Consider the following 144179-nt stretch of genomic DNA (forward strand, 5'->3'; position numbering starts at 1 on the left):
GTTGCTTTGTGTAACCTCCATCTGCTCCCTGGAAATACTGCATAATAACAGGCACAGCCAAGGTGGCAAGGTATTTGAAGTTTTAAATAAATCACACAGATTTTAGCTACAGACTACAGAAGTCAACTAAAATGCATTTGAATTGGTACTTCTCATAGCTTTGTGTTGGTTTCAGCATTTTCTCAAAACCAGTCAAATATCAGTGACCCCTCTAGTGCAAAAATTACGTGATAGTTCATTAAGCATATAAATGTCTGATTATCTTGCCATTTTTGCATTATACACACACATGCAATCCCTTTGTTGTCTTACAAATAACCGAAGCAATTAATGAATGAAATTTATGGCTTCTGTGCCAGTGCTGTGTTATTTTGGCATTCCTATTTGCGGTTTGTGAGATGAAAAGGCAGAGAACTGGCCAATTCCCCTCTGGACTCCCATAAAAATATTCTGGTTTTTCCATATTTCCATTAACATAACTCGGCTATAAACAGGCCTGTGTCCTGAGGAATAAACAGTTTTTAGTTTCCCTGCTTATTTCTTGATGGGGGTGGGGGTTAAAAACTTGCACTGTCTCACTGGAGCTCGGGGGTACTGATCAAAGACTTTTTAATGATGCAGCATTGACCCCTGTAGGTCAGCTGTGGTATTGCATGTAGAATGGCAGATATTCCCTGCAATATTTATTGTCTTTAAGTGGTCTTGCTTTATTTGGCTGAGAGGTATCGGCTGTGTAGATTTGTGGCAGATTTTAATTGTCACCTGAACGTCTGTATGTTGCTGTTTTTACTAAGAATCAAAAACAGAATGCAAAAAGACTCTTATAGTGCTATCCTGGACATTTGTCTATAATTGTGTAAAAGCATCATTGTACATATACTAGCAATCTTGCATTATGGTAATTATAGTTTAAAGCAGTGCGGATCTCTAAATGAGAAAGGAATGAAGTGACATTGTCCTGTTTGTTTGTGGTGTGGTCAAATACAAACCAATACAAAAACATTAGGCCCAAAAAATGACAGTTGACATTTTCATTTTACAGTTAGGGACATGAGGTTGTGGACACTGGTTACATTTTTTGCCTCTGTATGCTACCATGGTGCATTTTAAATCAGGCAGTTAGGATTGGCGTGTAGACTTTCAGCTTTATTTCACGGTGTCAGACAAACGTACTCTATCAACTGTCTAGGTATTGCAGCTATTTTTTACACAGTCTCCCATTTTCAGTGCCCCATATGTAATTGGGCTATTGACCAATAAGCAGTTTCTTGGCCAGTTGAGGTCATACTCAATAAAAATTTAACAAATGAAAGATGTGGAGTGGATTCCAACTGCTGTTGAGTGAAAAATTCATTACGAGGTCCAAAGTTACACTAATATGCAAAAACTTTAAGAGTGATGGTGTACAGATGCTAAATTTAAAATCTACATATACAGTGGCTTGCAAAAGTATTCGGCCCCCTTGAACTTTTCCACATTTTGTCACATTACAGCCAGATCTGGAATTTGACTGGGCCATTCTAACACATGGATATGTTTTGTTTTAAACCGTTCCATTGTTGCCCTGGCTTTATGTTTAGGGTCGTTGTCCTGCTGGAAGGTGAACCTCTGCCCCAGTCTCAAGTCTTTTGCAGACTCCAAGAGGTTTTCTTCCAAGATTGCCCTGTATTTGGCTCCATCCATCTTCCCATCAACTCTGACCAGCTTCCCTGCTGAAGAGAAGCACCCCCAGAGCCTGATGCTGCCACCACCATATTTGACAGTGGGGATGGTGTGTTCAGAGTGATGTGCAGTGTTAGTTTTCTGCCACACATAGTGTTTTGCATTTTGGCCAAAAAGTTCCATTTTGGTCTCATCTGACCAGAGCACCTTCTTCCACATGTTTGCTGTGTCCCCCACATGGCTTGTGGCAAAGTACAAACAGGACTTCTTATGGTTTTCTGTTAACAATGGCTTTCTTCTTGCCACTCTTCCATAAAGGCCAACTTTGTGCAGTGCATGATTAATAGTTGTCCTATGGACAGATTCCCCCACCTGAGCTGTAGATCTCTGCAGCTCGTCGAGAGTCACCGTGGGCCTCTTGGCTACATTTCTGATCAGCGCTCTCCTTGTTCGGCCTGTGAGTTTAGGTGGGCAGTCTTGTCTTGGTAGGTTTACAGTTGTGCCAAATGTCTGGAATCATGTATGATTTTCATTCCACTTCTCACGTGTACACCACTTTGTGTTGGTCTTTCATGTGGAATTCAAATAAAATTGATTCGTGTTTGTGGCTGTAATGTGACAAAATGTGGAAAAGTTCAAGGGGGCCAAATACTTTTGCAAGCCACTGTAAAAAGCTAAAATCCACTAGAGGTAACACTATATAAAAAGCTTATGTAAACCCCAATAATGTTTCATCTGTCTAACACTAATGATATGAAGAGGAAGTCCAAGTAGTAACCCAAAGTTACTATTCCTATAGCAGAATTCAAATACAGATGTAGAATTTAGAATAGGTTCATTATTTTTATTCATTTTTACATAACTCATATCGCTGTAAACATATACTTATCCGTGCCTAATGGCTGGGTCCCACTAGAGTAAAAATAGGATGGCAACCTCCTTGCAACTAGGAAAAAATCATGGTTGTTTGGTGATTGTATGACATTTTTTTCATTCTGCAACCAATTGCAAGTATTTGCGATGGCAATTTTCAAGTTATATATAAGTAAAGGGTAAATGGACTGGCTCTTATATAACCCTTTTCTACTCTACCGGACCACTCAAAGTACTCTATACAACTTGCCTCACTCATCTGTTCACACCCCTTCATACATATATATTAGGTGCTTTCCATCTAGCATTCGCATTCACTCGTACTGTGATGGATACAAAAGAAAGCAAAAGCAAGGTTGCCAAGCACCTAAATCTAGTTAAATCATTTTCCCACAGCAACAACATTTAGAGTTGCCGTTTCACATAATTTAGGTTCTGGTTGGAGTCTGAACGTAAGCAATTAATATGAATTTTGATTGTGTCACAGGCACCAGCTACTGTTTTTCTAGTATTACCCGAGCTTCAACCACCCCCATGCATTTCCACCAGAAAGATTGGTGCCTTTCCCAAAAACCTGGCACCAGCTTGAAATTAGGTTGCAGCCTTTGACGTCAATGGCTACTGCATGACATTCACAGATTTCATCCTGAGATGCAGTCATTAGATTCTGTCTGCTATGGTTTTCTTCCCACAGAACTTATCCAAACTTCTGTTATTAGATTGGTCCTCAAGAAGCACTAAAGCAGATCTGCATCAGTCAAGTACCGACAAAGTGGTTCTATCTTAGCAGCTAAAGATCTAGTTGATAGAGGGCAAAAACAGAGCTAAAAGAGTGTGGATGTTAGACTTGCATTCACCAGTTTGCCAGAAACGTAACTAAAACTGAGCCAATATATTGCTCCATAACAACTAGATGCATGAATAAGCTACTGTTTGCCAAGTTTTGTTCACAGTTTTGATTTTTATGACCCCCAAGTGGCAATTTTTTTCTCTTATAGGTTAAAAAGACAAAATAAGGATATGTAGTTGGTTTCCAGCATAAGGCGCAACCTAAGAGTATGAGTGAAGAGCAAGAGGTAAGTGGAGTGGTGGTAGCTTCTTTTGTTTCATGAAAAGACTAACAAAAAGGTGCATTACTGAGGTCTGCCACTGATGTTATGTGATAAAGTTTAGCTCTTAGGTAGGCTGACCATATTTTCATTTCAAAAAAAGAGAACACTTGGCCCAGTCATGAAGAACTTTAATAATACTGTTTGCTTAAAGAAAATTTTAACATATTTGAATTATGCCTTCTATGTGCGGATAATGAATGGTAAAATAAAAAATGTCATATAGGCTTTTACAAGTCAACAATTGCAAAAAAGAGGACAGCTGGTCACTCTATCTTAGGTAAATTTCCTATAGTTATTTAGCACGATGAAAACCACACATGCAATATAAATATAAATTTTCTTAAACTCCAGCATATATCATTAACCCACGCTTTCCCCATCTGACTAAATCTGGTATGAAAATATTGAAAAAACCTCCTGCACACTTCATCGGTGAGGTACACTGCAGTTTACAGTCCTTCACCCCACAACGAGACATTTTGGTTTATTTGGCAAATGCTGGTGAAAATGACATCTCATTTCTCACTACCCGTTTATTTCCTCTTCCTGATATTTCTTCTTGACGAGCAAATAAGGGAGATGGAAAATGGGATGAAGTGAGCATGCGAGGAAACAGCAGGCCCTCACATTAGACTCAGCAACAAGGAGTTACTGGGAAAACTAGCAGAAAACCAGGACGACAATTTAAAACCCAGAAGCAAGTTAAACAACTACAGACATGCAATAGATCAGCTGTCAGCATTAATGCTTGGCCGTTTCACACACTTGTTATTAGAAAAGAAGGCAGTGTTGTTTTGCTGGCTCTGGCTTCCCCGAGGCATACAATAACCTTTTTGTAGCTCGCTTTTTAAAAGCCTATTCAACTCCAGCCCCTGTTGCCTGCAACCGAAAGCAATGATTTGCTTGTTTAAAAAAAAAAGTACTATTCTACTTCCCTCTTCAACCTGGTTTCTCTACATTTTAGCAAGGATGAGACACGACTGACCCTAAGGACTGCAATCAAGTGTCGGTGAATGAAAAGATGATGATTAACATTCCATTATCTGTCCTAATTTTTAATTTAACTCATGTTCAAACTCGATTGCGCTTTTTGCGTCAGTTCATCCAGGTCACATCCCGTTTCTGTACCCTTCAAGGGAGACACGACGCAGTGCGTGAATGGCTGCTTTGGATTACAGCAGCCCTTCATCTTCTCACTGATGCCTGCGTTTGATCTTTATGACCGGGCTTTGACTTTACAATATGTTGATAGATTTTATGAGAGTAGGCACTGTAGTTGCACTGAGCTTTTTTAAGAGTGAAGGAAACAGCCTTTGAACGTCTGAAGTAATCTTATTGAGGGGATTTCACTTTTCTGACATCTGCCTGCCTGAGCTAAATGTTTGGCTAACAACAGCGCCAAGTATAATTTCATTTCACTTTTATTTTATCTTTCTCCCAGACTTATTTTGCATGCAGCTATCTACAAGGCATCAGAAAAAAAAATTAAACACTCCATAAGCGCTCACCATTTTATGTCTAATTATGATCACAAAAGTGCAGATGCCAGATTTTTGCATTAATGAACTAGTAGAACTGGTGGTTAGATCCCTGCATGGCTGAACTTGCCCCGCGCATGTGGTGATTTCCCCAAGCAGAGCATTGGCCCTCAAATAGTTTATAAGGCTCTACTTTATGTTGGAAAACATTCAGGAGAGAACTGCTTACTAAACAGTATAGCTGGATTTCATTAAGATATGACGAAGAGCGACCTGTATTCATGTGTTGTGTCTTGTCTATTTCTTTCCTTTAATGTCACCATAGTACAAATGTTGAGCACAAAGACACAATTTGCTGTTTGACTGAGGGAGCTAAAGGAGATCCTGAAGATTTTTATTTTTTGGAATGTCAATATTTTTCCAAGTCTGATCAATTGTTTGATTCAGCTTTGTCTTGATTGTTTCTCTTTGGATTCAGTACATTCAGAAAAAATCTACTTACCATGTAGACCTTACCACAGAGTTCATTAAATTGGAAAAAAAAATCTGGATAAGCCATATGGAATAATCATCACCTTTCAAATCAATTATGCCTAACCAGTTCTGTTATTTATGGTTTACTTTACTCAAGCATAATTAACATTTCACATATCATTGACTAAAAATTCCAATATTGGAAGAGGGATAGATTTATCTCATATAAGGTAATATATACTCATTGCCTTTAATATTCCAGTTGGCCCATTGTAAGCATTGGAAAAACCCTAGGTGGCGTACCCCAGATGTTGGATTCAAACCCAGGACTTTCTTGCTTTAAACTGGACGGAAATGGTCAGATTTATTAAAACTAGGCACATGTATGTGTTGGTTTTGGATAAAAAAAGTATGTAATTATTTTCTGCTGCCCTTTTTTCCCCCCTTACGGCGCCACCACATCAGATTAATCTGCATATTAGAGCCCAATGCTCTTCCTGACACAACTGTCCCCATTTATGATGACTTGAGACTGACACTTGAGAAGACTAGCTCACTTGTTTTGGTTAAAATATTAATACATACTGCAGTTTAACCATGTCTGACAAATTCATGCAAATGGATCTTTCATTTGACCAAAGCAGCTGACAGCCACAAGGCAAAAACCTTAAGATAAATAACATAAGCAGATGAGTGTGCTGGCATAAAGAAAATTCGGAGAATATCTTCAAAAGAACCCAGTCATATCTTCTTTTTAATCTTAATATGATATGATGGCAGGATACAAAGTTAAGTTTTGCTACTGTATTTGCATGTGGTTCACTTTAACGTCAAAATTAGGCCTCGGATCAGTGACGGCGCATAAGAAACCCATCAGTCAGTATAAGGGAATTAGCTCAAACATAACAACAACTTGATATTTCTATCAAAAGCATCCTGCAAGCTCCTGGCTTAGCTGGTGTAATCAGGTTAGCTAAACATCTCCCGTGAGGAAGTAATCTACTTTGATGCTGCCCGTCTGCTACCGAAACATTAAATTTCTGTCAGGCTATACAGTCTGAGCAGCAACCGCCAGTCCAGCCCACTCTGTAATTCAATTACATATGTTGACTCATGTCCTACTTAGCGTCCAGGCAGTCAACGGCCTGATTACGGAAGCCACAAATTGTCAAATACCAAAGGTGAATAAACATTTATGTCTCTCAAAACCAGGAGGGTTGTAATTATGCTCTGTAACGTTATTTCAGAGGACATATGAAGTGTGGTGCAAGAGTTCAGCAACAAACTTCATTTCTCAGATCATCTGCATGGAAATTTGAACAGCTGCTGCAGTTCCAATTCTCAGTGAACTCATGGACCCTGAACTCTTCCCAGAAGCTATAAACATTTAGGAAATAGAACAACATCAATCCCTGCAAACACAGTGTTTGTTTGTAGGATTGGTTACAAAAATTATTTTGTATTTTTTTTAAAGTATCTGGAATAAGCTGGATTTTTTTTTCAATTTCAACTGAGATTTTCTACCATCTATGTCATGCAGTTACTGAATGTACAGTGTGAACACCGATAGATATCCGAAGTGACCATAAAACTTTTATATATTAGAACCGCTAACTGAAGTATAGGAAATCATTTAATTACAGTTTATCAGCGCAATCCCACCAAAGCTGGAGCGACCAAATCCCAACAAACTAAATATAGAGCAGAGTATCTTTTTGTGGAAGAATATGGGAAATTCCTTATGATGACAGGTAAACACACACAAACTATTTAGACAGATCAATCATGCTTTATTCCATCAGAATATTTTTTTTTCTTAATTGTTCCCTAAATAACTGCAATTAGTATTAGTGGAGGTTAGACTTTTTTTGATTGTCTTAAGCAATAGTCTTTGTACACGTGTGTGCTCCCTTTTTCTATAACAGTAATTGTTAAACTGCTAACTGTTACTACTAATGTTAAAGGATTCACTCGGCTTCAACATCACTCTGGGTTCTTGGCTAGCTGTCGGTGCAGATGCTTACAAAGAATTGAAGTTGCGTTAGCAGCATAATGCAATTGTTTCTATCCAGGATGCAGTTTGCACTTCACAATCGGGCTCTCATCTTTTTGTGCAATAAAAATAAAGTAACACTAGCGTCTATGTCCCCGCTGTAGACTGTTACACTATTTCCTCCTCTGGCACAGGGACTGGACAAGCTGATTGCAGAGCAAAGGCAAGCAGACTAACTATTCCAAGAGAACTTAATCAGTTCCCGATTCCCATCCGTAGGCCCCACCCCACAACCCACGGCAAAGTCCCCACTTACACAGGTGCTGTTTCCATGCTTGTGAGCCATTTTGGTAGCAACTAGTGTACCTGTTCACAGTAATGGTTGCTTTTAATGTTGAGATTGCTCAGTGTATATACATTGGTGGCAATCTTCTTCTCTTAAACTATGCATACGGGCCACATAAATTGACTGATTTTTATATAGTGCTTTTCTACTTTAACTGAGCACTCAAAAGGCTTTAAATTACATGTCTCATTCATCCAGTCATACAAACACTAAGTGCTTTCTAACATCGGAGAACAACTAGGGGTTCAGGATCTTCCCCAGGGATGCTTTACAATGCAGACTGGAGCAGCCAGGAATCAAACCACCAGCCTTCCAATTAATAGATGATCTGCTCTGGACTCCTGAGCTACAGCCAGTCCCAGTACAGGGAGACATACATGCGAGTTTGGTCTGAAGGGAAATAGACCATAAAAATAAGAAATAAAAATAAGAAATGCAATTTCAATATTTTGCCTCACTGTTTCTCCATTCAGTCTGTCAACTCTGCTCCCTCTAACCAGGAAAACACAAGGGTTTGTCTCCTTGGTGTAACCATGTTACTTTTGTGTGCTGACATTAATGGTTTGGAAAACCACTCTCATGACACAATTCATTCTTAAAAACTTCAAAAATTGTGCTCTCCTTCTCTGCAGTTTTCACACTTTGAAAAGCAAACCACTGAGCCAGACAGGATGGCTCACTGGCGCCTTTGGCGAGCTGGTTCTGACCCGTGGGCCGTATGTTTGACACCCACCAGACTGATGGAGCAATTATGGCGTGACTGAATGTAATGTAACATAAACTTACACAGCAAAAACTCTATTTGTGCAGTTTTTATACAAACAGCAACAGCCTGCCTCCTGAATGACCACATTTCCAGTCATGTATCTGCCAGTAATTACAAAATAAGTATTAATGTTCTGGTTCATGAATGTAAAATAATATGCTGTTCATGTTGTCATTAATTTACTTATTTGTAACCCTTAATTTATCCAAATGCTGTTTAACCATTCTATAATTATTACCAGTCTATAATATCTGAATTATATTTCTCTAAACAGAGTCATTGAAGATGGAAAATTTTGCTTTAATATTCTTATTTTTGGAGCATTTTTGATGTATTGGTTTCCACAGTGAATTAATTCAAGTGTTGCAACCCTCTTTCTGAAATATTAAAATCAATTTGTGTACTTATTTTATATATTTTTCAGGAGTGGCTTTGTCCCGTATTCACTATAGTGTTACAGTTTGTTCGGAAGTACCATAATCTGGCCACTAGATGGAGCGACTCACCTATGACTTGGACGCTCGCTGTACCTTACATTATATGCAAATATCTTACTTGATCGTATGATTCAGTGAAGAAAAAAACTTACTAATAAAGCTCTAATAAACTCTTAATTATAACATCTTTCGAAAGAACGTGGCCTTAATATATATAATATAAATAAGAATTATTTTTTGTATGTTAATAGTTCTTCTGCAGTTCAAACGCAATATGTTATTTAATAATGATTCATCTGAATTGTCATTTTAATTCAAGCAGCTACTTCCAAAGCAGCTTGTGAAATTTCGACATTTCTTTAAGTTCGTGCAGACTTTATTGTGTTTTGTTCACCATCTTTATATTTGAAATCGTTTATACATTCTGATAATGTGGTCTGGCATGTCAAAGAGGACTTTACAGCGCCCTGAATGGTTTTAAAATGATTATTTTGAAGAATTTCACCTCGTTTTATGCAAAGAATTTGTTAAACTATGCCTTTACTGTATACATTTATATTCTATATAAATAGTTTCTGTGGTGATCACTGTCTCCTTTTTTCTGCAGAAAAGATAATATGTCTCATATTATTTGACAATTAAGATCTCTTGGGGCATCCTTACCTGTCGTGTTTGACTGACGTCCTCTTCCACAAGCGGGGATAGCGAGCTGTACTCCACAATAGAGGAGGAAAGGCTGTGGGCGGGCAGGCAGGAGCACCGCTATCCAATGGGACTGGGGATGGGAGGGAGTTTGGCGAACTCCGGCTTTGTTCTAACTTACTGGGACTCCAGCACAATATGACTGAAGCGTCTGCACCGTTATTCTACGGGACGGTGCGTAGGCTCGCTCGCCTGCATACAGTTAACACCGCTGACTTGCGCTCCAACTTTGGATAAACTTTTTTTTACGCATCTCCAAGGAGTCGGGAACTTTTATTTTCTTTTGTCTTTCATCGGATTGTCTGATTTCTTCTTGAAAATGCTATTTAAAGAGTTGAAATGAGACTTTCCTGAGCTGCAGGAATCATTCTCTCCGTTTAGAGGATCTTTTTGCAATTAAACGGCGCGGTGCGCAGGATAAAATAACACTTCTGGAGCACTTTGGTACACTGACTAAGCGTGGAAAGAGTTTCTCGTTGAGTTTTGTCTGCACATTTTCTGGAATACAATGATTTAGTGACTCGTCCAAACTCAGTAAAGTTGATGCATCATAGGCATGAACTCTGTCTGAGAAAGGTGGACTGGCTAACTGACCATGGCGCTCACAGGTATGGGCTCAGGCCGGCTTCATTTGATTCTACTGATGTTATGGACTCTGTCGCGGTACTCAGCATCCAGCCAAGTCCGTCAAGAGTTTCAAGTCCTAGAGGAACAGCCCATTGGCACCTATGTGGGCACGATAGGGACCAAGCCCAGCTTCACGTACCGCTTCAGCGAAAATCACAAACTTTTTGCAATTAACGCCACCACGGGAGTCATTTCCACTTCATCTGTGATTGACAGAGAGGTTTTGCAAAGTGATGTCATCAACGTTGTGGTGCTGTCCAGCCATCCCACCTACCCTACTGAGGTCAGGATAGTAGTTTTGGATATTAACGATAACTCCCCGGTGTTTCCAGACGCGTCAATTGTCGTGTCTTTTAAGGAGGACGCCAGCAGCGGCAGGCAAGTGATCCTGGACACTGCTACAGATTCCGACATAGGAAGTAACGGAGTCGATCACACCACGTACAGAATAGTGAAAGGCAACGAGCAGAGGAAATTCCGCTTGGATATTACAGTCAATCCTAGTGGAGAGGGGGCATTCTTGCACCTTGTTTCAACCGGAGGCTTGGACAGGGAAGTTACTCCCTTCTACCAGCTCCTGATTGAAGTCGAGGACAAAGGAGAGCCGAAAAAGTTTGGCTACATGCAAGTAAACGTCACTATTCAAGACATAAATGACAACCCCCCGATTTTTGAGCAGGACCAGTATCAAACCAGTGTTTTTGAGGATGCAGCTGTAGGTTCAAGCATCCTGCAGATTACAGCATCAGATCAGGATGAGGGAGCAAATGCCGAGATCAGGTACTTTTTAGATGATGGGACACCTTTCCAAATTGACCCCAAAGCAGGTACTATTATAATAAAAGAAGGTTTGGATTATGAGAGTAAAAAAGAATATTCTCTGACTATTCATGCTGTAGATAATGGGGTGCCCTCTCTGTCAGGCAGAACAGAAGCCACTATCAAACTTTTAGATGTGAATGATAATGACCCTGTCGTGAAATTCCGTTATTTTCCCACTACTTCTAAATTTGCCTCTGTAGATGAAAACGCACAGATTGGCACAGTTGTGGCTTTGCTTACCGTTTCAGATGCAGACTCCTCTACAGCTAATGGTAACATATCTGTTTCAATCTTAGGAGGCAACGAGCAGAGGCACTTTGAAGTGCACAAATCTCCTGTGCCCAATTTAAGTCTGATCAAAGTGGCCAGTGTGTTAGACAGAGAGAGAATTTCCTCATACAACTTGACTGTGTCTGTGTCAGACAACGGTAAACCGATGGCTAGGTCTTCTTTTGCTAGTCTGGTTATTTTTGTGAATGATATCAATGATCACCCACCCATATTTCAGGAGACGGTGTACAGAGTAGATATCAGTGAAGATATACCAAAAGGCAGCTACATTAAAGGGGTTTCTGCAACAGATGGTGACTCTGGGCAGAATGCCAACCTGCGCTACTCCCTTGTGTCTGGAAATGCTTTGGGCTGGTTCTCCATCAGTGAAAACAGTGGTCTGGTAACCAGTGCTGCTTTGCTGGATAGAGAAATAGCATCTGAAATTGTGCTCAATATTAGTGCCAAAGACCAGGGGCTGCAGCCCAAAATGTCTTACACTAAACTGATAGTCAACATCACAGATGTGAATGACCAAGTGCCTACATTTACACAGAGCACCTATCATGTTTCACTGGTGGAGCACGCTCCGGCCGGCACAGAACTGGTGGTGCTGTCTGCCTCAGATGACGACCTTGGGGCCAATGGAACTATCCGGTTTTCATTTGATGCAGAGACGCCAGCCAGCGTCCAGGAGCTGTTTCGCCTGGATGTCGTGTCAGGGCGATTAAGCACAGGCGTGGAGCTTGACAGGGAGGATCAGGCCTCCTACTTACTCCACATCCAGGCAGCAGATGCAGGCAGCCCCCCTTTGCACTCTGTAGGAAAAGTCAATATCACCCTTTGGGATATCAATGACAATAGGCCAGTTTTCTATCCTGTACAGTATTTTGCAAATGTGAAAGAGAACGAGCCCTCTGGTTCTTATGTAACCACGGTTTCAGCCACAGACCCCGATTTGGGTAGGAACGGCACAGTCAAATATATAATTACAGCTGGAGACTCTTCCAAATTCCGCATTAATAGCAATACAGGCAAAATTACCACACTGGTGCCCCTGGATAGAGAGGAGAAAACTGCTTACCAGTTGCAGGTGACAGCAGCAGATGGTAGTGGCCTGCGCTCACACACACCGGCCATTGTGACTGTAACTGTAATAGACACACAGGATAATCCACCAGTGTTCAGCCAGAAAGTGTACAGCTTTGTCATGTTTGAAAATGTAGGTGTTGGGACAGTTATAGGGACAGTGTCAGCAACCACAGTTGATTTAAATACAAACATTTCATATCTGATCACCTCAGGAGACCAGAGAGGGCTTTTTGCTGTCAACAGTGCAGGTCAGATCACAGCATCAAGCCAGATAGACAGAGAGGAGCAGGGCTTTTATCAACTCAAAGTTGTAGCCAGAGCTGGGGAGATCACAGGAGAGGCTTTTGTTAACATAACTGTAAAGGACTTAAATGATAATGCTCCTCATTTTATTCACGCTGTGGAGCATGTGAGCGCAGTGGAAAACTGGAGCACAGGTCATGTAATATTCCAGGCCAAAGCTTCAGATCCTGATGAAGGTGCAAATGGCATGGTGGTCTACAGCCTCAAACAAAACCCCAAAGGACTGTTTCATATTCATGAGAAGCATGGCCTCATCACTCTGACCGGGCCGCTGGAGATCACGACAAGTTCCTATGAGATTGAAGTCATTGCATCAGACACGGGAGTCCCTCAGCACACCTCCAGCCTCATCCTCATCGTCAGCGTATACGACGTCAACGACAACTCACCTGTATTTGACCAGCTCTCATACGAGGTCATCATCCTGGAATCTGAGCCTGTCAACAGCCGTTTTTTTAAAGTGGAGGCCACTGACAAAGACTCCGGTCTCAATGGCGAGATTATGTATGACATCGCTGGTGGGAACACAGGTGATGTGTTTGGCATTTTTCCAGACGGGCAGTTGTACATCAAAGCGGAGCTGGACAGAGAAATCCAGGACAGATATAACTTGGTGGTTACAGCCAAAGACAGGGCTGTGGAGCCGCTGAGTGCCACTGTAAATGTAACAGTGATTCTAGATGACGTAAATGATAATCGTCCTCTCTTTAACAGCACCAATTATGTGTTTCATTTTGAGGAAGAACAGAAGAGAGGGTCGCTTGTTGGGCAGGTTTTTGCTGAGGATAAGGACTTTGGCCCAAACAGTGAGGTCAGATACACATTTGAGACTCCACAGCCCAACTTTGAGCTGAATGCCATCACAGGGGAGTTGACGAGCACTTTGCAGTTGGACCGGGAGTCACTCATGAGACAAAGAGGCGCCGCTGTGTTCAGTTTTGTGGTTGTCTCGTCAGACCAGGGTCTCCCCAAACCCCTTAGAGACCAGGCCAAAGTGCAAGTTTACATACAAGACATCAACGACAACCCGCCCAAGTTCACCAAAGACATATTCCAGGCCTCCATCTCTGAATCAGCTCAAAACATGACACAGCTGCTACGGGTCTCTGCCTCAGATGTGGATGAGAACAAAAATGGACTGGTCCGCTATCACATCGCTGAAGGCAACGAGGAAGAACAGTTCACAATCGATAGTAGCTCTGGACAGGTGACTTTGGTTGGAAAACTTGACTATGAATCCACATCTTCATATTCACTAAAAATCATAGCTGTCGATGCTGGGGCTGTGCCCTTATCCTCCTCTTGTATGCTTAGCATTAGCATCTTGGATGAAAATGATAACTCTCCCATCTTCCCTAAATCCTCACTGTCGGTTGACGTCCTGGAGAACATGAGGCTAGGGGAACTGGTGGCCTCTGTGACCGGCACCGATGCAGATTCGGGTCAGAATGCAGACATAACGTACAGCATCACAGCCACAAACAACCATGGCACTTTCAGCATCAGCCCTAACACTGGCAGCATTTTTTTGGTTAAAAAGCTGGATTTTGAAACGCAGTCATTTTACAAACTCAACATCACTGCAAAGGACAATGGCAGAACTCCCCGCTCCTCATCCATTCCTGTGGTTATTCGTGTCAGGGACTTTAATGACAACCCTCCCATATTTACCGCTGGAGACATTTTCAAATCCATCCCTGAAAATCTTCCTATCACTGCCTCAGTTATGACCATTACAGCTCAGGACACAGATGCAGACATAAACGGCCAGCTGCAGTACTCGATTATTCAGCAGATTCCACGGGGAAACCACTTCAGCATTGACCCAAGCACTGGGCTTATATACACCAGCAAGGAAATTGACAGAGAGTTCTCAAATCTCTTTGAGTTGACAATCAAAGCCACTGACCAAGCAGTTCCAGTTGAATTTCGTCGCTATGCCCTGAAAAATGTAACAATATGGGTCACGGACATTAATGATAATGTTCCCACTTTTGTGTCCCAGAATGCACTTGTGGCTGAGCCTAACATAGTCATCGGCTCCATCTTGACCACAGTGGTGGCCTTTGACCCGGACGATGGTGCGAATGGGGAGGTGGAGTATGAGCTTGTGGAAGGTGACTCGGACACTTTCATCATGGACAGGTACAGTGGGGATATTCGCCTGGCGTCCCAGCTGGTTCCATCCCGACTCATGTACACCCTCACAGTGTCAGCCACGGACCACGGCACTGACCGCAAGACCTCCAGAACTGAGCTGACCATCATCCTTCAAGGAGTGGATGGACCTGTTTTCTCCCAGCCCAAATACATCACCATCCTCAAAGAGGGCCAGCCACCGGGCACCAACGTCATCTCCCTGGATGCCTCGAGTCCTAGAGGCTCTGCAACCAAAGTGGAGTATTTCATTGTGGCGGTGCGCAGCGGCGGAAAAGCTGTGGGTCGCCTTTTCACCATCGGCCGACACACAGGAGTGATACAGACAGCTGCAGAGCTGGATCGAGAACAGGGGTCTGACCTCTACCTGGTGGATGTGTACGCCATTGAGGCAGACGCCAGCCAGCCGAGAACACAGCGTGCTGAGGTAAGGACACTGCTGACTTTTCTATTCTCTGCAGGTACTGGAAAGCCACCTTATATTTTGCACTATTGGTCTACTTGATCTGTTTGGCAGGAAAAGGGCATGAACTCACCCACTGGCACTTGTTAGAGACATTTGGATTAAATAAATGTAATGAGCAAAGTTGGAGGGTGGGTGACTGTCCAAGTCACACATAAAACAGAGCCACCAATTGCATTTGGGTGTGCATTCATTTTTTTTTTTTTTTACACACACACTTTGCATTATATTAAATCATAATTTTGTTGGACACGACTAAGAAAACCTTGTTCTTTGGCACGATAACTTTATTGTTCTCGTTTCCAAAGCATTCTAGCCATAACAATTCATCTTGAGTGTGGCTCCTCTAATATTTGAGTCTCGGAAAGGAAATGAGCATTGCATGTCTTCTGCGGAAGCTCCTCTAGCGCTTTCCTGAACTGAAATATTCTTATCAGCAGGTTATGAACTGCACAAATCAAAGAAAGACCACTTTTTAATTTCCCTACAGTTGACATAATTCATTCAAGGCTGCTCAATTTCAAGACCCACAATGGTTTCTTTTGTGTGTGAAGCAGAAATGAAAAGGAGAGCCATTCATACGGTGTTCCAGTACAGGTATGCATCATCAGCGCTGGTATTACTTTGAGCCTTAGGGCCTAAGGCTGTTTTGGCACTGGGGTGGTCTTTGGGTGCCTTTATACCACCAGGAACTGCTCCATAGGCAATAAGTGACCATTAAAATTGGTTGACCTCTTAAGACTTTGTAAAAGGATCAGGACAGAGAGAATGAAATTTAAGCTGTCCATTGAGTTTCTTCGCATTATGCGATGCACTGTTTTTAGGTTTTCTCTGAAGGAGATGGAGTTAATTCTCTCAAATGTCATGTGGAAACCCTAAGGCCAGTTTGGGTGACTAATACCTAGCTGCTAGTCAAATTAAAAGCAAATGTGATTCTATATATGTTTTTGAAATTTTAGCCAGGGCTTAAAATACCATGTTGTTACAGACTCGATGACACACATACCTCATATATTTAAAGAAAAAATGTGTTTCGTGTTAGTGCATTTCTGAGGATGCCTGATGCAAAATGATTTAGGAGTTTAGGATTAGCAGTTCAAGATTGATGCCTTTTCAACCAAGACGCATATTGAAACTGAAATCCAATACAGCAATCTGTTATTTGGAGACAAACTCACATATTATTGAAATCAAGGATTACTTGGCAAAATCGTGTTAGCAGAGTTAACTTAAAAGTTTGCCCAGGCCAAATGGGAATATCAAATGTTCTCTCACTTTGCCTGCAGCAAAGATGGCAAACTACTTTCCTGCAGACTCTGCTGTCGGGCTAATGAGAGAATATAGTGCTTCACTGCTTCATTCCCAAACGTTAAACTCTAGATTGGTTTCATGCTAAGTTTGAACTTTCTCACCCCTTGGAGAGATGACTTTACCATACCACCTGGCCGAGTAGTCAATCTCTCCCGTTTGAGAAGCGCGAGATCTAATAACGTAGTGGAATTCAAATGACCGTCCACATTTGGATACACGGGCTGGTTTTTGTGCTGCAAGGCAATAAGCAGTCGGTTTTATGACCACATTTTTTTAACAGCACAGATGAACAGGTTCTGTTCAGACTGTTTGGGTCTCCTCTGTCAATGGGACCTCAATGCACAGTGTGGTACAACAATGTAAACCTTCTGACTTAGACTAATGTTTTTCCAGTGCAGTGTTTATACACCAGATACCCGGTAGCAACTTGGGGAGTATTTCCATCCAAGAGGTTATGACCCTTTCACATTCTCCATTTCCCATTTTCCCCATTGATTGGATGCATGAGAGAAAGCTGGCATTTTCTCCTGCACTGTGCACCACGTATGATGTTTTGGAAACACTTAAACACAGAGAATCTAGTTGGACATGCTTTATCAGTGGCTGCAATCTCAAACAGCTCGGGATGTTTGTCAGTAATTGTTGGTTGGTGCCTTCTGGCAAACATCTGGGTCATATGTAATATCCAGTGAGGTCTTCATTTAACCAAACAGCGATTCTACTTAAAGTTTGTTAATCGTATTTTTGCTGTTGTCATTTTGCATTTGGAAATGTTTTTCCTATGACTTCATTACCCAGAGATCTGAGTTTCTTTCTCCTGTTTCCTACTTTGGGTAAATATGCTGGGGAAAACATGTCTTGGCGGCAGCTTTATCTATTGTTGATGAATTCATTGAGTGTTTAGAAGGATGTTTTTCATTTGAGTCAAAGTTTTGATTCATCACATCCTGGAATGTACGTGTTTACAGGCGAAGAAATATGTTGGTTCCACTTTGGGCCATCGGCAACATGACAGGAGGTGTTTATAAGCTAGACGAAACACCTGCAATTAGGGTTTATATGTTAACCGCCAAAAGTAAAATGGCCATTACATGCAAATGTCACCTGCCATGTGACAGTGGGGATGCAGCAGACTATTGTTTATTATTGTTCTTTAGAATGGCAAAAGCATCCATCAAAATGACCCAGAAACTGTGTCTTGTATATTAAAATCATATTTCGGCATTACTCAGAGTCATAGCCTTTGATCAGTAAACGCTAAGTGACTGAACAGTTTGCTGGTTCTTAGAGGAGAAATGAAACTGTAGTTGCAAAAGCAACTCTGTCTATCTCCACTGTCTGTATTGTACTTTCTGGGTAAAATATGTCTTTGTACCCTTTAAATGAACTTAAGCATCCTAGACATGTCACACAGCTTCCATTTGTGTTGGCAGTTTTTGCAGACTTTTCATTGCCACCTTTCAAAATCTATTTTTTCTTCTTTTTCAAGTTGCATATTTGGTTGGAGCATTCCTTTGCATAAAGGAGTGAATGCTGTTGTAGAAACCAGAGGTCTTACTGGTCTCTGTTTCTTATCCTCTCTGCACACTCTCCCTTCATCAGCCTCCTCCTCACATTCAGATGCATCAGCCCCTATACAATGTAGTGCTACAACTGTTTTCTTAACTCACTGTGAATCAAAATGAAGTGCTGTTTTTTGGACAGACCCTCAAGTGCCACGTCAGGCCTTGCCCCCTCCTCCTAAAGGCATTGTTCCCCCCTTAAAAGTAAACACAGTCGCAGTGTTGAACAGGCCTTCCTTTGTTTTACTTTCGCGGATAAAGTGTTGCGCTGCCCCGGCCGCGATTCGAGAGGCTTTTATTATTTTTTTGTCTGTGCCAGCGTCTTTCTTTGGCAGATTTAGGCATGTGTATGGATGCCCCTGTCAGCCAGCTTTCCTCCCCTGTCTGCACCACTGAGCGACGCACAGTCAATCTGTTTGGGCTCATGAAACTGAGGAAAGAAAAGAGTGTTTTGGGAGGGTTGTGGACATGTCAGACGGTATTATTGGGAGTTGTGGGAATAAAGGAAGAGGTGGGGTGACGGGAAGCGTTATTAGGAGGGTGTTCGAAGTGCCAGACACAGGGACCCTTGCAAGGACATGGGAAGTGAGAGGCACAGTTGTGGTCCAGGATCATGTTCCAAGCAGGTTCAAGAAAGAGGGATCAGTCTGCTAGCAGGTTTTGGACATCATAGTCGGGGAATGCAGTCAGATACTAGGCTCAAATTAGTGTTGGTCTATTGTTATGGATAGTTTGAACTCCATTACTGTAGATTCATCATCCCCTCCTCGTTAAAGCTGTATATCTTCATGTCTTTACATCTCATTTGTATCTGCGTGCCTGTTTTGTGTCTCTGAGAAACTGCTTGTAGTCTCACTGTCAGATTCATAAATCTCAATGGTAGCAAAATGTCAAAGTCCTTTCGCTTTCTCCATATTTCATGATGCTGAAGCTCCTCTAATGTGAATTCTGAGGGAAATGTGATCAGAGGCATCGTTGGGGTTGTAGAGAAGACAAAAAAAGCCTCCCTGAAATACAAAACCTGTAAAGCCATCCAGGTCAGCGAGGCAGGAGAACAAGGTCACGTACATGATGATGTGATATGCATGCTGGTTCTTCTTTGTGCATTCGTGTCGTTTTGTGAGTGTAATAAAGGCTGAAATATTGATGACTACAGTTTCCACAGAAAAGAGGGAATATTATTACCGATAACTCCAGCTGTGCATTTAAATTTCCTGCATCAAAAAAATAGGAAAAAATGCTTTCATTAGATTTGAGTCATATGCAAGTTTAGTATGAAAATTTCATGTTTCTCAGAAGGCACATTTTACAAGAACTGGATGAAAAATGATGCAGAACAAACTGCATCCTTGTGTATTGTAATTCATGCTTTAATTGCGATATTTTGCTTGTGCACATGTGCTTGAGAGAGGGTGGTAATACACTATTCTAGCCATTACCCGGGTTGTAATTCACCCCGTAATCTGGCTGGACAAGCGATTTAAAATGGTGACCGAAGAGGTGACGCATCTGCTCAGCTCTCCTGGTAGGTGGTCTCTTCGGGTTTTGGGTGAACCTGTGAGTGAACTGGTGTTGGGGAGTGCCGGTTGTCTCAGAGCGTCTATTCGTTTTAACGAGACGCAATCGCTATAAAAGCTGAATAAACATTCACTCATGCGTAGACGCCTGCAAGCAAATGCTGCCAGAAACACAAACACACACACACACACACACACACAATCTCACACAGACTCATGAGCAGAAATATGAAATGGTAGCAACAGTCAAAATAATTGTTTAATTTTAATTAGTATGATTATGTTACTGTCAAATAAGATCATTGAGAACTCTTTTCTGCGGATTCAAAGTCAAACTTATGTCGGCCTTTTATTGTATTGAACTGTCTGTTTGCGTTTGCCTTTTATTTTGTGCTTTGCTGAAATTTTGCTTGTTTTACGTTCTTACAGATGCTTGTATTAGTGATGAAGATCAAAAATACTGTGCTATACATTTTTTTCTGAAGAGCTCTTGTACGCTAGAGTAGTTGCTACAGCAGGCCTCCTCAACATATGACTTTTTTCTCATAACACACACTTATGAAACTCGGGCCTGAAAGGTCAAGACCTGGATCATATTGTTCTGCTGTGCCATGTTCTATAAAGTTAAGCCAACCATCGCATTAGTAATGAAACGGCTAAAGTAACCCTTTTTTTGGCACAGAAACTGGTAAATCCCACAACTCACTTTCAGTTTTTCACCTGTTAAAATGAATAAGGAGTCAGATTCTTTAATCATGGTATAATCATAAATGAATCTCCATGTGTTGTGTAGCAGTTAGGCTTGAAACTTTCCTTTATGTTATAGTTGAATAGTTAGAGTTAGAGCTGGATCAGGTAACTCTGAACCATCCATTAGAAAGGCGGCTGTGGGTTCAGGCTCCTGGGGGACGTCCCATGATGCACTGAGCATTTATTCTCCACTTTGTCTTTTCACTCACGTTGTGTATGTATGCCACTACTGCAGCGGTCCCCAACCCCCGGGCCTCGGACCGGTACCGGTCTGTGAGTTGTTTGGTACCGGCCGCGAGAGTTGAGGCTCAGGTGTGAAATGTGTGGTTTTCAGGGTTTTTATCGGTTTTCAGCGTTATTTTGTTATCGTTTTTATCGCTAACTCGGTTTTCCTGGGTCTCTTCACGTGTGTTATGAATAACTCTTCTTTTTTTCAGTTTCACTAGTTTTATTTTGTTGTATTTTTCCGTGACACCTTAAAGGCCGGTCCGTAAAAATATTGTCAGGCATAAACCAGTCCGTGGCGCAAAAAAGGTTGGGGACCGCTGCACTACTGCATGTCATTACCTTTTTTTAAAAAATTAATAGTTGTGTTTTTGCGTAGTTGTGTCTACGCTTGTATTTTTTTCACTTTGTCCTTCCCCTCACCTTCCAACCATTAAGAGGAGATGGCTGCCACTCCCTGAACAGGGTTGTGATCTCTTCCTGTTAAAAGGGAGTTTTTCGTCCCTACCATGCCAAGTGCTTTCACATAGGGGAATGTTTGATTGTCTCTAATATTTTAAGGTTTTCCTTGGAATATAAAGTGCTTTTCCTAGCTCATAAAAGTTCTTAAATGTTAAATATTGTGCAAAAACAGATAATTAAAATAAAGTTCAATCAAGAAGTCAGGAACAGAGTCATATTATGTATCTGACCTGCAGTTCAACTCAGTCTTTTGGTATTTGGGAATTGGCAATGGTGCTTTGGACACATGTCGAATCCAGTAAAATAAACTGACATCCAAGTAAACGACATCACTGTTAAGATTTCACTGGCATTGTCTGAACTTTCTAACACTCATTGTATTGTCTTCTGCGGGAAACTGAATTGTGCTGGTGTGGTAACCCTACCCTGTTCTACTCTAAACAGGTTAAAACAAAAATTATTTACATATTCTATTTAAAAGAAAAAATGGCTAACCGCTAAATTATGTTCGTGAAAGGAATGTACGTGTGTATTAAAAGAAAAATCTTTAACTCTGCAGTTGACTGTCCGCAACTTAAAAAAACAAAACAAAATAAGTTTTTCCCCCTGCTCTGCCTCATGAAAAGTCAATGCAGGACCTTCGGTTAGAATAATAAATGAATGCGGCCAGAGCTGTGCATGCTCTGCAGAGTTTTGCATCATTGCGTTTATTTTCACTTCAGAGATTCATTTCTCTTGTTGTGTGACTTTGATTGTCATGCCTCATTTGGGAGGGGGTCATTCCTCTGTCTTAAGCACACATGCTCGGACCAAATGTGCGACTGAAATAGTATTAATCTCCGCTGGGAATGCCTTTCTCCTTTGGTCTGCAGGATCTGGCGTGATCAAAAGGGAGACCTTTATTGTTTGGTACTGTAGCAGGTGGGATTTCTTCAAGTGCAATCAGAAAGGTCGATGTGAAGCTGTGATCTAAAGTTTCCAACCTTTCCAGTCACTCAACCGCAAAAAAGTTAGATTGGGAGTAGCTGAAGTGGGAATGATCAGGTAGAGCTATGATTTGGTTTGTACATTTTGCCTGAGCAAGTGCTACATAAGGATATAAATCTTTGAGAGTATGACTACATCCCTGTGATTTCTTCATCACTCCTCTCTGCTCTGCTCTGACTGTGAAGGGACCATAAAATATACCCAAGTCTCTCCAGCTGAAAAAAAAATGTTCCACTACTTTCACTTGTAAAACGAATGGAGTTTGAGAGAGAGAGAGAGAGAGAGAGAGAGAGAGGCAGAGTGGTGGGTTGATTTTGGCACATATTCTCAGTGGTAATAATGGATCCCAGCTACAGAATGATTTGTTCTTCCACGTGACTTACCGAGCTCTCTAGCATCAACAAACACTCCACATGCAGAAATACACACAGCAAATTTCCATTGTTTTCAGAGCTCAGACTTGACTGTGGTGCCTGGTTGACCTGTTCGTCTGCTTTGTGTCCCAGAAAAAACAAAAAAGAGCTACTTGCTGCTCTTTTTGCTCATCTCACTTCCCTCTCCCTCACGTCCATCAGTGGCACCCCTTGAGTGACATTTGGTGCTTTTGGCTCACTCACAGATCCTCACATCTTCAGGGACATCAAACAAAAAGGACACAGAGAAGACTTCTGCTGTGCATGCAGAGTTCTCACGTGCACAGCAGAAATGCATAGCCCTCATCTCCCCTGCTTGCGGTAAGATGAGTGACCCGCAGGCAGGAAGGGGTATCTCCCACAGCCTGGGCAGATAATTTAGGATCTAGAGATGGAGGGAGGTGAAAGGAGGAGGGGTAAGGGGAGTTAAGGTTGGAGCTGGGAGAAAGGGAGGGAGGAGTGGAGTAGGACTTTAGTGTCAGGAGAAGGAGACAAGCAAAAGATAGACTGGCACCAGAGAGCAAGAGCTTGTGTTATTGTTATCTCCCATCTTATTTTACGAGTTTTCCATCAAGAGAGTCACTGTAGCTCATGCTCTGCGTGCGCCACACTTTTAACTTTATTAAGAGGTTAACCATACCGTGATTTAGAGTCTAAGCAGAACTTATTTTTTTATGTTTTGTAGCTGTGTTGTTGTGATAATATTACTTTTCAAGCTTGCAAAATCTTTGCAAGCTTTGTCTTGCTCAGTCTGCTGTGCAGGTCTTAACTCAAAAAATAAGCCAAGCTGCGGTTGATTTGCAGCTGTTTTCAATTTTAGAATTGAAATATTTCAGCTCTCAAAATGTCCCTGCATGACTTTTCCGGCACTCAATTTCTGTGCAAGTTGTTAGATTTTTAGAATCATGCAATGGAGTGTTAGTCGTAATTCTGTTCATGCTCTTCATTTGACAGCTTTTTGGACGTTTCTTGGACTTTGAAAATCCGCTGACCAATCTAATGTGATCTAATGGGTTTTCCCCCCATATTATAGCTGATTTTAATGTTTTGTTTCTTTTTGTTTTCTAATCCTTTCTTTTTCTCCTCTTAGAATTGTGTACTGTGAATATTATGGAGTGCTACTGAGGTCATTACAGACTCACGCTGTGCAGCCAGACATTGTTTAAAACCACATCATAAATCAATATATCAGCCTTAATTTGATAGAAATGTGTACAATGTATTTTTTTTTAATAGCTTCAGCTGAGGAACCGAAAGAACAGCCTATGGCTGAGTGTTTAAAGGGTTGGTTCACCTAAAAAACAGAAATGTTATCGTTATTTGATGAACAAGTTAAAATAAGCCTAGAGAGAGATTAAAAAGATATTTATGTTTAAGGTTCTACTTGACTGACAGGTGCCTCTTATCGGGTGTTTCTGGGCAGATTGATTGCTTCTGAACCACCTTACAAACAATCAGAAAACTCAAGCTGCTTAAATTCCCCATATACATCCTCCTCCACTGGGTTGTTTTGCTCAAACGCTGTGGTTGTTTGAGCACGTAGTCGAGTGCAACGTCCCGGGAAAATTGCTCGTGGTCACCAGGACAATAACTGGAGAGTATGAGCTTCACTTTGTAGGATTATTATCTCATTGAAGGAGATTCTTGGATCCGAGTTGTCTCCGTGCTGGCGCTGGTGCGCTGTATTTCCAAAGCAATAATCTTAAAGCATCTTTGATGGTGAAATCTCACAGAGTATGCTGGGTGCACGCTTCGCCTTCAAACGTTTCCGTCTTGCACGGCATACTGTGTGGCTCTGCATGGCAGCTAGCAAATGCTGGCCCTCGATAGCAAACAAAACACAGTGTTTACACAAATTTCGAACAACTGATCTGCTGTCAGAAACAGAGCAGCAAGAACTCCTGGCTTGAAATAGCTAACCATTTTGGTGAGCGCGGCCCTGCTCTCCCCTCCTTGGTTGGTCAGTTTAATTGAAACCAGCTGGTGAGGGTTCTGGGTAGCGATGCGCAGGGGTCGACTCAGCGTGACTCAGGCTTTTACCTGAGCTGCCCCCCTTTTGCTTTGTTGTCAGACAAAAGTTATGTTTTAAGTTTGTGATATCTCATGCAGCAGACTAAAGGAAAGTCTGACTGTTTTCAGCTCCTAAACGAGAGGGAAAAAGCTGTGGTTCTGGTTTCGATTACATTCGTTGACATTGTGCTATTTTCGCTTTTTTTTTTTTTTGCCCACTCTGTGATTTTCCTATGCAAATGGATGAAGTGGCCTAATTTCAGCAGGTTCTTTTGTGTCGAGGTGTAATTTAACAAACTGCTGCTCTCAAAGTTGACTTTATGGTCTTTCCTTTCAAACACTGTTGTTGACTTTGTATACATTTCTTAGTTATATGTGTGTTAAAGTGCAGATACGTGCCTGATTGCTCACATGCACGCGTCCGTATGCATGCCTTTAACCTACTGTTCTTGCATACTTTTTACCAAATTTTTCTGAAGTTATCCTGCTCGCTGTCTCTGGCACTGACATGTAGTTCACTGAGATGGGAAAAAAAAACTAAACAGCCCACTGAACAATGAATCATCCGAAACATCGTCTAAACTTGGCTGGCCGGCTGTTGACAGACAGATCATAATGAAGTTTCCCTCCCACGACACTAAGATTTAACGGTATTACATAGAGGGTGATCAGATATTACATTATGTTTCTATCTGCTCCGGGGGTCTTCTGCTATTGAGGGCTTCACTTACAGTGAGGCGTGCAGACTGAGCGCAGATGCCTGTGGGTGTATGAGAGCAAAATAGCAACAACTCAACACTTACAATTCAAGCAAATCGAAATCTGCTCACGTTCTTCTTAAATAGCCAAAAAGATCTATTATTCTTCTCATTGAGTCTTTTTTTTTTTTTTTTAAATATTTGAGTCTCTTTGTAATCATTGTAAATGCCATACTGAGGTAATCAAAACAAATATTTATTCTAGGAAAATGTGAAGCAACTGAAGTGAGCTGAAAACAGTGCCAGCTTGCTCTCTGCGTTGTCAGTTTCGTTTCACTAGATGAAGGACTTTAAAAAGAACTGCACCTTTTTTGCACGTTAGCATTTTGGCGCACGTTTTCATGCATCTAACTGATGAATTATCAAATTATCAAGGCTATGAATAAGCTTGGACTTGACTCCTGGAGTGTTTGTTTAATGATCAGTCATACTAGAGTACCAGCGTCTCACCTGGAAATACCATCAACGACCTGCCCAGCACCCTGCTTCACACCCAGTGTCAGCTGGCATTGGCTCCGGGGCCCTGGTTGGATAAGCTGTTAAGAAAACAGATTGATGGAATTAATGTAAAAGTATAATTGAATCAAGGAAACTGACATTTCTGAGAGCATCAATATATCCAGTGTGTGCCTGACGGCTTACCTAATGAACTCTGAAATCACATAACTGAGCTGTTCAAAGGTGCAGTGCTTTTTTAGAGATATCTACTATTAAAGACACTTACATTAGTTTGCATTTTATTGAAATATGTCTCTTGTCAGATATTAAAGTTTATTGAAATGCAATATACAAGTGATGTCTGCATTCTTCAGGCGCGCCAGCTAGCTCAGTGCTAATCCGTCCTCCTGCAGATTTACACATGATCCTGCACAGGTTTCGTGCCATTCGATGCAGCTATTTGATAAAGACTCAGTGATCCGATGAAATGCGACACTCTCAGGATCCTTCCCAGTCACTCTTGTGACCTTTGACCCCACTTGGCAGAACTGGAACGGAAGCACAGCAACATCTCTTGGCAGCTAAACAGCCAGCTATGTGTCTGTCACAGTGTCTGTGTGAGTGGATATACTCTTATAGAAAGTGCGATTGTGTTTCATCAGGCCGAAAAAACACTTGTGCGTATGTGTGTGAGAGCATGTTAACATGTGACAGAGTCCTGCAGCGTGGTAGACTGGCAGCCTGAGCGTGAACTCTGCATGCTTTCTTTATGTCTCTGACGTCTGACAAGGCTGAGGCGCTGTTGGTAATGATGTGGTTATTACTTCCCATCATGCCTCACTGCAGGCCGGGCCGTAAAACAGTGCAGTATATTCACTGTGTCCCTCACCGACTGCCTACTGTGGCCAGCACTTTGTGGCTGTTTTATGAAGCGTTTTCCACTTAGGGATACACTCATGGGACCTCGTTCACCAAACTGCTCTTCAATGTGATATCATCATGTTGTGTAAAAGATACAATTATAATTTTATTTGCTTTTGTCATGTCTTTGAGACAGTATTTTAAAATTTGATAGCTGGGAGATATTCTACATTAATAATAAAAAAGATACATTTCACATATGAAAAGTTTGAATATTTTGTTGATGTGTTGTCTAAAGTCAAATGGCAATGCAGTCTTCAAAGGCTATTTGCTAACAAATATATAATATAAATGGTTGCTTATAATAGGGAACAGACACCCGACAAAGAACTGTCAACTGATTTTGCATTTTTCCTCACTTATGTCCCTCAGTTTTATGAATCCATAATCAATAATGAGAAAGAGAAGTATCACAGGAAAAGTCTAATTTTCAGGGCTTCCGTTACCTTTTTTCCACCTGCGTAGTGCCCAATCTTGAAACTTTTCCACAGGTTTTGACAAAAAACAAAAGACTGGTGCCAGTGCCAGAAAACTAGCACTCGGCATGCCACCACGGCAATTACTGAGCCCAAAGTTGTAACCACTTACATTAGTGGCTCTGGGAGGGGCTACTGCAAGAATTTAAACAGTAATTCATAGATGTAGACTCCAGATATCCATCTTCTGTGACTTTATTCCCACAAAAACTACTCCAATTTCTCCCATATAACACTACATAACATTAGGTGCTTAAATCGGACAAAATGTGGGCTTGTCTAAGGTAGAGCTGGCACCACCACTGGTGGAAATTAGGCGTATTGTTAAATTGACTTACATGTGGTCATATCAAGGGATACACTATGGAGGACAGCTTCAAGAGCTGAGTGCAACTAGAGCAACTTATTCACTGAAGCTAGGATTATCTTGTTATTCTTATGACAACATATTCATGCCTTAAGAAATGTTCAAAGAAGATTGTAATGACACATTTTTTTATATTTAATGGCTTTATAGTTTTTACAGTGTTTTCTTTGTCTCGCTTGAATTCAGGGTATTCTCTTTTGGGAATTATACTCTCGCCGTGGAATGCAATCAGTAAAAGGGGCTGGGCATCGGATTTCAAATTGTCTTTGAAACTCAAGATTTATTCACAGGCTGCATACATAACCCCCGCTGCTGAGTTGCACGAGCTCTCTACTTAGGCTGTGAGGAAACCGTGGTTGCCCCGGGCCTGGAGAAATGCCAGCTGTGGTCATATGGAACCAGTTTGAATCTCTAACTGTCAAATTCTCTGCGTTTCCCCCAGCATATGACTTCATATAGAGGATGCATGGACATGGTGCTGTTTGGCATTAACAAAACAACGACGTCAGTTTCTCATGAGAGTTAAGATTGTATCCAGCTTACCTTAATGATGTATGGGGTGCATTTGAGAGTGATAACATGATCATTTTAATTTTTTTAAACCTTAAACTCACTGCACATTGCTCGGGATAATCTTCGGAATGAAATAAATTTTAGAGTTCACAGTGGTGAAATCCGTTAAATTTGCACAATCTTGAGTTCAGTATCCTAAATTTATGCTAAAAAAAAAGGCAAAAGAAGGACCAGCATCCCTTCTGCGCCATTTAAAATCTTCTTCAAAAAAGTATTTGTGTCTCCCTCATTAATCTTCCTCGTCTCGCAAAATTAAATTCATATCATTATGACACAAATTAGCCCCCTACAATGATTACCCTATTGTTGTGTTGTTTACATTGTTATTTTTCCGCTGCTCTGCATACATCAGTTCGCTCCGGTTTTAATTAATTCTTGCACAGAAATGAACATGGGAGCAGTCCCGGGGTGATTCATTTAGGGTGTATATGATTAGGACCGACCTCGAAGATCAGAGGTTCTTTTTATTCTGTGGCATTGATGCTAATTCATTTACCAAAACCCCCACAAGTCTCCTCCTTCTCGCAATCCTTTCCTGTCGTGTTGAGGTTTTATTCTTTCCGATCATAAGAGTCCCAATTCCACTGCGCTGTTTGTGTTGGATGGAAATGAGGTCTGTCCATTTCTTTAGGGATGGGTAGATCAATGGATGGGGGTGGAGGGTAGAGAAGCTAGTGTGCAAGCTGTCTCTCCAGGTCTCCATTGAGATGAGATTACATCGTTGGTTGGTGGCTGCAAAATGCAGCACTCTGCTGGCAGACACCAAGCAGGACTCACAGGAGTCTTTTCAAATCTCACCATTGTTAGCGAGGGATTATTCTTTGGGTTGTTATCCCATTATGCTGTAATGGTAGCAATTTTCTGCTTAGGAATTTGGCTTTTTCTAGGGGGAAATACATGCCAGAATGTTTTTAAATCAAGCATTTATCATGTGCAATTTGTAAAACCTGTTAAATTGTATTTCCACAAAGAGTGACATTTTAGACAACTCTGAGTTCTCTGCTGGATTTATTGGGGAAATATTTGTTTACAATGATATCCTGATATCTTGCATTTCAGCATTTTCTTTTAGTTTAGCTGAAACCTTATATTGTCTTACAGAAATACTGTAAAACGGGACAACGGTCAGGTTGTTTTTAAAGTTCCTCTCTGCACAATGCTGAAGTCAAATTCTTGAAATATTTTGGGTATTAATTTTTTTCCTGACGTTAGGGAATTGTCCTTTCTTTAATATGGGATGGGACATCAACAAGGCTTTTCAAAGTAATGCTCTTAACAGGTCATTAAGCTTTTTTTGAGTTTTTCTGTAAGTTTGCCCAAACACTAAAACCTTGTGTCTTTCACGTCTGATTAGTGACACTTTAATAAAGTCGTTTAAAGTTCAGCGGACTGAATTTTCCACCTTTTCTAGTGTTTCTATGGTCACAGGGAAACGACCTGCATTCAGGCCTGTACGCAATCTTTTAAATGCAAATCCTTTAAAAGTAACTGTGTAATTCTGTCTATGGGGACTCTCCCAACTTGGCTGTGAGAGAAAGTGTTCTTTTTATATAAGGCAACCACGGCTGTTTTTCTTTCTGTCTTCTTGATCTGACAGCAATTGACTAAGCCAGTCCTTAAGGCATGACAAAAGCTTGGCAAAATCTTTACATTTCTTTTCCTCCTCTCTCCCCCCTCTCTCCCTCGCTCTCTCTTTTCTAACTTTTCGTGGATGGGCCAAGGTAGACAAAGCCTGTCTTCTCTTCCACTTGATTGGGTCAGAAGGCTGAGGTTAAATGTTTGGTTCAAAATTGTCTTAGCATTCCCAGCGTCATGTTTTTTCTTTCCTCTTTTTTAATGGCGCTCGGGGAAGCTCGGAATACTATGTCGAATCGGCCACAATCAAATCATTTACGGTGAGCTCACAACGAAGGAATTAATGCATTTTATATGAGGATGCCGAGTCTGAGGTGAAGTCCCCTCAGCAACATGTGAGAAAACGCTCTCTCTCTCTCTCTGTTTTACTTATTGAAATTATAGCTGTCACCCATTTCACAAGGAGGAGAGCTAAGGGGAAGCAGGTCATTGACTTGATTTTCATGGGAAGGCTGATTCGGCCATTCAGGGTCTGATAGGTCCAGTATTGACAGCCCTTTGCGCGAGGGGAGGGGAGCATGCCGCCTTCATTGTACCCACGGTTTGCTGAGGAAAAACAAGAGAACGCCTGGGAGACAAAGACCTCAATGGGAACAGTAGCCCCTGTGTCCCCTTGCTTCTGACTGCTGCTGCTGGGAGGCTTGTGTCTTCCATTCTGGCCTCAAGTGCTACTCCCACCCTCTCTCAAACACCCCGCCACCCACTTCTCCCGCTCTTTTTTCATCCTGTCAAGTGGCTGCAGAGGTGTTGCCGTTTTATCCTCTGACCCTTGACACCCTCCCTCTGAGTCGTATCGTCTCTGGGTGCAGAGGTTGTTTGTCATCTTCATTGGACGAAGAGTACTCTTCAGATCTATTTGTTGCCGACCGTGCTAGGAGCATTACTAGGGTTCTCAAGTGGGGCTTTTGCTGTAACTGGTCACAGGTGTAGGCCCAAAAAAACGAGACCATATCTCACCCTTATTACTTCAAATGTTGTACTGCACTTTCTCAGATCCTCAGTACTGCACCAAGTTTGTGGTGCACCAGAGGAATGATTGTCGATATAGCAAAGAACACAAATACATGCAGAGGTTTTGTGTCACTCCTTCTTGCTTCTTACCTTTCATTAACCTATTTCTTTTCTCAATAATGTATGCAGTCAGTGGGTGTTGGCAGCAGTTGTCCAGCTGCTGTCATTTGTATTCACTTCAAATCCTGCTCTCAAGCCCTTGCTCTTGTATTAACAAGTTTGTGTCAACCAGAGAGCCTTGGCCAGCCATCAGAGTGTAGTACATTGGTCTAGGTTTAAGGTTATCGGGTCAGTCTTATCGAGCCCTCTCTTTGAAGTAATCCCTGGCTCTGCTTCCCTTCTGATAAATACTGTATGTGGGCTTTGTCTGGGCAGGCGTCCAGCATGTGTGAAGGATGGAATATTTGCTGGTAGTGCTTACTTAGAAGTGTTCCAAAGCCCCAGCTAATATATTACCAAGGTTTGCCAGATATAATTTTAAACCTGACTTGGAGCTTAAGAACGCAGTTGTTGGGTGAAAACACATTTGAGCTCCTCTGAGTTGTTTCTACAGATGCAGAACTCAAGCTAATCAAAACAGTTTTTATTTTCCTTCAGTCTGATATGATCCTAGGTTTCGTCATTGTCACTCATGCTTACTTATCTCATGCTTTTTCACAGCTAAATCTGTAATCTCTCACACCAATTAAAAGAACACACTCAACAGAAGGTGTTATGCGATTACAGAAAAAGATGTGGGTCAGAAGCTAGCTTTTACCAGGGTTTCATGAGCAGGGAAATGAAATACGATTGCACTTTAACCCTTCCCGACTTGGCATCCAACCTTTAGAGCACTTTCTGACCTCTAACCTTTGGGCTAACCCAGGAAATTGTCCCGACTCCCTTTGACAGCGAGTAAGTACCATCTTTCCGACGTTTGTTGAAAAGAGTATAATGGGAACACAATGGAGAGTAAAATCATGCTGTGGTGACAGTTGGAGATCACAGCCCATGAATTTTTGGTTTAAGACATCAAAATGATGATAAGCCAACTGGTAACCATTAGGCCTGTATCCTTCAATGAATTTCGAGAACACACACATCTTGGCTCCCTTCAGATTTTTCCTTTCTTTTGGTTACCGCAGTGGATCGGCATGGTAGACTTTGTAGGGGGACTCTATCTTCCACACATCCCACACACCCTCCTGCTCCCTTTCCCCCTCAATCTAATACTGGCTTCTTTTGAAGTGAGGATTTTCTGGAGAAGTGCTTCAAAGCCCCTCCCCGCCACCCCACACCCAAATCTGTCTATTGAAGTATGAGGGCCCCAGCTTTCATATGGGGATATGGTCCTTCGATTTTGGGTCGTGAGCTCTTTATCGTAATTTACTGTATCAGGGAGTGCTTCTCTCCTGGTATGTGGAGATTGAAAGGAATGGTCATGTGCTGAACTGATTAAGAAGTTAGCAGTGACCCGAGGTTAAACCCTTTGAGTGGAAGGGGGGCTGGGGGTGAGAATACAAAAGACGAGTTGGAGTGGGCATAGTGGGTGGAAAGAGGTGGTAAAAGATGGAAAAATTATCCCAGTTCCAACTATACCACTCAAGAAGTGAAACTTTGCAGGAACTAAGGTCAAGGATTCTTTTCACTCGCTACTCCCAGTGCCTACACCCTTAAAGAATTTGAGATAATGCCATTAAAACTAACCTTTCTATTGTCACAGTGACTTGTTTTGGTAAGGACACATTTTCCTTATCATGTTCCATTAACTTGACATTACCTCACTCTTGTCTCTCCCCTCTCTGTAGCCTCACTCCTTTTCACGATTCAAGGCACCACCAGACTGTTTTTGTAGCTGGCTTGTCTCTTTGGAGGACCGGAGTAAACTGAATGGTGACAGCTTTGCCTGCCAGGCGAGTTGTGTGGCGCAGTGTCTGTATTGAGTCTAGGCTTGAGTTTTTTTTCTTCTCCCTCTGCCTCTCCCCTTTCTGTGTTTGATGAGAATCAGACAGATTTAGCCGAGGTTTGAGCAAGCACAGAGGCCGGCCGGCTCTCCGCGCACCACTGCTGCCATGCTAATAGTGGCACAGCCTGGGACCGCAGAGATTATCTGTTACCAGGCAGAGATGTCACAAACCCAGGGGGTATTTGTTGCCTTCAAAGAGACGCCTGGTCAATCTTTCCCCTCGTTAGTTATCACACTGATTCAAATGAAAACAAAAAAGGGCAAAAACAGGGGAAAGAAGTTGTGAACTGTGACACATCTCATCAGCCAGCATTTCTAGTCTTTCTTTTTCCATCCCATTATACAGTCTATTGACTATCCTAGAAGTTTTTATTGCAGGATTTCCGCTTTTCACTTTGACAAATAATTGAGGGCTGATGTCCTTCCTGGCAACGGATTTAAATTAAAATGCTCTGACCCGTTTTGATGGTTAACTTAACCCAGCTGAGCAAAGCTCGCTCCAGCAATCAGATGTAACGGCATATTGCGTTTAATTTGGAAAAAGTGTGTTAAGGAATCTTTTCTTTGAGCCTAAGTTGCCTTAAAGGGAGGGCGGATCGGAAACTTTCTATGCCAAATCGGTGGTCAAAGTCACAGTTTCTCTGCTTCAGCAGCGTGACAGTAGCCTTATCGAACTTTAACAGCTCTCCCACAGAAGTGAAGATGTCTCAATGCTGTCTTTGTAGCAAACTCTGTCAGTCAGTGCTCAGTGAAGACCGTGCAAAATTGAGCTAAGTGGAATTAATGAGCGAATTTTACCCTGGAGACCTGAGCTGCCATTGTCTTTGTTTGTTAAAATGAACGTTTTCACTGCAGTCCTCTCACCCTTGCATTGGACTTGCCAGGATTGCTTGGGTCCAACAGGTAATTCCCAGACATTTCCCCTTGTTTGGCTAAGGGAAAAAAAGGAGCATCCACCCGTACTACCCATCCATGTATGTAAAAGTCATTAGCCATCGGGAGAGGAAAAAAATAGAGAAGAATTGAGGTTGATGTGTGCAAGAGTGTCCTTAATGCTCATTACTTCATTCAGAAAAGATTTGTCACATCTTGGGAAATGTTTTAAAAATGGAGACATTAAGAAAAAAGGAGAGAAGTGGCTTGTCAAGTTAGGGTACATTTTCTACATTTGTCTCAATGCATTTAGCTTTCAGTAATGGAACAAAGTTTACTCAAATATTAGATGTCAGTTGCCAGGATTTCCATTTAACTCTGCATATGTCTGAAAAAGAAGCAGTACTTTTAATTCTGCTAAAACGTGAACTTCCTTAAATGAAGCCGTCTTGAAGTTTGGTTTACATAAAGCTTTGACAGTTTGGCATAATGGAAAGTTCAGTATGTCTCATTGGGTTCATGTCCATGATACTCATATCTCATATCTCTATTCTTTTTTTTTCAGCATGCACTATACATACTCATTTTTGATGATGCAACATGTGTGTGTGGCAGTTTCAAAGCAAACTAATTGAGCTATCGGGACAACAAAAGTGACAAAGAAGGACAAAAAAGCCTGATTTCCAAAGATTTGTTCTGGCCAGATCTTCCTGTAGTAGTAAATCACATCCTCGTTTTCTTCTGGGTTGCATTATGGTGTGTAATTTAATGAATTCTTACAGTATCTGATAATTTCTGTGTCTATAAGGAGATAGCCATGTCATGCATCACTACTACAAAGCATTTTCTCTACAAGAAGAAATTAAAAATCCAAAGATATCTGCTTTATTTTCACCTAACATAAAGAAAAGCAATAAACTGTAACAATTTCAAAGCTGTAAGTAAAAGACATTCTGAATTTTTGCAGTAAAATTGGTGATTAATTGGTAATAATTGAATTTCTATGAATGTGTAAGTATTTGTGAATGTGTATTGGCGAGGGGCTTTGTGGGTCTTAGTGGGGATCCTCTCGGGCCCCATGGGAAAATGATAAAAGCCTTGTGGGCACTGAATCACCGGCCTTTGAGGATTTCCACAGGCCTGAAAGGCAACTGTGATAATTCAGGGACAATCCTATCCCGGTGGTCTTCCCACTGGCATCCCTTAATAACTATATTAGCAATTAAGAGAGGACGCTGAGCCGCACTCGGAGCCTATAGATTGTCCCGTTTTCCCTCATCTCGGTCAGCTGTGGCAAGGCTTAATGGGCTGTGAGAAGACATCATCCATGTACTCTTTAACCCTCATCCATTATGGTCTCACCATAATAGATAACAGACTTAAGATAATGTCACTTGACGATATAACACTATATGCGGTGTTTATTTTCAGTTGCCGTCCCTCGACGGTTGCTCAACATTATAAATGAGCAGATTGTAGAGCAGCTGAGGGTGACTTAAATTTAGAGTTTGAGGTTACAGATATGGGAATTTCTCCCCTGATTTCAACACCTTCAAGGAGGGTGAGTGATGTGGGGCCCAGGCAGGATCTCATGACGGATTCTGGGTAGCATTCTTCTAGACAGGCATTAATGTAATGTAATGTAATTTTACCTAATTCACCAAGAGGATAACCCAGCTTTCATTCCATAATCATAGTAAACCTCACATGTGCACATTTCTCGGGGATGATTTGCAAACCTCCCCTCACAGCCCAGTGATCTGTCAGCTTACCTCTTTATGAATCTCCCCTGAGGGTTCATAGCATGTTTGCATAGAGCTGTTGTTGGATGAAGCCCACATGTAAGATACATAACTGGGCGCTATCATATTCAGTGCATACTTAAAATTTGAGCAAGCCTTAAAATGTTACAAATGTTTCCTAATAAATCTGTATTATATGTCTTATGTGAGAGACCAGTGATTTATGCCCCACTATTACCTTACTGGTTTGTGTCATTTAGCTAATTTTTTAGTCTTTGGTTTAGTTTCCAAAATTGTGCTTGTCACTACCGTTTATTTTTGGGTCGATGTACATCTGTAGGTAATATTTTGGTACTTCATTATGTTACCCACCCACCACAGAAATGAGGCTTTAAATATTGTTACATACTTTGTTTTTTTTTTAATTTAGGTTCATTTTGATGGTAGTGTCTTTTCTTGCAGGTTTTGTTAATCTAAGGGAAACTACAAGACAAGCTCAAGCATTTTTCTGTCCAAACTACTGACTCAACTTCATAATTGTGGCAAACTATAAATAATCCATAAACTGCAGTATTTACCAGTATATACATTGCCTCATACAGAATTGTTGTACTGTATTTGAAAAAGAGTTATCTTGTAAAACAACAAAGGAAAAACTCAAAAAATACAAACATAATTTTATCTAACGAGAAGTTATTCTACATTTTGCATGCTCTGAGATTTACTGATCGGGTCCAGACCCTAAGGCTTGGAAACAGTTTTGAGTTGATTATTTACGGCATTTTATCGTATTAAATTTCTTTCCTTCCTTTATCTTTCAGTCCATCTAGATAAAATATGTGTGTTTTATATTCCTAAATCAATACTATGACTTTAATTTTAATTGCAAAATGGCCAACAATAATAAGTAAGCACATTTCTCAGCTGATGGATCCGTGTGAGTCACAACCATTTCTGTGTGAAGAACTAAAGAGCTTGTGTGTAGAGCTCAGGTTGTATCATAGCGCCTGGAAGAGAATAGATGCTGTGAATTATTTGCTGACAAAAAAAGCTAAATTTGCCATCAAAGTTTAAATAAGTTTCTGTGTAAGCAATTCTTTTTTGGTTTTTATTAATTCTTTTTTCTGGCATTTGCTACCTCGATTTGCCTCCTCTTACCGCACAGCGTTTCTGAAACCCTGTGGTCAGCGAACGTTAAGAAGTTATGGATAAGCATACTGATTCTGCTGATGAGCAACACTACCCCCCCAGCCCCCCCATCCTTCCTCTATTCTGTCCTAATAGGAAACAGGGGAGATTCATCCTCCAATCTGCTGTCCACCCTCGGAGGCCCATGATTGGGGATGTGTATGGTGGGGAGAAACCAGGGATGACAAATAAAGGGCTGAACTCTTGAATGGCAAGGTTCTGCTTCCCGTGGCTCTGTTTGCAGCGTGGACCCTGGAGGCCATAGCCCCTCCACCCGGGGGGTTGTCAGTTACTGATGGCACTGTTGTTGGTTCCAGTGTGAAGGGGGCCGGAGAAGCCCCACCACAATCCCACTTGTTAAATAGCATGAATTAATGAAGTGGCAGAGCTGGGAACTTCCTACCCCTGAGCGACTTGGGGAAAAAAAGAGGGCCACTTCCTTAGCATTTCTATGGGCCCCCAACTTCTTTTCATCCTGTCGGCTTTTTTCCTCCCCAAAACCCTCACCCCCACCCCACCCTTCTACACCCTCAAAAAGTTTTTTTTTTTTTGAAGTCCTTTAATCCTCGGGATTTATTCCGGGTTGGTAACAGCAACTGATAAGCAGCTTCAATAAGCAAAAAATAAAATGGCTTTTGCAGAGTCGTATATGTAAATGCAAATGTGAACAGTGGTCATGGCTAACGGCACGGAAAGTCGAGATGAAAGAAAGTTTCTGCTTCTTCTTTTTTTTTAACTCCCTGACTGAAACGCATCCTGCAACTATTTTTTCTTGTAGCTCATTTTACAGTTCATGTTCCAACTTTGTCTCAAACTTTGTCTCTTCTCACACCAACTGCGCTTCTTTAAATATCCTTTCATAAGACTGCAAAGAATAGAAATTGCCTCAGCAGCAGGACACCATTCCCATGGAGCACCGGTCTCTATTTTTATTGCCAGCCTGCCTTCTTAATATATGTAATTTATGAAAGTTTCTCAGACTTAGTTTCTGGTTTATTAGCCTTGTGTTACTTGTGATGTCAGTTTCTACACACCTGATTTACAGACAGGCAAAGACAGAGTAACACTTTTATAGAACTGTAAACTGCTCTGGTGATGCTGATGAATAGCAGTACTACAGTGCCTTTAGTGTTGTGCATGACCACAGGGGCAAAATCCCCTACAATTACAGATTCAGAACAATATTTATCAACTCTTAAGTAGAAAACTCCAAAGAAAAATCCCACCTTTTTAGATATGCGTCAGGCTGTTCTAGATGAGACTGCTATTCTTAATGGTCCGTGAGGCTCATACTTGTTGATTTAATGCACACTTGAACTGTAAAGGTTCACACAGAGCAAGTGTAGGATTGCTTTGAGAGGCGACACACATGGATCCAAACACGCGGACATCTCTTGTTCTTTCATTTTGAGAGTCAATTTTATGGAGATAGATTGGCCTTTAGGCCACGGCTGCACTGAGACCTGGCTCGTCTCAAAGTTCTCTCCGGCAGTCCCCAGTGAATCACTCGGACTCAGGCCGAGGCTGCTTTGCAGATAACACAGATCACTTTGAGGTAAAGGTTGGTTGGCCGCCAGTTCCCTAATGGGAGCATGTTTATACTTTGAGTTTTTATCTGCTGTTAAGAGTGCTCTGCCATACAAAGGCTGGAATTCCTCTCATAAATGCTTGGTACCGCAGCGCAAATCATGTGAATAAAAAAATGAAAGGGCTCATTCGTCAAGGTGGGTGGAAAGGTAGATGGATGCCTATTGTTCACATAATGAAGGGGCTTCGATGTGCGATGATATCTCCTCCTCTGCCCAGACATTTACGGAGGGTCCACAGCCTCAGAGCCTTGGTTTGTTTCCTTTTTTAGGGGCAAAATACTTTAAAAACTGTGATCCTGAGCTTTGATAGGGAGTTTTCCACAATACCTTTCTTCCAAGTGAGCACCACTTTGGGACGGCAGCTGCTACAGGCAGAGTAACTGATGTAGACATGTCTGGCTGCACCAATTTCGAAGGCGGCCATTTAGTGTTGTTATTATTGAGTGATTATAGTTGGCTGTTTTGGTAATACACAATTATTGTTAATTCATTGAATGTTATTTCAAGCGTATTCAGTCTATTTTCAGCTTCATGTAGAAGAAACAACTTCCATGGTTGGCAAATAAACATTAACACTCTTGTGCACAAAGCCAAATGACTCTTGTGTGAACAAAATGCAGTTCGGCCAAAATTTGAATCTGAGTCAGCTGGCAGTGTATTCAGTGGATTGTTTTATACACAGAAGAAATAGTTTTTAGTTGTACTTGGTAGATATGTAGTGCTAAAATATCAGATTTAAGTGAGCCTAGTAGTAGTTAGCCTATATTTATTAGCATAAATATATTAGCATCTCTTTTTGAAAGTTTCTCTTGCTGTAGCAGTCATGTGTCAAGCTAACATTAGCGTGTTAGTTAAGCTTCTTTAACTATGTAAGGTGACAAGTACTGGGTGTGACTAATTTATCTCAAAAACTTTCTCTACAACCAATTTAAATGTAACATTTGAGTTAATTAAGTAGTTTTGAAGCACTAATGCACCAGGCTTCCTAAATTCTATTCCTATAAAACAAAACGCAGGCAGTGTTCTGTTCAAATAAACCTTGCCAGGCACGACACCAAATGTGCTCAATTCCCTGACCGGCTTGTTAGCTATGATATCACGACAGCACCCCAGGTTGAAATAATGAGCAGGTCATAGACTTTTTACCATAGACAAAACACTGAGAAGTGACCAGCTTCGCTCTGGGCTCAAAGGTCTCCCCGTCTGGTCCGCGCAACGTGCCCATTATCTCCGTGCTGTAGTTCCCTGTGAAGGAACCCCCTGCAGTCGCTGTCTGACTCTCATCCCCCACCGCCACAAAGACGCGAGGATCTGCAGGTAGCGATGCTGAACTGGCTCCTGTTTTTTCAATTAGGGCCTCTGTGTGCACCCCTTTGAGAAGTTTATGAAATTAACCAATTAGGACCTGCAGGGTAGTGAGATAGAGACAAGAAAAGAGAAAGAAAGAACCTTCTCTTTTGCTCCCTCTCTCTTTTCTCACACACACTGCCCACTCTCCCAAAGCCCAGCATGGATTAATCACTCTGTCTGGGCGAATGAATGGCCGTTCACATCGCCGAGGCCTGTTATTTACAATTAAGTAGTTAGACAATAAAAATTACGCCACAGAGTCTGCTCAGTCCTCAATGGCTTGCTGTGAAGTACTTTGTCATTTTATTTTTTTACCCTTTCTCATAGTTTTCTCAACTGTTCACACCCCCTTTATCATCTCTGATTGGTTCTGTTTTTCTGCTACTTTCTTTTTTACTCTTTCCTCTCTCCATCTACATTTTGCTATTTTTAATTCTTTTTCTTTGTTCTCTCCTATTTTTCTGAGAAGAAGCAGAACCAGATAATGAGGCGAGGAAGGGTCCCGGCCCATTAGTTTCCGATGGAGGATAGCATCAGATTTGTATGCCTCTCATGTTTTTATGGAGTCGAATCACTTGAGTCAAATCGCTCAGAAGTAAACATATTGATATGCTGACTCATGTAACCGTAGACACGTCAGAACATATCTGCACCACAAATACTCGGCATGTGTTTACTTCTCTGTACCCCTGTGTATATATTACCAGCAATTGTGCAGTGCTGGCTGCATATTTTTAAACAAAGTTTCAAGTAATTTCTTTCACTGAGAAATAAATACAGATAAATTGCTACTTCTGAGTGTAAAGGAAACAAGAAAGAAAAGCAAGGATGTTGGGAGCTTCAGATGAGTGGAAACAAATTCAAAGCGCTGCACTTATCCACAAATTCTTCAGAATGGGTTCAATACCGCAGAAAATGTGAATTTTTTTGGATATTTTAATGTCTATTATACGACGGATTTTGTTAGTGTTTGAATTTCTGAAAGGCAAAAAAGAGAGATTAATGAGAGATTTTATTGTTCATCCTGGCTGCTGTGCCATCATTACTTCTATTGTATGCATGTGTTTTTGGTAGATCTGCATCCGTTTGCAGCACTGCTCTTCACTAAAATTTTCTGAATTCCATACAAGCAAATGACCATATAAAAGTCATTAATAATGCATATGCAAGTTGACATTCATTGAAAAATGTGAAGCAAAAACAATAAGCTGACTCAGAAACAGCGAGTCACGGCACATTCAATTCTACCCGTGCATTCACATACATACGACCATATGTCTACTCACACGGAGTTATGCAGACAACAGTGGCGGTCAGAAGACAAACGGCGACTTGTGTCCAGCATTACGGTCACTCATATCCCCCCAGAGAGTCAGCGTTTACTACAAAACAAATAACAGGAAGCGGCGCTGGCAGTGCTCCGAGAATTCCAACAATCCCCACCCTTGTGTTTCGTTCCTTCCCTTCTGCTGCTGACTTAACTTTATGACCTCCTTCAGCCTCGTGTCACCTCGGTCAAATCTGGCCCAGAGTGGTTTGACACTAGGCAGTGGCACTGGGTATTGTTTCAGTCACATTGTGACTCAGAGGCTGTTTGTTTGTCCAGTCACAGTATAATTTAGAAGCAATGACCAAAAATGGAAAAGAAGTGGACGGAGTGTGTTTACGTGTACATACATTGTTCTTCATAGAAATGGCGCTTAAAAAAAAACAAAGCAAAACAAAAAAGAGAAACTATCTGAACTCTGGCTTGTTGCAAGCTTTGTGTGTTTCGGGCTCAGCTGCTCTTCGTCAGGGTATCATTTTCCTCTACTATGCTGTATTTATTCTAACTGCAGAAGTAGAGTTTAACTTGGATATGCTCACTTCCATCTTAGATCTCGCTCACTTGAGGCAACTTTTTTCCCCCATGTAGTGTTCCTCCAAGTAATTTGTAAAAGTAGTCCACTAAAAGCTTTTCTGCCTTTGAAGCTCATGTTCTGAAATGGATAAAGACGCCATTTGAAAACTGTCACATTTCCTCTGATTAAATTACTCCTGAGATCACAGTAAATGGATGAGTTAGTGGTTACTCTGTCTACTATAAACAGCCCTGTGATTGATAACTGAGCCAGCTGTTGTCCCAAAACTTTCAAATAATATTTTCTTAGAAAGTAAGTGCAGCATTTAAGCTGTTATTCCTCGCTGTTAATCTTCACACGTATAGTATGTCGTATATGAGCATATAGCTTCCAGTGGCGAATACAGTGGGCTAGGTTGTAAATCCCACATACTTGTAGTCAAGCTGATTAAGAGACATAGGAGCCACAGTTGGTTACATTTTGAATTAAATCTGGCTCAGCCCTGTTTATCTCCTAAATCTGGATGCTGGAGAACCTTTAATTACTGTCAGTAGTGGTTTAATTATTCCATTTGTTCTCATGTCTTATGTCATGGGCAGCATATATACATTTGTGTCACTCTTGTGGAACACATGAAAAATGATCTTGATGTAGTACCCATAAATTTGACATCCCCCCTTACTCACCAAATAGAGCCTGATCATCCTCAGAAAAGCTAATCATTATTTACTCCGTATTTATCCTGCTTTGTATTTCATTTAAACAAAAAACAGGCCTTTCCTGCCAGAGTTTTTAATCATAATGTAAGAGTATGGGTTTGAGAGTCTTGATGTTTCATCCTTAAGCATGAACCAACTTTGGACAATGTCATCAAGATAGAAATAAACAGCCTGGCCGAGTGAAGGCGGGGAGGTTTGGAAAACTGATTACAGGCCTTCGATTTCTAACCCACATTTGCCCAAAGAATCAACATATTTACTGTATAGCATTTCAGGAATAGATGAGAAGAGAGAGCAAACACACACACACACACACACACAATAAAAATAAAACGAAAGAGTGTTTAACAGAAAATAGCATCACTCGATAGGATTGCCAGCTACAGAGCATTTGCCAATAACAACATTGAGGGGAGTCTGTTGCAAAAAGGAGTGCACTCCTTTTGGGATAGATTACATTTACAACCTCTGTTGTAAGAAAGAAGAAAGGAAAAATATAACCACTGTCAGTCTTTTGGAAGCTATGGCAGCATGTTGCAAACACTCTGCTTTTATCTGCTCCTGAAAGCAGCGATACCACATTTAGAGTGTTTGGGGGTACGTTTTACCCTCTGTGCATTCGCTTTACTTTTGCCTTGGTTTGACTTATTGGGGATATATGACGTCTGTAATCGCTGTTTGTTTTCATGCGTGTGTGTGCGTGCCTGCTGGTGTGTGAGTGTAGGTGAGATAATGCGGCATACATCAGCTGGGGCTTAGATTAAGTTTAGAGCATGTTGAATGATTCACTTCTGGGTTATCTTAATTCTTTAAGATAATGTGGACAGTTCTCAGACTCCCACACTCTCGCTGCTCCACTGTCCCCGCTGCCTTGGATCCTACCTGTAATGCAAATTAATGGGAGCAATGGGAATTTGCCATTTATGCAGATAATTGGGCTCAGAAAGCAGCAACATTTGGACAGCAACTTGATCCGTTCAATCAATTAAATTTTCCAGATTGAGCCAGAAAGCTCACATATTACGCAGCACTCACCAGGCAAGAATTACGTTCACATTTGGGTTTGATTCCCATGCATATGCTACATTGGCCTCAAATGGCTCCTAGTCAGGGCTCCAGCCAATGATCTATTCTCCAAAGACAAATGGCAAAACTGTATACCACTTATTTTCTTAACCCTAGCCAAAGTATAATGAACATCTGCAAAAATTACACATCTTAATAAGATTTTCCAAACAGTTCTCCATGGTTTGTTTGACGTCACTTCACCTCGTTTTCATCCCGTTTTTACCTCGAAATTCACAGTTCCTTTAAGAAGCAGGCGTTCCCACTCTCAGTGACAGACACCATTCATTAGTCGCCCATATTTGTCCATGCTGTTCAGCCTTCTCTAAACAAAGGAATTGAAGCAAACACCCAGGAGTGTCTAATGGTCTCTCCAGCTGTTGATACACTAATTGCGGAGGCCTCAGCTCTCAGCGTATCTATCTTAGAGGCTGTGATGGATCTTTGAGAACAGTTGCAGATCAAATTGGTCGGCAATGAGACGACGCATGCGGGGTTAGCATATATCGCTCCCCATTTTTGATAAATCATTTCCTTTCAAAAACACAGCTGCCTAGTCAAATTTGGGCCCGTTTTTTCCCCTTTTGCGCTAATGAAGAGGTTTTTATAAATGTTACTGTCCAGCACACCTGAAATTGCTCACAAGCGCTGTATGGGATGGATTATCCATGTGTGACTCTGCAAGACCGTTTGACCATTCTCAACCATAACTCATCAAGAAGTTGACATGCCCTGAAACCCTAAAATTATTTTGTAATAGAGATGTGAAAATGTGCAGAAATGTGTCAGAAAATGACTTGTTTTGTTGTTGTTTTTTTAATTATTGAACACTACACTTACAAAAGATGAGAAAATACAGGATAGCAAGTATAAGTATGTTGAAAAATCATACATTTGGGGATCTTTGACTCTTTGTTTCTTTGTCCTCGTACTTGAATTCCCACATACTTGGTCCCCTCTGGTATGCAGTAATAGCCACAGAGTGTAAAGCACAGCACTTGATGCCATTCGTCATTGTTTGAGAGGTTAATCCCAAGCACCTCACAGTGCCACGAGACCTTTATAAACTTGGCAGTGTGCATGATATACTCTAATCTCACAGTTATGTCTGACCACAGTTACAGAGTGATACAGTGAGGCTGGAACCCATGCTTATTCATCAACACTGGCAGGCATCAGGCATTCCACACTGAAATATTGTGTAGTGGGCAAAATAGGAACCAAAGCAGAAAATAATCCAGAAGGGTGGAGCAAGAAGATGTAATGATATTCCATGACTGTGGTCCCAGCCTCGACAACCAGCCTCTGCAATACTGGATGGCAAGAAGCAACCTTTTAAAAGCAACCATGCTACATCACTGGTGGTAGAGTAAGTCGCAAGTTTGTCAACCAGCAGAAAGTGGTTTGTGGCTTCTTTGTAAGCTTTCTCACCACGTTGTTTTCATTCGCTGTTTTGTTTCTTTTTCATTGTACTTTTTCGCTGCTTGGCTTGGTTTAGGCACCCAAAAGTTCTTCATTAGATTAAGGCAATACAATCCATTGGTTGTGTTTGGAAAAAGATTCTGATCTGGGTTAAATCATGACACCTTACACCATAAACATGTTGAAAAATGATGCTCGCAAGTGCTTTTGAGTCTAATGCAAAGGGGTCCTTTATATTCGGAGCGAGACCCATCTCACTATCTCCAAAAACTTAGTGCTTCGTGTCACTGACACCAAAGGACATCTTGTGTGCATCTGTTTAGTCCCAAATGCCCTGGGGTTAGGAACAGGCTGGCTTTACACATGAGTGGGTATCCTACTGAGTGTATAGAATAGTCCAGCTATATTATAGCTTTCACTCTTCTATACTTTCACACATTCAGAATTCAGTGAGGGGTGGATGAATCTCCCGCTGTTTCATTGATGTGAAAAAAAGACAAAAACATTCAATATATTCTGTAGGTGGTGCTGTTGCTGGAGTAACAGAAAACTATTTAGGATTTTGCCTGTCAACAGTACACTCACGAAGAGATGTTGTGGCTCTTACATTTATCTGTTGAGTGAAGATGGGATGGATGTGAAATGCAGATAAAACTGAGAGAAGTGTGTCTGTAAAAGAAACGTACTGAGTGAGAAAGTCTGTTTGTCTACGGTCAGCAGATAAGTAGAGGGTGAATTAGACACAGTTTTGCTATGAAACCGATAGGCGTGCACTTCGCATCTGCTAATGCTATCAAATAACCCTTCGTCTGCTCGCTGCTCACACCTAACAATTCTCTCGTTAAATTTCCATTCCTGGATCAGTCCAAACAGACATTTCTCACAGTGATCTTTGTCCGGTTTGGAGCCTTAGTTTAGCAGAAAACAAACAAACCAGTAAGTTGTTGGTGTGAGATTATGTCAAAATCTTCTCACGGTGCGACAAAACCCTGAGTCCATTTGGTGTTTGTTTCACGTGAGCATGTTTGGCTTTCAAGTAATGAGCCCGATCTTTAAAGGTACTCAGCAGGCTGGGGAGTGCCTTTGACAATTCCATTCCCCGCCTGGCTGACCTTAATCTGGATTAGTTGATTTTCTTTCCTTGGATTAACAGCTTGTGGTTCAATTAAACATCACGCAGCCCAATGAGTTTGAATCATGGCTTTACACAGTGCTGCAGGGAGCTTTAAGCGTAACTGAAAAAGCTCCAAGCTCAGTGTTTCCTCCGTGGGAATCCAGACCTCCACTGTCCGGCCAAACCATCTGGCTTGGAGAGGTTTTTTTGGTCTACCAAGTCTAAGGGATGCAGTGCTATGTAAAGGCATTCCTAGACAACGTGGAGACATACAGAGCAGCAGTAGCTAAAGAGTTAGAAGGACTAGTTAGAAAGGGAGTTAATGAGAACATACCTTAGAAGTATTATTGCTTGAGTTGAACCATTATGGACAAAGACTTCTTTTTTTTTAGCAAGCTTTAGGTTCAACCAAACCATGTTAGCCTACAGAACACTGTGTAGAGTTTGCATGTTCTTCCTGTGGTTGTGTAGGTTTTCTAACTTCCTCCCACAGCTAGGACATTTATGGTAAGGCTTGAATAAGAAACACTTGCTCAATGTCAAGCCTTTAAGTGTCCTTGAGAAATCAACTCATTCAAGCTACATCAACTTCAATAAAACTTCCTAGGTACCAACAGTAGATGGCTGTGTTAGCACTGAGCAGCTGAATGTGTGTAGATTTATGAGCGTGAAGCAGACTGTACTTCAACGTCTGCACAGCAAAGCCTCCCTGGGTAGAAAGATGAGAATTCAATGGTCCACTGATGAACCAAGCTTGGTGTCAGATGGAAATTATATCACGCTAATAGAAAATAAACCTCTTGCTGTGTGACAGTCTGGTGTGCTGAATTTCACACAGTGAAGCCATACAGTAGTGTTTATTGTCTTAGAAGTATTCTTAGAAGTATTGTTCTCAACTTTTGAGCTATTGTTCTGTCAGGTAGGAATAAACAGTTGGGGTTCAGAGCTGGATTTACTTGAAACCTTAGCTGCGTGTCAGAGGAACCTCAAATGCAAGAGGAGCTCTTGTGTGCTGTGAAAAAATAGAAAGTGGAATCAAGAATAGAGTGATGTGCATGTGAGCATAGTGGATGGTTTGGAGATACACAGTAAGACTTAGTTTGACTGATAGTGGACGTGGTTAATATATCTTCTGGCATTTTCACAATAGCTTACAACAGCTGAGATTTTCTGCCTTACTTTGGATGTCAGATCCTATTTATGGTTTAGTTTACAATTAAATTATTTTTCAAATGCCAAAATAATCAGCTTAAGAATTATTTGCACATCTGTAACAGGACATGTACTAAAAAATTAACTTTTATTAGGGAAACTTGGCTTAAAGTCTACGCTGTTTAGGAAAAGACTCCTCCAATAAATTAAGCATATATAGTTTAGAGGTGCTGATTTACCCTTAATGTCTTTATAAATGCTGTTGTTTGCATACACCCACTCTTGTATACAAATGGATGTTTCTGTTATTGAGCCTACCCTAATTAGATGGACAAAATAATCAAGATTAGCCAATTTAAAGGTCGCATGAGAAGGTATTACTTCCTCAATTTGGTCTTTTTCCTGTTCAAACAGGATGCGCAGGCAGTATATAGCACAATGAAGGATCAATCTTGAGTCCAAAACAGTCTAAAATGGGAGGTTATGATGTTTTAGCGTATGTCTAGAAGTGGAGGATGAGATCACCGCTATAGAGTAAGTGGTTACTTTTATTCGAGGCGCCGAAAGGTCATAGCAGTGTTATTGCAGAACGGTTTGTACTCTAATAATGTCTGCAACTTTTTTTGAGGAAGAACATCCCCCATATCCGGATATTTAGTGCATCGCCTCAGCTTATTGGTATAACACTACGCTGTAGAACAAACCCTGCAGGACAGCTGAGAGACAGACTGAAATAAAGTGTGTATATGTGTGTGTGTGTGTGTGAAGAAGAGGCTAAGAGGAGGGGAGCGTAAAGGGAAAAAAGGCGCAGAGAGGGGAAACAAGAGGCCCGATTGACTTTAGGGCCTCACTTGTCTTTTTCTGCCTTCTCAATTGCTGCCCTCATTCTCTTTTTCCACTTTCTAAGCCCCCCCTTTTCTCTCAGTCCCGTCAAGCCAAGTGGCTGATTTCATCCATGCATGCCATGCCACGGCTATGGAGGGGGTTGGATGGGTGGAGGTGGAGGTGGTGACTGCAACTGTCGGTGACTAGATCATATGTGACACGGTAAGCCTTTTTACCCCGCCTCGGCCCTTCTTAAATCCTCTTCTCTGCACTGAGTGACAACAACCAGACGTTCTCCGGCTTAGACGTTAGGAGCTCTTTTCCCTTCTGCGTTTCATGACGTGCAACTGTCAGTCCGGCATTTCGACTTTTTGACATGCACCGCCTGTTGCATGGTAGTGATACTGGCGCAGTTTCCAATCACACGCTTTGCCCAAATCCGCAATGAAGTCATGAAAGGGGTACTGACAGTTTGTGGGTAAACTCTGGCTTCGTTATGGGCTCATCTGTGACATCCCGTTCGAGTTTCCCAAACAAAAAAAAACCCATATCTGATGTATAACATTGTACATGCCCAGGATCAAATCTTGCCCACTGTGTATTTGTGTTTTCCAAAGCCACTCAGTCTAAACATATCTCATAAAGATTATGGTTCCGAGGGCAATCCGCCTTTCCCTTTGTTTAAAATGTTGTATAAATGTTGAATTAATATGCCACTTCTCAGGCTCTGTTTGTGTGCTTGCCTGGGTGAGGAGTGAGTTCTGGACACGCTGTATATGTTATGTTTCATCTCCACATTGCTTGCCACAGATATTGATAATGACATTTGAATTTTGTTGTTGCTGTCTTTGCTAGACTAAACAATTTCCCCACTAGTAAACATCAACGTTTTTTTTCTTGTTCACCGTTGTATGAAGTCCTTTGTTTGAATGCTTGCTGATTGCTGGTTTCACTTCCCAAGTAAAAAGAAGAGAAGAACAGCATTGCTCTTTTGTTGTCTGAGTATTTATTTCTGTCAAATTCCCAAATACCCACAAGTCCTGTTGTCTGGGCAGTCTGTCTCTTTTTTGAGGTAAAAGTCTGGAGGATTTATTTAAAGCAGCAAGTGATAGAAATGAACAACAGAAGTCATGCGCTCTCCCTATCCTTTTTGTCTTTCCCCCGATCGACAAAATGCTTGTCAGAGCCGCAAGAAAGGTCAACTAACAAATGACACCCTTGTACTAAACTGAGCTTTTGACCCCAGAGTAACCAAGAGCTCCCACAATGCAACTTCTCAGAGGAATTAATAATAACCTCCTGACCTCGTGCTCTGACCCTCTAAACCCTAGAGAAAACCTAAAGGTGTTATGGATAATAGTAGAGACAGCTAAAACTGACGAGGAGATTGAGAAAAAGAGTCCCAGAGTATGAGGTGCTTCCTCTCACATGGGGCGTGTATGGGGCCTTTATGAGTTGACAATTAATAGCCTCTGTAGGCGTCCTGAAAGCAGAATTGAGACGAATTGTCTCTTGGCTATTCAGCTGCGTTCAAGCGTGCCGCCAGACAAAGAAAAAGAAAGAAAAAGAAAAAAAGAAAGCAATGGCTGTGAAGGCAGATTACCCATAAGGCTGTTTTTGAGACATTTCCTTTTTGTTTTCTAGACATAGGCCCTATGGGAAGACCCCATGCACTCAGACGCACACACCACCCAGAAAAGTGACCATTTCGAAAGCCAGGCATCTGCTAAAAAGGCGCCACTTTAACATAGTGATCTTTCAGCGGCTCTTCTTATTGCGAGCCGTAGCTTCAGAACTGGTGAGAGAAAACAGATCATATCGAGGCTGACGTTTGTTTGTTCGTGCCTGACGTCTAAAGGCAGAAATTATATTCACTCGTTTCGGTAGCCGCAGAGCGACATGCTATACGTCAGTTGCTTTAACTTTACAGACGGCGAAGGCAGTGATGTTAAGGCCGGGCTGTAAATCAAGAGGAGAGTGCCTCAAATTATGTTGAACTTTAAAGGAATGAGAAGCAAGGCTCTCGCTGCATGGAGAAAGTTTTGGAGCTCATTGGTTAAAAAAGCCCCAAAAACCCAGAGGATGAAACTGGGAATTGCCACAAACAGTGGGAGATAATGAAATATGCAGGCAACATGGGAAGGCCGTTAAAGGCTTTCTTTTTTTTTGTTTTTTAATCCACTAATGATGTCTTAGAGCTCTAGAATTCGTCTTTGGCCACAGGATTTCTTCCCATGCTGCTTTGTCGTGGGGGCTGAAGCGCATACAAATGGCTTGTTAATTAAGATGGATGGTATTTCTAAAAGGCCCATCTTCATCATAATAATAGGGAGTTAAACATGTGAGGCCTTGTAAGACCTCTATAATGTGGAAGCGGAGGTATGTGTCCGGAATAAAGGGGGGAAGGGTGGCCATCACGCATGTATGAATGAGCATGTCACGGCCTCCTGTGTGATCGGTGCAGAGTCTGCATTTTCATCCGTGATTGTATCTGTGAGTGAGAAGAAGAAAAGAGAGGCAGAGCTGTCTCCAGGCCCTCCAGCCCGTTTCCATGAATGACTTCAGCAGGGGAAACTGTCCCTCATTGTCAAGTTATTTGGCAGAAGACTTTTTTTACACCACCTCATGTTAAATTCATCAACATTTCTCCGTCAATTTTTTTCCTTTTACCCCTCAGAATGTCTTCAGATCAGGTTTTCTTGCCAAGCTGTTTCCTGCTGAGGCCTAAATGACCGAGGCAGATGTATAATACACCAAAATTACATTTCATGGCAGTGAAGCAGGAATAGGAATAAGGTATTTATAGGATCAGGAATAACACGGTCAAATATGTGACGTGGAGCTGTGATTTTAAGAGCTTTATTAGTGTGGTCACTGGGCAACTGGTGGTCACTATTTTTTTAATGTTATTACATGATCTGGTCAGTAGAATCAGAATAGAGGGCAAAGGGGCCACTGTTATGGCTTTTAGCAGTCGATTTTACAGTGAGGCTGAGGCTTAAGTGGGATGAGTTACTGTGTGATATTTTTGTGTTGAAATTGTGCCTTTTTTTACAATAATCGACAGGACATGATACATTTAGCTTAATTTGGTATACAGATGACTTTTCCAGGAATTTGCGTACTTTAGCTTTAAGACCGAGAGCAGGTGGAAACACTGATATAATCAACGTATATACATTAAGAAAGGTGTTTGTTTTTTTTAGGTCGTTTCCCGTTTTTTGATAGAATGCAGATGTTATGCAGCTAACAGAAGTCCTAGGTGGATGGATAAACTTGCTTGTAGTTACAATACGTAACTCCCCATAAAACCACAAATTGCCGTTTTTACATTTCAGTTTGTGTTTCCATTTTATGGTCAGCTCAGCTAACCGCTGCCCGGTTCAGGCTCCATGCATAACACACAGACGTGAGAGCGGTGTGTATCTTATCCAATGCTCGGTAAGAAGGAAAATCAGATTTCCCGGAGCGTTATACACTGAAAATTCCCCATATTTATCTTCAACGTACTAAATGGCGTTACATTTAAGCATCACACAAGAATAGAAACATCTAAGACCATCAAAATGTGAAACCTAAACGTCCGCCCATTGTTCCAAATTATCACTTAAGCTACCATGTTATTTTTCATTTAATCAGCAGGACCTTGGGTGGCAGTCAGGCTTCCTCCTGGAGCACAGGTCAGCCACAAGTTGACTACTAGAGCTCCCCCACATTCACACACACACACAAATATATCCACTCTACCTACCCCCACTCTGCTGCTCCTCTGCACTAATGTTTTCAGGGCTTTTTCACATAAACAGGGGCTGCAGGGGGTGCCTGCAGCTTTTCACACAACAATCCAAGTCCTGTTTTGGATTAAAGCCGGTTTCTACACCACCGCTCACATAGACACGCACAAAACCATATGTGTACTTATATTCCTGACCCTTCCACTCATGCACTTTTTTGTGTTTCGTTCAGTTGATTTCTTTTTATCTTTTGTAACTTTACTTGCAAAGCAGTTATTAAATATAGACCCTCTAAGTCAGTGGAGGGATACATGCTCTGTTACTAACAAACAGGTAGATGAAACGTCTGGGAGGGAAATTTCCTTTCATCTTCTTCCAACACGTCACCATGATGGAAGTCAGATCTAATGGACAGATAATCTGATCAGTCCTAAACATCATTAGCATAGGCTAATTGTTTAATTATCCTCAGAAGTAGCAGACTGCATTGGGGATGAAGGGGGAGAGTGTCATCGCAGATTTGATTTATTAATAATTAGGTCAAATCCAAACAGAGATCCTTCGTTAATGTGTTTTTTCATTCCCTCAGCTCCTGTAAATCTTATGCATTTATCAGTGGGTGACAGTAACAATGAAACTGATGCCATAATGGTCTTTAAAGCCTCGCACAGACCTTCCAGAAGTCTTGGAAACCAACGCTGGCTTTAGAGAAAGATGCCTGATATCTACTGTATGTCACTCAGATTGAGCATTTATCTGTAAAAATCCCACTACTGCGAGGTCTGTGATTACGTGCATTACTTGGAACAATTTTCCAACGGCTCCAGACATATTGAAGCAAATTTGCATTATTAGAGAAAAATATTACTTGGTCCTTTTTTTGAGCACCGCATTGAAATAATAGTTTGTTCATCTAAAGTAAAAAATGTACAAGAGCCTTTACTGAAGAACCTTCCCATTAGGTGTGTTAAGTAGTTTATGTAGTAGTTTGTAGGCCCTGTTTTTGATGTTCTAAGTGATCCATTTGGCACACACTCTGTCTTCATTACTGTTAAAGAATTTAATCTGTGGCAAAGCATCTGACTTTACTGCAGCTACAGTACGGGATGAAACATGAAGCTTTGTTTTTCCATTATTTTAAATCAGTTTATGGATTACAAGCTCATCCACAGGCTGGGAAATATTCTCAAATCTCTTACCCTTTGCAAAAATGTGCTGTCATTAGGAGCATTTTTAAACAAAGCAGTATGTTAACCCTTAAGAAGTAAACAGTAGGACTAGATGCATTATTTTGCTCTGAAACATAGTGCAAAGTATCCAGAAATGATACTGAGGCTGATGAAAAAGTCACTGGTCACAAGTCGTTTTCTATTAAGCTTTAGGCACGTTGAGCCATTTCTACAATAATTAATGGCTTTTTTTTTTACAGAAATCAGTCCCAGAAATGGTTAAAAATCTGAACATAGTTGTGTTTTTGATCTATTTTAGGGGTAACAAAGTGCTGTGTTTCTCATTTGCTCTGCTTTCCATGGTCTGCACAGCTTGAATGCCGTGATTGGAAGTAATTGTAGCGAGAGCGAGTGAGAGTGATAAGGCCATAGACTCACGCAGAGTCAGTGGCACCAACACCGAGACAGGCGGCCATTATGGTCTCCTTCCATTTTTAAGAACTCCTTCAAAAAGACAGACAACTGATAAAAACAAAATACATTTCTTCTCTTATATCTTCAAAGCATACTTCTCACAAATAGGCTAATTATTTTGTTTTTTAACTTTCATCTCACCAGAAGGAGAAAATGCTTGTTTTGATGTTCTTCTAACCTTTTAATCCATGGATACAGAACGCGCTGCAGTTAATAGGCTATGGTAATTTCAGCGATGGCTTTGAATTGTACTCCAGCTTCAAGGAGAGCGAAATCTTGTCTCTACTCTGATCTTGCGCAAGGTCTAATTAAACTTTCCATCTAACTCTCCCAGGTAGGAATAATGGAGAAAGAGTTATGGCTGTTTATAGTGAAGAAGAACCCCTGTATGCGCTGCTCGCAGCCGGATACAAGACCATTAAAAATAGCAATCCATCACAATTTTTTTTCACTCTGCTGTGTGCAAAGATGGCCCAGAGCCTGGGTGAAACAATACGCTGGCCCACATGACCTGGAAGGTTATTTGTTCTGTTGGATTATACAGTATATTCCGCTCGAAACACTTGGAGGGAACCTCATTTGGCAAGAGTTCGCAGGGGGCTTGAAGAGGCCTGCTGTAGACAAACAATCTTTTAACAGTTGGTGAAGTGGTCCACCGAGAGCAGAGTGATCCCTTTTATTAAAACCACTTGTCCAACATCGTCTCTCCCCTTGTTGGTTGCTTATGGCCGAGGTGCTCTCTGATCATTTGCAGACTCTCCTGGGTTTTTTTGTGTTGTTTTGTCTCTCATTTTATTCCTTAGTGTTGTTCTTTTTTCTTTTTTTCATGGGACTGCAGAAAATTTTAGGGGGGACTTGAGGGGGATATGATCGTATCCTGACTTTTCCCTTACACTGTGCGTTGAGGTTTGGCTGACATCCAGCTTTGTCTGCTTTTTCCCGGGCACGTTCCCATCTCCAGCAAATTCCTGTCTCCAGGGCGCGCATGCACTTTGCCGAGCCTGATGACTGCGGTTGGAAGATGAATTACTCTGCAGGCCTTTGTTTGACAGATGGAGCCAGTTGCGATTGTACACGTGTTAAAGAAGCCGTACAGAAGAGCTCCATTTGACCTTGTCTTAATTATTTAGTTGTGTTTCCTTTTGTTGTTAGAAGACTGAACCACTTTTACCAATATCCTTGACCCACAGAACTCATGACTTCTTTAGCTCCATAAATCTGGAGCCAAGAGTCTACGATGTTCGGTCTAAACAGTTGAAATAACCACAAGAAGAGCTAGAGGAGGAAGTGAAGATGAAGTGAAATAATGCTGGTCTTTGTCTGTGTGTCTCTAGAGCTGCGGGAAATGTATCATGTTGAATGTGGCCTTCTATCATTCAGGTCCTCTTTACAGTTTCTCTTTATACATAGCAGGGAATTCATCAGATGCACATGGATCATGCCATACGGTTTTCAGATTAAGTAAGGCAAACACAGACACGGGCCTGGGCTTTTTCTAGACGGTCGGTAATCCATTTCAGTTCAGAGATGACAGATTCCTTCATACAATACAGTGCCCCTTATATAGTGCAGGAAGTGTGGAGACTCCATGATTTTCCAGTATGTTGCGAGTTAGTTCGAAGTTCCTGGAAGTTTGATGCTTTGTCGAATCAGTTGTGGGAATTGTTTCAGATGTCCTTACTGACCTGCCTGGGTGTGGTTCCTCAAAGGTTTCCCAGTTAGTGGTTGGAAGGGATGTAACCTCTCAGAATATGAGAAGGCTCACTGATGACTCTTCTGCTCCTTTTTGGAAACGCAGCACTTGAAGTATTTTTCAGCTTCTGTTGAAATACTCAGCTAACCGCCACGAGCTGTACCAACCTTCAACTCTTTATAGTCCTTGCATTATACCAGCTGAAGTGTTAGATAAACAGAACCTTAGACGTCCATCACGTCGCTCTAAAGAGACAAACATCGATGGAATTCATTTTGGTTATTTATTTCTTACACGTCATCATAATCAAAGGCTTTTAGTGTCAACTCTTTTATGGCTTTGCAAAAATCTCTTTGTCCAATTTAACAGTTTCGACTCGGCCAAAAAAGCCTGAATAACTTTAACAGCGTATGATTCTGGCTCAGACTCTGTGATGAAGTGGAGTATTTTGGATTGCTTTGTGATCCCAGTTTTTAACACATTAGGCCCAAGTTGATCTTCGTGCACATCAGTGAAAAGCGGATGATGCAAAGTGGAATCGTTCAATCTCAGAGGCCGAGTATAATGAGCACGGGAAGTCGGTGCTTCCCCCAACCCTTGACCCCAAGTCGTCAACAGCATCTAATGAGACATTTAATCAAATGATTATTTCCAGCAGGAGGCGCACCCAGCTCCAGCAATTTTTTCTACTTTTTTTAACGATCAGATGATCTCAACATTTACAGGCCAACTGTTGCATCAGTTGCACTCAGAGGTCACATTTTTTTCAGCGAGGTTGGAAGAAACGTTTGTGCTAATGATGTGAAGTTCACCCTTTTCACTCAGAGGTTCGTGGCGTTCAGTGGAGCAAGCATGCACTGCATTACTCATTTTTAATGCACACCATTGCTCACTTAATTATCAGACTCTCTACTAGTTATTAAAAACAACTGAGTCGCTAACTGACAAAATGTGTGTGCAGTGTACATGGGACCGGACTCAAATAATACATCTTTTGCTTCTACATTAAATCTCCCCCCTGCCTGTGTCTGACTGTCTGCAGTGGACCTGGCAAGAGAGCAAGTATGAGATTTTTTAAGTGGGAAACATATGAAAACCTGTGCAACTTCCACTTTTTAGATGTGGTGAAAATGGCATTCAAGGACGCAGGTGATAGATATATTTTTTTTTCCAGCTGTAACCACAACTGGTTCCTTCTCATTGTGGAAAATAAAATGTGGTGGAATCGAAGACGTGTTCTGGTATATGCTGTTACGCTTGAACTGAATTCCTTTACTTTGATATTGCTTTTAATCTACGAGCAAGTATTTCTAAAGATGGATAAATGTGGAGTGTTGGTACCTGGAGGCAGCCTCTCGTGTTGAGAAACTGAAGCAATATGGAACTGCAGCCAGAAGCTGCAGTTCCTTGTATTTCCACTTTATGTCACGCTCCAAAAGTCAATCGACCCCCACTATGTTAAAATTCCCAAATGTACAGCAGAAATAAGCATGTCTACAACCTTATGCCAAAAGCAGTTTGGGTTTCTATGGCTGTTTTATCTCTTTATAGTAACTGTATAGGGGTTGAAGTTTTTTCTTATAAATGACTGATTAGAATTTATTAAGACCCAAAGTTAGGGCCTTTTTAGCTGCTGGGTGTTTGTTAGGCTTCACCTATTAGGCAGCTATATGGTAAGATTCACTTACAAGCCATCCAAGTTGTTGATTTTATGCATTTTTGATATATTGCTTTGCAATAGTTTTTAGTTTTAGTGTAAAGTGGTCATGAGCAATAGTTTTCTAGACTTTCTGAAAGAAAACACTTGCAGTGGAAAACTACCAGTCATGGATTTGCCTCGCCACAGTGCGGACCTCAACATTATTGAAGCAGTGTGCTATCATGTTGACAGAGAACAGGACAAAAAACACCCAAAAAAGGCTTTGAATATCCTACTTAAGGACTACTTAAAGAAATTACAAGAAAGTTTAGGCTGTGTTGAAGAATAAAGGTGGTCACTCCAAATATTGACTTTAAAGCTCATCAGAATTGTACAAACTCTGTTTCCATGTATGTACCCACATGCTTCAATAAATCTCTGCACCTTTTTCCCATTTTCGTAGCAAAATGTAAAGAAATGAGGTGTGGCTCAAGATTTTTGCACAATACTGTGCAGATTTTATTTGTGATGATTTTTAAAGTTTCAGTTCATCATCTTTAATCGTCCCCAGTGTTCTGTATTGGTAGAAAGAGTAATGTTATATTGTAACAGGGACATTTGTACTAGAAATACACATTGCTTTTGAAATACTGAAATATATCATTTTAAAGCTCTAAGAAAAGCAAATTTGACAGTTCCTTCACTCGATCTGTGTTGGACTCGCAATCAAAACAGAGGTCGGTGAGAAAAACGTCTCTTGTGGTTTAAGGTGAACTTACTCTTTAAATTTCAACTTTATGCGCAAGAAAAGAGATTTGATTACATAACATGAGCTCAGACATCTAAATTTTTCCACCTGTCATTTCTGCATGCATCATACAAGCTCTGGGAATTTTAGATGAATTTATCACTCCTGAGCTCTGGTCTCAGGCTCTCGGACAAATACTTTCCATCACTTACGGTCTTATAATCGACAGCACTCAGGAACCGCTTGACACCTGAATCATTCATACCTCTCCATAAATAATAAAACTCTGGCGGCCAGTTAGCAGCACCTGCAACTTGAAACAGTAGTTCGTGAAACACAATCTTTGCCTTGTAAACTAATGTGTTTCACCTGCCTGGGCCACGGCATCTGGGTTAACCGCCTGCTCGCCATGAGCAGCAGACAGGTAGAGGGAACAAAACCTCTCTTCCTGCCTCTCTCAGCCTCCCTCTCCTGACCTCGCTTCCTCTTCCTCCGATGAATTTTTCACCAGAGCGCTTTGATATGTTGCTGTCCCGTGGGAGCCTGGGTAATGCAAACTGGAAGCATAAGGCGTAATTATTTCTCAAAACTGCACTTCTACCCTAATTAGTTCACTCCTCAGAAGTGGGCCTTGCATTATTTACACATCAAGGGGACACACAGGGTTGGAGATAAATATTCATTGTTTGTTGACTTTGCCCCGGTCCCTCGGCTCGGGCGCAAGTTGAGTCGAGAGCCGCTGTCATTGTGGTTGTTTATGAGACTTCTGTATTGCCGGTGCCCGGGACATAATCTGTCTTGTTCTTCTGTAATTATCTCCACTCATGCAGACAGACAGACACCAACTCAGAGTGGGTTTAATAAGTGGACAGCATCCTGGCATCCAGGCAGTGTTAAGCGACTGGATTCATTCTAATTGTGACCTTGCTCAGACTTGCCCTCGCGGTGTCACATTAGTGAACAGCAGAAGAGTATTTTATTCAGTCAGGCTGTGACACTATTTCAGCCATATCCCCCATCAGGCTTTTTGTTCTGGGTCAACTTTAATTAAACTTTTCCCAAAAGGCGTCAGTGGCAGCTGTTATGAAGCGCTTCCTGTTTCTGTTGGTTGCAAAGCAGATTTGTGGGACATGTGAAGGCCGCTTTTCCTGTAAATAGCCCAGTATGAATAGACCGCTGTGTTTAAGCCCCCCACCTCTGTGGTCATACGGCCTTGAGGCCTGTTGTCTGCTCTATAAATGCCCACTGGGAAACTCTTGTTACCTCAAAAAAAAAAAAAAATGCGGCACACACTGTAGACTTTTAACAACTGTTCTTTTCCCATTTCTTTATATCATCTCAGTAATGCCTCGCTGCATGCGCGTGTGTGTTACAGTGATGCCTGGCACAAGAATTACCATAATCACTGTCAACATTAATGGAGATCCTATCACTGGAGAATTTAAACACGGCTTTTCCATATTTATAGAAGCAATAAACAGAGAATGCGCAGCAAAATGTCTGTTATGATTCAAAAGCGAGCCATGTTTACTGGCTTTGAAATGCATATTTGGGTTAGTAGATGAGGTGGAAGGGATAGCAGTTTAAGTTGTGGGATGCGAGTGGAAATGTAATATCACCACGCTAGACGCAGAACATCTGAAGCCATAAATGTGTCACTCTCACTGTCTCCAGGGTTTCCACTTTCCCCCTCAGACGGACAAACGGGGTCATGTGACTGCTCATACTGTGCTCCTATACCATAGATGGCCTGCATTTGTATAGCGCTTTTCTAGTCCATAGAAAAGCGCTATACAAATGCAGCGCTTTACACTACATTCAGTCATTCACACACTGGTGATAGCAAGCTACATTGTAGCCACAGCTGCCCTGGGGCGCACTGACAGAGGCGAGGCTGCCGGACACAGGCGCCACCGGGCCCTCTGACCACCACCAGTAGGCAAACACGGGGTTAGTATCTTGCCCAAGGATATTTGGCATGCAGCCAGGATGCAGCCTGGGATCGAACCACTGACCTTCTGATTAGGGGCTGACCTGCTCTGCCACCTGAGCTACAGCCACCCATGGTTGAAAGCAAAGCAGTAAACTTATTTAGATGCACAAACCACTGAAAATCCATAATGTGCATGTCTGTTGCTTCTACCTTGTTGGATTTCATTCAGTTTTTTTTGTAAGAAGACCTGGCTCACGGTTAGCATTCTAAATTATCGATGGAGTACCGATTGCTTCTTTATCATCTGCGTTAAGCTTTATCAGTGCGCGTGCTGGCTAAGTTGAGCATAAAAGATCATCAATTCAAGAGTTCCTTTACTATGAACAAACAACTTGTCCAATCAAAAGCACAACAACAAACATTCTTGAAAGGGACGTCCACACATGGAGTATTAGCTGCAAGCCGGGATGGTGGCGGAGGGTTCTCCACGTGTGGTCACAGAACGTTTGTGCTCCACATGGTCTTGAGTGAATGAGCAAAAGCCAACGGACGCTTTGATTCACTTGAAATCGTATAATTTCTATAAACAACTGATCTAATCATAGGTTTCACTCTTCCCACTGTCGCATCTGTATTAGATTTAATTTATTAGAACAAGTATTTCAGTGTGGGGGGGCAAAGTTTTTCCACATGGGGGGTCCGTGGTCTACTGTAATGTGTGTTTATTTTGGTTTGTAAGACTTGAAAGTGAAAATCCCTGCGCTGCAGTTAGTTTGCTCTACTGTTACATTTGCTGCGCGTCTCTGCGGAAAAGAGCCTCAAGTCAATTTGTAAATGATACAGTTTCCATGAGCTCCAGTGACAGTGGGGTATATGAGGTCTACCATAGACCCACAATGCACTTCTCTAGATATGTTGGTTTACAGAAGCTTATCGTGGGTTGGTGTCGCACCTAAAGCAGCACCAACTTTCAGAAATTCACTTTTTCTTTGAACTATATTTATCATCACATTTTTATAGAGCATTCACTCTCGAGCAGTTATATAGTTCTGTCAGTTTAAGATGTGACTTGTTCTGTTAGTAGATCGAAAAATACACGAACTTTGGATGGGAGAAAAATTCAGGCTTTCTTGTTTGCAAGCTTTCACGGCAAGACTCGCAGCTGATAATTTCACACTTTTTCCTCTCTATACCCCGTGGAGCCAGAAAATGATAAATTTCCCTGCTAGTGCAGCTTCTTCATCTTCTGAAACCCGAGACGACTCAGACGGGGTTTTTTTCTTTACAGCGATCTCAACAGCTGTTGCAGACAGACTGTAACAGGTTGGCAGTACTTTAATGGAAAGTGTGCTGTTTATTCTTCCTCCACAGGTGGAGATCACGCTGCAGGATGTCAACGACAACCCGCCCGTTTTCCCTAATGACATTCTTGACGTGACCATCGAGGAAAACGTTGGAGATGGCTTCAAGATAATGCAGCTAACAGCCACGGATGCGGACGAGGTAATGGCTCGGTGTCTTTGTGCTTTTCTTTGCCCGTTTTCCACTTCACCGCTTTCGGAATAGATATCCTGGAAGCGATTTGAATTAAAAACGTGCTCTAAATTTTTGTTCCTACAGTGTCAAAACCACTAAAAATTCAAATGTTTTTTTAACATCGTTGTCAATTGACCATTTTCATACCAAAATTGCAAATATTCAAGGCAAAAAGAAATGGAAACAGTCTAGACTGCATGTCCCTGATTGATTATGATTGTGAGTTCATTATTATTCTGATAAGGGTAGTATTTATTTTTACAGCAGTTCTTAATTTTACAGTCGCTGTCATTGGCAATAAAAGTCATAACCTGGTATATGGAAAATCTCAGCAGTATATTACCTCAGGATTAAAAAAACATTGTCAATTTTCTGGGTTTTTGCTGTGATTTAAAGATGTTGCCTTTAGCTGTGGGAAATTGTATTTTTTACTATCATCTATAGATATTGCTAATTATTTGATTAAATTTCATTAAAAATAGGGAATTGCCTGTTGTAGAGTACAGCGTTAGTTGAGTTCAAGGTCAGATGTGCACGTGCTCGCGACTCCACACAGTGACACAAAGCAGCCAAGACAGTTTGGGAAAGCACCATCCTTGCCTGCCTCAACTCTTACGCACTACCACAAAAGCATAAATCACCGCTTTGTAGCAATTAATGTGCTTTCCCCTAAGACACACGCACATTTAGAGTCTGCTCATTTTCACCCTTAAATGTTGATGTTATCTGAGATGTCTTGAGTCCGCTGGTGTCGCAGAAACATCGATTGATTCTTCGTCCTGTCATCCTGATAGTCCCTCCGCGGTCCCCGTAGTTCACATTACATCAGCAGTATCACTCTGAATTAGTCAAAGGCTCCATCTTTGGCTGCTTTCGGCAGGATACGGACATTAAATCCTGCCGCGAGCAAAAAGCAGGCCCTGCCGGCATCTCAAAGGTCTGCGGTCCCTCGCCAAAGCCAAAGGACACAGTTGAAGTGAGTGGAAAGACTCGGGCCATAGAGGGGCGAGAGATTAGAACGCAGGAATATGGACTCAGATTTAATGTTAACTTATGAGGCCACACGTTTTTATTGCACAGCTGTTACCTCGCTCCCATCTCTTTGCTCTGAATGTGAGAAAAGTCATACAAAGTCCCACTTTATGCCATTTCTCTTTTGTCAGAATACTATATTGACTGTAAATCTCGGACCTGGAGGCAAGTCAGTCTTTTCAGTAGGGGGATTTAAGGACGTTATTTGATTATTTTCTTTTTTCAGTTCCAAACTATTCACAGTTTTGATCTTGAAAGGCTTAGCATATGGTATTGAAATCAAATTGTGCAGTTGTTCACTTTTTCCACATATCTGAAGTTAAGAGAAGCTTGACCTGTGGTGCTTAGGCTGAAATCAAAGGCTTTTCGGTAATTTGTAGAAAATTAAGAGTTCATTCTTACAAGCACCCATATGCATATGAGCCGTGCTTGAATTACCCACCTAAAGAACTTGAATTCAAGAGAAGTCACATTTCGCTTCCAAGCAGGGATTCAAATGAAAAAAAGAAGCACTTAAAGAGAATGTAGAGGAGCCTTTTTAGGAATTACAGATTCTAGTGATGTTTACTCCAAACTTCAGCGCTGCCATGAATAGGCTGCTAAATAGAAGCCTGTGCTTCATTCCAGCTCTCACTCAGAGCCAGATATGAGGCCAGCCAAGCTTTTGCCCACATCCTTACGCAGGAAACTTAAGTTGCGCTGACACTAAGCGTACGGAACGCATTGGAGCTCTTGTTGAGAAAGCCACATGTGTGAGCCAGCGCAGAGTAGCCAAGAGTGCAAGCTGTTGGCCAGCTGACGGGCTGAATTCAGACATCATAATGATCCCATCCAATTTAACAGCGCTACATGTGGGATTCATGTGTGAGGGTATTAAAATGCTGTTTCTACCCATCCGCTTTTCACTGTGCCCATTTCCACCCCAAAAAAGGAGGAGGGGATTGCAGTGGGGTTGAAAGGAAATCAATATAAAACGCTGCTCTTTTGTGTAATGCAAGTTAGGCCTCTCTGAGAATGTTTCTCACCTCATTTAAAAGAAATATGCAGCCATTTGTGCTTTTGGAGAGACTGTGAGCATTTTATTAGAATTCTGACCTTATGTGGAAAATATGTCACAGGTAAAAAAAAAAAAGAAAAAAACTTTATTAATGAAGAAAAATGCAACAATGGGGGTTTTAGGAGAGATCCCTGCAAGGAAGCACAGGCTCCAAGTGAACAGTAATGCATTCCAGAGGCCTAAAAACCCACAACAAGGAGATTTCTGGCTATTTTGCACACTTGTAGAATGGATTTACACACCAGCAGCACAGACTGTTGGGTCATCCTTACCTCTCTGTATCTGTAGCTGTTAGTGACAACACATTGCTTGTTTTCCAAGAGTCTATGTTATGATTGGCTTGCTGTCTTGGTGCTGTTGCATACAGGAAGCTTGCTATCCCCACCGGCGCTGTCTGCTTCGCACCTCTCGCTTCTCATAGGAACTGCGTGCTCCCAAAAGCCACTCATCTACTAAATGAGTTTCCTTCTGCCCCTGCCTGGTGCGCTTCGCTCCCTGGAATGCTGCTGTTTAATTGGCCAGCCTTCGTTTTTTTTTTTTTTTCCTTTTCCTCCGAACAACCCTCCGTGTCTTTGGAGAGCCGTAAAGTAGTCAGACTCTTGAGTGGAGGTCAAGAGGGCGAACAGTGTCGATGTGAGTGTGTTTGAGTGCGTGTAAAGATTTTACGAAAAGAGAAAGACATGGGATTGTTCAGCAGAATCAAACAGTTTTAAAAGAGAATAAACCTATTTTTAAATGCACGTGTTTATAGTTTTTGTTGGTATGTGTGTGTGTTGGACTGAAGCCTAGATGGACCCCCATCTCGGCCTCTCCCACCTTCCTTGCTCTGCCTTTGAACCCTATCAGAAAATTAATTGGCAAACCATGGTGTTGGGTTCCGGACTGCGGCCCAGGTGGCTAATGAGGTTGCCAGATCTGGAGCCACTGATTGATGACAGCAGGGTCCTTCGATGAGCAGAACCTCACTCCGTCCTCCTCATCGCCCCCATTTTTTATTGGGCCTGGATCTCAGACCAAGTCTGGTAATGCAATGAGAGACGAGGTCAATAAGACGTCAATAAGAGTTTTTATCTATCATAAAAAACAGGCCATGGGAAAGAGATAAGAGCAAGTAAGAGAAGTTAGCCCTGTGATTATATTTACTCTGTGTGTTAAATGTCTGCTTTTAGGCACAAGGCCTAAAAGCAGACAGTTAAAAAATAAAAAGTTAGACAAGGGAAGAGAATATTTTATAGTTTCTTGTGTTTTTCTTCTGTCAGACATGGCCAAACAGTAAAATCTCCTCTACATTCACTTAAAGTTTTTAACCTTTCAGAGTTCACTGATTTAATGACAGGATCACTTTAAAGAATCCTACAGTAAAACATTACATTTGCATTTGACTATGTACTACATGTATAAATAGTTTGTTCAATCCCACATGCATTTTAACAGTGAGCCATTTAAACTGTGATTACCTTTCAAATGTCTTTCAACATCAAAAAGTAAATAACAAGTTCCAGAATTCTTAAATCAATTGAGGGATACAATCAATAAGATGTGGCTCTGTGGTGTAGAGGGGAACACACATATCAAATCCGGTTTGATTCCAGGAGGAGAGATGGACTCATGTATTCCTAGTGCCAGTCCCAAGCCCTGGATAAATGGGAGGGTTGCCTCAGGGAGTGCATCCAGCATAAAATCTGTGCCAAATTAAGCATGCAGATCCATTCCCTGTGGTTTCCCCTTGAGAAATAAGGGAGCAGCTATTTTCTTACACATGCAATTATATGCATTATAATACTGTAATTGAAACCAGTTAATGAAATAAACAGTTATAAATAAATATTGTTCATATTAACAAATGCAAGTTCACTATCTGTTCAATAGATTTGGAAACGTTAAAAACCAAAACAGTGATCTGATCGACTTGAAATTCTTTAGTTTTACAAAAATATTTGTCTGAAGACTGCTTTACTGCCAAAGAGAGGTTGAATCTGTAAAACATGGAGGAGCTTTATACCACAACGGCCAACTAACACATCATTCTCCAGCTGATTTTACCATGAAGCACCGCTGCGTACATACAGTTTATTTCAACACAGCTTATTCACTTAGGCAGTAAATGTGTCAATACGCATATAAAAACCAGCTTAATGCAGCACTTCTACCCTATAAGCCTTTCCATTGTTCCAAGGGGATCAAAAAGCATCACACAAACATCAGGCATAGCTGAAAGAGTCTCTTTTAGCTTAGCTCTTAACCAACTGTAACCGGAGCCCTCGCTTCATCTCGCTGAGCAGCAGTAGCTTTTTGATGTTGCTTTTGCTTTTTTGGCAGAAGACACAGAGTGAGACAGTTGTCTGATCTCCTATTGTCCCCAGCACAAATGTAAACGTCAAGCTCTGTCGTCAGCCTCATTCACAGGTCATAGTGCATTCAGTCCCCGTCTCTGATTCCAAAGCCTCTCGCTATAGTGATTGCATGTGTTATGGCGCTTGTACTTGTCCGATGTAATAGATGATCTATTAGTTGCATTTATAGACGAACACTATACCCCCCAAAAGTTCAAAGAGGAAGCGCAAGTCTCTCGTGAATATCACCACTCAGCTCTTGTGTTTCTTCGTATTTTTTTCTGACTCGTTTGACCTTTAATCGTAAAAAAGGCCATTTAGGTTTATCAGCTTTCCAAAAATCTATTATTCCGTGTCATTTATGCTTATAAAGGGGTCCTCTGTGTTGTTCAGCAATGTTGCCTTCGTCCAAGAAAACCTGTTCCTTCTGTCTACACTGCTAGACATTTTCTCTTAACATAAAATCTTAATGGTAAAGCAACAACATTAAGGTCCTGATAAGATGGGTGGATTTCTCATTAGCATGCTCAAAGCTTGTTTGTTTGTGAAGGTCAGTGAGATGTAATCCCTTCAATTCAGTGTTTTCCCACTTGTGCTTTATTTGGTGTCACTATCTTGATCTGTGATCTTCTTCATGGCCTTTTTGAAATCACAAGACTCCACTTTATGGACTGTCTCTGTGGAAAAAGGCCATGTTAGGGGTTTCATTCATGCTAGACAAGCAGATATTTTGTCCTAGAGACATGGCATGCTAACATGTAATAAACAATCTAATTTCCTAGTAGATAGATTTGCTTTGATGCCTGATGGTCTTCCTCCTGTATCTGAAGAACTTAAATTTCAATCATGGTTCAGCACAACAAATCAAACTGTTTTTATAAATCCTCACTTGCAAGTAATGAGTTTGGGTTTACTAGGAACCCAACAAGGAAAAATCATATTGGAGTGAAATAGATGACTCTATCCCAACTTGTTGTTTGGTGTTATCGCATTCTTTTTAACCTCAGGGTCCCAATGCTCTTGTGACGTACACGATCATCAGTGGGGCAGATGACAGCTTCCGTATCGACCCTGAATCCGGAGATCTCATCGCCACCAAGAAACTAGACCGGGAGAGACGTTCAAAATATTCCCTCCTGGTGCGTGCAGACGATGGAAAGCAGTCATCTGACATGACGCTGAACATCACCGTCAAGGACGTGAACGACCACACGCCAAAGTTCTCCCGTGCAACGTACTCATTTGATATCCCTGAAGACATGGTGCCCGGTAAGATGTCTTTAAAGATTCAAGATTGCAAAGGCAGACAAGCAATGTTTGATCTCATTCAAAAGCCCTTCAGACTAGACTTCTCTGTTAAGCTCATCAGTTACAAATTATTGGGGGTAAATTCTTTGTAGTATTTTTTTTTCCTGTGCATCTTCCTTCAGGGGGAAATCATGAGTTTAATGGGTCAAAGTGACAGTAACTGATATTTGATTTATATGGAAATCTATCAGCAACAAGCAGGATTTACTACAGTACTGACAGTTCTCTGGCCTCACGTCCTCACTCCTTTCTCCACTTAACTCTCAAGAAAAAGACGCATAACTTTGGTAATCAAAGATTAATGAGGGTGTCATTTAGAAATGTTTCATGTAAAGCTCTAATAAAACACTTAATGATTAGCTGTGTGCTCAGCCTCAGCTGTAAGCTGAAAACATCAGAGACTGCTTTTAGTCCAAAGCAGAACAGGCCAAGACATTAAAAAATCATCAGTTATTTTAGCAACTGGCGCAGCAATAACTGAGTCACTGGTATTAATAAACCTCTCTCTAACCCCCTGCAGTTAGTTTTTTTCGAAAGGGCCATAAAGAACTTCTCGCCTCTGTGTTACAACTCGTGTCTCACAGGCTCCATCGTGGCAGCAATCCTGGCCAGCGACTCTGACTCAGGGGTGAATGGAGAGGTCACCTACTCGCTGGAGGAAGACGACGAGGACGAGACGTTTCTCCTGAACCCCGTGACGGGATTTTTCAACGTGACACGTCTGCTAGACTACGAGACTCAGCAGTACTATATTCTGACAGCGAAGGCTCAGGATGGTGGTGGGCAGGCCAGCACAGTCAGAGTGTACTTCAATGTGTTGGATGTAAATGACAACGCGCCTGTTTTTAACACTACCGCGTACAGCACGTCTGTCTCTGAGATTTTGCCGCCTGGATCCAGTATCATCACCGTGGGAGCCACTGATGCTGATGATGGTATGTATATATAAGAATTTACATAGGATATGGTAATGTGCTAACACCTGACTAGTACTTTTGAGCTCATCCAACCACAGGACCAGCATATCAGTCTGAGCAGGTTCACATGAGCACAAATGTGAATGAGTCTGGAGATGTTATGATGAGCACTGCAGTATGTTGCCAGCGTGACTGGTTTGGTAGTGGGTCAGTGAAGGTGCCCTTCAGACCTCCACATGCTAGCCAACAGTACCCTGACTTTTGTTAGGTAGTAGGACAAAGTCCCAGTGTCAGACATTATACTGGTGCAGTGGGTTCCTCCTGGTGCAGGATAATATCTGGTGGCCAGAGTATCTAGGCAATGGTGAAGGATGATGAAGGCATTGATCCCAGTGACTGGCCCTCACGTTCCCCAGACCTGAATCCAACAAGCACCTGAGGACACATTACTGAGCAACATTATGACAGAACTTGGATGAACCTGCGATTTCAATATTTAACCTTGACTTTGGCTGTGATTTTGAGTCTAGGTCTCAAAGGGTTGATGATTTTTTTCTCCCCTGATTGTTGGTATGTCGTTCAATATTTGGAAAAAAATGATAAGATTTACATCAGTAAAGATTCTTTCGTTTGTCAAATCAAGGTGTGATTTAAGTATTAATTTTACATATACTTGTATATATAGTGGAGTGTATATATAAACACATACGCTGCTCACGTCATTGTGTGTAACCATATTAAATATGACAAAAGGGCAGGGATACCTCAGTAGGTAGAGTGGTGGTCCCCTTCTAAAATAAGCAATGTGGAATTTTCCCATGCTTTGATATATAGTGTTTATAATTATATATATTTTTTTCATTTCTTGTAAGCTTAGTTTCGTATTAAACATCACTTATCAGACAAAATGAGAAATACTAGTGCAGCTGTGGCACTGATTTCACTCTATGCAACAGTTCAGATGACTTAAAACTGATATGCCACTAAATGTTTTGCTACATTTGGAACTATTTGGCACTTGTTGAAGATAAATATGTCTGAAGATGAGCCTTTTTTAACTGTACTTGAAAACACAGTCGTCAAGTTAAGTCCTGGAAGTATTCCGGTGATGTCAGTGTACTCATAAACGCTGCTCAGTGGGCATGTTTAAAGCAGTAATGTACTCTCATCGTATAAATCAAGTGTGAGCTAGCCTTAGTAGATTAATTTAACAGAGGCCTGTCACTTTGTTATGACAGCTGGTTACACAGAAGCTCTCAAGCCTACATTTTATTTTTCGTTTTTATTTTGAGTCGCACATAATTGATTTGATGAAATACAACATCTTCACCATGTGATTAAGCGGCTGGAGTTATTTCTGCGTTTCAGGTGGTGGGTTTCATGTCTGTGAAGAAGCGTGTGGTATTTGAACGGCCACCGCTACTCTCCTCTGCTGTAATTATCGCTTCACCCGGGCCTAATGTGGTTATTGTGACCTACATTCCTGGGAAATATGCTGCCTAGTTCTCAACCAAAGTCTGGCTTCTTTCTCCACTGTCCACATAATCTGACCACGTCGTCCTCTCAGATATATAGCTGCCGCTCTGCACTGTCAAAACAAAACACTGCCATTGTTAGCGCTTCCTAAGCCCTGACCCCTGACCCCCAGACTTTGGCTCTAGACAGCGTAGCCAAAACTCAGATAGAAGTAGCACTCAAGCTTTTGATAAGAGATTACTTGTAAACTGTAAATGCACACAAGAGTGTGGGAAGGTGGCGGCGTTTTCCGCATGAATACCCTGTTGAGTTGAATTACAGATGCTCAATTTAAGCTTGTTTTAACCCCCACTTCCAGGGCGGTTGTACAGATTAGGCCAGATTTCAAGGTTGGATAGTTTAGTGCATCCATCCATTCATTCACAGACATTGTAGTTATGTCGCTTAAAATAAATATTTCAGTTCAGAGGGATTTTCCAAAACTATCAGTTGAGGAAGTGGTTACAGTGGTATTTCTTTCTGATAGCAATCTGTCATTTTACATGAATAGATTGTCTACTCGGATGATAAGAGTAGCACAGAGCTGTTGCACATGCACAATTTGTGGAAATGGAAGTTGATAATGTATATAAGTGCCTAATTCAAAAACATGGAGAATATCTAACAGTTATATCTAGAACAATGGATGTCAGTCAGAGTTATCAGTATTTGACCTCCACCATGCTGTCCTTTCTGTTCAAGGCCACATCAAATAATTTCATTTAAACTCAATTTAAAAAATCAGAGTGTAAAATGAGGTCTTTTAATTTGAAAGAAGTAACTGCATGGAAGATGATATTTAGGTATTTTCAGTTATCATATTGGTTTGGTGCAGAAAATCTAACAGATTAATCTAACTTTCACCTTCCTGATATTGTTTTTATCTTCTAAAGACCTGCATCTTGCCATGTTTTTCAGGCCAGAATGCACAGCTCCTCTACAAAATCGCATCTGGGGATCCCCAGGGCCACTTTGTCATCACCAAAGATGGGGTCCTCCAAACTAAGAAGTCTTTGGACAGGGAAACCCAGTCTTTCTATAACCTGGTAGTCACAGTAAATGACCTAGCCCCACCTCCCATTACCCGCTTCACCAGCACTGCCCAAGTGTCGATCATTCTTCTGGATGTCAATGACTGCCCACCGACCTTCACTTCTCAGAAGATGACTTACATCCAGGAGAACACTCCAGTGGACACAGTCGTGTTCACGACCCAAGCCACAGATGCTGACAGTGGGCCCAACAGCTACGTGGAGTACTCCCTCAGAGGCCCGTTCGGTAACAAGTTCAGCATTGGTACAATAGACGGAGATGTCCGGTTGATTGGGGAACTTGATAGAGAGGAGCTTTCCAACTACACGCTCACAGTCGTAGCTACAGATAAGGGCGAACCGCCTCTCTCTTCGACAATGGATGTGACTATGGTGGTTTTGGACGTCAACGACAATACCCCGAGCTTCTCGCAGAATATCTATGACATCGAGATCGAGGAGAACATCTTGACGGGGACCGATGTCATCCAGGTGTTTGCTAGCGATGCTGACGAAGGCACCAATGGGCAGATCCGTTTCTCTATCTCTGGGGGAAACACCAACTCTGATTTCCGGATCGATTCTGTCACGGGGGTGATCTCAGTGGCCAAACAGCTGGACCGAGAGGCGCGTTCATCCTATTCATTGGTGGTCCAAGCTGCAGACCGTAGCAGCAGCCCCAGGGTGGACCGAGCAACAGTCAACATTGTTTTACTGGATGTTAATGACTGCTCACCTGTTTTTGAGCTCTCTCCTTACACTGTCAATGTTCAAGAGAACCTTGAGAACCTACCGAAAAACATTCTGCAGGTTAGTTTTTGGGCTTTATTTATTTTCATATGCCAAGACATTAAGTGAAATTCACAGAAAGGTCTTCCAGGGTGAAAAAAGGTTCTAACAAGCTTAATGCCTCAACCAAATTCGTAGTAGTTAAACTAACTTAATAAGTGCAGGTGTGTGAGTGCTATTAGGGCACTAAACCACTAAGTTTGGTGATCTTATTTTGCTAAATGCTGCAGCAAATACTTGGGTGAAATGATAAAGAAATGATATACAACTATCATTTGTTCTGCTCAATTAGGGCTTTATAGGATTTCAGCGAAATATGAAACTCAGCTAAATTGCATGACGAGACGATTAACATTCTAACCACCCTGATGACTAAATGAGCCATACATAAAAAATGGACTGGAAACGCAGATTTCCGGTGACAGAGTAAATTGCACTTTCACTCGTGTACCCAGTGAGGAAATGAGGATACAGTTATGGGCCCAGGCGCAGTGGGTTTACCCACAAAATGTAGCTATACCTAACTGATACATGCACAGGAAAGCCCACAATGCATCTGGGCACACCAGTGAGTAGTTGCAGCAAAGTACGATTGGCAAATAGTTTTATACTTTAGAAACCATTAAATAGATGTCTGTCTGCAATTCCCACAGCAGCCCACAGTGTGTGACTCTGGTTTTCTTCTTGGTGGATTCCCTTTGAAAGTCTGATTCGACAAAGTGAATAAGTAATGATCTTCCTTCCCTCAGCAATTACCTTCATGGTGCTGCTGAACACCGTGAAGGTAATTAAGCCTCAACTGTGAGATTCAGTGAGGTCTGTGGTTATGCTGGGTTACTTGCAGACAGGGTTAAATTGATGCAGCTTTGTAAATCAAGCTCCCTGGGATTAGAAAAAAAGGAAAATTGAAGTTTGTTAACAGCTTATTTTTGATTTTAAGAATATAAGATCTTTTAAACCATGTAAAACGGTCTATTTGCTCAACACACTGAAATGTCAAGATTATTTATACAGACCAAGAAACTTTTATCTGTGCGTACACACAAAACCTGTACCTGAACCTAATTTTACAGAACTTACAGAAATAGATAACTTTTACCATTATCCTGTACAAGACATATAGGTTGAGAGGAATTATTCATCACTAACCTCATTCAGTTAATTTAGCTGCATATAAATCTCAGTCAACATGTTTTATTGCTTTTCGTTCATAAGAAGAAGGTGTTGTATCTTCTTTTAAAAGGGACACTGTTTACTTTAAGTATTTATATTTTACAGTTGTATTTTTCTTTCATTTGCATTCTGATAATGTGCCCAAAGCCTGGAATAAGAAGTTATTTAATAGATTTAATTATGTGGTTAAAATGAACTCGTCTCATAAAGCTGCAAAATTGAAAAGTTAACACATAATAAAACACATACTAAACACATAATGAAAAATTAACAATAATTACAATCTTTTCTTACATAAAAGAAGAAATATCAAATTAAAATAAAAATGTTACAAAATAAAAAAGTGTGTTTACTGAAGTAAAAGAAGTATTATTAGTAAAGTTTAGTTCAAAATACTGACTAATGAGGCTCTCTGTGTGTTGTATCATTACTAATAGAGTAAGTTTAATGATCCAAATGCAATTACAGACTTATTTTAAATTCATTGACTGCCATATACTGACTAATCTGTTAGCATATGGCTCATCTTTTTCCCCTTCTGCACCTCACGTTTACATATCTTATATAAATCCTACATTTAAGATGTTTCAGCCTGCCCACAGACCACTGTCTCTGCAAGCTACTTCACAACCCACCCTATCAATTTCATGTCTGTTTTGTCTCAGTTCTTACTTAGTTCAATTTTATCTAATGTTCTCATGATAGTAGTAACAGCAAATCAAATCTAAAAAACAAATGTAGTAAAAAGCATCATGCGATTTCTCACCGTAATTGGAATTATGGCTGGAATTTGTATAAAAAACGAACACAAACTTAAATTACTTTAGAATGATCCATTTTGTACTTTTCACCTTTTGCTTTTTGTATTTTTTTTTTACATTTTTTCTGTTTGTTGTAAATAAACATATTTTTTCATGATTTCCAGGTTATTGCTAGAGACGATGACCAAGGTGCAAATGGTCAGCTAAGCTACATGCTCAGCGGCGGGAACGATGAAGGCGCGTTCACCCTGTCCTCCAGCGGTCAGCTGAGCCTGACCGAGACGCTTGACCGGGAAGTGCAAGAGAAATACATCCTTCTGATCACAGCCACCGACTCAGGTATGACTGCATTAAAGGTTTCGAGCCGCGAAGGCAGCCGATAGCATCTTGAAATGTTTGGCGCTTTTTAAGCAAAAGATTATTTTATGCAGGCTCAGCCGCCTTATGTTTCAGTATTCCAGAATCAATTGTTTACATCTGAACTCATTCCACGTGTAACGTGTTCAAGTTATCATCCATGATCTGGTTTATCTAGTGAGCTCTAAGTATTGCATATGTCCCTATATGGACATTGTTGAATTTAAGCAAAGCACAGGCAATATTTTGTAATCAGCCTGCAAAACACAGCTGAAAAAGAATATTGTCATGAAGTAACAGCAATGTCAACAAACAGCATTTTGATTTCATAGTCTGCTCCGAGGTCTTTTTGTGTGGCACAATAACCCAAACAATCTGGAGTTTTTAGCTTGCAAACTAGTGGGTGTTTTTTTTTTTTTTTTTTTTTGACCTAATCCACAGAAGTCTTTTCAGCGGGTTCAATTGAATAGCATCCTCTGTTTATTTGGATACTGCGGTAGAGCTTGTTATAGCCAGATAAAAGGTTAACTTGTTATTGCATAGAGGCCAGTTAATGTGCAGTTAAAGCAGTACATGCATATCCCCGTTGCAGCCAAATCACATGGTATCCCAGTTAAATATATGTTTCCCTGAGCTCCTCTGGTGCGGCCGTCATGGTCTCAGGGTGGTTCCGTTTCATTCCTGGATTGACCATGTGACCGTTCATAATGCTGTGTATTTTTGACTTTATGCAGAGACTTTGGTGAGAATTGGCTCGGTGTTGCCTGGAGTATCTTGTTTTGAAAAACACTTAAGCAGTATATTCATTACCTCATCATTTAATCATTGGAATATTAGAATATTTATTATAAAATTGTCTATAAATCAAGTAAAATCAAGTCCCTGCTCAAATCTTTTTTTTTTGTTTTTGTTTTTTTTTGTTTTGTCAAAGTAAGCTGTTGTGAGATCTGTGCCACATGGAAAAAGTTGCTTAACAAAGTGAACATGCTAATTAAGATTTGATCTCATTTGTACCCTTCACGCTGCGTCCATATTTAAAACCCTGACAACAATTCCAAAATATTTTGACAGGACATCTCAGTACAATGCCAAGGCAGAAAGAGGGATTTGGGGTAGAATATCTAAATATCAAAAACACCATAATCATAGTACAGTCCAAATTACCCAGCAGCATTTTCTCACATTTTTGAGGCCTCAGTCAGTGGAGGGAAATGTTTCTCCCAGGCGCTATCTGTCAGGAAATGTTTGAAGGTGGATGGGGCAGACATGTCTCCAAGTCTGCCGTCTAACGTGACCCATTTGCAACCGCACGCATTCATCTTTACATGTTAAAGCCCGCTTTTGTCTGTCGTAACATAAAGAACATAGAGAAAAATAAATCCAGAGGATTTCTTATGCAAAGGCGTCCTATTCTTTCAGAAAACGTCTCGATTGTCTGCTTGCTGAAAAACTGGTGTCGTGGTTGTTATGTAAAATCCAAGGGAAAATCTCCCTGCAGCCATTGTGCCCTAAAAACTTGATTATGACTAAGAGAAACTGCTACATCCCAAACTTCTTCTTTCTTTCTAACTCAGCTTTTTTCTTTATACATTCTATAAATAGATCCTAGTCTTTTTCTACACGGATTTCTAGAGCTGTGTCCCTGTGCATTTTTGATTTAGTGGTCCCTTGTCATGTGAACTCATTAAGAGAACTCCTGTATTCTCCCTCTGTTGTGCTAACGGCGAAATCTGTCATGAAATGGTTGGAAACAAAGGCGCCCACTGGGTGCTTCTCATAATGTGTTCTGGCTCGTGAGAAGAACACAATTTGGTAAACTTCTGCAATTATTTGAAAGTCTGTGCTCAGCCCCCACAACTTGTGGCATCCATACAAGCTGCGTAAAGGTGTTTTACAAGGCATCATGTAGAGAGGAAATCTGACACAGAATATTTCTTCTCCTTTTTTTAAGTCTCCCTTCCTTGTTTATGGGAATTTGTTTTGTTTCTGCATTTTTGAGTTTACTAGTTGTGCAGATACATGAAGATATTTGGGGTTTGGAGTACGCAGACCCGGACTGTTGTTTTTACTCAGCCAACATCTGGGATCAGCTGCAGGCAAGTCAGATTTTCAAGCCACTGCTTAGTAATGTACAAGTTTTGCCTGCTCGGAAGAATGCACAACAGTGAGATCTCCCACAGAGTCGCAAATGCTTTTGCAAAACAATGTTGCTGTTATGGCTTTAAGTAGGCATCTGTGGTTGTGGAGAACATATTTTCATGCACACAGCAGTTTGTCGGGTTTGAGGTGATCTGATCAGCTTTAAAGTTAACCCTAATGCTTTTGATTAATATAATCTATTTTCTTATATTGTTTTTCCTGAATCCATGAATTTTTGAGACAGTAATATAGCCAAAAGCTTCTTTTTTCATACAGGAGTTTCTTGCTGTCTGCCTTGCTTTGTTAATCTCTTGGATCTTTTTAAAAGTAGGTATTCCCACTTGAACTTCCTCTTTTTCAATGTTTTTGGAAACCCTTTCAACTAATAAAAGTTATAAAAACTGACCTAATTTGATTTACATTAGCGATTAACTGATTTGTTGCGTGCTTATGCTTGTGTCTGCAGATTAGTAGACACGCAATGATTATTTGTTCATACATATGTTTTTTTGTGCATTTGTGTGTTGCCTTCGAGTTTGTGCAAGTCTGCGTGTGGTGGTGAGAGCATCCTCGGGGCGCATTGACATGCAGAGCGTTTGACCACATTTATTAAAGAGAAGGCACAGTAAATCCCTTGGCCCATGCCTATTATGGCGGATACGAGCGCATAGAAATCCCATGTCTTTCACATCCCTCCAGCACATCGCTCCATAGTGCCGCGCTGTTTGTATATGGTCTTTTGGCTGGTGGGTGAGGGGAGAGTTTTGGGGGGCTAAACGACCGCTTAGCAGATAAAGAATTTTAATGACCATGCCTATTTAAAAGCAGAATCCTTTATGCTCTTAAATGGCTCCCATGAATCTGGCGTGTAAACCCTTCCGTATTCTTGAGTTTTCTTTCCCCTGGACTTGTTTGGTTGAATAATGATCTGTCAATCTCCAGCCTGTCGTCAGGTTTTGAGCAAAAAACAACAGAGAAAATTTAATGCCAGCATATATCCATCAGTCTTTGTCATATTAGGCAAACATGGACGGAGCAAACAAAGTCCTGCGCGTACGCTGATAACGTGGCGTTAAAACGTGGCCGAGACATCGCTAGATCACTGTCCAACACTTGCCATAAAAAATCTTTAATAGGGTCCATTTCTGATGGTTTCACCCAGTCTGCAGTCTAGTGGCAACAAAGGACTTGGCCAAATAAAATATCAGGTTCCTCAAATGAACTTTAACAGAGCAGTAACATTCTGGATCAGCTCTTAAAAAACTCTGCAGTAACAATGTGGTCTTGCAGAGTTTTTTCCTATCGCCTGTTTTCTCTTTTCCACTCTCTGGTACACACTAACAGTTGCAGGATCTGTAAATAGCTTTGGTAAGTTGTGGAGGAGGGAGAAGGCGTGTATTAAAAAGGTGGTGTGGGCTGAATGATTGGTGCTTCGGCCTGGCAAGATCCACTTTTTAATGATGTTTATTCACCGAGGAGCCTGGCTACCACATCACTTTCTCACAAAAATAAACCCATCAGAACTATATGTGGCCATTGCTAACGCACTTTTTTTTTGCTTACTGAAAATCTGTGTAATATGTATGTGAATATAAGTGCATGCTTTCGCTCTTAAACACTTTTCCAAAGTCATATTTCAGCTTTATGTGGCCCATGTATGAACATTATAGAGTTGTGTTATGAGCAAGTTATTCTGGCAGTATAAGTTTTCCACCTCTCACACTATGTTATGATCTGCTGGTATTGCTGTGTCACCATAAAATGGAAAGCAGTCACTGAATGGTGCACAGACCCAGTGCTAGATTGGGATTTCCAAATATTCTTCAACACAGCAAATAAAAGCACCACAGTAATAAAAACACAAAAGGCAAATCACTTCATTAAATTTCACCACGGGCCCTAAACTATGAAAAAAAGCTCCGCTCTGTGTCTGTCGATAGGGTTTTTTTTTTTTTTTTTGCATGCTTGCAAACCGCCAACCCGTATCTGTAACATATGTGGAAGAAATTATGCAAAAGCATTCAGACGCAGCACTCCATAAATAACCAGGGAGCTGTATAAGATTCTAGGTTTAATTTGATGGATGCCACTGACATTGCCATATTATTAGGAATATTCTAGCTCCCTTTATGCTGGGTAGCAGCTTTGAGTGTTCTGCTGAGATATCCCTTTCACTCTGTTGCTTGTTAACTGTGAGAAAACCTCTGTTTACTCTGTTATGTTTGGCAAACTGTGCAGTGGGACAGCTTGCACCCTGCTCTCGGCTCCACGAGGTCTTTCATGGGTGCCGGACAGGGTTGCATTAAAAGAAGCTTTGTCGCAAAGCAACAGGTTCTCAGAGGCAGAAAAATGTCAATTTTGGCTTGTTGGCAGCCAATTCTCACCCCCCCTGAGTAATGATGTGTTTTATTTACGCTGTCCCTTAAGAGCACAATCTAGCCGCAGTCCATAAACCGTAATTAACCGTTTAGCCTTAAGCTTCAGGCTACAGATGGGCTGTCTCATAAATTTACACATTCATTCGTCTTCCCAAAGTCAACCTGTCCTCAACTTCCCACTTTAATGAACCTGGCTGTTTGGACATCCCAGCTTTGTCCTTCCTCATTTCTTTTTTCGATAAAACATCAGGCAGTCGTATATTAAAGGAAGAGATTATCTCTTGTGCCAGCACAGACACTCAAACCTTCTTCTTAGCACGGCTTAAGCTGAGCAACTCGGGGTGACTCGCAGCTTTTCCCAGGAGGTGAGCGCTGCTGTCTCCTTCAAAACCCCCCGTGAGGCTCTCACAGCGCCGTGCACCCTCATAGCAGCTGCGGCGGTCAGAAAACACGTAGCTTAATCATCATTAACACGTGTATTTGTACCCCCTCTAGTTCAGAAAGTATGGCCACAGCACCTTCTTAAAGGTTAATGTGATTTGTCCAGCGGTAATGTACACTAATAAGGTGCTTAGACCCTGCCATATGTTTTTGCTAGACAATGCTTTCTGACTTGAGAGGCTTATGGGGAAACCTCTCTGTGGATCTCTTCGATGGAGGAGGCTACAACAGATGGTCAGTTGGTCTACTTTAGTCAGAAAGCTTGTTATTTTGCACACTCCTTCCTTGGGGTTATTCTAGGCTTTTCCAGTTTCCCCCAGTTGTGATTCGAACTGAAAGAAAGCTCTTAGATGTGATCTCAGATGCAGCAGTGAAATATTAGTGGGAAGGTTTAAGTGTCAGTCCCATTGCCAGTTTAACAAACACTTTAAGTTCTTTTAGGGTTATTGTGAAATATCAAACAGAGGACTCTGTTTTAGTTGTCACTGATCCAGCTGTGTCATTCCTAGATCTGAAGGGGATGCGCTGCGTTTAATTAAATGGTAATGGTGCATCGAGATTCAATTAAAGCAAGGAGGAATCGGCTCGAGCACTTTGAGCGCCCCTTTGTGTGCACTGACGCCTGTGTCTTTTTCCTTTATCCTGTAGTGCAGCGGTCCCCAACCCCCGGGCCTCGGACCGGTCCGTGAGTCGTTTGGTACCGGGCCGCGAGAGTTGAGGCTCAGGTGTGAAATGTATGGTTTTCAGGGTTTTTATCGGTTTTCAGCGTTATTTTGTTATCGTTTTTATCGTTTACTCGGTTTTCCTGGGTCTTTTCACGTGTGTTATGAATAAATCTTCTTTTTTTCGGTACCGGTACTAGTTTTATTTTGTTGTATTTATCCGCGACACCTTAAAGGCCGGTCCGTGAAAATATTGTCGGGCATAAACCGGTCCGTGGCGCAAAAAAGGTTGGGGATCGCTGCTATAGTGTAATGGCTGCTCACGGATAAAAACCTTTTATCTGAACACCATCGGTCTGATGTCTTGCATTGGAGAAAACCCTTGAACAGAAGGCAGAGTTATCACATCAGAACTTAGTGGCTCTGGTACAAAAACACCTCATGGAAACATGGTGCCAGAGAGTTCACTATTTTCTTTACTGATTGAGGCAGCACACTCCTCTCGGCTCAAACCTCGATTCCTTCTGTGCAACAATAAATAATACTAGTGGCAGTAGCTTTGAAAGCAATTTTCTTTGACATTTGAATGAGATTTTAATGAGACAGTGCGTAATAATGCGAGGTTTTACTCACCAGAAGTGTAGTGTCGGGGGGGGGCAGGTTTGCTTTCCTAAATGACTTGAGATTAACCCCTGAAATAGGATTACGCTCATGGCACAAACATCGGCAAGAGGTAAGGTAGTGCCTTGATTACCTTATCTGTCTTATGGCTCTTAAGGCATACTGGTGCTATGAATGCAAACAAAACTGATCACGCTTTCCTAATATCAACTTGAATATGCTAAATATGCTGGTACATATGTTGTTGAATATTGTCTTGGATAGTTTTTGTTTCATGGAGGCTAATAGCATTAGATTACCTTTACAATGTCTTTAATGTCTGTGGTTAATGCAGCCCTATAAAAGTTTAAAATTTACCTTAAGAACTACTGCTCACATAAAAGAAAGGGTCTGGGGACAGGACTTGCCAATGGAAAAAATATTTGTCTAACCGCAGTGCATGGCTGCCACTGGTAGGCAGCTGACTTCCCGCTGCAAGTTTCCACCAGTTCTCTTTCCATGGTAAAATGATGTCATTTGTCGTCCAGCGGTGGGCCAAATTGTGCTCTGCCAGATCCAGGCAAATTTCCTCGCCATATCCCTGCCGTGCACGAGGTGACACCCGCCTTGTCTGCAGTAATCTAAATCATTGACCCTGACACTCTTCCCTGTGCTTTGCCAGATTCCAGCGAAGACTGTTTGGAGGAGATGCTGGCATTTCTCAGCACTCTTGGAGAGCATTCCTCTCCTGTTGAGTCACTCCCTCCACAGAAAGAAGAACTGGACGGAGATTATTTTGTACGTTTAAAAAAAATGCTCTGGGATTGATTTCTTACTATTACAGGTACAGGATGCAGAGGAAATTTAAGAATCGGAAACAGATGATGACTTACTCGACTGCAGCGCTGACCCTGTTATTTAGTCTGCCGTCATATGAATCTCAACAATGTCTCACACCAGCCATAACTATTTGAAACAACTGTCATCTACATACATTTGCATACCTGCCAAGATATAGTGTTCCTTTACTAAATCTGTCATCCCACGCAATGTAACAAGATAGATCTGAACTATTTACACATCGAACAGGATGCTTGGAGGGGGTAACAGCTGCCAGGGGGTTATGTGATATCAGTTAGCCCCATGAGGCCAAGAAGGCACGTTCAGAAACTGCACGGAGTTGCATGATGCTGTGAGAAGTGATACACCAAGAAAGATGTGAAAAATCCTCAATTTGAGCCCATGCCTATCATCTGCTGGGTCAACGCAGGTTCAGCTTTGGACAGAGCGTTAGAGGGGGTGGGGTGTCTCTGTTCTGTGCTTGCTAAGGATTAGCTGGTGTAACAGTGCCCTGGGCCCCAGAGTCCCTGATGTGTTGGGTGACAGAGTCTTTGAAGGTCCCAACAGAGAAGGCTGACCGTTCACAGGCAGTAAACAGGTTGTGACATCACATCCTGTGCAAAAATGAAATGCCTAAAAGGAGGGCGGTGTGCTCCACATACACATAGATGCACACAGTCGGTGCTAGCGTTTTAGCTTGGCTGGCTTCCTCTCTTAGTGAGGGGAACAATGCTATTGAAATGCGACTGCTGCGCTCGGTCGGTATCAGTTAAGTTCAGAAAAATACTGCGGTGCGCTTGATATTCAAAAACAAATCATTCCTGCATTGACTGCATTGGTAGACAAAGCCACTTAGCTCTCAGAGCCTCTTATCAGCCATCAGCAGCTCCAGCCTGTACAGAACATCTTTGATCAACAGCAGTCTTAGCGAGTTGCTGACTGTCAAACACACTTTACTTACCACCTGCGGCTCCTTGCTGGTTAATTTAAAGTGATACAGACGCCTTGCTGACTTGGATCGCTCCTCAATTAAGAGGATCACCTGAGGAGGAGCGAAAGCTGCTCTAATCTATTGCTATAACAACCTCCTGAATGATGATTCATGTCAAATGAAACTTGCTGAGACAAACGATACCTCGGGTCCAAGTATAGGCGGATTAGAAAGCTACAGTAAAGCATGATGTTAATTAAATAATCTTGCTGACACATGTTGTGGTTATTACATAATAAGTCTGCGATGAAGCTATATAGAGGGGATTGGTTTACATTTTATGCTCAGATTATGTTTCCGCCACTGTTAATTCTTTGTATTTGGCACCAAATTTGTGGTCAGATGTCCCGTGTAACTAGCTGCAGAGAATGTTGTTTATAAGCGGATTTTTCATAATCACAAATATTTGTAAAGGTGGAAATACAAAATTCAACATTGCCTATGTATGGGTATAAACACGGGAGTCAGTATAGCTAGAGCAGCAGAGGGCTCTTCAGTGATTCGCTTTGGTAATGAGTCACTAAAGATTAGTGTTGTATGGTTTCTGGGTCTCTTTTGGGATGAAATGTGTTTACTGTCACCTCTTTTTGTGTCATTTATTTTGCTTCTGGAATTCAGCTCTGTTTATTCTGAATGCCAATGTTAGCCACTTCTGTTCTGACCAGAAAACCTGGGTGCATTACAAGCCTGAGGCCAAATGTCTGTTTATTATCATAAAGCCAGGCAGTGAAGTGATGTTACGGTAAACTATCACAAATCTCGTTTTTTGAGGAATCCCCAGCCCTCCTGAAAGAAGTGGCTGTGGTATCCAAGCCCCACAGTAATGTTCAAATTTGTTGATGTTCACAGGGAAAGATCTCTTTTGTGCTCTCTGCCCGCAAGGACCCAGAACTCAGTGTCAGCAATTCCCAGCTGTAGAGCCTGTGGAGGATTTTCTTTGTGCTCAAACACACAAACACACACACTCTTAAGTAGTTTGAGCATAGTTTGCAGGGAGCGCCGATTGCATGTAATACACAGGTCTCTAAATTATATTGCTTTTAATACTGATAAGGTAGTAGCAATTGATATTCAGTTTTATTTATATAGCGTGAAATCACAACAACAATTGCCTCAAGGCTCTTCATATTGTAAACTAAAAAACCCACAATAATACAGAGAAAACAGAGAAACCCCAACAATCAGATGACACCCTGTGAGCAATCGCTTTGGTGACAGTGGGAAGGGAAAAACTCCCTTTTAACAGGAATAAACCTCTGACACAACCTTTTAGTGGCGTATAAATATGACTGAAAAACATCATTGTGTCAACAGCACTCTCGGGAGACTGCAGCAGCAAAGATGTTTCATCTGACTTCCAAATGAGAAGAACTGGTGCAAAATATAACAGCATGTTGGCCTGATTTCCTCATATTTATAACTAATCCATGCTGGCTGCGCAATAAAGCCATAGAATCCCTCTAGCTTTCTTTCTGACCCTCCACCCCTCGGCACCCACTTTTCTCTGATTCTTTATTTAAGAGCATTAAGAGAGAATCTTGGTGGCCACCATCCAAATGTTTTTTATTATCTCTTATTAATCCAGGCCTCCACGGTACACAAGTTCAAGCATCTGATGTTTTGAGCAGCTGAGTACACAGGGACATGAGACACAAGATCGGGATCGTGTATGTTTTTATTTGGTTGTATTATAGTTGACATATTCACACAGATTCCTGAAGAGAGCTACAGGAGGGAACAACTACATGTAAGAGGTGGGAAAAATAGCTCCTACGGCTTTCACATCTCAGCTTTTTTCAGTCCTCAGGTGCTCTCTGTCCTTGTATTATTCATACTGTAAACCATATGGAAATCATTAAGAACTCAAAATAGCATCAAGCTTTTAAGGATGTCTCCAGATCCCATATTGTGACTTTCAGTAACAAGCCTGAAAACTCGCGCTTATGTTTGGAATATAGATTAGCCAGTTCGCTGTGCCTTTTAGGGATGTATTATAAAGGGCAGCTCAAGCAAGGCAGATGCCTGAATGTCTTTTTTCTGTTCAGGTTTTTCTGCATTGCGGCTCGTTTTCATCTGCTATTGATTTAAATCCATCCCCCCGGGTCGCAGCAAACCGTGTTTCGTCACCTGCTCTGGGAAAAAAGAAACGGTCGGATTTTTGCTGAAAATAGCACTTCTTCTCGCTCTAATATCTCGCACAGTGCCGCGCACCTTAAAATAGATACCTCTCTGTGGAGATTAAATCGGTGAGCGTCCAAGACCCCAGGAAGGACGCCTGAAAGATTTGGTTTCAGAGACATTGAGCCCCTTTGATGTGTTTTTCGCTGATGTGCGTTGATGTGACAGTACAACCCGTGGAAAGTGCATACCCACGACTAAAGACATTTTCTTGAATTAAATGCAGCAGGAACAGTGTGGTCGAGCCTTTGCAGGAATGTGAATTGCTTCAGTGTGGATCTTGCTGCAAATGACAAGTCGTGTACAATAAATCATGTGTCCAAAGTCAGAAGGGGACTTAATGGCACTCACGTGTCCCCACAAAAACAGAGTTTGTAATTCTGTCACTTGGAATAATCTCCATATTCGGTTTGCTGAAAGGTTAATGAGTTGTTTCTGTCCCAACAAGTGAGTCAGTTTCTCCTTCACTTCTCTTTAAGGTGATCACTCAAAGAGAAGTAAACTGCTACTGTCAGTCATGTTTCTTTTTTTCTTTCTTCCATCTCCAGGCACTCCATCACTGAGTGGGACAGGGACGGTAACAGTTATGGTGGATGACGTTAACGATAATGTCCCCGTTTTCACTTCTTCTATCTTTCACACCACCATCATGGAGGATGCCCCAACTGGGACAGATGTGCTTTTGGTCAACAGCTCTGATGCAGACGTGGGAGTTAATGGTGTTATAAGGTATTCTTTTTCATTTTCAGTTGTTTATTCCAACCAGACTCCAACTTATTGCAGTCAGTGGGACCCCTGGTATGCTGTAGATATTCTGATCATTCAAAGTGGGAAATGGCTCTTTTGAACAGGATTCATAAAATGAAACCACTCAAACATATTCAGATAGTTGAAGTTTGAAATTCCCTGAACTGACTTGGAAAATCTGAGTTTTCCCAAAGATCTTTTTCTAAAGAACATGAAATATCAAATAGAGTAAAATAAAAACATTAGTGTCCACACGTCACTGAAGCCACTTCTTATAAGATGTCACTCTATATGGTCCCAGGAACTACTGAGTTCCACAGTCAGGCCAGCTTCAGTTTGATTTCATGCTCTGATTTTACACCCTGGTGTGAAAATACCCTTTTGGGGCCATACAGTAAAACTCTTTAACTCACTTCCAGCTCTGTAAAATTCCAGACCAATGTTGCAATGGATGATAGAAATTTAGTCACGGAGTGTAGCGTCATAGTCAAAACCCAAAGTCATTGTTTTGGGGTGCGATTTTCTTTTTTTTTTTTTTTTTTTTTTTTTTTTTAAATGACATCAGAAACAGCAGTATGCGACATTACGTGATGGCAGAGCTTCAGTTCATCCTTTGTCATTTTTTTTTTTTTTTTTTTTTTTTTTTTTTAATAAATAGGACAGGGGGAATGAATGAGAGAGAGAGGGGGAGAGAAAGAAAGAAAACCCAAGGGGAGAAGAGACGGTGAGAAGGGGGGGGAAGAGAGACAAAAAAAAAAAAAAAACTCCTGGGTCACCTGTATGGAGAAAAAACAAACAAACAAACAAACAAACAAACAGAGGAGACAGCAAACAACAAAGAGCAACATAATAATAGAGAAAACAAAGCACCATCACAATAAACTAGCTAGTCATAGATATCAGTATTTACTAAGTAATAAACGATATTGTGCAGCACGCAAGATAGACAGCGCACAATGTGCTTTGAGGCAGCAGCCAAGGGTGCGATTTTCAAGCTTTTTCACACTCACAAGCCCCTCCAGGGGGAAGCTTGTAAGAGTTTCTGGCCAGTCTCTCTCAGGCCGGACACTGACTCAAGTCCAGCCCCCTCTCTTTCTTCGGCAGCCCCACTGGGTACACATTTGGGGGTACCGCAGCGTGCTCCAGTTTCCCAAAACATAGTAATGAGGATGTTAATTGTCTATGACAGAACGAGATGTACCCATCAGGGGTTCGGGGCCCAGAACTGGTTACAAATAGTTATTAGTTTTGATTTTCACAGCCCGTTAAATGTAAGTCCCGAGCTTGGACTTGTCTCTGGACTATGTTCTGACCACAAGCATCTGTGGACAGTTTACATTGTTTTCAATGTCCAAATAAGCTTTGCACCAGCACTGCATTCACACATTGTTCTGCAATTTGTCATCCCATCTCTGGAGGGGGATGCTTTTTCAAGAAACCTTTTCAAAATATGCACTGGTGTGTACATGTATGTGTCAGCTTACATTTATGTCTGGGTCCTGCTGGAGACTCGGGAGATACAGGGTGAAACCTGATATTTGTTTGAAAGCAAAAGATTTTAGCCCCCTGAGTGTTGACTTGATATTATGTATGTTTTGTTTGCTTTCTATACCATGTATTTTTATAAGTATTAAAATTCTTGTCATTTTTGGATTACACAATAACAAATATAACAATGAGGAAGATAAATCAAATGCATGATTCTGGAGAATGCAGCCTAGACCCCACAGAGCATGAAAGCAAATGGACACTTTAGTTAAATATGTCACTGATTTGATGTGACCGCAGTGTAGTGTGGGGACCATCTCTGACCATATTCCCCCCTCACTGTGCTAATGTGAACCTTGAAACAGTGCCCTCTATAGGCAACTTTGTCGCACTGAACAAGGTGCTTCAGTCAGTGCAGAGTAGCAGACTACATAACTACAGTCTATATATATGCAAGTATTTGATGTCAGAATCAGAATACTTTAATAATGCCCAGGAAATTATGTGTGGATGAATTCAAAATTGCTGTTTCAATAAAGAATAATAAAAGATATCCAATAACACCAAATGAATAATATTGATTTGTATTAAAGATGACTGCAAAAATTCCTGATACAGCATCATTATCATCATCAAATTGCTATGCAGTCTTTGTTTTTGTTTTTCACTAAAACATGTCCTTCTGTGTTTATCCTACAGCTACAGCCTGACCGGAGGACGCGGTCAGTTCTCCATCAACCCAGCTACAGGACAGATTATCACCAGCTCCCTGCTGGACCGAGAAGACAGGGCCAATTACCAGCTGCTGGTAGTGGCAACAGATGGAGGCCAGCCCGAGGGCTTGTCCAGCTCTGCTACTGTGTCCGTGACAGTGGCCGACATTAATGACAACCCCCCACGTTTTCACCACCACCCCTATGTCACCCACATCCCCGCATCTACTGCAGCAGGTGAGCACATGCATTAAAAGGTGCTAAATAAAAGTTGTGGTGTGCACCTTTTCGCTCTGTCATTGTACTGTGTTATTAGGCATAGCTTAATATTTTAACTATGTCAGAAAATGCTAAAATTAACTAAAATGCTAAAATAAACTCTATTTTTTAATGTCTACATAAGTAATTAGTCTGCTAAATCACTGTGCCAAAGACTCATTCATTCACATTTATGTCTTCAGGGTCCTTGGTCTTTGCCGTTACTGTCACTGATGAGGACTCTGGTTCAAACGCCCAGCTACACTACTCGCTGATGGGCCGCAATGCTGAGAAATTCAAGATCGACCCAGTCAGAGGTGCCATCACTGCCAATGAGAGGCTAACTGGAAATTCAGAAGTTACACTTACAGTTCGAGTAAAAGACGGCGGAGCTAATCCCAAAACAGATACGACTACCGTGACTGTTCGCTTTGTTACTGGAGGAAACTTCCCTGTCATTAAGTTGAGGGAGCATGCATTCACATTCCCTGAAAGCCAGCCAAGCAACCACATTGTTACAACTGTGACCGGGTCTTCTATGAGAGGCGGGCCGCTGTCATATTACATTGCCAGTGGGAACCTGGATAATGCTTTTCATATCGACCAGCTGTCAGGCAAGTTGTCTATCAGACATCCACTGGATTATGAAAACATACAGAAGTATGTCCTCTGGATTGAGGCCAGAGATCAGGGCTTCCCACCTTACTCCTCTTATGAGAAATTGGAAATAGCTGTGCTGGATGTGAATGACAATCACCCAGTATTTGATAAGGATCCCTTCCATGCTGAGATACTGGAGAATCTTCCACCCAAGGGGGTGCTTATGGTCTCTGCCGTTGATCTGGACAGTGGGCCAAATGGACAGCTGGAATATGCCATCATTGAGGGCAACAAAGAGAACAGTTTCAGCATCAATCGAGCCACCGGTGAAATACGAACCACCAGGCCACTGGACCGGGAGAAGGTGGCTCTGTACACTTTGAAAGTCAAAGCCACTGACCGCGGTTTGCCACCCAAAAACACAATAGTCAAAGTACTAATCAACGTACTGGATGTGAATGACAATGCCCCCAGGTTTTCCAAGATCTTCAGTGCTACAGTGGCTGAAAATGCCCCTGTGGGTTACACTGTCACCAGAGTCACCACCACTGACGAGGATGCCGGTTCAAATGCCATTAGCCGATATTCAATTACAGATACCAGCCTTCCATTCAATATTAATCCAAACACAGGAGACATAACAATTAGCAGGCCACTCAATAGAGAAGACACTAATCACTACATTGTCAAAGTGTCTGCCCATGACAGCGGCTGGACAGTAAGCACAGATGTCACCGTATTCATAACTGATATTAATGATAATGCCCCCAGATTTAGTCGACCGTCTTACTATCTGGACTATCCTGAGCTCACAGAGGTGGGCTCTCTGGTCACACGGGTGTCCGCCACTGATCCCGACGAGGATTTCAATGGCAAAATTTTCTATTTCATCCGATCCCAGTCAGAGTATTTTAGAATTAATGCCAGCACTGGAGAGATATTTGTAAAGCAGCAGTTAAAATATCAGAACTCAACAGGTGCTAGCAGTATAAATATAAACCGCCACAGCTTCATTGTGACAGCCTCGGACCGAGCACTCAAGCCTTTGATGAGTGAGACAACAGTTATTGTGAACATTGTAGACAGCAATGATAATCCCCCTGAGTTTAATTCCCCCAGCTACTTTACACCTGTCACTAAAAGTGTAAAAGTTGGCACCCGACTGCTCAGGGTTGTAGCTCAGGACAAGAAAGATTTTGGCCTTAATTCCGAGGTAGAGTACCTAATGACAGGTGGAAATAGCTCTAGTAAATTCAAACTAGATAAAACAAGTGGATGGATTACTGTTGCCTCTTCGCTTACATCAGATATGAATAAAATTTTCCAGATTAAAATCACTGCAAGCGACAAAGGAAATCCTCCGTTGTCTGCACAGACGACAGTGAGTATAGCAGTTACGGAGGAAAACCACCACACACCCGAGTTCTCGCAAAGCCAAATCTCAGCTACTGTACCTGAAAGCCTTGCTGTGGGAACAGCAATAAGGACCCTGTCTGCAAGAGACAAAGACAAAGAGATGAATGGCCTTATCACGTACAATATTACTTCAGGCAACGACAAGGGTCTGTTTGCACTTAACAGTAGAACTGGAGTGTTATCCTTAGCTCACCCTCTGGACTTTGAAGAAAAGCAACAGCACGAGCTTAGGGTTTCAGCCACTGACGGTGGTTGGATTGCAAAAACAAGCTACGTCTCAGTCACAGTACACGTGACTGATGTGAACGACAACCCTCCTGTGTTTGATCCTGATGAGTACTTCCCCATTGTGCAGGAGAACGTTCCCAGTGGCACCACCGTGATCAAACTGAATGGTACAGACCTTGATTCGGGAGCTAACGCGGTCATGGCTTATGTGATTCAATCGTCAGACAGTGACCTCTTTGTTATTGACCCGAACACGGGCATCATCACCACCCAGGGCTTCTTGGATTATGAGGCTAAGCAGGTCTACCATTTAACAGTCAAGGCCTTCAATGTCCCAGACGAAGAGCGCTGCAGCTTCGCCAACGTCAACATTCAGCTAAAGGGAGCCAACGAATACGTGCCGCGCTTTGTCTCCAAACAGTACTACTTTGAAATCTCAGAAGCTGCTCCAAAAGGAACAGTGGTAGGGGAAGTATTTGCCAGTGATCGAGACCAAGGAGAAGATGGAGTAGTTTACTACCTCATTTTTGGTAGGAGCAGAAAGAAGGGCTTTGGCATCAACAAGAGGACGGGCCAGATTTATGTCACAGGTACTCTGGATCGTGAGAAAGAGGAGAAGGTTTCACTGAAGGTGTTAGCCAAGAACGCAGGAAGCATCCGTGGGGCAGATATTGATGAGGTGTTTGTGAATATCACTATTCTTGATGCAAACGATCCGCCTGTTTTTACTAATGAACTTTATGATGTCCAGGTCAGTGAAGGTCTCTCACCCGGTGGTCTGGTGACTTTTGTGAGTGCTGGAGACTCGGACTCTGTCCCAAGCTGGAGCAGATTTTCCTACTCCATAGCTCCTGAGTCTGATAAAAATATTTTTACAATCAACGCAAAAACTGGCCAAGTGTCTGTGGCTGCAGAGCTAGACAGAGAGACAATTCCTGTGTATAATCTGACGATTCTCGCTGTGGATACTGGCACACCTCCCGCAACCGGAAGCACCACGGTGATTGTGAATCTTGAAGATATCAATGATAACGGCCCGACTTTAACTAAAACCTACGCTGAGGTCATGGAGAACCAGAGAGCTGGCACTGCAGTCACAACATTGACAGCCTCTGACCCAGATCTACCACCCAACCAAGGCCCCTTTCTATATAGCCTCCTCAATTCTGGCTCTGCCAAAAGCTACTTCAGTCTTAGTCCAGCTGGAGTCTTAACCACAAGTCGGGAGATTGACAGAGAGCAGATTAGTGATTTCTACCTCTCTGTTGTGATCAAGGATTCTGGCGTGCCGCAAATGTCCTCCACGGGAACAGTTCACGTGAAAATAAATGATCAGAATGACAACCCTTCAGAGCCCAGGTCCATGGAAATCTTGGTCCACTACTTTGGAAACATGTTTCCTGGTGGTTCTTTGGGAGACGTTAGACCCCAAGACCCGGATATTCAGGACAGGTTCCACTGTTCCCTTATACCTCCATCTTCAGGTCTGTTTAGTATCCCAACTGGAACGTGCAACCTCAACTCTAAAGCTCGCTCAACAGATGGAACGTTTGACCTAACCATCCGCAGCAGCGACGGTGTCCACGGTTCAGTTAGTAACACAGCCAAAGTCCTCTTCGTGGGCTTCAACAATGCTACGGTGGATAACAGCATACTCATCCGACTCCACTCTGACGGAGTCAAAAGCTTCCTCACCAACCACTACCTCAGCTTCCTACGCATTGCCAACTCTCAGCTAGCAGGACTAGGCACAGGGGTGCTGATTTATGGAGCATTTGAGCTCAACAATCAGACTTTCGTGATGGCAGCTGTGAAACGTGGCCACGGACAATATGTCAACCCGAGCGGCGTGGCCACATTCTTCCAGAGTATCAAAGACATTTTATATAGACAGAGCGGGGTGCAAATAGATGCGGTGGACCATGATCCTTGCACACGCAACCCGTGCCAGAATGGAGGCAGCTGCAAGAGGCGTCTCAGTGTCGGGCCTGATATTAAGACAGAAGAAAGCGTCCCAGTGATCCTTGTTTCCAACCACCCCCTGCAGCCCTACGCCTGCAGCTGCAGGCCAGGATACACAGGAGCTCTGTGTGAGACGGACATCGATGAGTGCCAGCCATCGCCCTGCCACAATGGCGGCACCTGCCATAATCTGGTGGGGGATTTCTCCTGCACCTGTCCAGAAGGTTTCACCGGCAAGGCCTGTGAGAGGGATGTCAATGAATGCCTTTCCAATCCCTGCAAGAACGGGGCGCTGTGCCAGAATTTCCCAGGCGGTTTCAACTGTCTCTGTAAATCCGGCTTTGCAGGTACTACACACGCAGGAGTCACATTTTATGTTTGACCTTAAAGCCACTCGTGTTAGGCTTGGAAAAAAGCACGCGGGGACACGCACACATGCGCGCATTAAAACTCCCACAATACTGGAGTCACACAGATGACTTTAGGTCCAAAGAAAATATTTGCTTCTGAATGTTTCCAGGAGGTGTTGTAGCCATAGCATACAAGCATCACTGCCAAAAACAGTTTGATTTTTGGATTGCTGTTTGGGGGGCGGGGGGTATCAGCTGTGATGCATATCAGCCCGCCATGTTTGCTTTAATAAAGAGGATGATGCGAAGCTGACCGTAGTCAGGACTTGAGTCTAGGCTCCACACGCAGTTCACCACTATCGCATTTCATTGTGTGTGTTCATGTGCATGCAACTCTGGCCACACACAGATACATTTCTGATCCAACTGTATACACAGGGATTTCTTAATCAAGGATTTCTCATTTGGCAGGGTTTTGAGCTGCATGACAAATGAGCAGCTTTATAACAGATCCAATCAGGCCTTTTAATTTGGAAATGTAATGAATATGCTTTTAAGTGGAATTACATTCAAGGTCATTTGGACCTGTATGTTGTTCAGCCTCTGACTGTAGCATCTGAAAGGCATTTTCAAAGCGGGCTGTAGCAGGCAATTTGCCTCAAGTCAAGTCATTACTGTCCTTTTTTTATTATGATGATAAAAAATGAACACAATTCTTTAGGTTTCATCAAGATAAATGACCCTCCTGCAGAAAGGCACCTATTGACTTACAGTAGTTTGCATGCCCTCCTGGTGAACTCTCAACTTCCTGTTTCCACAACTGGTGTTTGGCAGCAGAATCTGTCTCCATTAAGCAACTTGTCTCAAGATTTACAGCATAAATGCATTTTCAAAAGTTCATTGTCAATCTTTTTCTATTTAACCACTCATGAACCGTTTGTTCTCTCGGAGCCAGTGTATTATTTGTATTATCAACGTCGCATTCCTTATCGTGATGTTTAAACTTCATTTATATGTTTGTTTGTATGTATGGTGGCCATTTGTGTACATTCCAACTATTTGCCTTTCTGCCCTGCAAAAAAAAATCCCACACAAACAAAACAAAACCAAAACCAAAAAAAAACAGCCTCGTCCAAACATAATTTGCAGTGAGTTTGAAAATCTGATTATTCCTAGTGAGAGGAATCTGCCAGTTGAATGAGATCATTTCGTTTTTTTCCTATAAAAGTTTCAAGATGTTGTTTTTGGTCAAATGATATCATCTTGGGCAAGCAATGCTATTTCCAAAATAGCTTTGTGAAACTGCACTGAAACAGGTGAACTTACAGTTTTCACTTTTATCGTATTGTTGTTTGAGCTTGAATGAGATTTAAAGGTGTAGTACGTAGTTAAATGGATCTTTTTTTTGCAGTGCATTTCTCAGCTGTGAGGCGATGAAAGGCGTGCATGACTTGGCCTGTGGGGAAAGTGAACTGTGTTCCCTTTGGGGTTTTCCTGTGTTGTCTGCCACCCCATCCATTTTAATTTGTGTTGTTCTGTGAACCCAGGCAAAACGTGTGATTCCATCATCAATCACTGTGAGTGTAACCCGTGTTTTAATGGCGGGTCCTGTCAGAATCGAGTGGATGGATATTACTGTCATTGTCCATTTGGTAAGTAATAGTAGGAAACTTTCAGGGTATTACAGAGTCCCGCTAAATTGAAAAGCAAGATGGACAAATTCAGATGTGCACTCTCCCAGCAGCTATTTCATTCTTAACCTTTGATTTCTTAAACAAATGTGGAAACTGTCATGTCATTTTTTGTCTCCATTTTTCATGTGTTGTATTGCTGTCCTCAGTAGTAGTCTCCAGTTGATGCAAGAAAAAAAAAGTTTTCAACTTTTTGAAGAGTCTTTTGCAAGACTGTGATCGCACAGCTACGATATCTGCTTTGTTACTTCTATATACAAAGCAGATAATGCTGCTTGATAAAGATTCTGTTTTATCTGTAGATATTTTTATCACAGCAGCACTGTGAATCATTCATTGGCTTCCTCCATGATTCCACTTTCGGTCTGTTTTTTTCCTCAGGGGTTTTCGGCAAGCACTGCGAGTTGAACAGCTATGGCTTTGAGGAGCTCTCCTACATGGAGTTTCCGTCTCTGGATCCCAACAATAACTACATATATATCAAGTTTGCTACCCTGAAGAGCAACGCGCTGCTTTTATACAACCACGATAACCAGACCGGAGACAAGGCGGAGTTCCTGGCTTTGGAGATCTTCGAGGGACAGATGCGCTTCTCTTTTAACTTGGGAAGTGGAACTTATAAATTGATGACCATGATAAAAGTTTCGGATGGGCAGTTCCACACAGTCATTGCCAGGAGAGCTGGGATGGTAAGAATTCCTGTTTTTTTACGATAGAAAATATCTCATACTCTAAATGTTTCTCATCATTCGCTCTTGCTTTAAGTGGCATATTCGTTTTTATGGGTCTAGCAGCAAAAACATTTAGGAAAATCAGAAAATGCTGCATAGTTGCAAAGGGACTGCACATTCAATAGCATTTATGTCCTGAGCTTTTATAGCTGAAGCTGACTCCAAATTTGGCCTTATATTCTTTTTTGCACCATCAGATGATAATTAAACTTCCCCAAACCACGGGTAGCTCAGCTTATGGTTTTCATGGTTTGTAATTATATTTTATTGCTAGTTGTGATTTACAATACCAGGATCCAAAATGGCCATGAAGGTTGAAATCCTGTCTCCTGTGCTCTGAATGAGAGGCTTCTCCCTGCCAGCAATGCAGTGGCAAGGCAGGAGGAGGAAAAAAAATCCAGCTAGGCCCTGTCAAGCCTTCTATAATGTAGCTCTCCTGCTGGACTTCAAATCTGTCATTTCCCACCGTGCACTGGGAGTTTCATAGGAAGCTGGTAAAATCGTTAAATTGTCAGTTTTGAGATGGTGCAGAGTGACGGGTGTAAAGGAATACAGCACACGTTGAAAGCTGTGATTCTGTCTGCAAATGGTACCCGGTGAATATTATGCGAAGGTGGTCGTGTTGGGGCTGTTGAAGAATGAGAGAGAAATGTGAGTGTGTCACGCCTGAAGTGCCAGCTCCCTTGAGCGGTGTAAAGTGAACCTGATCACCGTGTTTGCAAAAGGTGCTACGGGTCATTTCGGTGGCCAGGTTTGAGGTCTGTTCTGCGTTCCTGCACCTAAATTCTGAGCCAATCCCGAAAGCAGACGCAAACCACGGACACGGTCATGCACTGCTTCACCGTGAAGGCTCCAAGTAATCAGAGGGAGCAGAGAGTTCACAGATACTGCAACCATCTCAGTTACTGTCATCTCTGCAGGAATTAGTTTTAATTGTCAAATACCATAAATGTTAGGCAAATTGTCTCAGTCCAACGAGTTACAGTGTACGAAGACGTCAGTTTTAAACCACAGTAATGGAAAATGTTAATAGTTAAAGGTTCAGTGGAGAGTTTAAGGAAGGATGTAACTGTTTCCAGCTTTAAAGCATCCAAAGCATCGGTGTCAAAATTCAAACAGCCATATTGCCTTGTTCCAAGTGAGTTTATCTTAATGTCGCGTCCTTTAATATATAATCTACAGTACCATTAACTGTATTTAGCAAAAGCATTTGAATGCAACATCAAAGTGCATTTCATAAAGTTTGACATGTTTCTCTTTGCTTCTGTATTCGTGGTTAACACTGCAGCTATTGGTCCAAGTGCCATAAACAAAGAAAAAGAAAAAGTCATTTCTAATGTAAAATGTGAAATTTCTCAACTGTTACTCATTAGCTCCCAAACAGAACCATATCCGTGTCAGATTTAGCTTATTTTTTTAACCTAATGAAGGCCAACTGGATTAGAGCTGTTTTTGAGAACAACTACTTCTTTCGGCTGCTCCCTTTAGGCGTTGCCACAGTGGGTGATTTGCCTCCATCTCACCCTATCCCTGGCATATCTTTGTGTCACAACAGCCTTGTGCACGTCCTCCTTCTCTACATCCATTAAACGTCTCTGTGGTCTTTCTGCCTTCCTCCTGCCTGGCAGCTCCAACTACAACATACTTGTCCTCGTGTTGCCGTGCTGGACCATCTGCTCTGCAGTCTGAAAAGCTGATCAATTTCATTTTGCAGAGTTTGTAGTAATCTTTGAGGGCATGAAAAAAAGAGGAGTAGTGGTTGAAACTATAAACAGAAATCTCCATGGAGATTTGAGAATACAAAAAAGGAAAAACCTTGGATGAGTCATTCTTGTCAAAGATGCAGTGTTTCTGTACTCTTAGATCACATTTTGGTGGTGAGTAGAAGAATAATAAGCATTATTTGGATTAAATTATACATTAATACCAATTACAGTGATATCGTGTGAGAACAAACTCAAATCTTCTGACAATGATGTTTCAAATTCAGTTTGACAGTTTAGGACTGCCGCTGATTAACACCAGCAGCAAATCATTAAGTTTTGGATTAGGTGAGTTATTTGTCCTAGAAACAAGCACAAAACAAATGTTACTCAGCTCATGTACCACAACAGAGAGTAAGGTTGTGGTCCCACCCCCCCACCCCCCCACCCCATTGTATTAGTCATGGGGAAAACAATGATCTCCTGTGGTGCTTTCTTCAAATTTCCTCCAGTGCTAGCCAAGCTGAAAAATACACTCCTCATTTTTTGGGGGATGCATTTGCTCTTCATTTCTAAGGTTTCTTTTGAGAAATTATTCCTCCTGCACAGCTCGTGACAGTTGACAGTGAATGCAGAAGCATGACTGCAGTGCCTTTGATCACAGGAAAAACATTAATAAAATGTTTATGTGGTTCTGATGTTCTTTATGGCGCCTCGGAGTCACAAATGCGTTCTGTTGTTCTTCGACTCGTTCTTGTCTCTGTAGTTTTTTCTCATTTGATTATGTGTGTTCGTGTGTCTGACTCGGGTGTGACACGAGTGTACTAAATGAACTCTGTGTGTGTGTGTGCCCGGTGGGTTGTGGATGATTTGTGTCAGAGATGCAAGCCAGTGTGGTCCGTATTTACTTAAGCTCCACGAGAGGTGGAGCGTGATTGCCCTGGTTTTTCAACACGTTCACACACTTTTCCGGGCAGTTTCCTCACCAGCCCATTTTTATTATTTTTTTCTAGCAGGGTCGTTTCTTCTCTGAGCACAGAGGGAGAAAAGAGAATAATCCACATCTGGCCAAAAGCTTTTGTCCCATTAACGGGAAACGGGAAACGCTTGCTGTAATGTATGGCATTTCTGTGCCCCTCTCCCATTGAACACTCATGAAATAAAGAAAAATAATGTGACTGCATGGCTTGTGGTGAACAAAGCTCACATTAACCACTGAACAAGACTTAGGAACACAAATGTTCAGGAACATATACTGTAACTCATCTGAATGAAGTAACCCTCAGCTTATGGTGCCAGAACTCATGAGTAAAAGATATGCCAACGGTGCTTGAGAAAATATTTATTTATATTCACACATTCTGATGGGTTTTAGGGTTTAGAAATTTGCCTTTAAATACTTCAGGCAGGGAATCGGGAAGGAAATACAATTGGTTTGAGGATTTTGTTCTCTTGTGACAATAAACTTTGAACAATAAGCATATAGCACCCATCAGGTTGCTCTGTCCCTCTGTCGTTCACTGTCACAATATGGGGTTTAATTAAACAGCTGTTGCCATCTTTAGAAGAAAGAAAAAGCTTAACATTTTTGGAAATACTTATTCACCATCTGGTATAACAGAGAGAAAATTAATACCGCTTTCATATATAAGTTGGATATGATTTTACCAGCACACAGCTTAGCTTAGCACAAAATGGAAAATCTTTTGAGTACTGAACTTCAAAGATGATGCTAGCTGGATATTATAACCCTCTGACAGAATAAGTCTGTACCAGGTTTTGTGCTAAGCTAAACAGCTTACGGCTATAGAGGTCGTGCTGACACGTGAAGCCAGTCATGGCGACAATTTAGGATCAAGTGACAGAAGCCTAAAGACTGGTCTGCAACCACCTGGCAACCACTGGTTATGAGGTGAATATGAGTATTCCTTGACCACTTGTCGGTGGTTGTTGGATGCTGAAGGCAAGAATTTAGCTCAATTTTCCACAGGTTGTAGACTTTTGTTTTGTTTTATTTTAATGAAGATATAGTCCAAAATATATTGAATTGCTCCATTAATAACATAAAATTAGTTTAGTTACTCAAATATTTTATTTAACCTGCAAAGAAAATGGTTTAGCACTGGTGCCCTATTTTGAGCATATTTTTAGCATGTGTCCCTTTTTTACATGGGACTGTCTTTAAACTGACCACTAACAAAAGGAGTATAGATACATTTGCTAAAAAACAATTTGAAATGCATCCTGTGTTTAAGCCCCAAATGAAAAGCGCGGGGGGGGGGGGGGGGGGGGGTTTCCACATTCTGGAAAAACACTCTTAACAAAGAAAAAGTGACTGATACACTGATATTGACTGAGTGTTTTATGGCCCACCCCCACCACAAATAACAGTGAGTGACACATGTTGTTGGTGTTTATGTCAACCACACTCTTCCAGAAACATTTTTTTACTTAAATGTAATTTCCTCCCTGAACAATAATTGTGTGAGTCAGTGTAGCTTCACAGCTGTTTCTCTTAAAGAGAATCACACGTGACAGCAGTATGTGTGTTCTTGTCATCATGCAGGCTGCATCCCTGACCGTGGACCTGTGTGGTGATGACCAGGAACCAGGCTACTGTGCTGTGAGCAACGTGGCAGTGCACACTGACTGGTAAGAAAGCAGCACACACACACAAAAACACATATATGCATGTATTGCCCAGTACGCTGAACAGCTGTTTCTATGATCCGTAGAAACTGTGAATGGGAAAGCGCTGTTGACAGTTTCACTTCTGAGGACTGGAAAACTTGATGAATAATTTTTCACAACTGTAAAAATAATGGAAAGTCATACATAACCAAAAGGTTTTGTATACCTGGTGTGAGCATACTTGTCTAATATTTTACAGCTGTTGCGTTGCGCTCTGCAGTGAATCAACACTTCATAATCAAGAGGTTTAATTAACCACATATTGTCCTTCTCGTCAATGGATGACGATCCGTGTTTTCCAACATTTTATGGCTTTAAAATGTTGCTGTATGTGCAGCAGCTTGCACAGATGTTCTGTATCCTTGAACTTTTCAACTTTTCTAGAGGTTACCTTAGAAGACTCATTACTCTGCCACCTCCTTAGTACAAATTCCATTTAATGTCCAAGTGTGTCCTTGAGGCTCTACTCAGGCACTCGTGTAAACCAAACTGTGTATTTCGAGGACTGAGAAGACATCTAACGCAACATCCAAGGTCTCGACTGTATTCCTCTGACATTCTCAATACACTTGTCAAAGTTTACATCTGAAAATGAGAAAACAGCTTACGTTTCAGCTGCCATTTCTCAGGATAAACTTAGCATGGTCTATTTCCCTTTGCTTAATTTAGACATTTTGTGAGTTAAAGGACCCACAAGATGATTCATAAGAACAAAGTGAACTTTGTTAGGAAGCTTCATAACAGTAAGCAGCAATTTATATTTTTGTCTTGCCTTAACTGTTTTTCTTTAAGCAGTACTTTAGAGATGAATTGCAGAGGTTCAACCTTTAGTTTCACAGTGATGCTTCCAGTTCTATTAAGTGCTAATCTCTAAAGTAGAGAGCAAAGAATGAAACTTTACTTTTGTTCAAACAAATATTTCTATATTTTTTTCTAAATTTTTATGGCTATTCTGGTTAAAGTGTTGACCTTTAATTCTTTTTATTATAGTGAAAATTCCTTAATGCTGTAGACAAAGCATTGTGACCTTTACTCCTGTGTTACTGTCTAAGTCTTCCGTTGTATGCAAATTGCTTAAAATGCCTTTCTCTTACATATTTCTACACAAATAACTCAAAGTCAGAATGAAGTCATCTGTTGCAAATATGTGATATATGATGTAAACCGTCATTAAATTACTGGATGACCAGTGCTGCTGCACAGAGCCAGGCCCTGTGGGGCGAAAACTTGAGACTGTGCATGTTTTCCTGTGTGTTTTTCGCTGTGTGTGTGTGTGCGTATTTTATATGTGTGTATGCGTGAGAGACAGATTTGGCAGATGAGGAAAGGCCACAGAGATCAGCAAAGGTTTATTTTGCAAGGGTCTTGGGACCATATTGTTGTGAAACTCGCTGACCCACGTTGTTTTTCTGTGTAAGCTTGTGAAAATGTGCGTGTCTGTGTGTGTGCTTTGAATACTTGAATGCATTTTTTAGCGTTTGGGTTTCTGCTCATATGTTCCTTTCTGTCGTGATCCATTTTAAGTCTTTGTGCACTCCTGTTCATCTATCTGTGTGCGTGTTTGTAGGATCCTCGATGTGCAGCCCAACAGGCTCTCTGTGGGAGGCGTCAGGTCAATAGAACCCATCCTTCATCGGCGCGGTCAGGTCGCCACCCACGACTTTGTCGGCTGCATCATGGAGTTTGCTGTCAACGGCCGCCCGCTGGAGCCCAGTCAGGCGCTGGCATCGCATGGCATCCTTGACAGGTCCGCATCCCAACCTCTCCCCCTTTACTCCCGCTCCCAGCCTCTCTCCATCTCCTTTTTCTTCTTCCCATCTGTCCGTCTTCTCTAACCTCCTTGACTCTCGCTGTGGGACATCTGTTCACACTTTCAAACCCTCTCGGGAGTTTTTAAAAAGATGTCTTCTTTTTTTTTTGAAGTACAAATGGAAGATTTTTGATGGGGGAAACCAATTGCAGAATTCCAGAGAATTTTTTTCCTCACTGTCTTCCTCGTGAATAGCGAAGCGAGGACAGATCTTTTAATATGCTAATTCTCTGAGGTTCTTTATGGGGTTTTTTGTATTGCCGCACGGGAAGAGAAATCACAGCTCATCTGCTCCTGTTTTTGGAGTTTCCTTTTTCCGCGGACCCCCCGTCTGTGTGGCTGACTTGTCAAATTCACTGTCTGATTGTCAGTTTGTGTGTTATTGTGTCCGTAGATGTCCGAGACTGGAAGGAGCCTGCACCACCAGCTCCTGCAGACATGGGGGCACCTGTGTGGACCACTGGTCTTGGCAACAATGCCAGTGTGTGGATGGCTTCACTGGCAAATTCTGTGAGAAATGTAAGTATATGTCTTTGAAGTCTCTCTTTTTGCTGAGTTTGCACTTACTTAGGAATATTCTGCCATGATTATTTATGAATTATCCCTCCTGAGTCATCATACTGCACCATGTAGCTTAATATAGACCACATCGGTGGGTTCTGAGCTTCATTTCAAAGCATTTGTGTACTTTATAGGAGATAAATTCGACTTGCATCAGAGACCTAAAAAAATGCAGAAAACCCTTTGAGACACATGAGAACTGACAGAAACTTATAGCTACTGTGTAAGGTGCAACATTGTGTTTTGCGGTGTTACCGGTAATTATTACCAGATTTTTTTCAAAGACTTTGATATTGTTACTGGAAACAAACAAGATCATTACTGCGAGCTTTTCCCTGTTTGCCATCAGGTTTGATTTTGTGGGAAATCTGCTGGTTTGCTTACTGGCACGAAAAAAAGGATGAGAGACATTTTCTTCTAGCACACATGGAGCAGAGCAGGCTTTCTTAGTGCCATATGTATTGTTTGCTGGAAAGAGAAAAGAAAAAAAATAAACAACAACAAGAAATGCCGTGAATAAAATATGTCATGTAGACTCTAGGGCCCTGGTTAATTTAATTTAAAGAACAGATTGTGTAAAGATTTACATTTTTGAACCCTGTGAATGTGGGACAGAAACATTCATCCTCAGATAATAAGTGGCACGACAGACTTGTGCTACAGTCCTATTAGAGAAAACAGTGGTTGGAGTTTGCGGCACAACCAAAATTATTGTGATTTGGTGCATTGAACATGCAATTTTGCAACTTTGTGGAAATTTTTTGGAGATAATATGCCAATTAACTGTGATAAATTAGCAAGAAAAATCCCATCTACTTTCACAATAACTGCTTACATTCAGGGTCAAAATCTTACAAATAGCGATAGTTACTGCAGAACGGTGACTTTGCTACAAAATGACATAGGTGCTCAGCAACATTGCTCTTATTTGGGAATAGAACCAGAATACAACCAGCCGAGTTGAGTCCCCTGTTGCAAAGAGACCCATCGCAGAGAAGTTGCACCCATTAGCACAGACTGACTGAGACTGATTGCAACATGTTGGGAATCTGTCTGGATCAGTAAATTAGACGGCAGTTGTCTCAGATGGAATGTAGTTCAAGTCAGACCACAGTTGTCTAGACACAGGTTGCCTCCCACACCTGTCCAGCCGTGCTCGTGCAGAGGTTGAATGTGTTGCAGGCTCAATCTCTCGGCAGGAACTGGTCACTGCAACTACTTGCAGTCAGTCTCTGACAGTAAGAAAACTCACCAACACCAATTTTTCTGAGTCTCAGTGACTGTTGATAAATCTTATAATTTGTTAAAATTCTGTTTCATTTTCATCTGTGCTCTTATTTCTAAGCACATTTTAAATAGAAAACTTAAAAGTGACTTTTGAGCTTTTTTACCTTTTTCCAAAATATACAAATATCCTCATAAATACACTGCTTTCATGAAATAATCACATCAGTATTTTATTAACATTCATATGGCTATTTATCCTGGATAACATGCTAATCTTTTAATTGTGTATTAGCAAGAGGGCTCATATTCATTATAGTAATAATGAAATATGCCAAAAGGCTTGTTGCTTCTTGAAATGAAATGATGCAATTAGCAATGCCTCAGGTTTATAGTTAACATGCACACAAAATTCACGTGCCATCCCACTAAGTAATAATGAGATGGCTTGCAGTTTTCATTTCAGTTATTTTCCTACTTAATCTCTATTAGAAATCATTATCTTGCTCAGCGATACACGGGCTGTTCTGAAAACTGACTCGATGATGTTATGGGAAGATATCAGTAATCGCTGGTAAGAATGGAAGGACCGATTCGTGGTTATGGCAGTCGGATTAGGAAAATCATTTGCACCTGACCGTCCGCCAGGAGCAGAGTGGAAATGGAAGTTTAAAAGCCGCCTGCGAAACTCGTGTGAAGTCACAAGATATTTTCTGTCTTTCTCACACAGACATGACAGCCGACACCGCTCTGTCTCTGGATGGTACTGGCCGCCTGGACTACACCCTGAAGCAGGGCCCAAAACGTGACATCTTGCTGAGACGGTCTCTGCAGGGAACGACCTCTGACCCCATGGGTCCCAGCAACTTGAAGGTCAAGTTCAGGACACGCAGCAAGACCGGCACTCTGCTGCATGTGCAAGAGAGCAGTAACTACACTACTGTTAAGGTGAGGAAGGTTGCCTTGTGTGTGAGTTTAATGAGTTGGCAATGAAGAGTAAATTTCACAATAAAAGCTTTCCAAATCATGCTTGTGAACAGTAAATAAGTAGCTATGCTTAGAAAGGGAGGCTATTCACTAAAATTTAAAGCCCTGGATCAACTCAGGTCTAGTAAAATGAAGCTTCTGTCTTTGATGTTTCATAGATTATCTATGAAGTTACTATGTAGATGATATTTTAAGCATCTACATACCAGCTTCTTTTGGTATGACAGAGCTGTAGACCAGGCAGTATCTTGCATCACTAACAGTATTTACGCCACAGCTCCTGATACACTGTTAAGACACCTTGAACATTTGTATCCTAAACATGTCTAGGTAATATATATTTCTGTGTGTGCTACGTTCCACTTTCATTCTAGGAAATCTACCCCGTCTTTCTCACCCACTTTCTTTTACTCCAGTCTGTCTTTTCTCTCTTCTCGTCCTGTTCAGTACACCCTCCTCCCTTTGCCTGACCGTGGGCAGCTGCCCAAGGAGGCCTGAGCGTTCATTCATCCTCTTCAGTTTCCATGTAGACACCCTGCAGTCTCAGCAGCATCAACCCGTTCCCACTTCAGCATCGGGCTTTGTCTCTTATGATTTTGTTTTCCGCCACTGAACAGCTTCTGGTGCTCATCAAATCACCACTGCGGCTTCCTAAATAGTCCAGAAAAGTATTATAAGTGCTTTGAAACCTAAAAACAAAAGAGCAGTAGGGGAATACATACTGTGGGTGTACATATGTTGAGAGAGAACTATATAAACTGAGAAATGAAAAACAAGATGTTTAATAGATAAACTCCTTGATTGGTTTTCCAGCTTGAGAGCTCTTAGTATTCTTTGGCTGGGGAGACTTCCACTTTTCCCTTTTTACATCAATTCTTCCGGAAGCGACTTATCACTGCTGATTTTGGGGGAGGTGGGTAGGATTACTTTTCCATCGAAGTCGGGAGAACACATGCGATTACCATACACAGTGTAAGCCACAAATTTGCTGTGCGTGCCAAAGCGAGCTTGATTAATTTCTTTTTAAAGCACAATCGTCGTCCCTCTTCAGTAAAGAGCCTTCTCTTGTGGCCGTTGGAATATATGCGCTTTCCCTAAATTTGTCGTGCTTGAGCTTCTGATCATCTTCTGGCTGAGTGACTGTAGCTACACACACAAGTTGTGAGAACATGATTGACTGCAGTGTGTCCCAGTGGGAGAAAGATTTATAGTATGAGCATCCAGCTGCATTTTTGTTTTCGATCTCCGACCATAGTCTGAAAGCACTGCTGTGGTAGTTTTGTGGGGACTGAGACAAGACTTCCTCTCATCGGTCATGATTGATACTGACACGATAACTTATTGCATTAATCTAAAAAACTGCAGTTTTAACCACTGTTTATCTCGACTTTCTTCAAAGACTATTTTTATTTTATGCTTGACATCAGAAATAATGGCAGTTTGCAGATTCACATGATTGTTAATGTCTTTTATATACTGTTTATATGCATGTTTTTACCAAAGCCAGCTAGATCCGGTTTACTCTGATCACTCTGAGCTGTGAGTGAATAACTAAAATCTAAAATTTGCTTCTCTTAGCTGAGGAACGGCAACATCCACTACATCTCAGACGCTGGCGTTGCGGGGAAGGTGGAGCGCACCGTGGTAGACGCAGTGGTTTCAGACGGCCAGTGGCACACGCTACAGCTGGTCAAGAACGGCTCAGCCACTGTGCTCCAGGTGGACAACGGCCAACCCAGGGTCATCCAACATCCCACACAGGATTTTGGAGGTCTCAGCGTTTTAACCTTTTCGCTTGGTGGGATTGGGCCGGGGCCAGCTCAGCAGAAAACTGGAGCAGGTAAGCCTGGACAGTGTAGCTGTTACCTGTCATTTATTGGGGGGAAGAGTAAAAATGATGGACATGTGGACATATGGGCATTTGGGGTGTACATTTTCCTGCATATAATCTTTACCAGCTTTCAGTTTGGATTTGGGAGACAGACACTCTCTAAGATTAAGATTAATCTTAAAACATTTTCCTTTTGGTAAAGCTTATAGTTAAGGCTGGAACAGGCCTTCCTTAGTTCCTTAGTTATGCTGCAATAGACTTAGGATGCTGGGGGCTTCCCATGATGCACTGAGTATTTCTTCTTCACTTACTTACACCACTTTGCATTTAATCATTAGTTATTATTCATCTCTGTCCCTTTTCCACAGTATGCTTTTTGTCCTGTCTCCCTCCCCTCACCCACAACCAAGTCTCAGCAGATGGCCACCCACCCCTGAGCTTGCTTTTGTCTGAGGTTTTTTCCTCATAAAAGGGAGTTTTTCCTTCCCACTGTCGCCAAGGGGCTTTCTCTCTATTCTTGTAGGGTCTTTACCTTACAATATAAACTGCCTCAAAACAACTGTTGCTGTGATTTTCCACTATTTAATTCCAGAATTTAGTTGGAATTGGCAGGAAAACTGAAACTTTTGGAAAAAAGCTCCATGCAAAATAAAACCTTTTCTTCACAATGACATACCCTGTCTGCGACCAGACACCTAAAATAACTTCAGAATTCCAGGGTTTGAAAAGGACCAAGATGATTGCCAGAAGTTGATCGAGAGAAAGCATGTTGTTCCTTGTAACAGAAGGTTTTGGTTAACAGTAGTCACTCACACATAGTATTTTTTGCTCTCTACATGTTGGAACAATCAATATAGCTTAACTAGCCAAAGTTAGTGGACTAAGAAGTAGAGAGGCTATATGTAACATATATATTATCTATATAGAATAAATAGTTAAAGGTTAAAAATGGAAGACATACAATAAGTTTTCTTCCATATAAGTTTTATTTATCAATATACAGGGTTTGCTGCCTATAATCACTAGTTAAACAACACATACTGCTGCCACTGTCAGAAAACTACACTACACACTGTTGCTATGACTTGACGCTGCAGAACTGGTGGCAGAGTGGGACGGTGAAACACACCATCCGTTTGCCAGATTTTCTTGTAACTGGCTGCTAAGAGCTCACTTTAATGTACTGTGACTGTAGTGTTGCAGAGTTGAACCCCCAAATTACAGGACAAATTTGAATGGGAAAAGTTAGAGAGGGGAGTTTGCCCTTCCTTAATTCCACTACAGATCCTGACACAAGACTGTTGGTGTGTCTAAAGAAATCGCATTTAGTCAGAACAGCTCCTGTGCCTCCTCTTCCTCCTCCTTCTCATTAAAAAGGCTTTTTTTTTTAAAAACTCATCACATTTAGTCAAGAAAATCAAATTTTAGATACATGACGGTCCAAGTGGAATACAATTAACAATAGTTTCACACACATGTTAATGATTTTGAAAAACTCATTCACTCTTTACCCAGCGTAAGTTACACATCTAGCAGTGTTTTTACATGTTATGGAAAGCTTTTCTGCAGACTAAAGGCGTGTGCATGGACATATAGCACAAGTATGCGACAGCACACGTGAGCTCATGAATCTTTATGAATTCAGTACTCATTTTTTTTTCTCCTGCATATGAATTAATAGTCTGCTCTTTCAATTGCTGACCATATTTGGTGGCGATCCAACAAGACTCTGAGTAACTGGCCTGAAATCTATTTCTATTTGACACTGCGAAGATTTAAAGTTATGAATTTACGGTAGTTAAATAAATGTTTCTTTATCAGAGTATCATTTATGGACAAAATAACTAATTATAATTTAATCTGACTTCGCCTTGGAGCGTCTGTCTGTGAAGCCTCATCGACTCTTTTCTTAGTTTAGATTTAAATCACAGATCAGATGTCCTCGAGCATGAGTTAAGAACAGTTTGGAAAAGGTGAAAGAGAGGGTTTCCAGGAGGAGGTAATGCAGCACAGTAAATTTCAGGGTTTCAGGGGAGGGAAAAACTAACCTAATACTATGGACTAATATGGTAAAAATGAGCAATTTGGATGATTTGTCAACCTCTTTTACACAAAGACTGGGGCATATTTCAAAACAAACATATCCTCAGCACGCAGATCTGTGGCAGACTGTTTGTGAACCCACCCCCTAACTCAGTGTGTTTCTGAGCATTTGTGTAGAGCTGTGTACTCGCTTTCTGAGGGCTAATGAAAAGACACAAATGGATTTAATCTGCACTGGGATAAATTCAATAAAAATGTAATTGCACCGGTGAGGTAGCACTGTTAGGCAACACACAAAGCAAGAGATTAAATTAGACACAGAGACGTTCATCCAACCCAGATGGATGTCTTGAAGCTATAATGCCTCTGACGATGGATTCTCTGTTAGAAAATATTTCATATTTCTTCTCTTAAATTGACCAGTGATTTATTCTGCCAGTTTTTAGAATATGATTTTTCTATTTTTTCATTGGAGGAGGTGCTTTCCATGATGAAAATCTTTTTATCCTAAGCTTGAACCAATTACCCATCTAAACAAAATTCCTTCAGCTCTTATTATAGTTGCCAGTTCCTGGTATTTATGAGGAAGCAATCCAGCTTCAGCAGACGTTTTGAAAAAAAACATTCGGTCTGGTGGCAGTCAGAAGCAATTCCCCTTCAGGCCACTGTAATGTCCCTGTTAGCTGCTGTTGGCTGTTTCTTGTTATCTGAGCCCTTTCTTTTCTTCTTTTTGTCCACAGGTTTTGACGGCTGCTTGGCCTACGTGAAGTACAACAGAGAGAACCTGCCATTTATGGGAGAGCACAGCCTCGTCACTTTAACCAAGACCAGTTCATCCGTCAAAATAGGCTGCAGAGGTCCCGACCTGTGTGAGAGCAATCCATGCTGGGATGGCCTCATGTGCGTCAACCAGTGGTACACATACCAGTGTGTCCCGCCTGGCGACTGTGCCTCTAATCCCTGCCAGAACCAAGGCAGCTGCGTGCCGGACCCCCACTCTGGTTTCACTTGTGTATGCTCCGAGCTCTACACAGGCAAGACTTGTGAGACCCTGGTGGCCTGTCTGGGAGTCGAGTGCCCTCAGGGTACCGTGTGCAACACGGCGAATAATGGTGGATTTGTCTGCAGCCCCAGTCCCACATCAGAGACAATGGTCCTTCCCATCTGGGCGGTGCCAGCTATTGTTGGCAGCTGTGCCACTGTCCTTGCCTTGGTGGTGCTCAGCCTGATCCTGTGCAACCATTGCAAGGACCGCAACAAGACCAAAGTGCCAAAGGAACCCAAGGAAAAGAAACCCAAGGAGAAGAAGAAGAAGAAAAAGAAGAAGGGTAGCGAGAATGTAGCATTCGACGACCCAGATAACATCCCACCATATGGAGATGACATGACTGTACGGAAGCAACCGGAAGGGAACCCCAAACCAGACATCATTGAGAGGGAAAACCCTTACCTGATCTATGATGAAACAGACATTCCTCACAACAACGAGACGGTCCCCAGTGCTCCCTGTGCCCCCTGCAATGCCCCAGAGGCAGATATTGAACATTATGATATAGACAATGCCAGCAGTATTGCTCCTTCGGATGCTGACATCATCCAACACTACAAGCAGTTTCGCAGTCACACGCCCAAGTTTTCCATCCAGAGACACAGCCCGCTGGGCTTCGCCAGGCAATCTCCCTTACCTCTCGGAGCAACAAGCTACACCTACCAGCCCCAGTACACCCAAGCACTGAGATCCACCCCCCTCAGCCATTCCCACTCAGCCTGTCCTACTCCAAACCCTCTCTCCAGACACTCTCCAGCCCCGTTCACAAAGCCCTCCTCCTTCTACCGAAACACTCCCACCAGAGAACTCAACCTGGCTCGTCGTGAGGGCAGCCCGCTGGATCTGCACAATGATATGTGCCAACCGCCACCCATGTTCAACTACGCCACCCGGTTGGGGAGGCGGAGCAAGAGTCCACAAACCATGGCCGGCCACGGCCACACCTCGAGGCCCGGCAGTCGGCTGAAGCAGCCGATCGAGCAGATCCCGTTGGAGACGGGGCCTCCTGTGGGGCTGTCCATCGAGGAAGTGGAGCGGCTTAACACTCCACGTCCACGCAACCCCAGCATCTGTAGCGCTGACCACGGGCGCTCCAGTTCAGAGGAGGACTGCCGCAGGCCGCTGTCAAGGGTTCGTAACCCCGCTGATGGCATTCCTGCCCCAGAGTCCTCTTCAGAAAGTGACTCACATGACTCCTTCACCTGCTCAGAGATGGAGTATGACCGGGAGAAGCCTGTGTCCTACAGCTCCCGGGTCCCCAAGCTCTCGCAAGTCAACGAGTCAGACGCTGACGACGAGGACTACGGCGGGAGGCTTAAACAGAGGCGTTACTCGAGTCGGAGGGCAGAAGGAGGGCCTGGCGTTGCCCAGATGCCCTCTACTGACCAGCACTACACCCTACCCCACAAACTGGGTCAGCAAGCCGGTGGCTTCAACTGGGACAATCTGTTGAACTGGGGCCCTGGCTTTGGGCATTATGTAGATGTGTTCAAGGACTTAGCCTTGCTTCCCGAGAATGCGGCAGCAAAAGACATTGAAATGAACAGTGGAGATGGCTCAGTGACCATTCTTAATGAAGGAGAAGCTGAGCAATATGTATGAGACTATTTATTACAATGTTGTACAATATGGTGTCGTTCTCCAATTTAAAAAAAAAAAAGAAGAAGAAGACTGTACATTTCCAGAGAACATTGGACTTCATGTTTTTTGCATAACTCAAAATAATAAGACGACTTTTAATGCAGTAAGGCAGAAAAATGGCACCTGTAAAAGAACAGATTTCATCATGAGCCACCTTGGAATGGTTTACCAGTCTTTTCTAGGTTCAGACTGTACATTCGTGCATTCATCTCTCTGAGGCCTCATTACAACATATCCACTGACACTGAAGAAAGAAGTCCATGTCTGAATTCAATTTGGTGACTGCAAAACTCCATTCACATTATCTTGATTAAACACTTCTGTTCTTTATTACCAATACTGCTTCTCCTTTCCAGAACCTTCTGTCACATTCGCAGCGGAGAGATAAGAGCGTAGATAATTTAAAAACTCACAGGAAGAGAATTCCATAGAGCAAGAGAAATCTCCCAGTTTCTGTCTTTTTAGGATCATTTTTCTAATTTACTTAAAAGGAAGCATGTGTGTTTGATCTAACTGCACCTGTAGGTGACGGGACACAGCCCTCAGTGTAAAAGTATGAACATTGCTTTGCTCGCACGGTATTGCAGACCCCACCGATGTTATGATCCCTCTGTCTGTCCGTCTGCCTGCCCTGGTGTGTTTTCTTAGAGAGGACTGGCTAAACGCTCCAAAAGTGAGATTTAATCAAGCCCCCTGCCTTACAGACATTTGAGGATTTCAGTACGGGACAGAACTATTCTGGTTTTTGGGCCCAAGTTCAGGAAGAGAGGAGATTTTTCAGGAGGGATGATGGTGAGGGTGTCGTTAGTCACAAAACCACATTGTCAGACAAGCCAAGTGTTTTCAGGCAACGATGATGATGATGTATGAATCCTGTAAACATGACCCCAACTAAAACACTATGAACTTGTGTACATTTTTTTTTAAATTCATGAGCAATCATGGAGTCATTTGTCTTGATGTTGGCGTCCCTGTTCATTATTTTGACATGTATGGTTTCTACATTTTTGTACTGTTTATTAACTTAAATTACTTAAGCTGTGTTTTTATGAATATTTTCATATGCTGAAATGTATGTTCTTACTTTCGGGGAAAGTAAGATTGAAGACTTATTTTTTACATTTGTTACAAATGTAACATCAGTATTTTCCACTTTTGATAAAACTATAACATGCTGTATGCTTTGTACCTGTAAAAAGCCAATAACAGAATAAAAAAAGTATTTATTTAAATGTGCTTTGTTTCTCTTTTTCCCCTCCTTTCATTTAGATGCATGTATGCGTTGGCAGTTTTTAAAAATAGCCACCTTCATGCTCAGATTACACCCCTTCCCAAATCATTCGGGTGGTAAGTTATGTATTTTTGCCTCAGTCTGTGCAGTTTTTCATTTGTGCAGAGTCTCAACTAAACATTTGAAAAGGCAATTCAGGACCTGAACGAAACTGAGCCACCTCACTCGCAGCCAAACAAAACATCAAGCGGACTCCACGACGCAGGGCCCTATATTGCTTTCAACAATTATTTACATCTGTCTTATTGAGCAGAAAGGCTTTTTTTTTTTTTGTCATAGCTCAGTGATTCGGCATGCAACATGCTTATCTGCTCCATCATCGAGGGGAGAGAGGCCACGAGAGAAAAGGCAGGGAGCCATGAACCCCGTGAAGAGTGACAGCCTGAATCTGGGTAATATACCGCGAGGGGCTCGGTCTTGCAGAGAAATCTGTTGACCAAAGCCTCTTTGAAAAGGCTCTACCACTACAATGCTGAGATAATAAAACAATGATAATGAGGAGTTGGTTAGGTAGTGGGACGAGTGAGTGGGAGATGAATTCAAATAAACCTCACAGTGTCTTCTCTGGTGTGACGGTGGGGGCTCTGAGACATCGGGCAGAGGCAACTTCAGGAGCAAAGTCCCCCCACCATCCTCTCTATAGGTAAGCAGAAGAAGCTTGTATACCTAAAGGGAACATTGTTCTACAGTGCACAAGGACGTAAAACACTCATGAAAACTGACATGGATCTGTCTTCTTGATTTTCTTGGGGGTTGGTTTTGTGACGTGATGTGTGCGCGTGTCTTTTTGGGAGGGGTGTCCTGCTGTTTTTGGATGTTTTCCAGATGGCTCCTTGACTTTGGTGAACAGCAGAGGCTTATGATGTGTTTAAGGATTAATTGTGGCATATGTCTTAAGTGCAAAAACTGCATGTTACATTATAGGACGTGGCCCTTAAGAAAATACAGCATCTGTTACTCCTGTCAGCTCACCTGCCTGTTATTTCAGTAAGCATTAAGCTATTTGTGTTAGTAATGACACAATTATAGAATACGCTACCATGATTGCAACTCTCATTTTGGAAAGACATGCAGCAAAGAAATCACGTGTGTGCAAGTCAGCCATAATGCATTTTGCAGAGCTTCACATGAACTCGAACGAAGGTGTGAAGGAGGCGTTGTTGGATTTCCCAGGGAGCTCCCCTCCTTTTTTTTTTCTCACACATGTCATCAAAACATGATTCCCATTAAAATGATTTCCATGTTGACTCAAGAGTTTCACTTATGTTTATAAAAGGACATGGCACTGAGCTCTGAGTAACTTTCTTAGAGCAGCGTCTCACCCCCACAACAAAATCCTCCCGAAGCTTGTTTATAAAGATTGATTAGTTTGAGCTTCAGTCTCCTGATGCAGCAACAGTGCCTCCAAAGGTTTGAATTAAAGGGCTCATGATAATTAAAAGCACATTCACTGCGGGATCAAAAAACACATGTCACTCCTTTTCTCATTAGTCGATGCTAATGGACCATGAGTGTGGATGTGTGCTGGACAGACGCTGAGGGTGAACAACCCAACATCAAAACAACTTTAAAAAAAACCCAATGAAGCTATATCTCAGAGGTATGGAAGCCCGTTTCCGCCACTAAAAAAAAAAAAAAGCTAGTATCCATAACTCGAAATTTCGAGTTATTTTCTCGAAATTTCGAGTTATTATCTCAAAATTTCGAGAAATATAACTCGAAATTTCGAGTTACTTTTCTCAAAATTTTGAGTTAGCTCTGCCAATCAAAAATATACGTGAATGAGGTCGCTTTCTTGTTACCCGGAAGCATATGGTGCAGGACCGCGCACTCAAAAACGGATCCCAACAAATTAAAGTATGTTTGCTGATAGTAACACCATGTGATTCAGCTAATAACACAGGGATTTCATCATTTGTGAAGCCAGGCTGAAAACACTCAGCAATCTGTGCATTCACGACTGGATGTAATACCGGTAGCTTAGCTGTAGCATTTGTAGCTGAGGGCTTCAGCTTCCGGGTAACATGGAAATGACGTCATTCACGTAGATTACTAACTCGAAATTTCGAGTTGCTTTTCTCAAAATTTTGAGTTAATATGTCGAAATTTCGAGATAATAACTCGAAATTTCGAGAAAAAAACTCAAAATTTCGAGATAATAACTCGAAATTTCGAGAAAATAACTCGAAATTTTGAGTTATGGATCCTTTTTTTTTTTTTAGTGGCGGAAACGGGCTTCCATACAGAGGGAATGTGTCCTTCAATAGATGTAAGTGAATTATTATGTTCGGTTGGCATATCCTGGCTTTCTCCTTGCTTTAATTCCCCCTCTATGCTATTTAAACTAAGACAAAATTGATGCAGAATATCTCCTAAAATGTGAGAAATCTCCAAATCAAGCATGTTTACCAGGAAAATTAAAGAAGATAGACTAAAGAAATAAAGGGGGAAAGTGTCTTTGGAAGGTGTTGGCCCACTTGAGGCTGATTTCAAAATGTTTTTGGTCTTTATTGAGGTTTCTCATGTGACATCATGCACACATTGCTCAAAGAGTCGGCTGCCATATTGGACAAAATGCAACCGCAGTTATATCATGTATTTGAAAAAGTGTGTATTCCCTGATTAGCTGGCAGTAGTTGCTGGACATGGCTGGCTTTTGCTGAGTGAAACTGGTTGCAAAGAAGGCACTGCACCAAAAACCTCCCTATGAATCTTTGGTTGCTCACAGATTGCCATGATTGCATGTAGTTTTCATGTTTGTCTGCAAATGCTTGCTAAGTACAACTGTATTAGTAACATTTGAAAACATATAATCCGAATGAGAAATGGAGAAGGGTCAACTTCAAAGTAAAAAGTTGCAAAACTTCTAGTTGCAGCTTTTAAAACACATTGACTGCATTACTGAGGCACCGTCTCCATTTCCAGTTTGCATCACAGTGTTAAGAGTTTCACTGCAGCTTGGAGAGTTGCTGAACTTTGTTTTGCAGACAAGTCTGTCAGTCTGTCTTCCCTTCCAACCAGCAGCGCAGCAATATGCCAGCGACCAAAGTAATCACAGGGAAGTTTTTGCCGCCTGGTTGAGGAATATATGTTTGTTGCAAGGGAGTCACTGACCGGTCTGTAGATCTGCATGACTTGGACTGTTGGCAATTATTTTCCCAGTGACTGCTATCAACCTCCAGCAACCCTTCACAACTAGTTTAGAAAGCCTCCCTCATGACTGGTTGTTGCCAGATGGTTGCAGACCAGTCTCTAGGCCAGTGTGACTTGGTCCAAGGTCCTTGGACCCTGTCAAACTTCCAAAATTTTGCACAAGTTAATGTGTTTAGTGGTCACAAATCTGGTCAAAATGCAACATTTTCACTCCTTACTTTTCTATGTTTCCTAAAATTTAAAAACTTCTAGGTTAAAATGCAAAAACAAATTTCATTTATCTATGTTTAACGTAACTGTGTCAGTTCTTTTATTTATTAGTTTTTAGAAAAAATGCAAATACTCAATAGTAGCACATTCATACAGAAATGTTACAAACACCACTGATGGGACAGATTTTTCTGACTGACTGGTCACGTTGCACCACAGGCGTGTGTGGCTGTGCTGAGCAGGACGATGATTTGTGCATTGTTTATTTACAGTTTAAGTATCAGACATGGTTCAATACATTTGATTTTGACGTACTTTTGAAATATATGCAGAGACAGGGAAGTTAAGATAGCAAACATCAGAAATGTTTGGAAAAGCCGGATGTTCTCGATTTTGTCATTGCACAGCTGGGATTCTCAGGCCGTGTCTTTCGATGGCTTTTCTCATGCTGCATCACATTTGGTGCTTTCATGATGGTGGTGATGACTGCCGTCCAACAAATCCATCTCCTTTAAATGTTCAGTTCATGTTGAGATGTGATGACTGCAGAGCCTGTCACATGATTTCATACTCATCAATCACTTCTCTGAGCCTTCCTGAGCCAAATTGTGAAATGAAACCTCTCCAATTAGGACAAAAACATATTAATCAGAGGACTTGCAGTGATTTACACAGATTTTTCAGACACAAAAGGACAAAATCTCACTAAAGACACTGTATCGCTTTCCTGAAAGGTTCAAAGTTTTTAATTAAGGGAAATTTCTACTGCTGAACTTTTGCAAGCATTTTTACTTAAAGAAACACCTAAATAGCCTCACTGTTGTCAAAATCACCCCCCTGAGTCACAAAGCACATTGTAAAGGTAGTGTTGCAGGCTGAGTAAAGCTCTGACTGATAATTAAATGGATCTGTTACATTAATATTGACAATATTGCCATTTAAAATAATCTAAAAGGTGGTTGTTATTATGTGCATTGATGGTTCTATTGAGCGGTTTTGCTGGGCATGAATATATATATAAGAAATGAATGACAATTAGTGGTTAGATTATTCACATCCTCCTCTGTTCAGTATCCTCAGTACCCATCGGACAACTCACTACATCTCCCCTTGTTAGTCAGGTCTTTTTTCTGCAGCAGGATGGACAAATCACCAGTCAGTCTTCTGAAGGCTTACACGTGAAACAACACTGATGCTCCTCAAGTTATGCCCCAATCTTTGGGGCTCTCTCGTTTCTCATTTCACATCTGCATCAAAGCTGCGAGGCTCGCCTTCGATAAGTGTTCTTTAATGCTGTGTGTACTGCAGCCAGCTGATGCCTTTCAACACACATGAAAGCTTCTGCGAGGAGTCTGAGTTGTTGGGAAATGAAAGGGAAAGATAGATGTTTGTGTGTGGTTGTGTGAGGAAGATGATGACTGTCCCATCTTTGGAAAAGCTCCTTTCTTCCTCGGTAAAACCCTGCGGTTTTACTCCAGCACCGAGGGCCCTGGATTAAACTCGGCTCTGGTTGCCACCAGCTTGAGAACATTTATAGAAGTGTGTGATGGATGCTAAACAGACGATATTGTCACCAGGAGACCCCTGGCTCGAGTGTCACTGCACTGTCAGGGAGCCACTCTGTCAGGCTCTGCAGAAGCAGCACATCTGTTTGTGATCCCAAGTGTGATATTCTGCTGCTTCAGCAATTTTTGACTTTTGTTTTGTTTTGTGTTTCAGGAAGATGCTGCTGAGTTAAGTGCCGGTTAACCCACTGCATGTTTGGCAACCATCAGAGTCATACATATAACTCTGTATACACTGTTTGAGTACACACTGTACTCCCACCAGTTTCTGTGCTCTTAAAAAGCATATGTTGGTATATTTTACACCAACTTTGGTTGGAATAAAACACAACTATTTAGAACATTATTGCACAAGACCGAATCAGCCTTAAGTATGAGTACAAATGTTTTCAAACATCATAAAACGGATTAATTTGTTAAACAGTAACAGTTAATTTTTCCCCTCTATTATGAATTGTTTGCTCATTTGCTATACAAATGTTGAAAATGATGGTAGGAAAAAGTGCAGAAAAATGAAAACCTTCAAATAATGGAAAGTACTTTCATCGCAACTGAGAAAACTCTGATAACGAGGATCATGTGATGGGGTTGTAAGCTCCAGAATAAGCAATCAGCGGACTTTGAGTTTAGATGAGCTGCTTGAGATGTGCTACAGTTCCGAAAACACACGAATCAAATAAAAATCTGAATCTGTAATTAATCATGGCAGTAATTGGAGGTCCAGCACTGAAATGAGTCACAAGGTTGCAACTTGGTCCTCACTAATTTTGGCTTAAAAGCAACATTTGATGCTTGAACTAAAATTCAGCAATGGCGGAAATCAGTTATTTTCTTAACACATGAAGCAAATGTGCGTTAAAACCCTTAGATTTAGTTAGGACTCTGATATTTAGTTAAATAATGTCAAACTAACTGCAACTAAACTATAGCAACTCTTACCTGAGTTTAAATGTAATGGTCTTATTCACCCTTTTACTCTGATCTACACTACAAGCTTCATTCACAACATTTTTTCCTATGCTTTTCTATGTAACATTTACAAATGTTCATAATCTGATTAATGCATCAACAGCATCTTGGGACCCATCAGATTGATCTTTTTCTCATTTATTTGTTATACTTCCTGTTACAGTGCAGAACTTTCACTCAAGGGCACAAGAGAATAATGCTCACCTGGTCACCTGTGGTCCCCATGTGCCCTATAAATATTACCCACAACTCACTTCTGCTTCCCATAAGCCATTGTTTCCTCCCCTCACCCCCAACTGGTCACAACAGTTGGTTGCCCCAACGGTTGTGAAAAGGGAGTTTTTCTTTCCCACTGTCACCATGTGCTTGCCCACAGGGGGTCGTCTGATTGCTGCAGTTTTCTCTGTTTTCTTGTTGGGTCTTTATCTTACAATATAAAGTGACTTGAGGTGTCTATTGTTTGGCACTATATAAATACAATTTACTATAATTATGTCATTTTAAATTTATGTAAATATGAAATTAATTAAATGGACTGCACACACTGCCAGAATGTAGTCATTAAACTCCAACCTCCACCTCTGCCTCACTGTTTGTTCCATTTCCACAAATACAGTGGCTTGCAAAAGTATTCCGCCCCCTTGAACTTTTCCACATTTTGTCACATTACAGCCACAAACATGAATCAATTTTATTGGAATTCCACGTGAAAGACCAACACAAAGTGGTGGACACGTGAGAAGTGGAACGAAAATCAGACATGATTCCAAACATTTTTTACAAATAAATAACAGCAAAGTGGAGTGTGCGTAATTATTCAGCCCCCTGAGTCAATACTTTGTAGAACCACCTTTTGCTGCAATTACAGCTGCCAGTCTTTTAGGGTCTGTCTCTACCAGCTTTGCACATCTAGAGACTGAAATTCTTGCCCATTCTTTGCAAAACAGCTCCAGCTCAGTCAGATTAGATGGACAGCGTTTGTGAACAGCAGTTTTCAGATCTTGCCACAGATTCTCGATTGGATTTAGATCTGGACTTTGACTGGGCCATTCTAACACATGGATATGTTTTGTTTTAAACCGTTCCATTGTTGCCCTGGCTTTATGTTTAGGGTCGTTGTCCTGCTGGAAGGTGAACCTCTGCCCCAGTCTCAAGTCTTTTGCAGACTCCAAGAGGTTTTCTTCCAACATTGCCCTGTATTTGGCTCCATCCATCTTCCCATCTACTCTGACCAGCTTCCCTGTCCCTGCTGAAGAGAAGCACCCCCAGAGCCTGATGCTGCCACCACCATATTTGACAGTGGGGATGGTGTGTTCAGAGTGATGTGCAGTGTTAGTTTTCCACCACACATAGCGTTTTGCATTTTGGCCAAAAAGTTCCATTTTGGTCTCATCTGACCAGAGCACCTTCTTCCACATGTTTGCTGTTTACTGGCTTATGGCAAACTGTAAACGGGACTTCTTATGGCTTTCTGTTAACAATGGCTTTCTTCTTGCCACTCTTCCATAAAGGCCAACTTTGTGCAGTGCACAACTAATAGTTGTCCTATGGACAGATTCCCCCACCTGAGCTGTAGATCTCTGCAGCTCGTCCAGAGTCACCATGGGCCTCTTGGCTGCATTTCAGATCAGCGCTCTCCTTGTTCGGCCTGTGAGTTTAGGTGGACGGCCTTGTCTTGGTAGGTTTACAGTTGTGCCATACTCCTTCCATTTCTGAATGATGGCTTGAGCAGTGCTATGTGGGATGTTCAAGGCTTGGAAAATCTTTTTGTAGCCTAAGCCTGCTTTAAATGTCTCAATAACTTTATCCCTGACCTGTCTGGTGTGTTCTTTGGACTTCATGGTGTTGTTGCTCCCAATATTCTCTTAGACAACCTCTGAGGCCGTCACAGAGCAGCTGTATTTGTACTGACATTAGATTACACACAGGTGCACTCATCAGGCAATGTCTATGGACAACTGACTGCACTTAGACCAAAGGGGGCTGAATAATTACGCACACCCCACTTTGCAGTTATTTATTTGTAAAAAAATGTTTGGAATCATGTCTGATTTTCGTTCCACTTCTCATGTGTACACCACTTTGTGTTGGTCTTTCACGTGGAATTCCAATAACATTGATTCATGTTTGTGGCTGTAATGTGACAAAATGTGTTCAAGGGGGCCAAATACTTTTGCAAGCCACTGTATGTTGTTTATTCTCATCTCAATGATCTCAGGCACTCTCCTTTTCTCATTTGACTTATACTACAGCACAAAGTTGATATTTCTTCTATCTTATTCTGTATAAATGTTACCTCCATTAACCCTGGCATACTTGATCTGAAAAACTTTAAAGCAGCACACTAAAAGATAAAGCTTTACTTTGTCATTGATGAAGGCTTTGAAGCAAAGTAACAGTTTGCATCATCTTTATAGTTTTCATACTGTCATCTTTACCATTTCTGTTTATCTACTGTTTACAGAGTGAAGCTTGAGAATGCCCACATATTCTAAAACAAATTTCATAAATGCATTACAGTCAGGCTCTGGTTTTTAGAATTTATCATCATTTGGGGTTATTTATTTTGTTGTGCGGCTTTTCTCTGTTCTTCTGCAAAGCAGTGTGGGATTTTTGTTTTGAAAAACAAAGGTTGCTATCATACTCATGAAACAGTCAGGTTTTCGTTTCTTGACTCATACAGCAAAGGCGAGCAGCGATGACACATGGCAGTACGTATGACCAGGTCCGCGAGGGTGGATTTTCTCATATAGTCTTCTTCAGAGTTTTTAAACTCTGCGGCTGCAGCGCTTTAATCACACTCAATTTGTTTGGACCACAGCTCCGGCTCCATGGGAGGGGTCTGCCACGAATTAATCATGCTTACACACAAAAACACTGCATACATGATGGTCAACAAGCAAATCTTACAAGCACGGCCAAAACTCAAGGATCGGTATATAACACGACACGCACAGAGGTCTCCATGTGGCCAAGTATGCCTGGTGTGGGTGGACCGGCTATCTAAATGTTTACTTCTCTTTTAGCCACTGATAACAGCCACTTTGAATACCTCAGCTGCACTTTAATGGGAGAATAAAAGGGAAAAAGGCTTTATTTTTATATAATGTCGAAGAGTTCATTTCAAAGCTTCAGGGCCAGCAATTATATCTAAAGCTTTAATGGTTACAGTGCAGTTATCTCAATCATGATTAGCCTTAGATTGAGGAAGTGGATTATTTAATTACACTTCAGCAACTACTAGGAAATGAAACTGAGTGCTTCAGTTTCAAGTTTATTGACACCAAATAAAATTTGTGCCATAAGATCCTCCGTTATTGAGTGTGCTTCTCTTTGTTCTGCAGCTTACCTCAGAGCTGTGTGTGTGTGTGTGTGTGTGTGTGTGTGTGTACGTGTGTGTGTGTGTGTGTGCGCGCTGCAGATTCGGTCAGGACAGTAGTATTTCTTTTATTGTGCTGAGTAAAGGAGAAGCTTGCTGAGAACAGAAAACAATGCTACTTCTGCTGCCAGGATCTTAATTCAGCAAAACAAACATCCGTGATGAACTGAGGGAGGTTGTTGCTGCTTGGTCCAAACCACAATCACAAACCATCAGCAGAAGAGTGGAGGAAAAAAATGTTTATTTTCTGTAGCAGGGTAGTACAGGGATACCTCTCCTCAGATTTACATTACACAAAAACCATTCTACTGCCATGTCGCACACGTCGTAAATAAGACTGTGTAGTTGTCATGCAGACTTTTCTGCCTTGGAGAAATTGAGAAGGACATTGTTAATATATTTATATGTGAATGCTGCTTTCTGGATGATGAACACAGGGATTTATGACTACTGAGTCTCGCGCTATGCTTTGTATGTTTGTGTTATATGCTTTTATGCTTCTGGCTACAAGGAAAAATTTCCCCACAGGGACAATAAAGATGAATTGAAATCGAGAGGATCAGAGCGCAGAAAGGAGCAGCAGCTTTGAGCTTTCAGTTTCTTGCTGAGGGTACCCAGCGGAGTTTTCACGGTAAACAAACAACGTTCAGGGTTTCACACCAAAACACGTTGCGCCCATCCTTCACGAAGAACAAACGTGCTGAATGCACTGACGAAACCTTTAAAAAGGAGGTTTTATGTTATTAAATCCTGAAAATTCTAAGCTGATTTGCAGCAACTGTGTTTTCTGTTTCTGCTCAACTGCGAAGCAACACTCTCTACCTTAAAAACTAGTCTTACAACTTTACTTTCTGGTACAGCTTATAGTTACTGCTCAGTCAGATGACCCCAAGCTCTCCCTTAGTAATGCTTCAATAAGCTTGAGCTGCTGTGGCCGTGCAATGTTGAGTGTTTGTCCTTCACACATCTCTTTTTACTCTCTGTGTATTTTATGCCACTACTGCATTTATTTAAGAAGTTATTAAACTCTGGCTCTTCTCCCATAGTTTGCCTTTTGTCCCGTCTTCTTCTGCTCTCATCTTCAACCGTTCCAGGCGGATGTTCGCCTCTCCCTGAGCCTGATTCTGCCGGAGATTTATTTCCTGTTAAAAGAGAGTTTTTCCTTCCCACTGTCGCCAAGTGCTTGCTCATAAGAGTTCATCTAGTCTACTTTATATTTACGCTTTATACTATTGTCTCATTTCTGGCAATGTGGTTGGCAATATAGCTATATGCAGGTAAAACCTGTGGAAAGTAAATTTATTGCCATAATAAGAGCCGATTCCAAGAGCAGATTAAATGGCCTTCATGCTAAAAGTCAAAAAGCTTGAGGTTGTGGTTTTGGGAGTAGTGTGTAAATACATTTCTTAGGACAGAATTAAACTTGAATTGAAGAGTTCCAGTATTTTCTGTAACCTTTGTAACTTTTTTATTGAGTGGATTATGTTATTAAACTGAACAAGTTTGGTAAGTGCTTCAGTTGTTTTATTTCTCTAAGAGCTTGTGAATTCTGTGCGACTTTCTATGGTTTTGTTGTTATTGAAATGAAGCCTTTTATGAGTTTGTGGAGCTGGAATTTAGCATTTTCTCCTTGTAACTATGTTCTCATTCAATTGCTTGTGGGTTTGGTTCCTGGTTTTTTGATTGGGTTTGGAGACCAAGTGACCACAAAGAAAAATTGGACAGTTCTAAAACACTTATTATGTACTGTCGATATGTTTCTCCTCAGGCATTCCATGATTTTTCTTTTTCCCAAATGGAGCTGCATGGGGCCCGTGGGAAGTCAGAATCGATGCAGCACTGAAAATTGTCCTTTCAAAAAATATCTCCTCCTTTTAAACATAGTTTTTTCTCTTTGTTGTGGCCAAGTCCTGCCCATAAGAAGTCAGATAATGTTTAGGTCTCTCTCTAATGGCAACCTTATACACACACCAGACACTTTATTAGATACACCTTGCTTGCACCAGTTTGGAGCTCTCTTTACCTTCAGAGCTGCTTTAATTCCTAATTCCTGTCCGTGCAGATTTCATCTGTTTCCTGATGTTTCTGTTGCTGTTGCCCCTCTGCTCCAGCCTTCAGCATGTTAAACTTCTTTGCTGTGGCAAGTGTTTAGTCGAATTGCTGACTTCCTATTAGCTCAAACCAGTCTGCTCATTCTCCTCTGACCTCCAGCATCAACAAGACATTTTCACCCAAAGAACTGCTGCTCACTCGACCTCTGAAACCAGCCATGTTTTTTTAAGCAGTGTTTTTTTTTTTTAAGTCATCGTATATTGTTCAATGACAAATAAAAGAACCTTGAACCTCGAGAACAACAATCAATCCCCATTCAGAGTTACTTAAATCACCTTTCTTCCCCATTCTGATGCTCAGTCTGAACTTCAACTTGACTATGTCTACGTGCCTAAAAGCATCAAATCCATTGAAAAATTGTCATGTAATTTAGCCAGGGCATAACTGTGATTATCCTATAATAAGTCCACTATTTTCTAGTGAATCCCTTGCTTTTGATGCAGTGCATCACTCAGGTCCCTGGTAAATGTTAATTAGCCAGCAATAACATTGCAGACATCATAAAAATGAGTCAAGCTGGTGTTAGCTTTAGGCTAAAGCCTTATCTTTCTAGTTTTTTACTATCATAAAAGCATTAAGGATCAATCTTGACTTTGATTTAATAATAACAGTAAGTTAGAATAAAACTTCATCAAATGAGTACAAAGTCAGCTTGAACCCAAAGTAAAAATTTCTCAAATATGCCACCCATTGATTTTAATTGTTTAAACTGAGATTGTCTCTCCCCCTAAACCAGACACAGTTTCGCATCGTGGTTATTTCTCAGGCTGGGCTCAGCGACCCACACTAATGTGAAGCTGAAGTCTTCTCTCAGCGACAGCACATTATGAACCACAGAAACAGCTGCTCTGCACTGTATGCAATTACCACATTTTCTCTGCAGCCTGCTGTTGTGATGTTTATGAAAGCCGAGTGTTTCTGCGTGCACGCTGCTGCGAGAGTGTGAATGTGTGTGAAGCACGTACGTAAACTCTCTCTCGCACACACAGGTGCATGAATACACATGCAGTAAACAGCTCTCATGCTGTTTACACAGAGACGGCTGTAACTGCTCTTTTTGACCTTCCTCTTACTTCATCTGCACTCATTTCCAGCCTGTAGCACAGGATGATTATTAGTTATGAGGTCTGGAAGTGAAACAAAAAATCCTAAATGTCCCAATCCACAGCACCAGTAGAGATAATCTATTTCATAAATTTGAAACTGACTATGTTGGGAGGATCGGGAGTTGACAGAATGACGTTATTAGGATAGAACTACAGATTGAATTTATCTGACCTGCTAATTTGGAATTCCTCGCAGAAAATGGAACAACATGTGAACAAGCGGCTCATTAAAGCAATTAGCACAATATGGGCCTTTTAACGGCACATCAGTTAGTGCAATCTAAAACAGATCCCCATTTCTGCCAACACCTGATGGAATTTTGGAGTTGAATAGTTTGCAATAGCCCCCACTTTGCCTGTCTTTCACGCTCCTGACAGACTGGCATCTATATGCAGAGCGAAACAAAAGTCACGTACAAACAAATGCCACTTTTTAGGTATGGAGGAATGTGCTCACACTTGGCAGCTGATAGGAGCCCATAAATTTCCACAGAAAAGAAAAAAATGCTCATTGCCTCATTGTCCCTCCTTTGCTCATTGGCTACTTTAGTGGCCTGCTTCCCTTTGGATTTTCCCATGCCCTGCTATCTTTTCTCAAGTCTTAATCTTTTCATTCTGTCAGGCCCACTCTCGGCAGCCTCCGCGCCATTTCCAAAGGTCTGGGCTTCATGCTAATTGTCTCTCAATGGCACGGTTACCTCCCACCTACATAATGCACCTTGTTTCCTCCACTCGGTCCGGGCTGCACCATTTTTGCTCATTCAAATTCAGGAGGGAGAGGGACTGTAAAAGCACTGCCTCAGGCTACGGCGGAGCAACGCAAAGAAAATACACACACACACACTCACACACAAAAAATTGATTTGCTTCCCTGTTTTTAGAGGGAAACTTCTGTGGGTGGGCTAACCGGCAGGACATTTTGAAGGATGAGTTGCATGTGATTGCTGTTGTGTTAGACAAAACGTAATTTCTCAACTACAAGTTCTCCGTTCCAACATTTATCACACAGTTCATCATGTTCCTGCGGCGGTGCTACCGAAGCATGCAGGTTATTTTTGAATTAGCTTCACTTTCAATTCAAGTGCTTGTAACGCATCTGCCAGCAATTTGATCTATAGTCCTCGGATGCAGCGGAAAGGCACAGAGAGGTAAAGGTTACGAAAATCATAGTTACAACATGAATGCTGATCCCCTCTCTTGGGTTAAACGGGAGTACTGTCGTGAAAGGCACACATAAATTGTGCTAATTGTGTCCACGTAGACCTAAATTGGCTGTTTTTCTTTCAATGGAGAGATCTCGGCCACTCAGGACTAAGACGACAGCCATGCACCATTAACATCTATTGAAGTGCGCCCGCTTTGATCTTCTCTCTCAGAAGGAGAGCAATGGGGGAACACGGGGAGAAAAATAAGGAGAAAAAACATCATCAACAATTCAAATGCACCCAATTATTGGACCATAAATAAAAGCCTAATTAGCATAAATTGCTTCCACATTGTTGCTATTTTTGCATCATTTCTTCTTCCAAATTTCAGGCTTGTGTATTGTGTGCGCAGGCTTCTGCATTAGTGCTTGAGTTATGATGGAGATGCTTAATTTCATAGTGAAATTGCTGCGCTAATTAAAACTGGTGGATAAATATTTGCTCGCTGCACAGCACCCACATGTGTTTTTATTTGGAAGCACAAAAAAGCGAGCTGACCCCGACTGTCACCGCAGCAACATTTGATCCGTATCGCAAAACTGTCAATGCAGCATCTGCGACGCATCGAACCGATGACTTCAGTTTGCATCTGATGTCACGATCATCAACGTCAGCAGTTATGTAGCCATCAAAGGTGGCGGGTGGGTTGCGTGTAGTTGTCAGATAAGTTCAGGCTCAGTTGATTTTGAGTTTTCTAAAATTAGGAGCAGAGCGAGGGAAAGTACTGAAACACAGCAGCCAGAATTAGATTCACACGTTGCCCTGAAAGGTTTTTGTTTCCCAGCGTGATGGTGCTCATAAAGGGCGGCCTGTCTGCTCTGTCTGGTTTGGGTTATGAAGTCACTTTTCAATACAGAAACAAGATGGTGAGGATCAGGTTGGATAAAAGTTCTTTCCCAGCGTCTCCTCAAACATTGTTTTTGGTCAAATAGGCCAGGATCTCCAGAAATGGAAACAGTATCTCACCATTCCTCTCCCCTTTTAACCCTTAAGGGACACTTAGTTGGAATCAATCTCTCTGTGAATTTAAGGCACGGCCTGCTGGGAATTAAACCTGCCTTTTACTGGTCACAAATAGGTCTTTTTGACCAGTACAAAATGATTATAATGAGGTTTAAAGATGGCGTTCCCATGCAATGTAAAAACTAGCTCTCCTTTGCAGCCTCGGGGTTAAAAACCTCAACACCCAGTGATACTCCACTGTCTTCTCCCACACAGTTTCAACACGTCTGGCCAGCGGCTCGGCCTGCCATTTGACTTCAAGACATCTTTTGTTCTCTTGTGGTTTCTAGTTCAGTTTTTATTACATACTCCAATTCATCTAATTCCAATTTATAATTTCCATTCTCAGGCGTAGAAGGTTACAATAATAAGCCTCAGCTTCCATCAAGTTCGAATGTTTTCCTTGGTCACCGTTGATGTCATTGAGCCATTAAAATGCCAAAAAGTGACTTAATTGTAATTTCCATCCAAGTCGTGGAAGGAAAGCGCACTGATTTCCAATAAGTGTCCCTATAGATTAATGCATGTGGTTGTTTTTGGGGTGGTGCAGGTTGTGTGGTCAGAAAATAAAAGTAAGGGTCTTTTTTTGTTATCCAGTTTGGCTTTGTTAAGAAGTGGTGTCTTGAGGTCATTTCAGGCCCAAGTGGACACAAAATAGGGAAGTTCTTTTTTTTCTTCAGTTTGTCTGACTTTAACTGAAACTCATATACTATACATAGGTCTATAAACCATTTCTTCCATCTGTTTTGCAGCTGGGATAAAATGAAAAAAAAAATCAACCAGTATTATACATTAAAGTATTTTGTTTTATTTTTATACTCAGAAAACACATAAGCACAGATCCCTGAGCTTCCCATTAACTCTGTGGAGCATTTTAGTGTCTTTGAGTTTATTATTTTGGTTTAACAGGTGACTGGTTTCCGCAAAAAAGACCCAATAAACTCACCAAACTACACCTGCTCAGCAATATAAGCTTTAAATTTTGATAAATGCCTTTCTATTCAATTTGAGCACTCAAAGCACTTTCTAATACAAGCCACCTTTATTATCAGTATCAGGCAAGAAATACATGGACTTTTTCTTTGTGTTGTGCCACCTTTGAAAACTGACATAATAAATGGCACGATTAAATTTTTTGGCAAGATTGATTGAGACTGAAATCTGACAAATACCGAAAACATTGGACAAAATGGATAGCCTATAAGACCCATTCAACCCCATAGGGCATGGACCCCTCTTCGTTGGGATGTTTGTTTGTTTTTTCATTCAAACTGCTTCTGGTTTTTGACCCTTTGAGGCGAATGGCTGGGCCCTGAGAGAATGGGGCCCTGCTATTTCCCACTCTGGGTTCAAATATGTTAAGACTGTGGATGGAACTGGACCTATCGGGGAGAGGACCAGACATCGGGCCCTGTCTGGCTCTCTTTGTGTGGATGTAAGGGGCGGTGTGGATGGTGTTTTTGGGACGGGATCGATAGGACGGTACTTTGGGCATACCCCGGCTGATAGAGTCCCCCCTCTCTTTACATATGTGTATAATTAGTTTTTTCTTCACCCCACAGATTAGGTGTGTTTCATCCTGTTTAGTTTGTTTCTTTTGTGTTCCTTTTGCTTATTTTTGTTTGTATGTACTATAAATTTGGAAAAAGTACAAAATAAAAAGTTGTTTTTTTTAAAAAAAAAGAAAAAAGATGGCAAAAAAGTTGTACTTGTCTGCCTCCCTTTTCATTGTGAGTGGGAGTTTGTGTGTAGGTCAAATGTGTGTGTGTGCCTAAGCACCAGACCACCTCTCCGTGTTGATCAATCAAAGAAAACCAAACACTGCTCTCCCTTCGCATCAGACGCCGTGAAATCAGGCATGAAGAGGAGAAGCTTCTCTGCTCCAACAGATGCTGAGGTTCCGCCTGCTTTTCAAAGCTCCTATCGTGGCTGACCCGCCACTGAACCTCACGGCTCTGTCTCATAGTCACTGCCAATGTAAGCAGATACCTCTTCGGAGTTTGAGCTCGGTCTCTTATTTATGCATGGGATGATAATGCTACCCTACATGTGATACTTCAAGAGAGGGAAGAGTCAATAACTAATGGAATTCATGCTTGACCAGCACTCCTCTTCCCTCTCGACGTACCACCCAGGTTTTCTGCTGATATGCTCACCTCTGCTGAGCATCGTCTTCGAGCCCACACAGTTTGCCACAGCAGCTTTAGCTCAATTACTGCTGGTCCTGCTGGATTGAGCCCTTTATATCCCCAGCTGGGAAAGCTCACTCGTCTAAACTCTGAGAGCTTTTGGAAATATCTATAAAATGACATCCAGAATAAAACCCTCCCTCTGCCTACGTACATGGCTCCATAATACAGGGTTTTAGAATTTGAAAGAAGCCATCAGCCTCCGTTAAGTCCTGCAGGTAGATACTTTGCAGGCAAAAAAGTTCAGAAAAATCTAAAGTTTGACTTCAGAGTGACATTAAAGTTAAAGGACACGTGTATGGTTTGAGGCTTTACCGCCTCATTTTGATATGACAAAATGCCCTCTATTCTATACATCTTATATATGGTAGGATCTCTTGAAATAAGAGGCATAGCGCAATATTCAGGTGATATTATCTCATTTAATTACCTGTGACTTTAGATCCTTATGTTTTTGTGGTTTCTGTTTTATTATAGAATCTGCAGTACGGCTCCAAAACCCAGAATCTATATTCATCTTTGTGATCTGTAAAGTGATTCAAAGAGTAAACACTACATGATTTTGACTGAAACTGAGTGGATTTTAACTCTGATAAGTCAGTGGATATTAGTATATACAGTACATGTTCCTATCGAACACCATTTGTTTATTTAGTTGGCTGTCAAACAAAAAAATAATAGTAGAGCAATATTGTACTGTTGTCTTCTGGTTGCATGTGCATTTCTTATCCTACATAACGTCCTAAATGTGCAGTGCTTTGGTCTAAAACTGCCAAAAGGATTTTTAGTGTTAAACTGTCTTTGCTCCTTGTGGTTCTGATTCTTTTGTTTGCAGATATTGTTATTGATTGACTTCTGCATAGAAAATTATTGATGCCTCCAAATAAATACAACCCCATGAGTTTGAGTACTGTAACAGTACTGCAACACTGAAATGGCAGTAACTACCGTGTGACAAACTACAGGGAATTTTCAGCAGTAATTCAGTGTTCTTTGTGAATACTGTAAACACTGATGTCTTTGAATTAAAATAAATAAAAGTGTAAAGAATTGTACATATTTGTAGTGAAATGTAGTATTTTGTTCTTTTGCTGAAAGACTAGTGTAATTTCAGTAAAAGTGTGTTTAGGCTCACCCGTGGCTGAAAACTGTGCTAAAGTTGACTGTTTACAGTAAAGAATTGGAATGTTTGTCTAGCGTTCATGTTAAAATGTTGTTTGACATTGTGTCAGCAACAAACTGATGTCACTGATTGCAGTGGGCACAAATGAAATGAAATTTAATCCTGGAAAATCTAGTTAATTTACTGTAATTTAACAGACTTACAGTGTACATACTCCAGTTTGTTATATTTACTTTTTTTTTTTTTTAACAATAAGATAAATACATAATATGAGTAACTATCTCAAGCAAGAGGTAATTTTCCGTATCCTGAACTTTTAGCTGCTAAAAAAAAGCTTCTGAGCTGCAGCAAAAGGAAAAGGTTTAAGTTAGCTACTAGTTTGGATTTCTGATGATCCCAGCAGAGGCAGGCATGCTGCAAAATGGCAACAAATCAAAAAACACAATGACTTTTGGAGTTGGTTGCACACTGGCATGAATACTTAATGCACTGTGCATGTGTGCAGAGCCAGAGGTAATTTCCATTTTCAATTCCAACAATAGTTACATCTAAAAAGCAACAAACAGCACCTTCTTTCTTTTACAGCAGCTGAACGTATATGTTCAGTGACTGATTTTAAATTACGCACACAAATACGCAGCTGTAGTAACGGAGAAATTATCTCCCACTATATAAAATATATGTCAAATAGGCTCTTGAGCCCACTGTGAGCAAAGCATAAAAGGCAAAATGTGAGAGTTCAATAGGTCAGCTAAGAGGAGGCTTTGCCTGAATATTTCCAGGCGATTAAATTTGGTGGTGAGCGTCTTGTGAAGACCCTCCAAACTCTGCACCTGGTTCGTATTCCATTCTTACAGTCTGCTTTCTTTGGACCCTGCATCTTCCTCTTATTTGATTTCAGCTCTTTGAGATATAAAATACATGCTGATACTTAAAAACTGTCTTTGGGGATGAGGAGGTGAGGTGAAGAGACAGGCCTTTTGAGAAAAAAACATTTATTGAGATTTGGCAGCATGCTGCAGACTGAGACAGAAAGCTATACAGTCTATAGAGCAATAATTATAGGATCTATTAATGCTTCTTTTTTTTGTACCCACCATTTGAACAAGTAAATCTGGGATTGTGTCCAGGCATTTTTACGAGACAGTTCAAAGTACTTATGGCACCAAATTTCTTCACATGCTTCCTGTTGCTGCTGAACAGTGTCAGCAAACACATCATCTGATCAGATGGATGCTGTAAATGTAGAAGCCTACACAGACCTCAGTTCACATCTGTGCAGCAGTAAGGATGCTCTACATTTAAGTTTTTATTACTTAGTGAATGGAGGAGGCTCCAAGGTTAACAGATAGCAGTAAATTCCTGCGCTTCATGCCATTATCTTGAGTAAGGGCACGTATAATGGATCATGAAGGGTTTACTGGTACTCCAAAGTCCTTCCTGGCTACAAGTATGGAAAGCTACTTCTGCTGGCAAAAACAAAATAATTCATCAGAGACATGTAGATAGTCAAGTAATCAAAGCTGGAGACAGCAGATGCCGGTGTCAGCATTACTGGTTTAAGTTGTGCAGAACAAGAAACTGACTGAGCTGTTTTGTAGCCATAATTTGCATTGATCCAATGTATGACACTGTGATGTCACACACTGTGTTTTTGATAACCATTTCTAACACTGTGACACCGCCATGTTTGGTTATAGAGCTATGAGGAATTGCACGACTGTTTGGGTAGTGACTGCATTATATCTATTTTACTCTAAACACTAAGATACAATATCAGCCTCACTGCATGTAGAAGACTTATATATCCAGAGATTGTCGAAATAAAGTCAAGAGGAAAAAGCTGACTGAGGCAATGAATTAAGTAAGAAGTTGGAACTTCTTTGTGGAACCAGGGAAGTTGCCCCCTGCTGGTCAGCATTAATAAATACAGGTTTCAGATCTGTCTATCTTTCATATTAAGTTAAAGGTTTTGATGAATGTGCTTTATACAGCCAGAAGTCAGACTCTATTCATTTCAAACTTGGATCCCCCCCCCGCTCTCATTAGCCATGCTTGTGCCCATGTCAGAAGCACAGGTGACACATATTGTCTTAAAGATGGTTCACCTCCCTCAGAGGTCCTAGTAAACAATGGGTTGTCAGCCACGCTGGAACTGCTTCAGCTATAATGAATACAGTCATTCTTTTTTTATTTAGTCAGCCCTTAGTTTTCCATCCCTTCCAATGCAGACTACTTAAACTGTCAGTGACCTGACTTCTGGTTTGGCCTTACACCAGTATGCTAACCTGCGGCCTCAGCTATGTAATCAGCTAACCCATAGTTTGGTGTTTACTTCTGGACATTTTGAGGAGGAATAATCTGTTTATACTGATGGTGGACTCACCTGCTACCCCTTAGGGGGAAAAAAACAGCCTTTCTGGTGGACTTGTTTGTAGGTTTGAGCTGCATATGCTTCCCTAATCTGCTGAGAGGCTACTGGTACACTTCATTAAGGTAAGCTGCCTGGTCTGTGCTGTTGTTGAAGTTGCTGTTCGGTGACAGGCTGTAGACTGATGCTACTAAAACTTAATTAAGGTCAGATGGATGCCCCCTGCTGTTGCCATTGCTTGTTTGCGGAGCTGCCAGATTTAACTGGTAAAAGCAGATACTGGCAGTGCCTGTTTGCTATGTACCACAAGTAATACACTGACAACTGTCAGTGTATTATTTTTCTGCTGAATAAAACTTTAAAAATATGGCAAATCTACCACGGGATCTGCAGTTCCATATGATTTCTTAGACAGTAAATGTAATTGGAAGGTGTAAGTCACAATAAATTTAAACTGATGTGCTTCATGCGTGTTTTTTCGGGTGAGAGTTCTGGCTTTGGCTGCCTCTCAGTGTGTGGCTGGAAACCAAATGGTACAAAAAGTACCCAAACTCAAAGATAACAATCCACCCAAATTAATTTTCACCAACCCATTTATAGGAAAACATTTCCCAGGTGGGCAGAAATCCAGTCTGGCAGTCCTGATTATGTGTTACTTCATACTGATTTAATGGAGCTGATTTTATTTCCCTTGCTGCTTGCAGCCTGTATTGGGATGCTTACACGATACACATTTAGTAAAATGCGTAAGCCCACATTTAAGTGTTGTCTTTTAGAGTTATATGATATTGCAATTGCACTTTGGTGATATTGCTGATTGCTCTTCATGAGTCTGGTCCAAATGTGATGGATGCTTTGCTGTAGATTTAAACTTTAACACGGATGTCTTGCATCATAAAACCTTTCCCAGTGATGCCGGCCTTTTAACACAAGCTAACACAAACAGCAGGTCCATTCAGCTCTGTGGCAGAAATATTGGCTGTAGTTTTGTGTCACTTTGCATGACTGCTGTGTGGTAGTTAAAACTTTTACGTTCAATCTGCTGCCCATCATCACCATCATTCAGCATACTGTACATAAGTAAACAATTGCATGGGTTTTTTGCTATAAATGGCTGATATAATCAAAAAAGTCATTACTTTTTACTTTTAGATAGCAGTTTACTTTATGATGGCTGAAGGGGTTTTGTTTTTGGAAATAACCACATAGTAACTGCAGCTGTCTAGCTCTATATTTTACCATGGTTTGGTGTTTAAACTTTAATTATTACCAAGACAGTCTCTTCTCTGCTGAGTTTGATGAATGCTTGCATACATATTTACAGCAAATAGTTGAGGAGCAGTAACGGACTTTAAACATGCTTTTTGGCATTTGGGTCTCTGCATACGTTTGCATTTGAGGTGGATTCTGGCTGGATTCAAAAGAGTAAAATATGTGCAGAGAAAAACAAAAAAGCCATATTTGTCATACTTCACATTCCTGCATTTTGTGGCTTCATGATAGTAAAGATGTTTTCCTGACTTATCCATTCCTCAGATTGTATCTGTGCAGACCAGAAGGAATGTAACACTGTAGGTTCATAGGCATTTGAAGCCTTTTAAAAATATATATATATTACTATGTTGTATAGCTTTTTTGCCTTGTGTAGACAGCTATTTTACTGAGATGTTCTTCACCTATCACAGTACATATGTGGGATTTTGGCACCATCATCTTCAGAATAAAGCATGCTTTCAAACTCTTTCCTTTAAAATAACTCATATCGTAAGATAATTAAGTGCTAACTATTTATTTTGCTCCACTTTCCCACCGTTTAGATTAGACTTTAATTGTCAACTGCCACCCACAACAAACTATCTGCTCTGTTATCTCAGCCGCTCTTACTCATCACTCCGCAGGCACTATCAGCTGTCTGCGAAAGTAATTAGATCATCTCCAAAAACACGGTATCAAGCAGAGAGGCTCAGCCTTCCACTCAGAGACGAGAGAGATGTTAAAAGACGTGTGCAGTTAGAGGTCGACCACAACTGTGATCCACAGAGATGCGGTCCAGTAATTGAGGATACTTTGGCTGACACTCAGTCCCTGAGATGATTTACAGCGTTCTGATGGTTTTCCCAACTCCAGGGCCTTGGCGTCACAGACAAAAGGAGTCTGTGCTGCCAGTCGTTCAGATGGATGAGACGTGAATGAAGCTGAAAAGGAGTGAAAGCCTGGAGTCTAAATCTGTAATCCGCGCTGTGTGCAGCTCATTGATGAGGTGCAGCAATGAAATGCTTCCTCTGTAGTGTCTCTGACAGCATAGGCTGTTTGTGATATCCAGAGCCAGGAGTTTTTCCCAAATGAAAAACTTTCCAATACCAATTATAGTCTCAAGTGACTTTAAAGAGCCCAGAACCTTTTCTGGTCGAGGACCTCTGGCCACTGGCTTGATTTTATTTTATTTTTTGAGTAGTTCAACATCAGTTTTTATCGACCTGAGAAAGCACTTTGTTTGCTGTGTCTAAGCAGGAGCCCTGTACACTTATCTGAGCAGTGGTAGGAGGCAGTGCACCAACAGAGCTCTGTGCGTTTGTGTGTGTGAGAGAGAGACGGAGAGTGGTTAGTGTTGGTCTGTACGTGTGTGATTTTTCTTTGAGTTTTGGGCTGGATAAGAGAGGCAGGACATTAGAGAGCAGCCAAGAGGGCCTGGGTTTTCCTGGCACACAATAGCAGGAAGTGCTGCCACGCTATAAATGGAAGTTAAAATAGTGGCAAAACTCAGTCAGCAAGGCCTTTCTGCCACCAGCCAATAGGATTTATGGGCTCATACTACTTTTTTTTTTTCCCCCAACTTCCACGCTGTGATAATGGAATAGAAAGGAGAACCAGGAAAGTTGTAGACTCAGGCCAGAGTGAGTTGTTATTCAACAAATAACTTTTGAAAGTTGACACTGGTGGATATGGTTTTGAATTGGACCTGCTAATGCTTAATTGGAGCCAAATTTCAGAATAAGCCTGACCACTTACTCCCATAAACTTTCTAAAGACGTTCTGGAGATTCATTGTTTCCTCCTGAAATGTGTTTTCTGGATGATGGAAAAGTTTTTTTGGTTTTGTTTTATTTATTTATTTTTTAAGTCAAATTATTTATTTTTTAAGGCAGATTAACAACTTCCTGGCTTCATTTGTAGCTTTACAAAGCTGGCAAAAAATTAAAAAAAAATCCAATAAACTTAAATCTTATCTCTAGCTGCAGTGTAATTCTGAGTAATTTGGCACAAATCACAGTTGAGGTTATTAAAAAGATCACATCCCCCGCCAAGTTCCTTTTAAATTACTAAATCTGAAAAGATTTATAAGCTCATCTCTCTTTGGCAGCTCAGCACAGTGCACCTCCTTGAAGAAATTAGTTTTGAGCAGATACTAGCAATCACTAAAGGTTCCTGTCGTGTTACAGCATGGAAATATTTAAAGGGGTGGTCAAAATTAGGCTGGTGACCAGTTCAGGGTGTTAACTGCCTCTCATCCAGTGTCAGCTGAGACTACAATGGTAAATGGCCTGTATTTGTATAGCGCTTTACTAGTCCCTAAGGACCCCAAAGCGCTTTACACATTCAGTCATCCACACATTCACACACTGGTGATGGCAAGCTACATTGTAGCCACAGCCACCCTGGGGCGCACTGACAGAGGCGAGGCTGCCGGACACTGGCGCCACCGAGCCCTCTGACCACCACCAGTAGGCAACGGGTGAAGTATTTTGCCCAAGGACACAACGACCGAGACTGTCGGAGCTGGGGCTCGAACCGGCAACCTTCCGATTACAAGACGAACTGCCAACTCTTGAGCCACGATCGCCCCCGAAGTGGTTTAAAACAATTCTCACTAAGTTTAGGCACACAACTAAACTGTATTTTAAGAAATGTAGCATAGTTCCTTGAGCCCTGGTTTAGTACCATTTTGGCCCATGATAGGATTCAAATGGATAAATACAGTGAGATGAGAAACTGTTTTTGCATATTTATCACACTTACATGATTATCAAAACTGTTTTAATATTAGACAAAGATAACCCAAGTAAATACAAAAGACCATTTTTAAATGAATTTCTGTATTAATGGGGAAAAATGTATTCAAACTACCTACCTGATCCTGAGTGAAAAAGTAATTGCCCCCTAAAACTAATAACTGGTTGTGGCACTCTTGGCAGCAAGAACTGCAATCAAGTGTTTGCAAAACCTGGCAACGACTGTTTTACATCACTGTGGAGGAATTTTGGCTCACTCTTCTTTGTAGAATTGTTTTAATTCATCCACATTGGTGGGTTTTCTAGCGTGAACGACCTGTTTAAGGTCATGCCAAAGCATTTCATTCGATTTCGGTCGGGGCTTTGAGTAGGCCACAAACCCCCCCAAAAAATAACTACATTCATTTTTTTGTTTTTTGTTTTTTAAGCCATTCAGAGCCATTTTTCCACAGTCTCCTTCCTATTGTTGAATCATAACTGTGACTTTAGTTGTACATTTCTTTAGATGCTCTTCTGGGTTCTTTCGTGACATCCTGGATGAGTCGTCAATGCCTCTCCTGGGAAAGTTCACTATTGTTCCAAGTTTTTTTCATTTCTGGATAATTGTTCTCACCGTGGTTTGCTGGCGTCCCAAAGCCTGAGAAATGGCTTTGTAACCCCTTCCAGGCTGATATATGTCACTGACTTTATTTCTCAACTGTTTCTTTAGATCATATCATGATGTGTTGGTTTCTGAGATCTTTTAGCCTACTTGACTTTAAAGCTTAGGGTAAGGTTTAGGGTAATTATCTTAGTGGTCTCCAGAAGATAAGGCGCTAGAAAATATATTTTGTTACCTTTGGACAGATATAGGCTATAATTTTCTCCTTTCTTTCAGTCTTTCTGTTGAGATAAGGTTACTGTATTCTCGGGACACTTTATTGAATATATAGACATGAGGTGGGGATTTTACAGAATGTCCAAAAACTGTGGTCACTACTATTTCCAGAGGATATTGGCAGACGGGTTGCTGTTTTACCCAGTTTTTATAACTCATAGCAAATACTCCTGAAATATAAATTAGCCTAATGCTGAACTATGAGGAATCTGCTTGGGCCCTAGGACCAGTTACTCTACAGCAGAGAACTCAGTGGACCTAAAATGTTGGATACAAGAATGTGGGCTTAGACACTAAAAGGATTAAGTATGCAGCACTATTTTATAGAGATCTGCAGATTAACTCAGTCCCAACAAAACATAAAAGGTCTCTGAGGGAAAAGTGGGTCACTGCAGTTGCAAAGAAGATACTATAAGTAAGAAAACTAGTCACAAGGTGAAGTTAAATTTAAAAGATGGCACAGACCAGATGACAAAATGACAAAAACAAGAAGCCACTGGCTGCCTGGCCTCACTGTAATGTTTGTAGACATTCAGTTTACTTCTTCTTAGGCATGCTGATAAAGAAAGTTTAAAATCCATCACTTCTGGAAAAGACATTACATCCCTCCCTGTCTTGTGCTGTGTGGCTCTTTCCCAGGAGTCCATGAAAAACTTCACAACCTCCCCTAAATGTCAAGGGTAAGCTTAGTGAGAAGAGCAGGCAGGAGGCAAGAGGGCAGTCAGCTAGGGAGCGCATAGCTGAACATTTTCTATCCCAAGTATCTCAGCAAAAATGTGTAGTCATCAGTTTGAGGAAACAGAGACTTCCCTTATTGATGTGCTATGAAATATAAGAACCTTATGTGATATAACATTACATGTGAGTCAGATATGCTCTGTGCAGAATATATGGAACACCTTGTCCATTTAACATTTATTTTTAGCTGCAGATTTTCTGTAAGTCAAAAAGTGTGTGGGCAGAGATCCTTCTTTGGACAGCAATCTTTAGAAGTAAATCATGTGGATTAAACTCCTACCCTCCGTGAAGCCGACAGCAGGGATAATGGATCATTTACAGCGCACTCTCTGGCTTCAAACTTGGACCTTGTTTTTGACACCGAACACAGTATTTCCTTCACATTCCTCTCCAATGCTCCCCTTCAGTCTTTATGTCAATGATAAATCATTTTTATTTCCTCAATTTCATACATTTCATACAATTTCACATTTCCATAATGTTCAATTGTGCATTTGTGATAACAAATTATCCTAGCTTTCCATAAGAGTTTCACACATGCACTGTACAAAAGCTGCTTTTCCATTCCACTGCTTTAGGAGCATATTTTGTCGAACTGTTGTATGACAACCATGCAATTGTGCATTAGGGCTACATGCTAAAGTCAGTTCTTCTCACGTTACAGGAAGACACCAACTCTTGAGAGAATCTGTATGCTAACAGTTCTGCCAGCTGATGAGAATTAAGATGTGGGCATGACAGATAAGGTTAAGAAGCAAGGAGAAGGCTGCGTACTTCTTTTTCTGGCATTCTTTATATTCAGGGGCGATCGTGGCTCAAGAGTTGGGTGTTCGTCTTGTAATCAGAAGGTTGCCGGTTCGAGCCCCGGCTCGGACAGTCTCGGTCGTTGTGTCCTTGGGCAAGACACTCCGCCTACTGGTGATGGCCAGAGGGGCAGATGGCGCGATATGGCAGCCTTACTTCTGTCAGTCTGCCCCAGGGCAGCTGTGGTTACAACTGTAGCTTGCCTTCACCAGTGTATGAATGTGAGAGTGAATGAATAGTGGTATTGTAAAGCACTTTATAGCGCCCGAAAAGCGCTATATAAATGCAATCCATCGTTATTATTATCATCAGATGAATATTTCAAGCCGCTGTATGTTGCTGGAATGTGAACTTCTTCTTTCACTGGCTAAAGTTTTTAACTTTGCTCTTTGGATATAAAAAGTGTATTCAAATCATGTCAGAAGATTTCAAGAAATACAAACTTTTTCAGATGGTTATCTTTTGGCAGAAACTCAAAGCATGCATTTACCAAAGAGCAGCAATCTGCTGTCTAAGCTGAAACCTCTCGACAGTTTCTGTCTGTGGTAAATCTCACCAGTAGCTGAGCTGAGCCAAGGGTGGGTGTGGGTTTGTGGGTCAGCCTGCCAAGCAGCGGCTCAGCTGGCATGTCAGCCCGCTCTGAGATAATGTCAGCACATCTGAATGGTAATAGTAACCAAGGACCTAACACAGCAGAAATTCTGATAACATTAAAATGTCAGTAGCTTTTTGTAAAAATTCAAGCACCATGAAATCGATCAGGACACGTCAGCGGAGCAGGACAGAAGGAAATGCCACGAAAGATCATCTTCGGAATCAGAGTTTCTATTAATCTCTGGCACTTTTTTACACCAGTAACATTGTTATGTATTTATTTGAGGCCGCATTCCCAAACTAACATAGACAATTCATAGAACAACAACCAAAAGTCCAGCATTCACTGTCCTCTTGTCTGTCCACTGTCTTTGTAACAGGCTAAATGTACCATTTTATTCACAAACCACCTGCTCATTTTATCCTAATTTATCCTTCTGTGACAAACCTGCTTGATATCTACAACAAAGCCTAGAGCAATACCTTTGCCGAGATATATACTAGTCTGTGGTGTTTTTCCATTGCCCCACAGTTTCACCACCAAAAAACAAGTTTGTCTGTTTCCTTTGAGTCCATTTAAAAGGTTTCAGCAGTAGTAGAATCCAGAAATGCATAGGAGGAAACAGCCAATCAGTTGTGGCAGGCTGTTCCAAGTCAGGTTACAGTATAACGTTTCAGAAGGCTTTGACTGAAAACCCAAGGTACGACTTGTGGTGTAAATCTAACGCAGAAGTCAGCCTTGCTGGAGCTTTCTATCAAGTAGTTTGTGGCTGCTGTTGCTTTAAACATGACAATACCGGTGATAGTGAAAAATAATGGTGAAGTTAGAGGTGGCAATAAAAATAGAGCAGGAAGATTCATTTATAACTGAATTCAGACAGGACAAGAAACTGTTGAGATTAAAAATTTCTTTTCCAGAGTATCCAAGGCAAAATTTCCCTAACATGTTTTTTTAATGGTGGGAGATACCGGAGCTCTCAGAGAAACCATGCATACTCCCAGGTTTGAACTTAAACCCTCTTGCTGGGAGGCAACAGTGTAAACCACTGAGACATCTGCCTTCTGCTAAAGATGCTGAAAGCTCAGGGAGATGTCAGAATGGGGAAATTAATTTTTTTCTCTCTTTTATTTATTTATTTTTTTTACTACCGAGAATAAACTGAGAAATATTTTATAGAAACGTTTTGACATGTGCAGCCTTAAACAAGTAAGTACTGGTTTTAAACTTGAGAATAATCTCCACATGTATTTTCCCATGAAAATGTGGAGAGACAGAGCCATAACCGGGGTTTAGAAGACTAGGTTGTTTTTTTGTTTTTATGTATCATATTTCAAGTGCACTACCTGTGCTCCAGTGACAAGAAAAAAAACTATAGGTGCTATAGTTTTGATACAGTTAAGTTTATTTTCTATATCTCCCTTTTTATAAGGAGCAACTGTGTATTCAGAATTATGAAAGAGCAGAGTGTTGTGTGTATAAAGCAAAATAAATACAGAGCTATTCCTTTGCTTCCAGTAAAATGGGACTGTGGGAAAGAGTTCTTCTGATTCACTTCTTGTGCCTAAACCAACCATCATAAACCTCATAATCATTCCTCGTGAACTATGTGTCAGCCTAACCCCTTAATCACAACCCAATCAGAGGCACCGTGGGGCAAGCCATAACTTCATAGAATTCCCAAAGAGTCTTTTCAAAGTAAAAGCCATCTAGAGAATCCCACATTTATGTATGCTGATTTATACAGTCTTATTTTGGAGGAGGGAAAAAAACAAGACCTATGTGAGCTCATAGCTGGTTACGGTCATGTATATATACAGGCCTGTGAACATTTAAATTTCCTATTCTGCACAAAGACCCTGACAAATGAAATTACACATAGTGAGACATAACAGAATGGGCTTTACATAAACAAATGAAGCTTTGGTGTAAGTCCTGTTTAAATTAGCCTTAAACCAACTGTTTTTGATTATAAAAACTTAATGTTCCAAAGCCATAAGGATGGTACTAATTTAACAGGTCAAATTAGTTAAATGAGAAACGACGCTTAACATTACGTACAGCAAAGACTGGACTGAATCTGCAGATGCGATAAAATCGCAGGTGTAGTCTCCGAGTTCACTTTCCTGAGATTCGCTCGCATCTGGGATCCACACATCTTGCCACTATTCAAACAAGCTGATTGGATATCTACACAAAGCATGACACCGTGATTGGTAATGTTGCTAATGCACTGCGAGGAATCTTGGACAGGTTGTGGAATGATAATCATTATGCCTGCTGTGACTCACTCAGGATAAACATTAGCTTAGCTGGTAGATATTTCTGGCCATGTGCACCTGTTTGCATGTCACAAGCTAATTCATAACTCTTTGAGCGCCGCTTTATGTAAGGAACACATTTCAGTCTTAAACATGTCCATATGGACAAATATTCTTGTTGGGAAGAGTTTGGTGGATTATTTTTTTACTCTCCGTGCTAAATTATCTCCATACCACTGAGGCTGCGAGAGGCTGTGGATCTAACACGAGCCATAAATTTGCACAACAGCTTGCACGAAGGATGGACATTCAAGTAAGGACTTAATAACTTAATTACTGCAACACCACATGCTGCTCAGATACATCTCTAGTGTTTCACAGCCAGGCCTTGTAAATCTTGTGTTTAATCAGCTTGTAAGGTGCTCAGGACATCAAAAGCTACTGCAGTTATTCTACCATGTGTGAACACCCGACTCCACACCGTACATTACTGGCCTTGTGCTCGTATAAATGACGACTGAGCTCATGCTGTTTTGTAACTCTTTGTTTGATTTTGTGCCAAACATTTCTATCATAAATCTTGTCCTTAATTTTAGTCCAGATCCAGTTCTAAATACTGTTTTCACAAAGATGCAATTTAAATCATTGAAAAATAATTTTAGACAGAGCCTCAGATACAGTACAGGCATTAATCTGAATTTCCTGTCATTGAATTGCCAATAAGACGGCATATTAGCACCTAAAAAAGCAGCTGAAATTAACCAACATTACCATTTGTTTCAAATGGGTTCAAACAAATATCACAACCCCTCTAAGGTGGATATGGTTACTCTAACATATTCATGCTTACACAATGCATTCCCAAAAAAGGCAGTGTCCTAAACAGACCAATACAACTTTTTAGAGGCTACTTTTTGCTCTTAAAAAGTTAAAAATAAAGAAAACAAATGTCTATGCAAATGTTACTTTAAGTACCACCACAACAATCAGGTCTTTTTTTTCATAAGGTTCACTGTTTAGACCATCCATCCATCCATCCATCGCTTATCTGGGGCCTTTTCCTCCCAAGCCACCTCCTTCATCACTTCTGATGAGACGCTAAGGTGTTACCAAGCCAACTGACACGTATAATCTCACCATTGTGCCATATAGGTCTTTCCTGGGTTCTCCTCTCAGTACTACATGCCTGAAACTCCTCACCTAGGAGGTGTCCAACACAAAACACCTCAGCTGGCTCTTTATGACATGAAGGAGGAGCAGATTTCCCAAATGACCAAGCTGCTCACCCCATCTCTAATGGAGAGCCCAAAAAGCCTTTGAAACAAGTTCATTTTTGCTGCCTGTCTCCACAATCTCATTCTTTCAGTCATTATCCAGAGTTTGTGGGAATAAGTGGGGCGATCGTGGCTCAAAACTTGGCAGTTTGCCTTGTAATCAGAAGGTTGCCGGTTCAAATCCCGGTTCGGACAGTCTCGTCGTTGTGTCCTTGGGCAAGGCACTTCACCGACTTCCTACTGGTGTTGGCCAGAGGGGCCGATGGCGCGATATGGCAGCCTCACTTCTGTCAGTCTGCCCCAGGGCAGCTGTGGCTACAACTGTAGCTGCCTCCACCAGTGTGTGAATGTGAGAGTGAATGAATAGTGGAATTCTAAAGTGCTTTGAGGGTCTCGGAAAGTGCTATATAAATGCAATCCATTATTATTAAGTGGGGTGGGACTGTAGTTTGACAAGGAAATCTACAATCTCATTCCTATTTTACAACAGACCAGTACAGCATTCACATCAGCAATCTCCCGCTTCTTCCCTCAATCACTCTTGAACAAGTCGTTGAGATACAGTGGGGCAAAAAAGTATTTAGTCAGCCACCGATTGTGCAAGTTCCCCCACCTAAAATGATGACAGAGGTCAGTAATTTGCACCAGAGGTACACTTCAACTGTGAGAGACAGAATGTGAAAAAAAAATCCATGAATCCACATGGTAGGATTTGTAAAGAATTTATTCGTAAATCAGGGTGGAAAATAAGTATTTGGTCAATAACAAAAATACAACTCAATACTTTGTAACATAACCTTTGTTGGCAATAACAGAGGTCAAACGTTTACTATAGGTCTTTACCAGGTTTGCACACACAGTAGCTGGTATTTTGGCCCATTCCTCCATGCAGATCTTCTCGAGAGCAGTGATGTTTTGGGGCTGTCGCCGAGCAACACGGACTTTCAACTCCCGCCACAGATTTTCTATGGGGTTGAGGTCTGGAGACTGGCTAGGCCACTCCAGGACTTTCAAATGCTTCTTACGGAGCCACTCCTTTGTTGCCCGGGCGGTGTGTTTTGGATCATTGTCATGTTGGAAGACCCAGCCTCGTTTCATCTTCAAAGTTCTCACTGATGGAAGGAGGTTTTGGCTCAAAATCTCACGATACATGGCCCCATTCATTCTGTCCTTAACACGGATCAGTCGTCCTGTCCCCTTGGCAGAAAAACAGCCCCATAGCATGATGTTTCCACCCCCATGCTTCACAGTAGGTATGGTGTTCTTGGGATGCAACTCAGTATTCTTCTTCCTCCAAACACGACGAGTTGAGTTTATACCAAAAAGTTCTACTTTGGTTTCATCTGACCACATGACATTCTCCCAATCCTCTGCTGTATCATCCATGTGCTCTCTGGCAAACTTCAGACGGGCCTGGACATGCACTGGCTTCAGCAGCGGAACACGTCTGGCACTGCGGGATTTGATTCCCTGCCGTTGTAGTGTGTTACTGATGGTGACCTTTGTTACTTTGGTCCCAGCTCTCTGCAGGTCATTCACCAGGTCCCCCCGTGTGGTTCTGGGATCTTTGCTCACCGTTCTCATGATCATTTTGACCCCACGGGATGAGATCTTGCGTGGAGCCCCAGATCGAGGGAGATTATCAGTGGTCTTGTATGTCTTCCATTTTCTGATGATTGCTCCCACAGTTGATTTTTTCACACCAAGCTGCTTGCCTATTGTAGATTCACTCTTCCCAGTCTGGTGCAGGTCTACAATACTTTTCCTAGTGTCCTTCGAAAGCTCTTTGGTCTTGGCCATGGCGGAGTTTGGAGTCTGACTGTTTGAGGCTGTGGACAGGTGTCTTTTATACAGATGATGAGTTCAAACAGGTGCCATTCATACAGGTAACGAGTGGGGGACAGAAAAGCTTCTTACAGAAGACATTACAGGTCTGTGAGAGCCAGAGATTTTCCTTGTTTGAGGTGACCAAATACTTATTTTCCACCCTAATTTACGAATAAATTCTTTACAAATCCTACCATGTGAATTCATGGATTTTTTTTTCACATTCTGTCTCTCACAGTTGAAGTGTACCTCTGGTGCAAATTACTGACCTCTGTCATCATTTTAGGTGGGGGAACTTGCACAATCGGTGGCTGACTAAATACTTTTTTGCCCCACTGTATTTGCATCTCCTCCACTTGGGGAAGCAACTCTTTCCAATCTAAAGTGGGCATGCCAGTCTTTTTCAACTGAGAAGTATAGTCTTGTACATGTACTCCCAGCACAAGCTGGAGGTGATCAACGAAGCCAAAAGAACCACATTATCCAAAAAGCAGAGAAGAATCTTTTAATCGCTTAACGCTATGCCCTCCACACCTTTCCTCTGCCCAGAAATGATGTCTGAAAAAATTACAGAACCCAGAAATCCCTGACAATGATGGAGTCCAATCCTGGGTCTGAGTTATTACTGGCAATGCAAACCAAGCTCTCACTGTGGCTGTACAGTGTCAGAATAACCCATAACAACAGATCATACCCTGTACTCCAGAAATCCCACCCCCCACCCCCCACATCAGCGACACATCAGATGCTCTCTCAGTCCACAAAACACATGTAGACTATTGGGCAAACTCCCACACACCCTCCATTATCCTCAAGAGGATAAAGAGCTGGTCCAGTTCAGCGACCAGGACAAAAACCGCATTGTTCTCTTGGATGGGAGTATAATATATTAGACTATAAAACACTCTGCACAGTCTCTGAGGAGTATATGCTGACCTCTGGGTTGAAACATCTCAGGAAAGACATCAGGAAACTTAAAAACAAGCATTCAAAAGACCAAACACTGAAACTGAAACTTTCTGAATTTTAAATTTAGGGGGATTCAATATTTGGCATCACTGTAGTAGTTTTATTATGATTGTTCTAATCTGTTGTTTTGAAATGGAATTTTTTTTTTTTACAAAAAACATATTTATCTGATTTATGATGACAT

General features: G+C 41.5%; 1 protein-coding gene across 1 annotated transcript; it reads left to right on the forward strand.

The window, feature by feature from the left end:
- The first annotated feature begins 9888 nt into the window (after positions 1–9888).
- fat4 (FAT atypical cadherin 4) lies at positions 9889–110201 on the forward strand. The gene is made up of 17 exons (XM_082557601.1): positions 9889–15541; positions 60580–60711; positions 66174–66435; positions 67059–67409; positions 69825–70747; positions 72825–72999; positions 83795–83975; positions 86181–86431; positions 86656–91005; positions 92556–92660; positions 93081–93388; positions 97700–97785; positions 99392–99571; positions 100029–100153; positions 102150–102367; positions 103985–104246; positions 107021–110201. The coding sequence occupies exons 1-17, from the start codon at positions 10439–10441 to the stop codon at positions 108928–108930; spliced, it is 14922 nt and encodes a 4973-aa protein (XP_082413727.1). The 5' UTR covers positions 9889–10438; the 3' UTR covers positions 108931–110201.
- The last annotated feature ends 33978 nt before the right edge of the window (positions 110202–144179 follow it).

The sequence above is a fragment of the Aulonocara stuartgranti genome, assembly GCF_965226115.1.
Source record: "Aulonocara stuartgranti genome assembly, chromosome: 2".
Taxonomy (NCBI): Eukaryota; Metazoa; Chordata; class Actinopteri; order Cichliformes; family Cichlidae; genus Aulonocara; species Aulonocara stuartgranti.

Bases quoted from the DNA above. Each gene is read 5' to 3' on its own strand.
- fat4 (XM_082557601.1), top strand. From the start codon at position 10,439: ATGGCGCTCACAGGTATGGGCTCAGGCCGGCTTCATTTGATTCTACTG. The intron at 83,976-86,180 runs GTATTCTTTTTC...TTTATCCTACAG, and splicing joins GGAGTTAATGGTGTTATAAG to CTACAGCCTGACCGGAGGAC. The intron at 86,432-86,655 runs GTGAGCACATGC...TTATGTCTTCAG, and splicing joins CCCCGCATCTACTGCAGCAG to GGTCCTTGGTCTTTGCCGTT.